General features: G+C 40.7%; 3 protein-coding genes across 11 annotated transcripts; 1 reads left to right on the top strand and 2 right to left on the bottom strand.

The window, feature by feature from the left end:
* Positions 1 to 39,904: 39,904 nt before the first annotated feature.
* On the bottom strand, positions 39,905 to 46,804 carry LOC109868520 (secreted frizzled-related protein 3). Of its 3 annotated transcripts, XM_020458141.2 has the most exons (6): positions 45,855 to 46,804; positions 45,620 to 45,658; positions 45,387 to 45,446; positions 45,032 to 45,097; positions 44,460 to 44,664; positions 39,905 to 42,747 (listed from the first exon to the last, which is right to left on the bottom strand). In XM_020458141.2, the coding sequence occupies exons 1-6, from the start codon at positions 46,312 to 46,314 to the stop codon at positions 42,609 to 42,611; spliced, it is 969 nt and encodes a 322-aa protein (XP_020313730.1). In that variant the 5' UTR covers positions 46,315 to 46,804; the 3' UTR covers positions 39,905 to 42,608. The 3 variants fall into 3 exon arrangements, with proteins under 3 accessions (XP_020313730.1, XP_020313739.1, XP_020313747.1); XM_020458150.2 differs by lacking the exon at positions 45,620 to 45,658 and having other exon boundaries at positions 45,855 to 46,802; XM_020458158.2 differs by lacking the exons at positions 45,387 to 45,446; positions 45,620 to 45,658 and having other exon boundaries at positions 45,855 to 46,803.
* Positions 46,805 to 53,557: 6,753 nt separating this feature from the next.
* On the bottom strand, positions 53,558 to 111,458 carry LOC109868426 (nck-associated protein 1). Of its 7 annotated transcripts, none has more exons than XM_020458006.2 (32): positions 111,159 to 111,456; positions 101,776 to 101,793; positions 100,500 to 100,610; positions 94,545 to 94,637; positions 93,077 to 93,133; positions 91,098 to 91,240; positions 90,714 to 90,804; positions 90,313 to 90,450; positions 90,067 to 90,115; positions 89,516 to 89,672; positions 89,295 to 89,351; positions 89,090 to 89,186; positions 85,947 to 86,053; positions 85,462 to 85,594; positions 81,164 to 81,245; positions 80,608 to 80,666; positions 76,330 to 76,475; positions 75,478 to 75,610; positions 72,588 to 72,707; positions 71,234 to 71,373; positions 70,425 to 70,556; positions 66,532 to 66,750; positions 65,989 to 66,119; positions 65,526 to 65,623; positions 61,402 to 61,495; positions 61,060 to 61,142; positions 60,797 to 60,877; positions 60,451 to 60,544; positions 57,502 to 57,618; positions 57,193 to 57,302; positions 55,708 to 55,797; positions 53,558 to 54,716 (listed from the first exon to the last, which is right to left on the bottom strand). In XM_020458006.2, exons 1-32 carry the CDS (start codon positions 111,276 to 111,278, stop codon positions 54,600 to 54,602), a joined length of 3,417 nt encoding a protein of 1,138 aa, XP_020313595.1. In that variant the 5' UTR covers positions 111,279 to 111,456; the 3' UTR covers positions 53,558 to 54,599. The 7 variants fall into 7 exon arrangements, with proteins under 7 accessions (XP_020313595.1, XP_020313578.1, XP_031653757.1 ...); XM_020457989.2 differs by having other exon boundaries at positions 80,608 to 80,676; positions 81,165 to 81,245; XM_031797897.1 differs by having other exon boundaries at positions 94,545 to 94,631.
* Positions 111,459 to 111,902: 444 nt separating this feature from the next.
* On the top strand, positions 111,903 to 116,378 carry LOC109868547 (dual specificity protein phosphatase 19-like). Its single transcript, XM_020458181.2, has 4 exons — positions 111,903 to 112,319; positions 112,649 to 112,695; positions 112,787 to 112,939; positions 114,261 to 116,378. Exons 1-4 carry the CDS (start codon positions 112,097 to 112,099, stop codon positions 114,477 to 114,479), a joined length of 642 nt encoding a protein of 213 aa, XP_020313770.1. The 5' UTR covers positions 111,903 to 112,096; the 3' UTR covers positions 114,480 to 116,378.
* The last annotated feature ends 2,584 nt before the right edge of the window (positions 116,379 to 118,962 follow it).

Here is a 118,962-nt window from a genome sequence, read left to right as displayed (position 1 = left end):
GTGTGTTATCATGTGTGTGTATGCATGTGTATGCATGGGGTGGCAGGGTAGCCTAGTGGTTAGAGAGTTGGACTAGTAACTGGAAGGTTGCAAGTTCAAGCCCCCGAGCTGACAAGATACAAATCTGTCGTTCTGCCCCTGAACAGGCAATGTCATTGAAAATAAGAATTTGTTCTTAACTGACTTGCCTAGTTAAATAAATAAAAATTGTGTTTGTGTTGCTTCACAGTCCCTGCTGTTCCATATGGTGTATTTTTATCTGTTTTTTAAATCAGATTCTACTGCTTGCGTCAGTTACCTGATCTGGAATAGAGTTCCATGTAATCATGGCTCTATGTAGTACTGTGTGCTTCCCATAGTCTGTTCTGGACTTGGGGACTGTGAAGAGACCTCTGGTGGCATGTCTTGAGGGATATGCATGTGTGTCTGAGCTGTGTGCTAGTTGTTTAAACAGACAGCTCGGTGCTTTCAACATGTCAATACCTCTCACAAATACAAGTAGTGGTGAAGTCAATCTCTCCTCCACTTTGAGCCAAGAGATTGACATGCATATGTTAGCTCTCTGTGTACATCCAAGGGCCAGCTGTGGGGCCCTGTTCTGAGCCAATTGCAATTTTCCTGAGTCCCTCTTTGTGGCACCTGACCACACGACTGAACAGTAGTCCCGGTGTGACAAAATGAGAGCCTGTAGGATCTGCCTTGTTTAATAGTTCTGTTAAGGCAGATCAGCACTTTATTATGGACCGACTTCTCCCCATCTTAGCTACTGTTTTGCTAGCACAGACTGGAATAGGGTTCTGGGATTCTTCCGATGGCATTGAGGAGTACACCACATCAGTCACTGGCCTTATCAATAAGTGCATCGAGGACGTCGTCCCCACAGTGACTGTACGTACATACCCCAACCAGAAGCCATGGATTACAGGCAACATTCGCACTGAGCTAAAGGGTAGAGCTGCCGCTTTCAAGGAGCGGGACTCTAACCCGGAAGCTTATAAAAAGTCCCGCTATGCTCTCCGACGAACCATCAAACAGGCAAAGCATCAATACAGGACTAAGATTGAATCGTACTACACCGGCTCCGACGCTCGTCGGATGTAGCAGGGCTTGCAAACTATTACAGACTACAAAGGGAAGCCAAGCCGAGAGCCGCCCAGTAACACGAGCCTACCAGACAAGCTAAATAAATCCTATGCTCTCTTCGAGGCTGAAACATGTATGAGAGCATCAGCTGTCCCGGACGACTGTGTGATCACGCTCTCTGTAGCCGATGTGAGTAAGACCTTCTTATGGTACAGGGGACGCTTGCCTCCCACTCTGCCAAAAGCCAGGGAAAATTATATAAAATCAAGCTTTCATTAAATCACACATGTAAGATACTAAATTAAAGCTACACTCGTTGTGAATCCAGCCAACATGTCAGATTTTAAAAAGGCTTTTCGGCGAAAGCATAAGAAGCTATTATCTGATGATAGCACAACAGTAAACAAAGAGGGTAGCATATTTCAACCCTTCAGGCGCTACACAAAACACAGAAAATAAAAATATGCCTTACCTTTGACGAGATTCTTTTGTTGGCACTCCAATATGTCCCACAAACATCACAATTTGTCCTTTTGTTCGATTAAAACCGTCCATATGTATCCAAAATGTCAATTTATTTGGTGCGTTTGATCCAGAAAAAAACAGCTTCCAAATTGCGCAACGTCACTACAAAATATTTCAAAAGTTGCCTGTAAACTTTGCCAAAACATTTCAAATGACTTTTGTAATACAACTTTAGGTATTTTTAAACGGTTTTGCCTGCTACATAAGTTCTGTTATACTCACAGACATGATTCAAACCGTTTTCTATCCAAATCTACTAATAATATGCATATCTTACATTCTTGGCATGAGTAGCAGGAAGTTGAAATTGGGCACGCTATTTATCCAAAAGTGAAAATGCTGCCCCTATACCTTAAGAAGTTAAACAGTTCAACATTCACAAGGCCGCAGGGCCAGACGGATTACCAGGACGTGTACTCCGAGCATGCGCTGACCAACTGGCAAGTGTCTTCACTGACATTTTTCATCTCTCCCTGTCTGAGTCTGTAATACCAACATGTTTCAAGCAGACCACCATAGTCCCTGTGCACAAGAACGTTAAGGTAACCTGCCTAAATGACTACCGACCCGTAGCACTCATGTCTGTAGTCATGGCTCACATAAACACCATTATCCCAGAAACCCTAGACCCACTCCAATTTGAATACCGCACCAACAGATCCACAGATGACTGTCACGCCCTGACCATAGTAAGCTGTTTATTCTCTGTGTTGGTTGGGGCGTGATAGTGACTTGGATGGGTCATCTAGGTGAAATGTATGTCTATGGTGGCCTGATATGGTTCCCAATCAGAGGCAGCTGTTTAACGTTGTCTCTGATTGGGGATCATATTTACGTAGCTATTTCCCCATTGTTATTCGTGGGATCTTGTCTACATTTAGTTGCCTGAGTGCACAACAGTAGCTTCAGGTTTCGTTTGATTGGTTGTTTGTTGTTTTCTTCAGTGAGTTTCGCTTTATTAATATTATGTGGAACTCTACGCATGCTGCGCCTTGGTCTACTCATTACGACGAACGTGACAATGATGCCATCTCTATTGCACTCCACACTGCCCTTTCCCACCTGGACAAAAGGAACACCTATGTGAGAATTCTATTCATTGACTACTGCTCAGCGTTCAACACCATAGTGCACTAAGCTAAGGACCCTAGGACAAAACACCTCCCTCTGCAACTAGATCCTGGACTTCCTTATCCTCAAAGTGGCAAGGGTAGTTAACAACACATCTGCCAGGCTGATCCTCAACACGGGGGCCCCTGAGGGGTGCGTGCTCAGTCCCCGCCTGTACTCCCTGTTCACTCATGACTGCATGGCCAGGCATGACTCCAACACCATCAGTAAGTTTGCTGATGACACAACTGTGGTAGGTCTCTGATCACCGACAACGATGAGACAGCCTATTGGGAGGAGGTCAGAGACCTGGCAGTGTGGTGCCAGAATAACAACCTATCCCTCAACATGAATAAGACAAAGGAGATGATTGTGGACTACAGGAAAAGGAGGACATAGCATGCCTCCATTCTCATCGACGGGCCTGTAGTGGAGCAAGTTGAGAGCGTCAAGTTCCTTGGCGTCCACATCACCAACAAACTAACATGGTCCAAGCACACCAAGACAGTCTTGAAGAGGGCACGACAAAACCTATTCCCCCTCAGGAGACTGAAAAGATTTGGCATGGGTCCTCAGATCCTTAAAAGGTTTTACAGCTGCACCATCAAGAGCATTTCTGACTGGTTGCATCACTGCCTGGTATGGCAACTGCTCGGCCTTCGACCACAAGGCACTACAGAGGGTAGTGCATGTGACCCAGTACATCACTGGGGCCAAGCTTCCTGCCATCCAGGACCTCTATACCAGGCGGTGTCAGAGGAAGGCCCTAAAAATTGTCAAAGACTCCAGCCACCCAGTCATACTGTTCTCTCTGCTACTGCACGGCAAGCATTACCGGAGTGCCAAGTCCAAGTCCAAGAGGCTTCTAAACAGCTTCTACCCCCAAGCCATAAGACTCCTGAACAGCTAATCAAATGGCAACTCTGACTATTTGCATTGCCCCCCACCCCACCCTCTTCTACGCTGCTGCAACTCTCTATTATTATCTATGCATAGTCACTTTAATCACTACCTACATGTACATATTACCTCAACTATCTCGACACAGGTGCCTCCGCATATTGACTCTGTACCGGTACCCCCTGTATATAGCCCCGCTATTGTTATTTACTGCTGCTCTTTAATTATTTGTTATTCTTGTCTCTTACTTTTTTTGGGGGGGGGGTATTTTCTTAAAACTGCATTGTTGGTTAAGGGCTTGTAAGTAAGCATTTGACTGTTGTATTTGGCGCATGTGACAAACAAAATTTGATTTGATTTGTTGTATCAATATGTTTTGACCATGACAGCTTTCTCAATTTCCACATGATTTATTACAAGATTTGTTGGGGTTTAGGGTTTAGTGAATGATTTGTCCCAAATACAATGCTTTTAGTTTTTGAAATATTTAGGACAAACTTATTCCTTGCCACCCATTCTGAAACTAACTTCAGCTCTTTGTTAAAACCTGTTAGGGCCATGTGAGACGTCTGCGTCTCACATAGCCTACAGGAAATGGAAATGCGCAACGCCAAATGCTAATAGTATTCGCTAAAACTCAAACTTTCATTAAAACACACATGCAGGGTACTCAATTAAAGCTACACTCGTTGTGAATCGAGCCAACATGTCAGATTTTTTTTTTAAAGCATGAGAAGCTATTATCTGATAGCAAGCACCCCCCGCAATACCGTAAAAAGACGTAAACAAAGGAATTAGCGTAGCCGGCGCTACACAAAACGCAGGAATAAAATATAAAACATTCATTACCTTTGACGAGATTCTTTGTTGGCACTCCTATATGTCCCATAAACATCACAATTGGGTCTTTTATGCCCAAAATTTCCATTTATGAAGCGAGTCAGATCCAGAAAAAAACAGCTTTACAAAACGCTACGTCATTTTTTTAAATTCAAAAAGTTGCCGATAAACTTCGACAAAACACTTCAAACTACTTTTATAAGCCTACTTTAGGTATTAGTACACGTTAGTAATCGATCAAATTGATCACGGGGCGATCTGTATTCAATAGCAGCAGTTCTTGAAATGAAGCTCCGTTTTCTCTCTCTCAAAAGATCAAGATGTGTACTTGATGACAGGCAGGGTCTATTTCTCATCTGACCAAGAATTAAAAGCAATGCAAATGACAGTACTGGCGACATCGTGTGGAAGCTGTAGGCATTGCAACCTCATCGCCATCTATTTTCCCTTCCCATTGACAATACAGGCAACTGGTGGAAGGATATCATTTTATTTTTGTGAACAGTTTTCCTTGGGCTTTCGCTTGCCCCTCACACTCTGTTATAGCCACAGACATGATTTAACTAGTTCTATAAACTTCAGAGTGTTTTCTATCCAACAATACTAATCATATGCATGTGCTATATTCCTGGCATGAGTAGCAGGACGTTGAATATTTGCGCGATTTTTAACAAAATGTTGAAAAAAAAGACCAGAGCTTAAGTAGCTGACATGTATAGCGTTGAGTCATCTGCATACATCGACACACTGACTTTACTCAAAGCCAGTGGCATGTCGTTATTAAATATTTAAAAAATTAAAGGGGCCTAGACAGCTGCCCTGGGGAATGCCAATAGCATTGTAAGTTTTTTCCAAAACTTTACTAAGGGTTGCTAACAGGATGATTGGTTGGCTATTTGAGCCACTAAAGGGGGCTTTACTATTCTTAGGGGATCATTGATAAGTCATTGTCTCAATGAAGCCTTATAATGCTGTGAAAGGATCCAGGAACCCAAATGATTTGGGTGGATCCCATCCTCCTTATAAATGTGTTTTGTTTCCAAAAGGTATCGAAATTGTCAACAAAAGTTACAGCCATTGAGCTGCAATAATCACATAGCCAGTTGTGAAGAGAAAGAATCCTGCTAAAGCGTTCAATAACACAATTCAGAGAGGGCACAGGGCCAGATATGATGTGCATTTTATTAGTGTCTAGCAGAGTCAATCAGCTCTTATAAAAATCCAGTTTCAACTGTTCAGAGCGATAGAATCGATAGAATCGATGTCAATGTCCTAGCGTAATACATTCAGGAGCAGCTTATTAATGTAATTTTCTTGTGCTCTGGGATAGGGCATTGTTTTTGCACCAGGAACAGTCACGTTTCTTACCATGGAGCTGCCCAAAATCCCGGCTGGTGAGAAGGACCAGGAAATCCGCTCACTCCCACGTGTCATAGGAATGATGCAGGTCTCCATCAGATGGAAGGTTGCCGATGTCGACTTCTAAATTGTAGTAGGAGTAGGCCCAGCGGCCGCAGACACAGGCACCCCCATCGACGAAGGTGCAGGAAGATCAGGCTCCAGTGTGGCGAAAATATATGTTGTTTGTATCCGCTCCGGGCCTCTTGTTGGGGGTGTAGACTGCTTTGCAGGAAGCTGCTGTCTTTGACTTCCACGGCTCGTGACATGCTACCATCGTTGATTGTCATGCTCCTCTTGCTGTTTTTCTTCGACTCTGCTATTAGATGGGGAGGAGAGGCAGGAGATGGCTCCCCTGGCGCATGAACTCCGGGCAACACTGGCCAGTCAGATAAAGACAAACAACAAGATGGACATGCATCCAACCCGTCTAGCCACCTCCGTAGAAAAGGTAAACATTCCACTCTGCAGTTTCTTATGTAGGCTGGTGACCTGCGTGATCAAGGAAGCCACTTCAAGCCTATAATCCTCTCAAGGAAACAATTGCTGCATTGGAACTCTGAGTGATCCAGTTTGTCCAGAAACAAAGCTTAGTAGATACAGCTCCTACAGTGCTGGAACCGTTCATTTACTTCTCCAGACAAAGAGGACTCCATTGGAAAACTCATCTGGGACTAACTTCGTTAGCTTCATGGCTAACGTAGACTGACTAACTGCTCCTCCCTATTTAGATCCCCCTCCCTCATATGCAGTACTGATGTTATCAAGGCAATCAATGTAAAAGCGATGACTATGTGTTGAGATTTACGCCTAGATTGAAACAGATCAAGTATTAACCGGCGATAGCAGACACCTGCATAGTGGATGTTTTGGCGGTGTCGGAGGTGAAACTGAGTTGGATCCTTCAAATCGGTGAGCAGCTGCTCTTGCGATCATTAGCACGAAGCCACACCCACCCCACTCGCATTAGAACACGTGTCAAACTCATTCCACGGAGGATCGAGTGTCTGCAGGTTTTCGCTCAATGGTCCAACGATGGTCCAGTGTTTTTCCAGCGCAAATGCTACAGTCAATATGCTGATAGAATTTAGGTGTCCTTTTACTCACATTGGTTTTGTTAAAATCCCCAGCTACAATAAATGCAGCGTCTGGATGTATGGTTTCCAGTTTGGAACTGGACATTAGCGAATAATATACTCTGAAGCGGTGGGTGGTGTGTGCGCCTCCTAAGTCTGACTAGAAGACCGCTCCGACTCTCTCTTCTCCGGCGGTGTTGTTTTGGGTCAGCCTCTGGAATCAGTTCAAATGCCCTGGGTGGTGCAGACAAAAGATCTGCTTCGGGAAAGTTGTATTCCTGGTCGTAGTGCTGGTAAGTTAACGCCACTCTGATATCCAATAGTTATTCCCGGCTGTATGTAAATACCAATAAGATTTTCTGGGCTAACAATGTGAGAAATAATACAATCAAAAAAACTAAATACTGCAAAGTTTCCTAAGGACTAGAAGCGAGGCAGCTCTCTCTGTTGGAGTCATTTTAGACATTGTTATACATGTTAGGGCTAGATTCTATCAGATCTCCGCTAGTGGACACCCACATAGCAGTTGTTTTGGCAGTATCCGAGGTGCAACTGCTGTCAAATCCACAAGCGTCTCCCGGTATTAGGCCTATAGCCTCCTTGAAGCAGAAATGGCCATAGGCTGCACGACGCTGCATTAAGAGAAATCCCATGCAGCCTTGTTTGCAAGTTGGAACAATGGAATGTGATTTATCTATAATCTAGACCTCGATAAGGCTGATACAAATCCTCATTATTTTCTTTAATGATTTTCAATTTGATATACTAGACAACAAACACATGGCCAGTGCTGGTGTCAGGAAGATAACCTCACACTCAACGTCAACAAAACTAAGGAGATGATTGTGGACTTCAGGAAACAGCAGAGGGAACACCCCCCTATCCACATCGATGGAACAGTAGTGGAGAGGGTAGCAAGTTTTAAGTTCCTCGGCATACACATCACAGACAAACTGAATTGGTCCACTCACACAGACAGCATCGTGAAGAAGAGGTAGCAGCGCCTCTTCAACCTCAGGAGGCTGAAGAAATTCGGCTTGTCACCAAAAGCACTCACAAACTTCTACAGATGCACAATCGAGAGCATCCTGGCGGGCTGTATCACCGCCTGGTACGGCAACTGCTCCGCCCTCAACCGTAAGGCTCTCCAGAGGGTAGTGAGGTCTGCACAACGCATCACCGGGGGCAGACTACCTGCCCTCCAGGACACCTACACCACCCGATGTTACCGGAAGGCCATAAAGATCATCAAGGACATCAACCACCCGAGCCACTGCCTGTTCACCCCGCTATCATCCAGAAGGCGAGGTCAGTACAGGTGCATCAAAGCTGGGACCGAGAGACTGAAAAACAGCTTCTATCTCAAGGCCATCAGACTGTTAAACAGCCACCACTAACATTGAGTGGCTGCTGCCAACACACTGACACTGACTCAACTCCAGCCACTTTAATAATGGGAATTGATGGGAAATGATGTAAATATATCACTAGCCACTTTAAACAATGCTACCTTAAATAATGTTACTTACCCTACATTATTCATCTCATATGCATACGTATATACTGTACTCTATATCATCGACTGTATCCTTATGTAATACATGTATCACTAGCCACTTTAACTATGCCACTTTGTTTACATACTCATCTCATATGTATATACTGTACTCGATACCATCTACTGTATCTTGCCTATGCTGCTCTGTACCATCACTCATTCATATATCCTTATGTACATATTCTTTATCCCCTTACACTGTGTATAAGAGAGTAGTTTTGGAATTGTTAGTTAGATTACTTGTTGGTTATTACTGCATTGTCGGAACTAGAAGCACAAGCGTTTCGCTACACTCGCATTAACATCTGCTAACCATGTGTATGTGACAAATACAATTTTATTTTATTTGATTTGATTTAATAAAAAGTGCAATCATTTATGTCTTTACCTAGCAATGCAGGGGGCGGCAGGTTAGCCTAGTGGTTAGAGCATTGGACTAGTAACCGAAAGATTGCAAGTTCAAATCCCTGAGCTGACAAGGTACAAAATCTGTCGTTCTGCCCCTGAACAGGCAGTTAACCCACTGTTCCTAGGCCGTCATTGAAAATAAGAATTTGTTCTTAACTGACTTGCCTAGTGTTAGAAATTGGATATGTAGACGGGCGAGTCAGTCAAGGATCGATTCAGACAAGGTGGTAAATTGTATGACAAGCTACAGTTTATTCAGAGTGAAGATATCTAGAACAGCGTAATTACGGCTCTCCCGCTGGTTCGTACGGAACTGCAGACGAAGAGGCCGATACAATCAGTACACCACTTATATATAGAACAGAAAGTAGGTTGATTCTGGAAGATCGGATCTTTGGATTGGTTCAGCTGGGGTGTAGTCTGTAGTCTTCCGCCATTGGCTCAGTTGTCTGTCCGTCATCGTAGAATCCTCTTCGGGCACACAATGTTCAGCTACAAAGGAGATTATGTGTGTGTGCGCTGGTTTTGGCCATTAGTGTAATGCGGGAGCTATCCTGTAGGGGACCCCACAGGCTCTACTTTGAGTTGTAGCCCCCCCTTAACAATAGTTTGGTCACCTGCATAAGAAATAGCATTTCTCTACACTAGTAAAATAAATAAAATGTGCGTGTGCCTGCAGTAGACTGGAGACTGCCAAGCAGCTCCCCATGACTGCTGCACAGAAATATCAGCCCACAGAGAGAAGCACAAGATTGCACTTCACTCAACTTTCTAGAGCAGTGGTCACCAATCGGTTGATTACGATTGACTGGTCGATATCCAAACATTTCTGTAAAAAAAACAACCATAAAGCCTTGTGCTCTTATTTTTTGTATCCTCTCGGGCTGTTGTCGGGGCCTACATAGCAAGCATTTTTGTTTGCCATTACCACCTGCAAAGTTCTCAAATTATCAACCAGCGTTTTGGTTAGTTTTGCTTTACATGGCAGTCTATATGAACATAACTAATGACCAGAGAACGCCTGAAATTCCAATGTTCCTGAAAATGACTGCAGAGCAGCCGCTCACGGATTTGACAGCTCAAACTGCCAAACACCAGCTACTGTATGGGTCTTTGCGTGTCAAAAAAGATACACGTCAAATAACAATATTTGAACGTTAAATAAACGTTTAATTTGAGACGTCAAATAACACAGTTATATTATAGAATGTTGTGTGTATGGAAGGCCAAAAGGTTCAAATCGTGTTACCCGGAACACGTCTTAACACTTGTAATTATAATTTTTCACTTGCTTTTTTCAAGTGTCAAATGTCATTTTTTGTACATTTACAGGTGATTAGAACGCTTGTTATGATCATTTTTACACGCGTTCATTACACCTGTGCAGTGTGTATAAAGCGTTCATTACAGCTGTTCATTGTGCATTACATGCGTTCATTAAACCTATTCAGTGTGCATTTACAGGTGATTATAACGCTTGTCTGTCTAGAGTCTCGCTCCAGAGATTGGGGGGTCTGACCCCCACCTGTAGCCACTTCATCCAGCCAGCTCCCTGTCCCAAGGAGAAGGGGGAGAGGGCCCAGTGAGGGCCACGAGGGGACACCACTACATTCAGCCAGCTCCCTGCACGGGCTGGGGCAACCCAGGGGGCGCTACTTCATCCAGCCAGCTTCCTGTTCCAGCTATAGAGAGAAATAGTATGGCGTATTTTTGTAGGTATTAACATGGTTCGTTCGACAGCCTATAGGGTAATATATAGTTTTTTTGTAGTTTTTCTGTATTATTGCCTAAAATGACTTATTTGGTAAATGCAGGCTTATTAAATGTTATATGTTTTGTTGTGTGAGATAATCTTTGTCCGCTAACGTCACATTTTGTGATTTTTTAAAAGCATTTATGCACATAAAGCACAAAGGCTTCATAATTGATAAAGGTCATGTTAAATGACTGATATTATCTCCTAGAAGAAAACTTATAAGCCCATCTTAACTTGACCTTTTTTTTGGCATTTTGTCATATTTCTACCATTATTACATTTACATTTGAGTAATTTAGCAGATGCTCTGGTAATAATTTACTAAATACATATACTGGGACAGCTTGTAGCATTTTCCTCACAGTAACACTTTCAGTCTTTATTAGTCCTATTACACCAAATATTTATATCGGTGGGTCCCCAGCGGGATGGTTGAGCTAATGTGGGCTAATGTGATTAGCATGAGGTTGTAAGTAACAAGAACATTTCCCAGGCCATACACATATCTGATATGGGCAGAAAGCTTAAATTCTTGTTAATCTCACGGTACTGTCCAATTTACAGTAGCTATTACAGTGGAAGAATACCATGATATTGTTTGAGGAGAGTGCATAGTTATGAACTTGAAAATGTATTAATAAACCAACTAGGCACACTTCACTAGTCTTGATACAACATTTTGAACAGAAATGCAATGGTTCATTGAATTTTTCAAAAACTTTGCTCATACACTGCTTTGCGCACCATCTAGTGGCCAAAATATATATTGCACTTAGACTCCTAAGTGACATAATGGCCTTTCTCTTGCATTTAAAAGATGGAACAAAAAAAATGCATGTTTTTTCTTTGCATTATCTTTTACCAGATCTAATGTGTTATATTCTCCTACATTAATTTCACATTTCCACAAACTTCAAAGTGTTTCCTTTCAAATGGTATCAAGAATATGCATATCCTTGCTTCAGGTCCTGGGCTACAGGCAGTTAGATTTGGGTATGTCATTTTAGGTTAACATTTTAAAAAGGGGTCCTTAAGAGGTTATTCATTTATGCCCTGAAAAATCTATGCAGTTCCTCCACATTTAAATAAATGGCTGTTGTGACTGATTTCACATTAAATCTATGATGACTCAATGAAACTTTTCCAATGGGGCTCCTTGTTCTGTGGGAAGTTTGGTGTAGTTATCATCTATGGTACAATGTGATAATAAAGCACATCCCAGAGCTGTCGAATCTGTCTCATCAATATACCCTAAAATGCATACAGTATGACCTTTGGCCCCCCGAAAGTGGACCCATGGAGATGTCATAAACATTCCAATTATTTTATACATTATTTCATACCTCAAGTTAATAACATATCAAGTGCCTTATTTTGCAAAGATTGTTCCCTGATAATACAAAATTACATTGCATATCCTCAACGCTGTTGGTCCAAATAACCAATGCCATTTAGCTACCTCCTATAAGTGGTTATCATACCAAAACGTAACCCACAGACATGGACCTTAATGAAAATTGTCATTAGACTTTGCCACAACAAAGTAGGAAAATGTGTGAAATTTGGCCCACATCTGGGTCATGTGGGCCATGGGATGCATACTGTGTCTTCAATCATTGTGTAATCCATATTGGTCTCTTATTGGGTTTTTTATGCAATTTTTATTATGTTAACTCAGGGTGTTTTTTTTTTAACTGTGAGCAATAAAACCAAATTCTGTTGTCATTGATATCAGAAAAGAAAAACTGACTGACTGACTGACTGCACTACACAGACTCCCTTTGATGACAAACAAATGCCATTCTAGAGCTCAATGCCACGAATACAGGTGATCTTTTTTAATTTTCATACATCAACAATTTTGCCTCTGAAGTAACAAGCTATGAGTCCATGTGAAAATAAATCCCTTCCATCATTTATTCATTATTTTATAAAACAATGTTTCTTTAGCTTTCATCTTGAATAGTGATTTCCAACTAATTCTAATGACCCTCTAAAACAAACAGAATCCACTAGATGGTGGTGTTTTGACTAAGTACCTACTTTCCAACACCCCATCTGATTGTTAGATCAATGTACTGTATTAATAGTCACTACCCTTTCCAAGACACAAAGCCTGGATGAAAATATTGTTTTTTTTTACAAAGGAATGAATAAACTGTTGAGGAAGCTGCAGTGGAAAAAGAACCTAGGTCATTCCAAAGCCCTTTTATTCTGGAACAGAGTAATAAATCAAATCAGACTTTATTTATATAGCACATTTGAGACATGAATGTAACACAATGCACTTCACAGGAAAAAACCAAAATAAAAACAGAAATATTTACTACATAAGAGGATAAAAAACAAACGAATAACAATTTAAAACTAAAGAATAAAAAACCACCCTAAGGTAAATGCACCCGTCCAGTGTGTATTTACAGCTGATTAGAATGCTTGTTATGGGCATTTTTACACACTTTCATTACACCTGTTCAGTGTTCATTTAAATGTGATTAGAACGTGTCTTATGGTCTTTTTAACACGCATTCATTACACCTGTTCAGCCTATTGGTTTGTTTGGAGTTGTGTTTGGATAATTGCCAAAAACAACTTATTTGGTAGCTAATGTCACATTGTAACGGTTTTCTTCCGTCGAAGGAGAGTCGGACCAAAATGCAGCGTGGTTCTTACGATACATCTTTAATGAAGACGAAACACGAACAATAAAAAAATAAAAGTAACGTGAAAACCGAAACAGCCTATCTGGTGAAAACTAACACAAAGACAGGAACAATCACCCACGAAACACTCAAAGAATATGGCTGCCTAAATATGGTTCCCAATCAGAGACAACGATAATCACCTGCCTCTGATTGAGAACCGCCTCAGGCAACCATAGACTATGCTAGAAAACCCCACTAAGCCACAATCCCAAAAACTACGAAAAACCCCCATACACAAACACACCACAAAATAAACCCATGTCACACCCTGGCCTGACCAAATAAAGAAAGAAAACACAAAATACTAAGACCAGGGCGTGACACACGTTTTGTGATTTGAAAAAAATATTTGCGTAATTGAAAAAAAGCAGATAAAGGCTTCATAATTTCTAAAGGTTATTTATTTATTTAATTAGCTATCTATAATTTTTCCTTGTCTGAAGTATCAAGCTCTAGATCCATGTGAAAAAAATGTATGACACTTTCCATCCACCAGATATTGTTTTGAGAAAAGTACCTTCTTTTCCAAAACCCCATTTGTTTGATAAATAAATTAAAGCAATAATAGTCACTATACTTTCCAAACCACAAAGGCTGAATTAAAATGTTTTCTAAAAAGGAATTTATAAACTGTTGAGGCAGCGGAGGAAGGACCAGGGTGTCACATTTGAGAGAAATAAGCTTTTTTTTGTGCCTATGGAAAATGTCTGACATCTTTTATTTCAGCTCATGAAACATGAGACCAACACTTTACATGCAAACTGAGACGTCACCGCTCAAATTGGTAATCCAATGCTTTGAGAATAGCTGGCTAGCCGTCTGTCCAGTACACAACATGCAAATATCTAATGTCATCTTAAGGCTACCTCTGCACTGTTTCTTTTGCCATTGATAGGCTGTACATTTACCTACTTATTACCTGACATTGTCCAAGTTCTGATTTCTCATAAATTCCCTCTTCCTCCAATGTATCCCATAGTGCCCACTTCCTCACTAGACAGTAGCAGCAAACTATTAAAAAACGGTGCTGATTTCATTCATCAACATTTTTAAAAAGGTAGTAGACATTTACAGTAGACATTTCCCCAATAATAGTCTAGCTCAAAACTAATGACTGTTTCAGTATGTAAAAAGTAACAGTACAAAACACACATTATTTTAGCAAACATAAAATAACAAGTGAGTTTTGACTGGATAGATATTAAATGTTTAATTTGACCTTTATTTAACGAGGCAAGTCAGTTAAGAACAAATTCTTATTTTCAATGACGGCCTAGGAACAGTGGGTTAACTGCCTGTTCAGGTTAGGGAGGGTTTGGCCGGTAGGGATATCCTTGTCTCATCGCGCACCAGCAACTCCTGTGGCGGGCCGGGCGCAGTGCAAGCTAACCAAGGTTGCCAGGTGCATGGTGTTTCCTCCGACATATTGGTGCGGCTGGCTTCTGGGTTGGATGCGCGCTGTGTTAAGAAGCAGTGCGGCTTGGTTGGGTTGTGTATCGGAGGACGCATGACTTTCAACCTTCGTCTCTCCCGAGCCCGTACAGGAGTTGTAGTTGTAACAATTGGAAGGCAATGAAATTGAGGAGAAAAAGGGGTAAAATACATTTGACAAATTAAAATAAATAAAAAATACTGTCTTTTTGATATCTGTTCAGACTGTCTAGAGTCACAGAAGAGGCAAAAATTAGCAGGAATGTTGGTAAGTCCTCATTGAACCTGTATGTTTACAGGTGAACATTGTTATTTTGACTTATGTCTCTTCTCTCGTGTCCTGATCAGGAGGGTTTAGTGAATGTGGGCTTGATGGACTGCTGAGCAGCCTGAGTTGAGTGACAGCTTTGAGGTGACCAACAGAACAGCCTTCTTCCCCCCCCAGCAGTTCATTGAAGAGCAAGGGCAGCATGCTGGTAAGAGAGGCCCATGCTTTTGTTTTTACTGTGCACAAACAAAACTAGGTACACTATGATATGTATTTGTAAATGAGCTGGAGAATCCTAGGATGGGTTTATGAAGAATCCTCACCATCGCTAAGAGAACATTTTCATAAATTATATGGAGATGCTATGATTGAATCGGAACTGTTGTGAAAGCACAGTTTTACAACAAACATTGCTTTCATCACAACACTTTCTGCAGAGTTTGGACACCAGAGAGATCTATGGAGAGTTGATGCAGCGTCTGCCTGACCTGGTGGCTCTTACTAAGGACACCTTTTAAGGTGCAGTAATAATACATCTAATGTACAGTAAAATTGTCATGGGGGGGGGGTGTTAGTTCTTAGTGCTGTGGCTGTGAAGTCCAATCTGTGAGAGGTAGACTCGGCCACAGTTGTCACATTTGTAGGCTGGCTTGGATGTTTGAGGGGTGCCCAGTTTTTTTTTTTATTCGTAAAAAAAAAAAAAACGACATACTAATTAGTTGCAGATATTTGATATGAAATAATCTATTCTCTGACATGATTTCAGTTGGGAACATGCCTGTAGTGGTGAAGCTGAAATATTTAGGAAGAATAGTTATTCTATTGTGTTCTATTCTACATGTGTCTCCAGAGTAAACTGGCCCATCGGTGGCTGGTCAGTTTTTCCTTTGGACAGAAGACCATGGCGTCTCATGAGTATAAGAAGCTCAAGGCTCTCCTGAAGGGGGCCCACATACATGTAAGGTGTAGCTTGGAATCTCCACTGAATATTGCTCTATCATTTCACTATTGATTCACGTCAATGTTTCAGTCTGGATACTTAATGTTTAAAACGGACGGTGCTTTTTCTCAGGTGGGAAAGGTGGACTGCGTTACTGAGTCAGAACTGTGTGGCTCCCTCTACATTCAAAAGCCCTGCATTGCGGTCTTTAAAGGCCTTGAGATTCATGATTTTGAGATACACCATGTTAAGTCCATGTTTTATTTATTATTTATTTATACCTTTTCACCTGTTGTACAGTATACACCTGTGCAATGATAGTTTGTTTTCATCATAGCAGCTTATTGTTTTCTTACATCTTCCTGTTCTTGCTAGACTGGAAATCAAGCTACAAGTTAAAGACATTTGATTACTATGTATCAGAAGTTCCAGTAGAAGGATATTCTTGTTTTATCTTGTATTTTGTTTGAGGACCACTTTCCTAAAGTTGTTTACCATTTTATATTTCTGGAGAGGCCCAGTCAGTCCCCCAGAGTAGAGGTCTTCATGGATCCAATCGGTACCCTAATTCCCGAGACCCAATCTGGGACCCGTGCAGGACCGGCTTAAGAATTCTATAAATAATGTCACGGTTCTGTGTTGGATCTGATATGATTGTCTCTGTATTTGTCATTATAACTGACTTGTGCGGATGGGCCTGTACATATCCGAACGAGACTGCAGAGACGAGACTGCAGTAGAGTGAAATTGTATAATTGATCATTTATACTGCTCTTGCTTGCACGAGAGTGGAGCGTGGCGCATGTAGCTGCTTGTTGGCCAATCATAAGTCATCAATACGGCAATAGGCTATAGTCACAGAGCCTCCATGTGTGGCAAAAGTTAGGAGATATCTAATCAATGGAAAATGGAATTAAAAGTTAAAGGAGAAGGATAAGTTACAACGACCAGAAGACCAGCGGAGATTGCTGGGGAGGACGACTCATAAAAATGGCTGGAATGGAGTCAATGGAGTGGTATCAACCACATGGAAACCACGTCTTTGATGTCTTTGTTTAATACCATTCCATTGACTCCATTCCAGCCATTATGAGTCGTCCTCCACCCCAGCAGCCTCCACTGCAAGAGACAACAGGTTGGCTGCAACTTAATATTCTGAATGGAGTTGTTATTTATAACTGTAGGATATTTTATTTCACCTTTATTTAACCAGGTAGGCTAGTTGAGAACAAGTTCTCATTTGCAACTGCGACCTGACCAAGATAAAGCATAGCAATTTGACACATACAACAACACAGTTGCACATGGAATAAACAAAACATAGTCAATAATACAGTAGAACAAAAGAAAACAAAAAGTTTATATACAGCGAGTGCAGATGAGATAAGGGAGTTAAAGCAATAAATAGGCCATGGTGGCAAAGGAAATGCAATATAGCAATTAAACACTGGAATGGTAGATGTGCAGAAGATGAATGTGCAAGTAGAGATACTGGGGTGCAAAGGAGCAAGATAAATAAATACAGTATGGGGATGAGGTAGGTAGATAGATGGGCTGTTTACAGATGGAGTATGTACAGGTGCAGTGATCTGTGAGCTGCTCTGACAGCTGGTGCTTGGAACTAGTGAGGGAGATATGAGCTTCAGAGATTTTTGCAGTTCGTTCCAGTCATTAGCAGCAGAGAACTGAAAGGAAAGACAACCAAAGGAGGAATTGTCTTTGGGGGTGACCAGTGAGATATACCTGCTGGAGCGCGTGCTACGAGTGGGTACTGCTATGGTGACCAGTGAGCTGAGATAAGGCAGTGTTTTACCTAGCAGAGACTTGTAGATGACCTGTAGCCAGGGGGTTTGGTGACGAGTATGAAGCGAGGGCTAGTTGTCCTCTGGTCTGTTCGGAACGGGTCTCAATTTAAAAAATATATAATTTATGCATATTGGGTCCAATTTATGCATATCGGAATGGGTCCAACTGTTTGGACCCGTGAAGACCTCTACCTCAGAGCACTGTACCCTAACTTTTCTGTCTCCATCCCTCCCTCATCCTTTCATCTATCCCTCTATCCACCCATCCCTCTATCATCCCTCCCTCCATTATCCAGCGTGACCAGGGAGGGGAGCACATCTACAGCCGGGATGCTACTAACATCGCCAACCTCCTCCGTCAGAGGCTCCAGCAGCTATCTCCATGGTTACATGGCAAGGCCGCCAACTTCAAGGTAAGCTTCTTACGCGGTTCAGTAACTCTGCGATCACCATGTTGCTTTTTAATCTTAGCAGCTACCTCTTGCCTTTTGCAGTCAAGCAGAGTGATGTTATTCTCTGGCATATACTTTTAAGTGATAGTTTGGCTTCTGGGCTCTGGACTTACTGGCTTAGCTAATTCAGCCAAGACAACTGCTAATAGTCTGATTGAAGTGACTGTGGATTGTGTTGGCTCGGTGTATCAAACTGCAATATGAGCATATTTTCTCAACATGACTTTGTCGCAGTATATTTGCGAAGGTTCACCACCGCAAATGGATCCATGTTGCAATATTTGAATAGCATGTTAACTATTAACTTTTCTTTCTTTCTGCAGGATGAATTGTGAGTTCAAGAGGGTCTATTCGAGAAATCCAAGATTCACTGAGATGCTTTTCCTTAAGGGAAATGTAAACAAAGAACAGTCAAACCCACACACACTTAACAAACATACTCTGAGAAGAGAGGTTTACTGTCGGTCTGTCAAAACAATATGTTTTTCATTTCTCTAAACTGATTCATTGATTAGTAAAGACTGACTCACTGTCTTGTCGGAAGTTTTAATAGTTATAGAGGTGGAATGTGTCCATACGGTAGGTGCTGAGCTGCCTGGTATCTGAATGTACTGTCTGATGTAGGTTCGGGACAATGTATTTTATTTGATGATACAAAATGGCAGTTTCAGTTTATAATGGGCTTGATTCAACTTGAACCGTTTGAGTGTAGAGAACAGTGTTTTATTCATTCTGTGAAGTGACCACACTGTAGTGAATGTGGTGTTGGTATGTTTGTCTGCTGAAAGTAACCTAATTGTTCAGTATGCAACCTCTGTAAACGGAGAAAAAGGAACCCTGTACACTTAAAAACAATTAACATGAAATATGTTGCCAATACCCTCCACATCATTCACTCCACATCATTAATTTATCTGTTACGGTTTGCCGTCCTTGAAGTGTGGATGGGAATCATTTGGTTAGTTGTGGGATGATGCAGTCTTGCAAAAGTTTATTTTCAACTAAAAAATAAAATACTATTCTTATGATGTTTGATAACTTATGTGAGAACTTGTGATCTTAAATGCTAATAGTGTCCCCTTTAAGACACTTCAAAGAGGTATCCTTCTCTTTTCCTTTCAAGTTGTTTTGCACTGACCCTTGAATGGAATAAATGTAATGTTTTTTAAACCTTACAATTGTTTGTTGTTAAATGGCATTTTGACCATCAGTTCCCAAAGTATCCACTAGATAGCAGCAGAACAGTGTTAGTCTTAAGCTTAGCTCAGGTTTCAAGTTTTACAGTGAAAGGCCTTTCTTGCTAGCTCTAACCCCAACAATTCAGTAATTAATAACAATGTAATACTAAAAATAAGAACTTTAAAGGTGAGCAAGCATACTAAAAACAGGGTCTTTTCCAGTACCATATTTACAATGTGCAGGGAGAGGTAGATATGAAATTGTGTTTGTCACATGTGCCGATTACAACCGTAGGCCTCACTGTGAAACGCTTACTTGCAAGCCCTTAACCAACAATGCAGTTAAGAAAATATTTACTAAATAAAAATTAACAATACTGAGGCTATAGACAGGGTACCGGTACCGAGTCAATGTGTGGGGGGTACAGGTTAGTCAAGGTAGTTTGTACATGTATGTAGGGGTAAAGTGACGACGCATAGATAAAAAGCGAGTAGCATCAGTGTAGAATCAAAGGGGGAGGGGTGTATGTAAATAGTCCGCCTGACCATTTGATTAATTGCTCAGCAGTCTTATGGCTTGGGGGGTAGAAGAGCGCAGAGAGAACAGTCTGACTTGGGTGACTGGAGTCTGACTATTTTTTTGAGCCTTCCTCTGACACCGCTTAGTATATAGGTCCTGGATGGCAGGAAGCTAGCTGTATGCATTATCCTCCGTGTGCCGAGCAGTTGCCATACCAGACGGCGATGTAACTGTCATTATGCTCTCGATAGTCCAGCTGAATAACTTTTTGAGGATCTGGGGACCCATGCCAAATCTTTTCAGTCCTGAGGGAGGGATAAGGTGTTGTCGTGCCCTCTTCACGACTGTCTTGGTGTGTTTGGACCGTGATAGTTTGTTGGTGATGTGGACGGAACTTGAAATTCTCGACCCGCTCCACTACAGCCCTGTCGATGTTCGGTCCTCCTTTTACTGTAGTCCACGATCCTCTCCTTTTGTCTTGCTGACATTGAGGGAGAGGTTGTTGTCCTCGCAGTGTCTGACCTCCTCTCTCTAGGCTGTCTCATTGTTGTCGGTGATCAGGACTACCACTGTTGTGTCGTCAGCAAATGTAATGATGGTGTTGGAGTCGTGCTTGGCCACGCAGTCGTCGGTGAACAGGGAGTACAGGAGGGGACTAATCACGCACTGCTGAGGGGCCCCGTGTTCAGGATCAGCGGGGCAATGTGTTGCTTACCCTTACCACCTGGGGGTGGCCCATCAGGAAGTCCACAATCCAGGTACAGAGGGAGGTGTTTAGTCCCAGGGTCCTTAGCTAAGTGATGAGCTTTGTGGGCACTATGGCGTTGAATGCTGAGCTGTAGTCAAAGAACAGCATTCTCATATTCAGTTGAAGTTGGAAGTTTACATACACTTAGGTTCATTAAAACTAGTTTTTCAACCACTCCACAAATTTCTTGTTAACAAACTATAGTTTTGACAAGTTGGTTAGGACATCTACGTTGTGCATGACAAGTCATTTTTCAAACAATTGTTTAGACATATTAATTCACTGTAATTCCAGTGGGTCAGAAGTTTACAGACACGAAGTTGACTGCCTTTTAAACAGCTTGGAAAATTCCATAAAAGGATGTCATGGCTTTAGAAGCTTCTGATTGGCTAATTGACATCATTTGAGTCAATTGGAGGTGTACCTGTGGATGTATTTCAAGGCATACTTTTAAACTCAGTGCCTCTTTGCTTGACATAATGGGAAAATCAAAATAATATACACAAATTGTAGTTTGGTTCATCCTTGGGAGCAATTTCCAAACCACAAACAGATGAAATGTACTTTGGTGCGAAAAAGTGCAAATCAATCCCAGAACAACAGCAAAGCATTTTTCTACGGCTGGCCATGCTTTCCACCTGGCTACCCCTACCCCGGTCAACAGCCCTGCGATCCCCACAGCAACTCGCCCAAACCTCCCCCACTTCTCCTTCTCCTTCACCCAAATCCAGATCGCTGATCTTCTGAAAGAGCTGCAAAATCTGGACCCCTACACTCAGCCTGGCTAGACAATCTGGACCCTTTCTTTCTAAAGTTATCTGGCGAAATTGTTGCAACCCCTATTACTGGCCTGTTCAACCTATCGTCTGAGATTCCCATAGATTGGAAAGCTGCCGCGGTCATCCCCCTCTTCAAAGGGGGAGACACTCTAGACCCAAACTACTACAGACCTATATCTATTCTACCCTGCCTTTCTAAGATCTTCGAAAGCCAAGTAAAAGAACAGATTACCGACCATTTCGAATCCCACCGTACCGTCTCAGCTCTAGTTTCAGAGCTGGTCATGGGTGCACCTCAGCCACGCTCAAGGTCCTAAACGATATCATAACCGCCATCGATAAGAGACATTACTGTGCAGCCGTATTTATCGACCTGCTAAGGCTTTCGACTCACAACATTCAATTCTCGGGCCGACTCTCTTCTCTGTATACATCAATGATGTCAATCTTGCTGCTGGTTATTCTTTGATCCACCTCTACGCAGACGACACCATTCTCTATACCTCTGGCCCTTCTTTGGGACACTGTTAACTAACCTCCAGATGAGCTTCCATGCCATACAACTCTCCTTCCGTGGCCTCCAACTGCTCTTAAATGCAAGTAAAACTAAATGCATGCTCTTCAACCATTCGCTACAAATACCTAGGTGTCTGGTTAGACTGTAAATTCTCCTTCCAGACTCACATTAAACATCTCCAATCCAAAATTAAGTCTAGAATCGGCTTCCTATTTCGCAACAAAGCATCCTTCACTCATGCTGGCAAACATACCCTCGCAAAACTGACCATCCTACCGATCCTCGACTTCGGCGATGTCATTTACAAAATAGCCTCCAACACTCTACTCAACAAATTGGATGCAGTCTATCACAGTGCCATCCGTTTTGTCACCACAGCCCCATATATTACCCACTACTGCGACCTGTAAGCTCTCGTTGGCTGGCCCTCGCTTCAAACTCTTCGCCAAACCCACTGGCTCCAAGTCATCTACAAATCTCTGCTAGGTAAAGCCCCGCCTTAGACCCGTAGCACGCGCTCCAGCAGGAAAATCTCACTGGTCACCCCCAAAGCCAATTCTTCCTTTGGCTGCCTCTCTTTCCAGTTCTCTTCTGCCAATGACAGGAACAAACTGCAAAAATCACTAAAGCTGCAGACTCTTATCTCCCTCACAGCACAGCCTACAGATCACTTAACCTGTACATAGCTCATCTGTAAATAGCCCATCCAACTACCCCATTCCCATATTATTACTTACCCCTTTGCTCTTTTGTACCCCAGTATCTCTACTTGCACATCATCTGCACATCTATCACTCCAGTATTAATGCTAAATTGTAATTATTTTCACCTCTAGGGCCTATTTATTGCCTACCTCCCTACTCTTCTACATTTGCACACACTGTACATAGATTTGTCTATTTTTCTTTTCTTTTGTGTTATTGACTGTACATGTGTTTATGTAACTGTGTTGTTTTTGTTGCACTGCTTTGCTTTACCTTGGGCAGGTCGCAGTTGTAAATGAGAACTTGTTCTCAACTGGCCTACCTGGTTAAATAAAGGTTAAATATATATTTTTTTAAATGTCTCCATTCACACTAGTGCTACCCAATACTTCCACTAATTGGCGCCCAGAAGATATTAACCTCTGTCCCTTTCTATCCTTCTATCTATGCTGTTCTGTCTATCTTATCTGTGCTCTCCTATCATTCTACTCTCTCTTTCCATAGTTTGGCTACTTCCATAAGATCTCCCTCTATGTCATCTGCTCCCAGATGACAAAATAAGGTGACCTGTCTGTCATCTGGGCAGTGTTATCTGCTGACAAAAGAACCCAGGCTCTGACTGGCTGCCAAAATCCTGCTCCTAGAACCCAGGCCCTGACTGTATGACTGTGTTCCAGCTACAGTCCTTTCTCTCTGTCAGTGGTGAGAAAGTGACAGAAATAATAACCTTGGTATTTCACACACTAAGGAACTGCTGACAAACTGTCCTATGTCTTCTTTCCTTTACTTCATTTCCTATGACACCGTATGGTGGCTTTCATGAATATCATGGGCCCTTATCAGAAACATGTCCAAAATCCTTTAACACTCAAATATGACATGATTCAAATGTTAGTTTTACTGTACGGTGAAGCACAATCAAAGGCTTATGTACTTGGTGTTAATGTTTGAGGTGTGCCTTTTGTTAGTACACAATACATTAAGCAAAAACAACCCCAACATAAAAAGATGTAGCCTGACCCTAAGCTCAATTGGACTGATTAGTGTTATTCACAGCGAAGGCATGTGCTGATGACTAGATCAGTCGGTCCATTGAACTAACCTTAAACAGAAAAGCCTCAGAGAAACTAAATGTTATACAGATGTTATTTGTACATTTTGGATGTCAATTGTGTCTGGATTTCTCTATTGAGGCTTATCAAATGTAAGTGATTTGCTTATTTTTAGCATTTTGTGAAAGTACAGACTTAAATGGTATGTCATGCACTATAGTTGGAGGAAACATGGGAAAGTTATGTTGCTTTAAAAGGAAAAACTTATCTCACTTAAGAGACAAGTTGGAGAAAATGGCCTTGCAAGACTTCAGAGATTTTCACACTTCCTAGAGAGCACTTCTTCTTTGTTTAAGCCCATTCAGCATAGTTCACATCCTCTTAAGCCTTAGCCCCACCCCACCCACACATGTGAGTCGGCATGGCATTGTCCTCCAGAAAGAAGTCTCTCTTAAACCCAGCTAAATTCAGGGCAACAATGTTTTTGAGAGCTGTAAACTTTTGCAAGACTTTTGCAGTTGCCCAAATCTATATCTTTCAAAAGAAATCTGCAGTAGTAAAGAAAAAATCTGTAGCAGTAAAAACATTTCTAAAGTGGCCTGAAAAAGTTGTCAGACCACTTTACTTTTTCCAAATTTGGTTACGTTAGTGTTATTCTAAAACGGATTAAATTGTTTTTCCCCCCTCATTAATCTACACACAATACCCCATGACAGAAAAAACATTTTTGCAAACTTATAAAAAATAAAAAATTGTGATATCACATTTACATAAGTATTCAGACCCTTTACTCAGTGCTTTGTTGAAGCACCTTTGGCAACGATTACTTCCTTGAGTCTTCTTGGGTATGACGCTACAAGTTTGGCGCACCTGTATTTGGGGAGTTTGTCCCATTTCTTCTCTGCAGATCCTCAAGCTCTGTCAGGTTGGATGGGGAGCATCGCTGCACAGCTATTTTCAGGTCTCTCCAGAGATGTTCCAAAGTATAGAGAGATCTTTGATGAAGTCAAAGTTCAGGCTCTGGCTAGGCTACTCAAGGACATTCAGAGACTTTTCCCGAAACCATTCCTACGTTGTCTTGACTGTGTGCTTAGGGTCGCTGTCCTATTGGAAGGTGAACTGCCCTAGTTTGATAACCTGCTCCAGAGCACTCATGACTTCATCAAAGATCTCTCTATACTTTGCTCTGTTAATCTTTTCCTCGATCCTGACTAGTCTCTCAGTCCCTGCCACTGAAAAACATCCCCACAGCCTGGTGCTGCCACCACCATGCTTCACTGTAGGGATGGTGCCGGGTTTCCTCCAGACATGATGCTGCCACCACCATGCTTCACTGTAGGGATGGTGCAGGGTTTCCTCCAGACGTGACGCTTGGCATTCAGGCCAAAGAATTCAACCTTGGTTTCATCAGACCAGAGAATCTTGTTTCTCATGGTCTGAGATTCCTTTAGGTGCCTTTTGGCAAAGTCCAAGCAGGCTGTCATGTGCCTTTTACTGAGGAGTGGCTTCCGTCTGGCCACTCTGCCATAAAGGCCTGATTGCTGGAGTGCTGCAGAGATGGTTATCCTCCTTGACCAAGGCCCTATTCCCCTAATTGCTCAGTTTTACTGAGCGGTCAGCTCTAGGAAGAGTCTTGGTGGTTCCAAACTTCTTCCATTGAAGAATGATGGAGGCCACTGTGGTCTGGGGGACCTTCAATGCTGCAGAAATGTTTTGGTACCCTTCTCCAGATATGTGCCTTGACACAATCATGTCTCAGTGCTCTACGGACAATTTCTTCGACCTCATAGTTTGGTTTTTGCTCTGACATGCACTGTCAAGTGTGGGACCTTATATACAGTACCAGTCAAAAGTTTGGACACGCCTACTAATTCAAGGGTTTTTCTTTATTTTTACTATTTTCTACATTATGGAATCATGTAGTAACCAAAAAAAGTGTTAAACAAATCCAAATGCATTTGAGATTATTCAAAGTGGCTACACTTTGCCTTTTTTTTCACCTTTATTTAACCAGGTAGGCTAGTTGAGAACAAGTTCTCATTTGCAACTGCGACCTGGCCAAGATAAAGCATAGCAGTGTGAACAGACAACACAGAGTTACACATGGAGTAAACATGACAGCTTTGCACACTTGGCATTCTCTCAACCTGCTTCATGAGGTAGTCACCTGGAATGCATTTTAATTAACAGGAATTTCTTTCCTTCTTAATGCGTTTGAGCCAATCAGTTGTGTTGTGACAAGGTAGGGGTGGTATACAGAAGTGGCCCTATTTGGTAAAAGACCAAGTCCATATTATGGCAAGAACAGCTCAAATAAGCAAATAGAAACGACAGTCCATTACTTTAAGACATGAAGGTCAGTCAATATGGAACATTTCAAGAACTTTGAAAGTTTCTTCATGTGCAGTCGCAAAAATCATCAAGCGCTATGATGAAACTGGCTCTTATGAAGGCCGCCACAGGAAGGGAAGACCCAGAGTTACCTCTGCTGCAGAGAATACATTCCTTTATTAAAAAAATATATACATTTTACCCACTTTTTCCATGGTTTACAATTGGTAGTCTGTCCTGTTCCATCGCTGCAACTCCCATACGGACTCAGGAGAGGCGAAGGTCGAGAGCCGTGCGTCCTCCGAAACGCAACCCAGCCAAGCCGCACTGCCTCTTGACACAACACTCACTTAACCCCAGGGGTAGCCAGGCGGAAAGCATGCATGGCCAGCCGTAGAAAAGATCTTATTGAAATTCTCGATTATCATGGATTTATCGGTGGTGACAGTGTTTCCTAGCCTCAGTGCAGTGGGCAGCTGGGAGGAGGTGCTCTTATTTTCCTGGAGTTTGTGCTACAGGATGCAAATTTCTGTTTGAAAAAGCTAGCCTTTTCTTTCTTAATAACTAACTGTGTATATTGGTTCCTAACTTCCCTGAAAAGTTGCATATCACGGGGGCTATTCAATGCTAATGCAGTATGCCACAGGATGTTTTTGTGCTGGTCAAGGTTAGTCAAGTCTGGGATGAACCAAGGGCTATATCTGTTCTTAGTTCTACATTGAATGGGGCATGCTTATTTAAGATGTTGAGGTAAGCACTATTGAAGAATAAACAGGCATCCTCTACTGACGGGATGAGATCAATATCATTCCAGGATACCCGGGCCAGGTCAATTAGAAAGGCCTGCTCCCTGAAGTGTTTTAGGGAGCGTTTGACAGTGATGAGGGGCGGTCCGCGGACCCATTACCCATTTGACCCTGGACCCATTACACACGCAGGCAATGAGGCAGTGATCGCTGAGATCCTGGTTGAAAACAGCAGAGGTGTATTTAGAGGGCAGGTTGGTCAGGATGATATCTATGAAGGTGCCCGTGTTTATGGATTTGGGGTTGTACCTTGTAGGTTCCTTGATAATTTGTGTGAGATTAAGGGAATCTAGTTTAGATTGTAGGACGTCCGGGGTGTTAAGCATATCCCAGTTTAGGTCACCTAACAGTACGAACTCTGAAGATAGATGAGGGGCAATCAATTCACATATGGAGTCCAGGGCACAACTATGGGCTGAGGGGGGTCTATAGCAAGTGACAACGGTGAGAGACTTATTTCTGGAAAGGTGGATTTTTAAAAGAAGCTCAAAGAAGCTGGGCACAGACCTGGATAGCATGACAGAACTCTGCAGAGTGTCTCTGCAGTAGATTCCGACCCTGCCCCCTTTGGCAGTTCTATCGTGGTGGAAAATGTTGTAGTTGGGGATGGAAATATCAGAATTTTTGGTGGCCTTCCTAAGCAAGGATTCAGACACAGCTAGGACATTAGGGTTGGCGGAGTGTGCTCAAGGAGTGAATAAAACAAACTTAGGGAGGAGGCTTCTGATGTTAACATGCATGGAACCAAGGCTTTTATGGTTACAGAAGTCAACAAATGATAGCGCCTGGGGAATAGGTGTGGTGAAGCATGGTGGAGGACGTGTGTGGGTGCTTTGCTGGTGACACTGTCTGTGATTTATTTAGAATTCAAGGCATACTTAACCAGCATGGCTACCACAGCATTCTGAGGCGATACACTATCCCATCTGCTTTGCGCTTAGTCCCACTATCATTTGCTTTTCAACAGGACAATGACCCAAAACACACCTCCAGGTTTTTTAAGGGCTATTTGACCAAGACGGAGAGTGCTGCATCAGATGACTTGGACTCCACAATCACCTGACCTCAACTCAATTGAGATGGTTTGGGATGAGTTGTCTGCTTTTCCTTCACTCTGCGGTCCAACAAGTGCTCAGCATATGTAGGAACTCCTTCAGGACTGTTGGAAAATAATTCCTTGTGAAGCTACATGATTCCATATGTCATAGTTTTGATGTTTTCACTATTATTCTACAATGTAGAAAATAGTATCAATAAAGAAAAACCCTTGAATGAGTAGGTGTGTCCAAACTTTTGACTAGTACTGTAGATTGGACATGATTTGGAAAGGCACACCTATCAATTGAATTTACCACAGGTGGACTCCTATCAAGTTGTTATGAAGTAATTTTAATGTTTGTGCTTTTCTTACAACTAATTTCTGTGTTCTATTCATGTGCTGTTCTAATAACCAATTTCTGTGTTCATGCAAGTGACTGATTTAACAAATCTTCACTTAACAGTGTCTGCAATTTGGCAGTATGCCCAGACCTTTGAGAATGAAAGATATCTCAGTTTCAAGGTCTCAGCTTAGAGAAGAAGCCTTTTGAGGTAATCGTCTATCACATGTGATGAAACAGTATTGGTTGGTCACGTGGATGAAACAAAACGGTAATGATTCATTAATTATGTAAAATCATGCAAATATAACTTGTCTGTGTATAGCTCTATATAAGACAACTGCTGAGTCTGCCCAGGCAGATCTCCTGATTGACATGTGTACTATGGTGCATTGCATTGATTGGAACCTCTCCAGCGCCCTGACAAATTAAAAGTGATTCATTTAAGATTGACTTCGAGTGTCCCTGTGTAAAAATGTCCACGACATTGTAGAAACACCTCAAGGATGCTCAATGGAAACAGGATGCACCTGAGCTCTATTTAATTCCGAGTCTCATAGCAAAGGGTCTGAATACTTATGTAAAATTTGTTTTATTTTTAATACATTTGCAAAAATTTCTAAAGAACTGTTTTTTTGTTGTCATTATGGGGTATTCAGTGTAGATTAATGAGGGGAAACATTTATTTAAACCATTTTAGAATACATTTTAGAATAAGGCTGTAAAGTAACAAAATGTGGAGAAAGGGAAGGGGTCTGAATACTTTCCGAATGCACTGTATATACTGACCAGGGAAGCCCCCATTCTGTTATAGACAGAAGCCTGTGACATGACAGACCAAACAGGCCTCATCTCTCGGCATGTCCAACCACCCTATTACCTCAGCCAATCATGACTAGCCAGAAAGTACCCTGTCTTTAAGACAGAAAGTACCCCTCATAACTTTATATTTTTATTCATATTTACAGATCTCATAAAAGTTTATAATTATGGCATTTGAAAGATCACATGTTCAAGGAGACATTTCTGCTATTTTTTTGTTTTGTTTTACCATCTCTCCCGTGAAGTAGGAACTGGCGTCGAAGGCCTTTCCCTGTAACTCAGTTATTTCCAATTTCATATGAACTTTTCTGAAGTTTTCTGTTTGTCCTTGATACATCGGTAATCTGTTTCTCAACTTGTCTTAACCAATGTATAGGTACGTATTCCAAGAAACTTTAAAGTTTGGAAGCAAAAGGCTGTTTAAAGTCGAAGTATAAACATCATTAATATTCCGCTCTATTATTTATACAATAAGGAAATGTCTGTGTAATAATCTACTTTTTAAAACTTCAGCTCAGTCCTCCACCCAGGTTTGCCACCTGGTTTACAGTAGTTTAATCTGGCTTTCAGTCCACTCACCGGCCTTGGTTAGGGATTCCAGCAGCAGAAAATTGTGCTAATTTCTCCTTCAATTTCATGCAAATGTTTTCTCAGGTGCTGACTGACATTTCACTCACTGACATGAGTGAAATGTTTTCAGTGCTTTAATAAGACTACTACCAGGTCCAGGCTCCCTCTCCTCCACTCTCTCTAGCATCGCTTGTTAGGGCCTTTTCCTCTCTGAGACTAATGTAATGCTAACGTCATGCTACACACACACACACACACACAGTCTTGTATAACTAACCTTGTGGGAACACACAATTAAGTCCCATTCAAAATCCTATTTTCCCTAATGTTAAACCCAAAACACAACCATAACGCTAACGCTAACCCTAGCTCCTAATCCTTAATCTAACCCTAACTCCTAACCTTAAGAGCCAGTTTCACAGATAAGGCAGGTTTAACTTCTGCTTAGTACTGTTTGTGAGGGAGAATTAACTATTTGGAATATCTAAATGAAGACCAACATGCACTACAGAGACCAGCCAGTTGAGTACTTGTGGATAGGAGTAAACCAATAAATTACTTTGAAATAGCTTTGAGACAGCTTTCGTATGTACAAAGAAAATGCATTGGAGATAATATGTTTGCTTGAGCCTAGACTTTCTTCTCTATCTTAAAGAGGAAGGCCTTTACCCAATTCTCTCCAAGTTCTGATCACTTTAAAAGGTTTTTGGCATCTGAAATCATTCATCATGTAACTGGTGATTTGTGTTGTGCCAGTGAAGCAACTGTGTGTAGAATAGTTCAAAGTCTGCAGGGCCATTTGTGAACTGAGGAGTCTTTACATCAAGTTTCCTGATGCTGCTGGCCAAGCCAACTATAAAGTGCAATTCTATGAATATAGGCATTTCCCAGGAGTGATTGGCTGTATAGATGGATGTCATGTTCCCATCAAGTGTCCATCAACTCCTGATGTTGAGGAGTACAGGAACCGTAAGAACTGGTTTTCCATCAATGTTCAGGGTGTATGCACTCCGAATTTAGAGTTTTCTAACATTGTTGCCCATTGGAAAGGTGCAACTCATGATTCAAGGATTTTTCTCAACTCTTCAGTGTGTGCTCAGTTTCAGAGAGAATGACACAGTGCACTACTACTTTGTGACAGTGGATATGGTCAGAGTAACTTTTTATTCACTTCATACATAAATCCCACAACAGCTGAGCAGCAAAGATATAATAGAGCTCATATCCGCGCATGAGAGGGATTATCGAGCGTATGTTTGGATTACGGAAAAATCTATTCCAGTGTTTATGCAATACACTTCATTTCAAGCCAAGAAGATGCTGCAAGGTGATCATTGCTACAGCTGTGCTGCACAACTACCTGTCCTCCAATGGAAGATCAGGATCAAGCAGATGTTCCCATGACTGAGGCAGACAATGACCAATGAGGACTTGCACACAGAGTTGCTTTCACATTGCAGCAATTCAACTAGATGATATACATTTAAATATGGAATATATTAATTATGGCCTATTTTTGCATTGATAATGTTTGTTCTGTACAAAATTAAAATAGTGTGCTTTTTATGGTTTTTACTTTCAATAACTGGATGGTTTGACAAAATTTGTTTTAGTAGCGTTTTTTCATGTTCACTAAAGTTTTATTTTTGCCTCTGACATTGTTTTGTCACAAGATTCAGATCAGTAATAGTGTTTTCTATTCCATTCCGGGTTTTTATGAGCACCATTAGACCAACAGCATGTGCTCATACTTAATCAGGCTTATCCCAGGTGTTTTCATTTAGGCTTACTTACCTTACTCCAGGACTCCATATTCTCTGACTAACTAAGCCATGTTCATGAAAGCTACTTAAACGTCCTAGTTTAACTAGTACACATTAAGGCCTACTCCTGGCTTAATCTAAGCTATGTCTGTGAAACCGGCCCTAAAACTAATTAGAACCTTAATCCCAAACCCTCTAGAAATAGCATTTGACCTTGTGGGGACTAACAAAATGTCTCCAGTTGGTCAAATTGTTGTGTCATGTTCAAGAGCTGAGGAAGTATGATTGATAGAAGACTTGGGAGATTTATGGGAGACTACAGGATCTTAAATTGAGCCAGTTTGGGCAGCTAAGGTAGTCTTCGTCCTATCATTGTAGCCTTTCCCCTATCGTTGTAGCCTTTCCCCTATCGTTGTAGCCTTTATCCTAATGTTGTAGCCTTTATCCTAATGTTGTAGCCTGTATCCTAATGTTGTAGCCTGTATCCTAATGTTGTAGCCTGTATCCTAATGATGTAGCCTGTATGTTAATGCTGTAGCCTGTATCCTAATCCTGTAGCCTGTATCCTAATGCTGTAGCCTGTATCCTAATGTTGTAGCCTGTATCCTAATGTTGTAGCCTGTATCCTAATGTTGTAGCCTGTATCCTAATGTTGTAGCCTTTAGCCTAATGTTGTAGCCTTTAGCCTAATGTAGCCTGTATCCTAATGTTGTAGCCTTTATCCTAATGTTGTAGCCTTTATCCTAATGTTGAATCCTATACTTGTAGACTGTATCCTAATGTTGTAGCCTGTATCCTAATGTTGTAACGTGTATATTCACAATACAAATCTCATCGTAACCTACCCCGCACATCTGAGGGATGGTCCAATGAGATGCTAAACTCTTGATGAGCTCCCAAACAGAGAACAGGGCCCATATCCGCAAAGCCCTTCAGTGTAGGAATGCTGATCTAATATGTCTCAGTATGTGTAGGTCATCTATCTGATGCTGTCTGGCCAAGAAGAGTATGACATTGTTGGCACCTGTAGCATTGAATGCAAGGGAATGCAGCAAGCATTTGGCCTCTCTTGATAAAAAAAATATATAGCCTTGAGCAAAACTGAGTGAGCTCAGCTGTGAATGATCCTGGTGCACCAAAAAAATAAAGTGTCAAAGGAAGCCAGTTTGGATTTGGCTTCAAACCAATCACATCACAAGCCAAATGTCATTGACAGAAAGAACTTGAATTGTTGCATCTCATTGTGTTGTTGTCCTGCGGTGGTTAGCTAGCTAAAATTGTCCTTTTCCTAAATTAGCCATGGATAGGGATTTGGACTTGCGGATTTAATTAATCCTCCATACTGGCCAATGATTATAAGGGTGGTTCTGATCCAACCATAACTTCATACATTGTGCCTCTGGCCTCAGAGGATGACAGTTCAACATGTAGCTTGATGTAGTAGACTAATGTTAACTAGCTGGCCTGGCGCATTGTTGCCCATGAAAGGAAATTAGGCTAGCGAGTAAGCATTTTAGCCAGGTAGCCTAGGACAACAAAAACTAAAAGCGTGTACTGAATGACAGAGTTATAGACCGTTTAAGCAACATGAAAGAGTAGGATGGCATTGTGTTTCTCTACAAGTAGGGTGAGTCAACATGTTTTTTTTCGTACTTGCACGCACACATGCAAACACACAGACATAAATCAGTACCATGGACAGCTACATCATATTTAGCTTATGTTTATTGGACTAAATCGTTTGTCACTGTATTAGACTAAGCATAGGTGATTAGATGATGTTGAGCTATTGCTTAGATCAGCACTCCTACTCCGAGGTGCTTTGTGTATTCGGGCCCAGATCCTCTGAGAAGAGATCCACAGCTCCTACATAATGCTTACTTAGGCACGGTGTGTGTATGTGTATATCCTGGGGGCTAGAGAAGAGGGTAACAAAGAATAATTTCTCTCAACAAGGTTTCCTCCATCACAGCTTCTAGGACCTCAGTATTTTTCAGATGTTTTCCTTTACCTTATTACGTTTCATCTGTATTTAATCTGTAGTCCCTGGGCAGGTAGATAAGATATTGATTTGAAGACGCTTTTCATTTGTAATCTCTATTCTCCCTCAATGTAATCCAGTATGAAGTTACAGTCTATGGGTAACTTTACAGGCACTCTAATTGGCAATGTAAGTCAGGCACCTGATGGAGAAAAGCCATTCACTTTAATAGAGGGCTCCTGGGTATGAATATCGGCTATGTAAAACACATAAACAGATAGGACACGGGACTCATGAACCCTTTCCTGTGTACGTTTCTTACCCCTGACACTCTTTCATCGTGTGAACCAACCTTTTCATTCTAGTCGGTGGCTGCTGCATAGGCCTACAGTTTGAGTAAACTGATCTAGGAAAGTAGGCACAAATAAAATCCCAAATCTCACAACTTTAAAATCATCCAATTATATTATCATATAACACAAAACAAAATTCCAATATTTTTTCTAATAGTTATCTCAAATGACGTACGCTTTTAAAGTTATTCGTGTTTTCCTTGAACTTCAATGTTCCCCTCATAAAAACCACACTGTGGTTATAAGGTGTTACCACACGGTGTACGTGCTGCCAGCTCCACACCGCTCCACAGCTCGCTGCACCAACTCTTTCCAGTGGCCCCGGGTTGGTCGGGCGGGTGGGGTTTTTCCACCTCAGAGGAGGAAAATAAACATGGAGCAATCATTCCATCACCCGAGGACAAGCGAACAGGCTAGGCGAAGCCACGTTGAAGCCAGCCATCAGCAGGGGAAGTACATGTAATCTCTCCAGGGAGAGTATTATACATGCTGGGCCTGAGCAACAAACAGAACAGCAGCAGCACAGAACCTGTCTCTACATCGTCCCAATTATCACGCTGGAGTTTCTGTTATGTGAATTTCGTTATCAATGTTCATAAACTTCAATTAATCTACTCAGTCTGCAACCCAGAGTTTGTAAGATTCTGGTTGAATGAAACAGACAAGAGTCCCAGTTTACAATAGTCAAAATGTTTATTCACGAGAGTACTCTAAAATAAAAAATGCAAACCCAGTCCTTATAACACACACAAACAAGTTCAAATCTTAAGCTACGTCTTGCTCAGACAGTCGGCATTTTTCCACTACACAGATACATTGTTTAATCTCCAACATGTTTCATAATTTTCTGCAAGCCAAACAGGTTCTCCCCTCCACGGGTGGAGACAGAATCTCCTGTAAGGAACACAGTATTCCACAGTAGTCTGTCGATAGCTCCTCTTATCATTTGTTTCACACTTGCACCCTGCTTACATACTAAAACGAAACAAATGGTCCTTGTTCTAATTCTGACTAAAACTACACACATCATCAGATTATAGTTTTATGATTCTAATAAATTTCATACAATTATATGGTTTCAGGGTAGAATATTTTTATAGTCATTATCTTAACATTACCATAAACCTATAAATAATTTTGTCATTATCTTACCATTACCTTAAACATATAAATCATATGAATTTCTATCATATCAGTTTCACAATTCTAATGGCTATGGTCTGGCCTGTTCACACTTCTACCGAAGATAATCAATTAGGGTCTGTTGCAGCCAGGTAGGTATTGTCTGACGCGAGTAAGGTTACATTGGACATGGGACAAAAGCAACCATGGATCCAGTTTGGACACAGGTTCAACACATAACTAATTATTGTCTCTTTTACCCCTAAAGCCAGAGGATGAGGACTGAAGATGGAAACAGATCAGCCATCTCCAACTGGTCCAGAGGGGTCGCTTGTGGTGATGAGAGATTATGATCCAGTGTGTTCTCTCTGTGACGGTGGTCGGGGTGTACCGTGACAAGGACAGAGAAGACAGAGGTTCCTGTGTGATCTCTTGTTCGGTGGAAGCAGCGTGTCGCTGGTGTCGTCACGGTGACCACGGGCGTGTCCAGTTCCGTGGCTCCAGGCAGGAGCCACGGAACTGAGTTTGATGTGTTGCCTTTGTGTTTCTATCCCTGAACCATTTCAACTCTCTCTCTCTCCCCAGCCCCAACATGTGAGCCGGGGATGGCTTTGAACCAGGGCCCTCCCCATCTCCTCTCCTTCTGCCTTCTCCTGAGTCCCAGCACAGGAAACAAGGTGACAGACAGCGACACATTCAATACTGCCTTGCACATTCTTGCCTGCATCTAGCTGATCTAGTTGCAAACAAGAGTTCCTATTGGAAAAAATCTGGTATCTTTATGCCCGTTTCGTTCCATTTTCTTCCATTTAAGAAATGTTTTTCAACAGAATCAGCGGAATGAATACACCCCTGATCACACGCTAACACAGAACTAGCAGTCACATATAAACCACATGATCACTTTGCTCATCGTATACATAATTCCTTCCCACATCTACGCTATCTCCTTTTCTCACCTTTTCCCTTTGCTTGTTGACTTCAGTGCACAATATAACAGCTGTCTGTGCCAGGTGAAAAAAACATCCCTCTCTGAACTGGGTGTTTGAGTGGGCTAAACTATCTAGCTGGATTCACTAGCTAAGTAAATTAAAATAAGTCGCAAGTTTACATACACTTAGGTTGGAATCATTAAAACTCGTTTTTCAACCACTTCACAAATTTCTTGTTAACAAACTATAGTTTTGGCAAGTCGGTTAAGACATCTACTTTGTACAGACAGATTATTTCACTTATAATTCAATGTATCACAATTCCAGTGGGTCAGAAGTTACCATACACTATGTTGACTGTGCCTTTAATCAGCTTGGAAAATTCCAGAAAATGTGGATGTACCTGTGGATGTATTTCAAGGCCTACCTTCAAACTCAGTGCCTCTTTGCTTGACATCAAAGGAAAATCAAAAAGAAATCAGCCAAGACCTCAGAAAAAAATTGTAGACCTCCACAAGTCTTGTTCATCCTTGGGAGCAATTTCCAAACGCCTGAAGGTACCAAGAACATCTGTACAAACAATAGTATAGTACCAAGTATAAACACCATGGGACCACGCAGCCGTCATACAGCTCAGGAAGGAGACACGTTCTGTCTCCTAGAGATCAACATACTTTGATGCGAAAAGTGCAAATCAATCCCAGAACAACAGCAAAGGACCTTGTGAAGATGCTGGAGGAAACAGGTACAAAAGTATCCATATCCACAGTAAAACAAGTCCTATATCAACATAACCTGAAAGGCCGCTCAGCAAGGAAGAAGCCACTGCTCCAAAACCGCCATAAAAAAAGCTAAACTACGGTTTGCACCTGCACATGGGGGCAAAAATTGTACTTTTTTGAGAAATGTCCTCTGGTCTGATGAAACACAAATAGAACTGTTTGGCCATAATGACCATCGTTATGTTTGAAGGAAAAAGGGGGAGGCTTGCAAACTGAATAACACCATCCCAACCGTGAAGCACGGGATGGCAGAATCATGTTGTGGGGGTGCTTTGCTGCAGGAGGGTCTGGTGCACTTCACAAAATAGATAGCATCATGAGGAAAGAAAATGCTGTGGATATATTGAAGCAACATCTCAAGACATCAGTCAGGAAGTTATTAAATCATTTTTTATTTTACCTTCATTTAACTAGGCAAGTCAGTTAATTAAGAACAAATTCTTATTTTCAATGATGGCCTAGGAACAGTGGGTTAACGGCCTGTTCAGGGGCAGAACGACAGATTTGTACCTTGTCAGCTCCGTTTTTTTCTCTCCGGTTACTAGTCCAATGCTCTAACCACTAGGCTACCCTGCCGCCCCAAAGCATAGCCAAATGGGTCTTCCTAATGGACAATGACCCGAAGCATACTTCCAAAGTTGTGGCAAAATGGCTTAAGGACAACAAAGTCAGGGTATTGGAGTGGCCATCACAAAGCCCTGACCTCAATCCTTTACAAAATTTGTGGGCAGAACTGAAAAAGTGTGTGCAAGCAAGGAGGCCTACAAACCTGACTCAGTTGCACCAGCTCTGTCAGGAGGAATGGGCCAAAATTCACCCAACTTATTGTGGGAAGCTTGTGGAAGGCTACCCGAAACGTTTGACCCAAGTTAAACAAAATGCAATGCTACCAAATACTAATTGAGTGTATGTAAACTTCTGACCCATACACTTCTGAGTGTATGTAAACTTCATTCTCCCTACTATTATTCTGACCTTTCACATTCTTAAAATAAAGTGGTGATCCTAACTGACCTAAAACAAGGAATTATTACTAGGATTAAATGTCAGAAATTGTGAAACTGAGTTTAAATGTATTTGGCTCAGGTGTATGTAAACTTCCAACTATATTTATCTCTCTCTCTTTCTTTTGATACTACTTCATTTTGTAAGAAATGAATATGTTCAAAACGGTTTAACTATTGTCTTTGTCTCTCTTTGAGTTAACTACCAACCACATGTTATGGACTGCCGAGCTAGCTAGCTGTATCTTATGCTTTCAGTACTATATGCATCTTCTGATCCTTTGATTGGGTGGACAACATGTCAGTTCATGCTGCAAGAGATATGTTAGTTGATTGTTGATCATTGCTAGACAGCCATTTTCAATTCTGGCCATAGAATTTCAAGACGATTTAAGTCCAAGCTGTTACTAGACCACTCAGAAACAGTCAGTGTAATTGTGTTTTATGTTATTGTCCTGCTGAAAGGTGAATTTGTCTCCCAGTGTCTGGTGGAAAGAAGACTGAACCAGGTTTTCCTCTAGGATTTGCCTGTGCTTAGCTGTATTCTGTTTCTTTATATCCCCCCAAAAATCTCCCTGGTCCTTGGCGATGACAAGCATTCCCATAACAAACATACCCATAACATGATGCAACCACAGTTTAGGAATATGAAGTGGTGTGATGTGTTGTGTTGGATTAGCCCCACACATAATGCTTTATTTTTCAGGACATAAAGTACATTTCTTTACCCTTTTTTACAGTTTTACTTTAGTGCCTTATTGCAAACAGGATGCATGTTTTGGAATATTTTTATTCTGAACAGGCTTCCTTTTTTTCACTCTGTCATTTAGGTTAGTATTGTGGAGTAACTACAATGTTGTTGTTGATCCATTCTCAGTTTTCTCCTATCACAGCCATTAAACTGCCTGTTGTAAAGTCACCATTGGCCTCTCCTCTCCAGCAACTGAGTTAGGAAGGACGCCTGAATCTTTGTAGTGACTGGGTGTATTGATACACCATCCAAAGTGTAATTAATAACTTCACCATGCTCAAAGGGATATTCAATGTCTGTTTATTCTTTGTATCTATACCCATTTAACAATAGGTGCCGCTCTTTGCGAGGCATTGTAAAACCTTTTTGGTCTTTGTGGTTGAATCTGTGTTTGAAATGTACTACTTGACTGAGGGACCTTACAGATCATTGTATGTGTGGGGTACAGAGATGAGGTAGTCCTTCAAGAAGCATTATAAAGCCTATTATTGCACAGTGTCCATGCAACTCATATGACTTGTTAAGCAAATTTGTACTCCTAAACGTATTTAGGCTTGCCATAAGGGGTTGAATACTTATTGACTCAAGACATTTCAACTTTAATTTTTAAAGAATTTGACATTATGGGGTATTGTGTGTAGGTCTGTGACTCAACATCTACAGTTGATCAATTTAAAATTCTGTCTGTAACTCAAAAGAATGTTGAAAAAGTCAAGGGGTGTGAATACTTTCTGATGGCATTGTATCATGGTCCAAACACAGCAACATAGTCGTGAAGAGGGCACGACAACGCCTCTTCCCCCTCAGGAGGCTGAAAATATTTGGCATGGGGCCTCAGACCCTCGTAAAGTTCTATAGCTGCACCATTGAGAGCATCTTGCTTGGCTACATCATCGCTTGGTATAGCATTCAGCCACAACGCACTAGGGTAGTGCAGCCGGCCCAATCCATCACTGGGGCCGAGCTCCCTGCCATCCAGGACCTATATACGAGGCGGTGTCAGAGGAAGGCCCTAAAAATTGTCAAAGACTCCAGCCACCCAAGTCATTGATTGTTCTGTCTGCTACCGCACGGCAAGCGGTACCAATGCACCAACTCTTGAACCAACAAGACCTGAAACGGCTTCTAACCCCAAGCCATAACTCAGCTGAATAATTAGTCCAGATAGCTGTTTGGTTAACTATTTAACTATCAGTCCAGATTCTGACCCCTTAGTTTCCTAAACATGGTAGCCACTTGACTCTTCATTCCGCTTTTTACTCCTGTCAATTTAGAGTCTAGACCCCTCACCCAGGTTCTCTCAATATGTGGAGGTGTGTAGGCTAGCCGAGTAAAGTCTACCCATCTTACAGTTTACTCCTTCCAATTTACAGTTTCAATTGTGGACAGGTTGAGTTCTTCAAGTAGGCTCGGCTTTACAGGGCAGGGTAATACTGTACACTAGGTGTTTGCTGAGGACAATAGTTTTTTTAATACAAATTATTTTCTGATTCTTTATGTGCAAGTGTAGCATGTAATGCTGATTTCATGATAAATGATCTCTTCTTGAACCCCAGACAGACATGGAGTATGTGTTGGTCATGACACCAGCCAGACAATGTTTAATAAAACACTGAAACCAGATTTACAATCACAATTGAAAGGTCGTTAGCATTTCATAGATTGATATATGTTTGTATGTTGTGTATGACGTCAAACCAGTGATGTATAGATCAACAGTTCAGTTTAGAAAAACCCAAAGCACCAAAAACGTCTGTAAGAAAGACGCTTTGTAAATCATGTTGCTACATATGAGCTACAAAGCATGTGAAACATAGGCAAGCAATTCAAACTTTTTGTGAGAGAGAGATTACATGTAAACCAATCATTATTTCAATATCTCAATGTTGTCATCAATTACATGATATACTCTGTCCTCTAGGATTATTCTGCCGTTTCTTTGCATACTCCAAAAATATACCCTCTCATCATTTTGTAGGTGAACATTCATTGCAGCTGTAGCCAGATTACAACTCGTTTGTGTTTCCTTTGAAAGAAATAAAGCTTAACAGAGCACCCCATCATATTAATGCAGTTTGGTATCTTAAAGACAGACATCCACTTAATACAATGTGCAGTCTAGCTGCTAGATAAATATAGATATTTTGACTTTAGAGTGCTTCTGATAATTGTGCTTCCCAAATTGCAACCCATTCACCGGGCTCTGGTCAAAAGTAGTGCACTATATACAATACCAGTCAAAGGTTTGGACACACCTACTCATTCCAGAGTTTTTCTTATTTGCTACATTGTAGAATAGCGATTACATCAAAACTACAAAATAACACATATGGAATCATGTAGTAAGCCAAAAAGTGTGAAATCAAAATACATTTTAGATTCTTCAAAGTAGCCACCCTTTGCCTTGATGATAGTTTTGCACACTCTTGGCATTCTCTCAACCAGCTTCATGAGGTAGTCACCTGGAATGCATTTAAATTAACAGGTGTGCCTTCTTAAAATGTAATTTATGTCCTTCTTAATGCATTTTAGACAATCAGTTGTGTTGTGACAAGATAGGGGTAGTATACAGAAGATAGCCCTATTTGGTAAAAGACCCAGTCCATATTGTGGCAAGAACAGCTCAAATAAGCAAAGAGAAACAACAGTCCATTGTTACTTTAAGACGTATTGAAGGTCAGTCAATACGGAAAATGTAAATAACCTTTAAAGTTTCTTCAACTGCAGTCTGAAAAACCATCAATCGCGATGAGGAAACTGGCTCTCATGAGGACCGCCAAAGGAAAGGAAGACCCAGAGTTACCTCTGCTGCAGAGGATAAGTTCATTAGAGTTACCAGTCTCAGAAATTGCAGCCCAAATAAATGCTTCACAGAGTTCAAGTAACTGCGTAAATCAGGCCTTCATGGTCGGATTGCTGCAAAGAAACCACTACTAAAGGACACCAATAATAAAGGGGAGACTTGCTTGGGCCAAGAAACACGAGCAATGGACATTAGTCCAGTGGAAATCTGTCCTTTGGTTTGATGAGTCCAAATTTGAGAGTTTTGGTTCCACCTGTCATGTCTTTGTGAGACGCAGAGTATCTCCGCATGTGTGGTTCCCACTGTGAAGCATGGAGGAGGTATGATGGTGCTTTGCTGGTGACACTGTCAATGATTTATTTAGAATTAAAGGCACACTTAACCAGCATGGCTACCAGGGCATTCTGCAGCGATACGCCATCCCATCTGGTTTGCAATTAGTGGGACTATCATTTGTTTTTCAACAGGACAATGACCCAAAATACACCTACAGCCTGTGTAAGGGCTATTTGACCAAAGAGAGTGATGGAGTGCTGCATCAGATGACCTGGCCTCCACAATCACCCGACCTCAACCCAATTGAGATGGTTTGGGAGGAGTTGGACCACAGAGTGAAGGAAAAACAGCCAACAAGTGGTCAGCATATGTAGGAATTCCTTCAAGACTGTTGGACAAGCATTCCAGGTGAAGCTGGTTGAGAGAATGCCAAGAGTGTGCAAAGCTGTCAAAGGCAAATGATGGCTACTTTGAAGAATCTCAAATATGATATATATTTATTTGTTTAACACTTTTTGGGTTACTACATGATTCCATTTGTGTTATTTCATAGTTTTGATGTCTTCAATATTATTCTACAATGTAGAAAATAGTAAAAATAAAGAAACCCTTGAATGATTAGGTGTGTCCCGACTTTTGACTGGTACTGTAGGTAGTACTAGGGTGCCATTTGGGATGCAGTCATTGTCACTCCTCCAGCAAAGTCCCATGCAAGGCTCCCAATCATTCTCCAACTGTATACCCACACATTTAGCACGGTTAAATGAAAATGTTGTTTGTGCAAAAAAAATATTATGAAAACAAAGAATTAAACAAAAATAATACAAAACAAAGCAACAACTAAAAAATGATCTACATTCAGCTATGACTTATCTAAATTGTGACAATGGTTAAAAAATAAACGTGCAATAGTGCAATTTCTCAGTTTTCTGTCTGCAAACACTTTTCTTTCTATCTTGTCTCCAAATGTTGTCCCATATGTCATCCCTTGGGGCTGCAAAATTTCTGTAACATTCCCCAAATTCCCAGGTTCTCCATAAATCCTGGTTTAAGGACTGCAGATTTCCTGCTTATTTCCTCATGATTCCCAAAATCTTCAAACCAAGATTTCTAGAAAACCTGGGAAGTTAGAGGAATTTTGCAACCCTGTCATCACTGCACAGGGACGCGCCTTGGTTGATCAGTGGCGGGTCCTCCGCATATTGCTTCTGCCAGAGTTCCCCCGGCTCTGGTCCCTCAGTACCTGGTCCCAACGCCTCACCTTCCTCCCCATACGGTCCTTCCACTTCTGTGCAATGGAGCCTTCGATGAGCAGAAGCCTACATGTATGACAGACAGGTACAGTGCCTTCAGAAAGTACACACACCCCTTGACTTGTTCCACATTTTGTTGTGTTACAGATGGAATTTAAAATGTATTAAATTGAGATTTTGTGACAATGATCAATACCCCATAATGTCAGTGGAATTTTGTTTTTAGAAATGTTTACAAATGAATTAGAAATGAAAATGCTGAAATGTCTTGATTCAATAGTGTTCAACCCTTTTGTTATGGCAAGCCTAAATACATTCAGAAGTAGAAATAAGCTTAACAAGTCACATAATAAGTTGCATGGACACTGTGTGCAATAATAATTTTTAACATGATTTTAAAATGACTACCCCATCTCTGTACCCGACACATACAGATAATTGTAAAGGTCCCGGAGTTGAGCAGTGAATTAAGCACAGATTCAACCACAAAGACCAGGGAGTATTTTCCCTTCATATTCTCCAGAAGGGTGGTGGCTGCATCATGTTATGGGTATGCTTGTCATTGGCGAGGACTAGGGAGTTTTTTATGTTGATAAAAATAAACAGAATGGAGCTTAACACAGGCAAAAGCCTTTAGGAAAACCTGGTTCAGTCTGCTTTCTAACAGACACAGGGAAACTAATTCAACTTTCAGCAGGACAATAACCTAAAAGAACAAGACCAAATATACACGGTGGGAACAAAACATTAGGAACACATTCCTAATACTGAGTTGCACCCCCTTTTGCCCTCAGAACAGCCTCAATTAATTGGGGCTGTGTTGTCGTAATGTGTCAAGAATTCCACAGGGATGCTGGCCCATGTTTACTCCAATGCTTCCCACAGTGGTGTCATTCCTTTTCCTCATTTAACTGTAAGATGTAAATATTGTGTTTTTTATTGTTCCTTGAGGCGGTTGCCATATACCTGTGATGTCCTTTGGGTGGTGGACCATTCTTGATACATATGGGACACTGTTGAGTGTGAACATTCCATCAGTGTTGCAGTTCTTGACACACTCAAATCAGCGTGCCTGGCAACTTCTACCTCCCTAAACCCTTCAATGGTTAATTCTGAAATCCATCTAGATAAACACAAGACACTGCAATAACCTTCACTCTCCACACTGCCACACCTCACATAGTCAATTCTCTAACAGATACAAAAGGTACCATACTCTGGAATTGTTATCTTCACATTGCCAAAACCTCAATAACTTCAAGTGAAGATTGGGGGTCAGCCTGATGAACCAAACTACTCAGTAATCTCCTCCATATAGCCCAACTCTTACATCCACACATGCACACACACATTTAAATAAAACATATACCGTTTATTTGGATTTTTTTGTGATTGTTGATCAGTTCATTTGTACATTTGTGATTAGCAGGTTTTGTTATTTGTTTTAACAAGCCTTTTTTTATTTGTGTACTTATGTATTGTATATATTTTTGGTGTTTTCATATAAAGCCCTTGTCCTTCCAACCATACCGGTTTGTTTTCATCTGTATTGTTGTTTATCACTTTTCTTTGGTGCAAATAAATTAAACCTAAATTAAATACATTTTAATCCCACTTTTTAACACAACAACATTTTTTAAAAGCCAAGGGGTGTAAATACTTTCTGAAGGCACTATAGGTGGCATGAGTTACAATGTGGTATGAACTACAATAGTCAACTATCCCATGAATGATTGTTGCTATTAGAGAGCCAGTAATATGACTGGCTCAAGACATACCTGGACCTCTCCTCATTCTCATAACCCATGATGATGTACTCGTCGTTGGCGGTGAGAGGAGGACAGGGACAGCCAGAGTTGTAGTGCAGTGTAACGGTATCACGAAGGATGTTAACAAAGGAAGACTTCAGGATGTCTTTGACCTCCACGATTGCACTCAAGTCATGATTCCTGTTTTTAATCTCCTTCACCCTTGCACGAATCACTGGGAAGAAAACATTAAACATGATTTTAGTTTGTTTGATTATTTTAAAGGATACTTTACATTTGAAGCCTACTTTTTTGACTGAACATATGGGGCCGGTTTCCTGGAAACTAACTAAGCCTAGTCCAAGACTACTTTTGGAGGAGATTCCATTGAGAATGCTTTTTAGCCCAGGACTAGAAATGTAATCTGTGTCTAGAAAATCATCCTTCAGAGTTTTAGGACAATGATAAAATCATGCATTGTTATAATCAGCTTCTAAGTAACTACATCACTCTCATTCTATAATATGTTCCCACTCTTATGAACGGCAAAAAGAATTGCCTATGAAAATCATTCAGAAAATTGTAAATATGTAATAGCTCACCATAGTTGTAATTATTCTTTAGGTAGGTCTTGAGACCCAGTTTAACTGACTTGCACTTGCAACGATCTGAAACAATAAATGAATAATGTGATACATTGTAGAACATCTGGGATTGCAATAGCCCTATAAATCTACACGTTTTTGAACAGCAAAATGACATTCTTGAAATTCATGTAATGAAAAACATGAGGTGAAAATCTATACCATATTCTAATATAATACTGTTCAGATTATTTTGCACTAAATTCAATAGCCAAACATAATTTTTAAGATACATTTGCAGTATGTACTAACAGCTCCATGTAAAAGTATCCAAATGTTTGATGAAGCAAAGAAAATGTGATTATTATTTTACCATTGTTGGCTCCTTTACAGTTGACATTGTGAGAATCACTTGGAAAGTCAGGAGTTGATTCTGAATAAAACCAACTATGATGAGAACATTTTCACTCAATAACAATATTAACTTCACAAGTAACCTCTAATGTCATAGGCCAGTGTAGTTCCATTTTTTGTCATTTTATAGTGGTAACATAATAAATGGTCATGTTTAATTCACAGAACATTCAAGGGCCACATGCATCTTACCAGGTGAGCATTTTGTGGGGTCCTGATAGTAAGGGTTGTCTAAGTAACAGACAGGAATAAAGTTTACTTATAAGCGGCTGCTGTAGAGAATTTTATAGACTACAGATATTCTCATCGTCATACTTTTTTCCTTTTATCTTTGTCTTTATTATGTGAGTTAGCCTGTATTTATTCCCAATACCTATTTCAGAACTACGCTATGGAATCTTCATCATCATAATCCCCCATATCCTACCTGGTCCTTCTGCTTTTACAATGGCCTCAGGTGAGATACAGACTCCCCGGTCGTAGACTGGCAGATCCTCGCAGGCCAAGCTCTCTGGCCAGGTGTGATTATACCGTTTCATCACAGGTTCACAGCCGCATTTCGCACGCTCACACACCGACTTGCAGGGCTTGATAGGGTCGTGTTGGAAGTCAATTGTGCATATTGGGGCGTACATGGCGCACAGAAAGAACAGTAAATCTGAACTACACTGGGTGCCAAGAAGCCCTTCAAACTGCTCAATGGCCAGGACTGCGTTGGCCTGGGTACTGTGGTGGAGGTGGTTGGGCATTTTCGTCATGTTCCAGGGCATGGACTTGCACAGAGGGATCCGAATGGGCTCACATGCCGCCGAAGACGCTCTGGGTATACTAAACAGACAGGTAACCGCGAGGAAGGAGACGAATAACTCGTGGGAAAACATGATCATCCTCAGTTATATGCTGACAGTTGGTTTAGGATAAACAATAAATCTAAATGCAATGTCTGGTTACGAAGTCGGAATGGATAAACTTAAACGCGTAATGAAATCCTAAAATATATAGCTAGCCTAAAGTTGTCTGTCTACCCGGACGTGTCTAAACTTTGCGTCACGTAAAAGGAAAGAGGTTCAAACGTCATCTTTTGTGCGTAAAACCAAAATAACCTATTTAATATCGAATTCCTCGTGGACGGTGAAGATTGATTTCGATTTCCAACTGTTTTGTTGCTTATTCCATTGGCGCGTGTGTGATCATATTGCGGGTGGGCTTGTGGCTCCACTCTCTCTATCTCCTCCTTCCCAGACTAGTTAGCACTGCAGTGATTGCTCGTTGGAATCGGACTGACCTCAGTCTGCGGGACCAGCTTTTTTACCCTTTACAAATTTCCTCTATCATCATCATGCCTGTCTGACCCTCCTCCTACTCCTGATTCAAGCCAACACCAAGCAGGACTGGAGAACTTGCCCCATAGCCTTCTTTGAAAAACATGTACATTAGACTTGTTCTGGGATGGGCAACTGGCGGATCAATTTCCATACACGCAAATATATATATATATATATATATATATATATATATATATATATATATATATATATATACAGTACCAGTCAAAAGTTTGGACACACCTACTCATTCAAGGGTTTTTCTTTATTTTTGGACACACCTACTCATTCAAGGGTTTTTCTTTATTTTTGGACACACCTACTCATTCAAGGGTTTTTCTTTATTTGTACTATTTTCTACATTGTAGAATAATAGTGAAGACAACTATGAAATTACACATGGAATCATGTAGCAACCAAAAAAGTGTTAAACAAATCAAAATATATTTTATATTTGAGATTCTTCAAATAGCCACCCTTTGCCTTGATAACAGCTGTGCACACTCTTAGCATTCTCTCAACCAGCTTCACCTGCAATGATTTTTTCCAACAGTTGAAGGAGTTCCCACATATGCTGAGCACTTGTTTGATGCTTTTCCTTCACTCTGCCGTCCGACTCATCCCAAACCATCTCAATTGGGTTGAGGTCGGATGATTGTGGAGGCCAGGTCATCTGATGCAGCACCATCACTCTCCTTCTTGGTCAAATAGGCCTTACACAGGCCGGATACTGTTGGAAATTCATTGCAGGTGAAGCTGGTTGAGAGAATGCCAAGAGTGTGTAAAGCTGTCTTCAACGCAAAGGGGGGCTACAGTGCCTTGCGAAAGTATTCGGCCCCCTTGAACTTTGTGACCTTTTGCCACATTTCAGGCTTCAAACATAAAGATATAAAACTGTATTTTATGTGAAGAATCAACAACAAGTGGGACACAATCATGAAGTGGAACGACATTTATCAAAAACTGAAAAATTGGGCGTGCAAAATTATTCAGCCCCTTTACTTTCAGTGCAGCAAACTCTCTCCAGAAGTTCAGTGAGGATCTATGAATGATCCAATGTTGACCTAAATGACTAATGATGATAAATACAATCCACCTGTGTGTAATCAAGTCTCCGTATAAATGCACCTGCACTGTGATAGTCTCAGAGGTCCGTTAAAAGCGCAGAGAGCATCATGAAGAACAAGGAACACACCAGGCAGGTCCGAGATACTGTTGTGAAGAAGGTTAAAGCCGGATTTGGATACAAAAAGATTTCCCAAGCTTTAAACATCCCAAGGAGCACTGTGCAAGCGATAATATTGAAATGGAAGGAGTATCAGACCACTGCAAATCTACCAAGACCTGGCCGTCCCTCTAAACTTTCAGCTCATACAAGGAGAATACTGATCAGAGATGCAGCCAAGAGGCCCATGATCACTCTGGATGAACTGCAGAGATCTACAGCTGAGGTGGGAGACTCTGTCCATAGGACAACAATCAGTCATATATATAGACACACCAAACATGTGGAAGAAGGTGCTCTGGTCAGATGAAACCAAAATTGAACTTTTTGGCAACAATGCAAAACGTTATGTTTGGCGTAAAAGCAACACAGCTCATCACCCTGAACACACCATCCCCACTTTCAAACATGGTGGTGGCAGCATCATGGTTTGGGCCTGCTTTTCTTCAGCAGGGACAGGGAAGATGGTTAAAATTGATGGGAAGATGGATGGAGCCAAATACAGGACCATTCTGGAAGAAAACCTGATGGAGTCTGCAAAAGACCTGAGACTGGGACGGAGATTTGTCTTCCAACAAGACAATGATCCAAAACATAAAGCAAAATCTACAATGGAATGGTTCAAAAATAAACATATCCAGGTGTTAGAATGGCCAAGTCAAAGTCCAGACCTGAATCCAATCGAGAATCTGTGGAAAGAACTGAAAACTGCTGTTCACAAATGCTCTCCATCCAACCTCACTGAGCTCGAGCTGTTTTGCAAGGAGGAATGGGAAAAAATTTCAGTCTCTCGATGTGCAAAACTGATAGAGACATACCCCAAGCTGTAATCGCAGCAAAAGGTGGCGCTACAAAGTATTAACTTAAGGGGGCTAATAATTTTGCACGCCCAATTTTTCAGTTTTTGATTTGTTAAAAAAGTTTGAAATATCCAATAAATGTCGTTCCACTTCATGATTGTGTCCCACTTGTTGTTGATTCTTAACAAAAAAATACAGTTTTATATCTTTATGTTTAAAGCCTGAAATGTGGCAAAAGGTCGCAAAGTTCAAGGGGGCCGAATACTTTTGCAAGGCACTGTATTTGAAGAATCTCCAATATAAAATATATTTTGATTTGTTTATCACTTCTTTGGTTACTACATGATTCCATATGTGCTATTTCATAGTTTTGATGTCTTCACTATTATTCTACAATGTAGAAAATAGTACAATAAAGAAAAACCCTTGAATGAGTAGGTGTTCCAAAAGTTTTGACCGGTAGTGTGTGTATTTTTACAGTGCATTCAGAAAGTATTCAGACCCCTTGACTTTTTCCACATGTTGTTACATTTTGTCCTTGTTCTACCATTTATTAAATACATGTTTCCCACGTCAATCTACACACAATACCCCATAATGACAAAGCATAAACAGGTTTAAAAACAAACAAAACAGAAATACCTTATTTACATAAATATTCAGACCCTGCTATGAGACTCGAAATTGAGCTCAGGTGCATCCTGTTTTCATTGATCATCCTTGAGATGTTTCTACAACTTGATTGGAGTCCACCTGTGGTAAATTCAATTGATGGACATGATTTGGAAAGGCTGTCTATATAACACCTGTCTATATAAGGTCCCACAGTTGGCAGTGTATGTCAGAGCAAAAACGAAGCCAAGAGGTCGAAGATATTTTCAGCAGAGCTCCGAGACAGGATTGTGTCAAGGCACAGATTTGAGGAATTTTACATTTTTTAAATGTTACCTTTATTTAACTAGGCAAGTCAGTTAAGAACACATTCTTATTTACAATGATGGCCTAGGAACAGTTGGTTAACTGCCTTGTTCAGGGGCAGAACAACAGATTTTTACCTTGTCAGCTCAGGGACTCGATCTAGCAACATTTCGTTTACTGGCCCAATCCTCTAATCACTAGGAAGGGTACCAAAACATTTCTGCAGCATTGAAGGTCCCCAAGAACACAGTGGCCTCCATCATTCTTAAATGGAAGAAGTTTGGAACCACCAAGACTCTTCCTAGAGCTGACCACCCTGCCAACCTGAGCAATCGGGGGGGGGGGGGGGGGGCCTTGGTCAGGGAGGTGACCAAGAACCCGATGGTTACTCTGACATGGCTCCAGAGTTCCTCTGTAGAGATGTGAAAATCTTGCAGAAAGACAACCATCTCTGCAGCACTCCACCAATCAGGCCTTTATGGTAGAGTGGCCAGACGAAAGCCACTCCTCAGTAAAAGGCACAACCGCCCACTTGGAGTTTGCCAAAAGGCACCTAAAGGACTCTCAGACCATGAGAAACAAGATTCTCTGGTCTGATGAAATCAAGATTGAACTCTTTGGCCTGAATGCCAAGCGTCACGTCTGGAGGAAACCTGGCACCATCCCTACGGTGAAGCATGGTGGTGGCAGCATTATGCTGTGGGGCTGTTTTTCAGCTGCAGGGACTGGGAGGCTAGTTTGGATATAGGGAAAGATGAATGAAGCAAAGTACAGAGAGATCCTTGATGAAAACCTGCTCCAGAGCGCTTAGGACCTCAGACTGGGGCGATGGTTCACCTTCCAACAGGACAACGACCCTAAGCATACAGCCAAGATAATGCAGGAGTGCCTTCGGGACAAGTCTCTGAATGTCCTTGAGTGACCCAGCCAGAGTGAACTTGAACCCGATCGAACATCTCTGGAGAGACCTGAAAATAGCTGTGCAGCGACGCTCCCCATCCAACCTGACAGAGCTTGAGAGGATCTGCAGAAAATAATTTGGAGAATCTAAGAAAATACAGGTGTACCAATCTTGTAGCGTCATACCCAGGAAGTATCGAGGCTGAAATCGCTGCCAAAGGTGCTTCAACAAAGTACAGAGTAAAGGGTCTAAATACTTACGTAAATGTGATATTTCATTTATTTATAAAAAAAATGTGTGTATATATATATATTTAACCTGTACTGAGTGCACAAAACATTGAGAACACCTTCCCAATGTTGAGTTGTTCCCCTCCCTTCTTTGCCCACACAACAGTTGGAAAGCGTTCCACAGGGATGCATGTTGATCCCAAAGTTTCCCACAGTTGTGTCAAGTTCCCTGGATGTCCTTTGGAGGGTGGACCAGTCTTGAATCACACGGGAAACTGTTGAGTATGAAAATCCCAGCAGCTTTGCAGTTCTTGACACAAACCGGTGCACCTGGCACCTACTACCATGCCACATTCAAAGGCACTTAAATATTTTGTCTTGCCCATTCACTCTCTGAATGGCACACATACACAATCCATGTCTCAATTGTTTCAAGGCTTAAAAATCATTATTTAACATGTCACCTCCCCTTCATCTACACTGATTGAAATGGAATTAACAAGTGACATCAATAAGGGATCATAGCTTTTACCTGGATTCACCTGGTCGGTCTATGTCATGGAAAGAGCAGGTGTCCTTAATGTTTTGTACACTCAGTGTACAAAGGTTCACTCAATTAGCACGTCAGATAATATTTGTTCAATTGATAAATTAGTCTATCCAGCTATCAATACTTGTAGTAATGATGGTCGAATTACTGACTGGGGCCCACTTTAATTTTGTTAGTCACTAACTCAGATATCATATAAAAAATGACAAATTGTGTTGAATTGCAGCAAACCTGGTTTAAAACGGCATCATGTTCTATATTCCTCATTACAAAATGGGTATAATTGCAGGAAATTAACTCAAAGTTATTTTTTCTTCTTTCCTCTCAATAAAGGGGGTTCTCTAAAGTGTTTTACTCACATGTTGGGGGGTATGGATGTGGGTATGCAGACCCGCGAGCCACTGTGGCCCCTCTTGATGAGTTCAGATTTGTTGTGGCCCCCACACTCATCAAAGTTGCCCATCCCTGGTCTAGATAACCTAACTTATTTGAGTAAAGCGGCCTATACATTTTTATTGGAAGTAAACAATCATTCTGGCTATTATGAAGACATGGGGTGTGTTCGTAAATTCACTCTGGATTGTCAGAGAGCGCTCTGGGAGTTCGTAAATTCAGAGCGTTGTCAGATTGTCCGTTAGTAAATTCAGAGCGTTTCGCTCACTGAGCATTCAGAGAGCACACTGGACTCTTTGACTGTGGAGTAAGGGAAAGGGTAAGGAAAAGTGGGATACCTAGTCAGTTGTACAACTGAATGCCTTCACCTGAAATACATCTTCCACATAGGGTTGATCAGTGCGTTCTGACCTCATAACGTCAGTCAAGCACCCAAGCTAACTGATTAAAATTGGCTTGAAAACCTTACTCTGACCATTTTCCTCACCCTGGCAGAGCTGACTAGGCTGTTTTCATGTGATCTAGAGCGTTGGTGACTGTAACCGAGCTGCTGGCAACAATTTAATACTTTTTTTTTGCTGACATTTACTGACACCGGTCATATTCAACGGGCGTTGCGTGTTTGTAAATTCATCAGTTATTCTGCCCTCTGAGTGAATTTACGAACGCACCCATACTATGATGACAGTGCTATGTACACAAGCAGCTTTAATCAAGCCTAATTATTAGTGTGAACTCAACACAATGAGTGTTAATAGGCTCATTGGGTATTGACCAGATTAATAACATGTTAAATATCATTATTTATTTAATTTTTATTTAACCTTTATTTAACTAGGCAAGTCAGTTAAGAACAAATTCTTATTTACAATGATGGCCTACTGGGAAACAGTGGGTTAACTGACTTGTTCAGATTTTTACCTTGTCAGCTCAGGGATTCGATATACTAAACAGTGTACAATGGTCAGCATGGAGGATTTTAAAGGGATTGTTTACATTACAAGTTGATCAAGAGGTCATATAGGGTCAGATTGTTAAATAAGATCCAGTATTCACCATTTCAGTGTTCTCTATTTCAGAATCAACTGGATCCATGCAACATTAGGCCAAGTAAAGTGGAGCAAATTAGTCTTATGAAAGCTTTTTAACATACCTTTTTGTTTAGTTTATCACACATACAGTAACAGTGGAATAGAGATCAGATTTAAGGTTTAGATTTGTAGAAGATCAAAGGGACTTCTGATTGACCTTGCCAGCCATTATTAGAATGTTCATGTTTGTTCCTCGTCAAACTGGATCATGGATTGTGTGTGTGCACGCGCTCGTTCCTGTGATCATGTGACTGAGGGGTGTTTAACAACATGACCAGGGAAACATCAATGTGAGGGCTGCCTGCCAGGACTCTGTGTTCTCAGGCCATGGGAACACTTCCCCACTAATATTTTGACAGCAAAAAAAAAAAAAAAAATACACAAAACAACCAAGACCAATGTTGGCCTACATACAAAAAAGGAAAATGTTAGGAAAGACCTTCAAGTTCTAAGCACTGAGAAGCAAACTCAATAACACATGACAATCAGGTCAGATGTGAGTCAATTTGCTGCCAATTGTGATAGCTAGAACTGTGGAAATTTCCCTAAACAAATGTCTCAAGTGGAAACACTCAAGTTAAAATTATTAGGCTAATCATAGCAAATCTGTGTGTGTGTGAGTATGTATGGTATTTTGTGTGCAGCTTATATCCTGAAGTTTATTCAAACATTTGAAACAAATGAGACTCTAGGCCAGTAAGTGGATATAGCCTAAGATTTATTTATCACGTTATGGAGGATACACGGTTCATTGAAACATTGAAAACATATAAAAGTGGTAAAAGGAAAACTATGTATAAACATTCAATAAATATGAAAGAATGTTTATTATATACCATACAGACAGGTACTATGGAGTAGTTATGCCAATGAGGCATTTAGTTAAAAAATTATTCTATGCTTTGTACAAATATCAACCATCAGTTTTCATAATATTTAAGTTTAATACCAACATTTCAGGTTAGCTCCAAATAATATAAGATGCTATGTTTTCTCAACAGTTTGGCAAATATCTCAAAGAAACACAAAAAATGTAAATAACACAAATTCAAAGATACACATATTGTAATAACCGACAGATAATGATGATGAATATAACTGTGCATCATCATTTTCCAAATATCTGCAATTAGTTTTGCACATTCCCCTTCACCGATAATACAATTTTTAGTGTTAAGTTTCTAAATATTGAATGGGTTAAAAATTAAGACAATATTCAAAAATTAAATTAAGTAGTAGTGTATTGTCACGGATCATTGTCAACAAAGCTTACATCAGATTAAGTAAACAAATGATTAATTCATAAAACTGTATGAAAAGAAAAACCCTGATCCCACAAAACCAATAATACTATTTTTTTGTTTTCTTTAAGACTGTAAGTTGAAACACAGCACACCCACAATGGTCATATCATCATATAAGACTCATGTTGTCCAAAGCCATATATTTATATTCTCAGTAAAGAGCTCTGGGGCTGCCTGCATATATCAAGCTTCTCAGAGTAGAAGTGCTGATCTAGGATCAGGTCTCCCCCTGTCAAGTTAATGTTATTCATTATGATCTAAAAAGGTAACACTGATCCCAAATCAGCACTCCTACTCTGAGATGCTTGATACATACGGCCCTTGTCTCCTCTTCACTATCTGCATGCTGAACTCCAGACAAGGTGAGGAGTCTCTCACTCGCTCTCTCCCTCCTCTAATCTCTCTCTCCTCTAACCCCTCTTTCCTCTCCTCCTCTCAGGCGGAGGAAGACACACTCTGCTTGTAGACAGCATGGTATGCATTACGGAGCAGCACATAGGGGAAGCAGGACTCCAGAAGGTCCATGGTCAAGAACGGGGACTCCTGCACAATCTGGTAGAGAGAACACATGGATGGATATGGATAGAACCTAAAATAACCACTGTGAGAATGTCTCAAATACCTTCCCATTCCCTATATATTGCAGTACTTTAGACCAGGGCCCACATACGTCTCTGGTCAAAAGAAGTGCGCTATATAGGGAACCATTTTGGATGCAGACTGAGTTTAATCATACTTTTGTGATTTTGCCTTGTTCTCTATTTTATCGAGGCAGAGTAGCCCCATGGATAAGGCATAAGGGTGTGTGTGTTCTATATTATGCCAGTTCCACTACAGGATAAAAACTGTGGGTGATTCTTCCTTCTTTCCACCCTGGTTGTCTTTCTATTCAAAAACCTCCCTCCATTACAATATTCTTCAAAGTCAAGTAATTACAAATCCTACAGACCAGTAAGCCCCTCTGATCAACAGACAATACATGTGTATGCATGACTGCATATGTAACTTTCAATACACAGTCAAATAAAATAGTGTGTTATGATAGCTAGGTGATAGTTAGATGATGGGACAGCGTGTTAGATGATAAGTTAGATGTGACACTGTGCTATGATAGCTAGGTGATAGTTAGATGATGGCACAACATGTTAAGATGGTAGCGAGATCATAGTCAGAGGATGTGACAACGTGTTAGATGATAGAGGATGTGACAACATTTAGATGATAGTTAGATGTGACACTGTGCTATGATAGCTAGGTGATAGTTAGATGATGTGACAACATGATAGCTAGAGTAGGCATAACTTTATAATTCTTTGTCATTTGGTTTGATATACTATCGTAAATTAATAGTATATGACTCTCTTAAATTACTTTCCCATGTCTCCCTTTGGGAAATAGTTATTCTGACCTTAACGGGACTTAAATAAAGGTTAAATAGAACATGACGTGTGTTGTAGTTTAGTCCGGATCCCAAATGGCACCCTATTCCTTATATATGGAATAGGGTACCATTTGGGACACACTCATACAGTATGTGACTCACCATGTCCAGGAGCAAGTAGACAGATTCTCTGTTCCTTGTTGTGGTTTTATCAGTCTCCTGGCCGATCTTCAACAAACTGGAGGAGGCAAGCTGCACAGGAGAGAAAGAACAAATGAAATCAGATTTTTTTGTTGTCCAGTACTAAGTTTTATCTGTGTCTGGGGAAACCGACCCTGAAAGTGTAGAAGCACTTGTGTCTCTTTCAATCAGTTTTACAATGTTACTGGACATTTAAAGTCTATAACACAGTCACTATGAATAACCCCAAACCACCAGTTTACCATTCTAAACTTGCCATGTGGGTTCAGCTTTGACACATGGATTTAAACACAGCATTTCAAAAAGGACCTGGCTTGGGCTGTGTCTCACATGGTTTCAGATGGGAAACAGCACTAAAGATTTCAACACTGTTATAGTAATACATTATTGGAACACAATTAAAAGGAACAGGACATTGAGGAATAATTCCAATGGAAATACATAGAGGGGAAAACAAGGTCAGTGGGTCGCTGTGCCCTCCCCCTCAGCAATGCAGAAACATCACTAGTCATGCAGAAAAATCACTAGTCATGCAGAAAAATCACTAGTCATGCAGAAAAATCACTAGTCATGCAGAAACATCACTAGTCATGCAGAAAAATCACTAGTCATGCAGAAAAATCACTAGTCATGCAGAAACATCACTAGTCATGCAGAAAAATCACTAGTCATGCAGAAACATCACTAGTCATGCAGAAAAATCACTAGTCATGCAGAAACATCACTAGTCATGCAGAAAAATCACTAGTCATGCAGAAAATTCACTAGTCATGCAGAAACATCACTAGTCATGCAGAAAAATCACTAGTCATGCAGAAAAATCACTAGTCATGCAGAAAAATCACTAGTCATGCAAAAACAACACTAGCCATGCAGAAACATCACTAGTCATGCAGAAACATCACTAGTCATGCAGAAACATCACTAGTCATGCAGAAACATCACTAGTCATGCAGAAACATCACTAGTCATGCAGAAACATCACTAGTCATGCAGAAACATCACTAGTCATGCAGAAACATCACTAGTCATGCAGAAACATCACTAGTCATGCAGAAACATCACTAGTCATGCAGAAACATCACTAGTCATGCAGAAACATCACTAGTCATGCAGAAACATCACTAGTCATGCAGAAACATCACTAGTCATGCAGAAACATTCATTTAAGATATCAAAATAAAAATTATTTAGAATCACAGAAGGTTTATGGAACATTAATGTTTTTAAATCCTGGTTATGAAAATAAAAAATTATATAAATATAAACATGGATGCGTCCCAAATAGAACCCTATTCCCTACATAGTGCACAACTTTTGATGCATGCCCAAATAGAGAATAAATATACAACAGATGAAGGAAGAGAGCTGCTTATAATAAATAATTAAAAAGGGTGAAGATAAATGTGTGGTATAAACCAAATGGACTATCACTATAAAACGTACTGCGAGGAACTCTTTGAGGCGGTCCTCGATGCTGCCCTTGTGGATGGTGAATAAAGCTGCAGCGATCTGGTTTATAGCTTTAGCCAGACAGTGGATGTTGTTGCAGTGACCTGTGAAAGGATGACAGACAAGAAGATATTAGTGTCTCGACTATGTCTTTAAACACTGTGGGTAAAACGGTCTACTGTATCTCACAGCTCTGTTAACAAGGACGATTATGAAGGAACCATATCAATAAGTATAACAACAAATGTCATAGAACATATAATATACATAGAACATATACTTCATGTATCTAAGAAAAGGTACCTTGGATAGCAGGGCTATACTGGGACATGACGTTGCTTGCCAAGGTGGGCATAGAGACCGCCACAAAGACCATCAGCAGGCACGCTATCTTGTACTCTTCCTCCGGACTGATGTTCTCTGTTACCAAAGAAAGGAAATGTCCGTTAACACCATCATGGGGATCTATTATGGATATTATCCAAAAATGAAGACCCTCTAGCCAAGACAAACTGCATTATGGCTCCCTAATTAACTATAATTTATATTTACAGGACTGGGAGGGGATTCAACTATGTGGACCCAATAAGGGGTAGGCGTGCCTCCCAAATGGCACACTATTCCCTATGGGCCCAGGTCAAAAGTAGTGCACTACATAGGGAATAGGGTGCCATTTGTGACACATACGAGGAGATGAGGTTGAGGGTTGATAACTATTTTGAAAGTAAACAGAGGTTTGTATAAAAACAGCCGCGGTGTATAACAGAAATGTCTTCACTGGCCAAAAGGCCCCCAGGGCTCTTAGTAGCTCTGAGTTAAAACAATGTTATTTAGTATTTTCCTTAGAGCAACAGAGAGGGGTTGGGAACTTGAAGAGAGCCATTGGCGTCGTCCTAAATGGCACCCTATTCCCTATATAGTGTAATACTTTTGACCAAACCCCTATATATGGGTTGGGTGCCATTTCGGATGCGCCCAGAGAGGAATCTCTAGTAATAGGGTGCCATTTGGGAAGTACACTAGGGCCCATTTGTGCACTATATAGGGAATTGTTGGGTGCAGATATTGGACTGGACTTTGTGGATATGGCTGCAGGCTACATGACTTGACAACTTAATACCAGTGTGCATAAGCATCAACATGTCCAAATGTTACCTAAACAAATGCCTGGCCTATCTGTTGCGATTATGAAATTGACAGGACATATTTATTTTTCATTTATGAAAACTTTGATTTTGACTACAGAGTGGAATGCAGTTCTAATGCTTGTCCAACTCTCCCGCTCTCTGACATGATCGACAGATTACTTTTCAAACTGTGAGATTTCAACAGTGAGTCAGTTATCCCTTTACACAGCATGTGGACATGGAACTCAGGCTATGAGGCATATGAGTAATAGTCATCATTTCAGCTAAACAACTTAACATACACTACATGACCACAAGTATGTGGACACCTGCTTGTCAAACATCTCATTCCAAAATCATGGGCGACATTATGGAGTTGGTCCCCTCTTTGCTGCTATAACAGCCTCCACTCTTCATGGAAAGCTTTCCACAGCAATGTTGGAACGGACTGGTTTCCATTCAGCCACAAGAGCATTAGTGAGGTCGGGCACTGATGTTGGGCGATTAGGTCTGGCTCTCAGCCGGTGTTCTATTTTATCCTAAAGGTGTTCGATGGGGTTGAGGTCAGGTTTCTTTGCAGGCCAGTCAAGTTCTTCCACACCGATCTCGGCAAACTATTTCTGTATGGACCTCGCTTTGTGCACGGGGGCATTGTCATGCTGAAACAGAAAAGGGCCTTCCTAAAACTGTTGCCACAAAGTTGGGAGCTCAGAATCGTCCACAATGTCATTGTATGCTGTAGTGTTAAGATTTCCCTTCACTAAAACTAAGGGGCTTAGCCCGAACCATGAAAAACAGCCCCAGATCATTATTCCTCTTTCACCAAATTGTTGGCACTATGTATTAGGGCAGGTAGCGTTTTCCTGGCATCAGCCAAACCCAGATATGTCCGTCGGACTGCCAGATGGTGAAGCATGGCGGCGAGCTTTACATCACTCCAGCCGCCGATTGGCATTGCGCATGGTGATCTTAGGCTTGTGTGTGGCTGCTCGGCCATGGAAACCCATTTCATGAAGCTTCCGGACAGTTCTTGTGCTGACGTTGGTTCCAGAGACAGTTTGGAACTCGGTAGTGAATGTTGCAACCGAGTACAGATGATTTTTTACACGCTACGCGTTTCAGCACTCGACAGTCCCGTTCTCTGAGCTTGTGAGGCCTACCACTTTGCGTCTGAGCCGTTGTTGCTCCTAGACATTTCCACTTCACAATAACAGCACTTACAGTTGACCAGGACAGCTCTATCAATGGGTGTGGCTGAAATTCACGAATCCACTCATTTGAAGGGGTGTCCACATACTTTTGTATATATAGTGTATGTGTTCAGATTTCTATATTGAGGCTTAAGTCAAATGTTATTTTTATATTTTATAAAAGTACAAAATGGTATAATACACTGTAGTTGGAGGAAACATGGGAGAAGTTATTTATTCGACATATGAGAAAATGCTCTTGAAAGATTTTGATGAGATTTTCACACTTCCTAGAGAGCGCTTCTTTGTTTATATCCATTCAGCACCGTTCACACCCTCTTAAGGCTTAGCCCCACCCACGTAAACACGTGTGAGTCAGCATGGCATTGCCCTCCAGAATGTAAGTCTCTCTACTTAAACCCAGCTAAATTTAGGGAGCTGTAGCAACACTTTTGCAGTTGTCCATAGCTATATCTTTCCAAAAAATCTGCGGTAGCAAAGATGATCTATATACTAACTAGGAAAGCTCCCATTCTGTAGACAGAAGCCTGTGATATGACAGACCAATCAGGACTCATATCTTGGGATGTCCAAACACTCCTTATCTCAGCCAATCATGACTGTTATGGGTATACTTGTCATCGGCAAGGACTAGGGAGTTTTTTAGGATAAAAAGAGAAAGAATACAGCTAAGCAAAGTAAAAATACTAGAGAAAAAAATGGTTCTGTTTGCTTTCCAACAGACACTGGGAGACAAATTCACCTTTCAGCAGGACAATAAGCCGGACTTAAAACACAAGGCCAAATATACACTGGAGTTGCTTACCAAGATGACATTAAATGTTCCTGAGTGGCCGTACTACAGTTTTAACTTAAATTGTCTTGAAAATCTATTAAGATTCTAAAATGGCTGTCTATGGTGCATCCTATCTCACCTGACTTCTGAGAGGAGAGGGCCACCACTAAGGCAGGATCTATCTCACATGGCAGACCTGCTGCAGATGACAGCTCATACACATTCATGGCCACCTGATGATCAACAGAGACATAAAGGACATCAGAGAATCAGACTGCTTCAAACACAATAGCCATTCATATATAATATTCATAATTATATAGCTATGCCACTTAGCAGATGCTTAAATCCAAAGAAATTTACAGTACAATGTATGTGTATGTGAACCTTGTGGGACTTAGTATTCTTATGTGATCCATGTCAGAACTAAACCCACAACCTTGACCACATTAAGCTTAATTTAAAGGTCCTACTGTGTCTCTCACCTTCATGTCGGTCTCTCTTGGAATGTGATCCTTGAAATCCTCCACTGAGCTCACCAGGAATGGGATGTGGCAGGACAACACCTGGTGACAAGAAGAGGATCATGCTTTATTTCAATACAATGACAGAAATATTAGAGTAAACTAACTTTGGCATAGGGTGTAATATGAGAAAACCAGCTTGAGACCGATCAAAATAATTGTGTATTGTATTGTGTCAATATATGATGCCATTCAAGTTGTGGAAAGTTAAAGGGCCGACATACATCTCGGAGTGCCTCCTGAGCAAGGGATCGGAATGAGAGGATGACTCCGATGATGGTCATCCGTTTCAGAACACTGTCGACTGCTGTAACACCAAGACAAAGAACATGCAAGTCTCACAGACAACTGACATGTCTCTAGTAATTTTACAGGTATGCAAATTAGACTAAGGTGTTTTGTTATGTCACCTTTTCCCTTCAGCAGCCATAACCAAACCCATGTAGGCAGAACAGTACTATGGGAGAAATGTATATGTTGCTTATTTGGACTTGGCAGCACTGAGCCTTGTGTCTGTCTGGCCTAGGAAAACTCTGACCAGGCCAATATAAATACAGAGTACCCACATGAGAGCTTCTTGAACAGAGAAGCCATGTGTTCAGGCTTGTCAAAGCTTGTCCTCATCTGGGTCAGAATCTCAACGTTGTCCACCACCAGTTTCTGACGAGAGGAGAAGAAGAATGAGTTGAGGGAGAGGAGTAGAAGTGGGAGAGTGAGAGAGCCTCCTAAGTGGTGAGGGGATTATTTGGGGGATCAACTAGGGATCCTAATTCCAAAGACTTTCCCCTTCTTTCGCACAACAGGAAAAGGCCCTTACCATCAACAGATGGTGCACTATGCGGGGGATCTTACAAATGTTTGTCCCAAATGCCACCCTATTCCCTATATAGTGCACTACTTTTGGCCAGAGCCTATATACTGCACTACCTTTGGCTCTGATCAAAAGTACTGCACTATGTAGGGAATAGGGTGCCATTTGGGATGCATACAAAATTAGAAGCCTGTACATTTTTTGCAATGGGTGTCTTGGCGCAATGTTCAGGCAGTCATGTGTGCGGCTCACAATGGGTTGCATGCTTTCTACTTGTTCAGTTTGCTTTGAGAGTGTTCGCCGATAACTTGTTTTGTGTTAAGTCATTTGATGAACATGGCTTGGTTTGTACAGAGACTGAATAAAACCAAAGCTTTATTCCTACATCTGATTGTGAAAAAGACACAAACAAATTTTATTTTCACAAATTGCTTTCAGAAGGGAAGGGAAAAGTTTGCATGTTAGAGAATAATAAATATGTGCCAGCGCTACGTTCCAACACTAATGTGTGCTCTAGAGTAAAATACCAATTATATTCTAATCTAAAGAACCGTTTGAAAAAAAGGTCATAATATCTTGTCAGCCTGCTGCAATAAAATTAAATGGTACCCACAAAACACCAGTCTCAAAGTCAACAGTGAAGAGGCGATTCCAGGATGCTGGCCTTCTAGGCAGAATTGCAAAGAAAAAGCCATATCTCAGACTGGCCAATAAAAAGAAAAGATTAAGATGGGCAAAAGAACACAGACACTGACAACGAACTCTGTCTAGAAGGCCAGCATCCGGAGTCGCCTCTTCACTGTTGAGATGGGTGTTTTGCGGGTACTATTTAATGAAGCTGCCAGTTGAGGACTTGTGAGGATTCCGTTTCTCAAACTTGACACTCTAATGTACTTGTCCTCTTGCTCAGTTGTGCACCGGGGCCTCCCACTCCTCTTTCTAGTCTAGTTAGAGCCAGTTTGCACTGTTCTGTGAAGGGAGTAGTACACAGCGTTGTACGAGATCTTCAGTTTCTTTGGAATTTCTCGCATGGAATAGCCTTCATTTCTCAGAACAAGAATAGACTGATGAGTGTCAGAAGAAAGTTATTTGTTTCTAGACATTTTGAGCCTGTAATTGAACCCACAAATGCTGATGCCCCAGATATTCAACTACTCTAAAGAAGGCCAGTTTTATTGCTTCTTTAATCAGCACAAAAGTTTTTAGCTGTGGTAAAATAATTGCAAAAGGGTTTTCTAATGATCAATTAGCCTTTTAAAATGCTAAATTTGGAGTAGCTAACATAATGTACCATTGGAACACAAGGAGTGATGGTTGCTGATAATGGGCCTCTGTACACCTATGTACAGTGGGGCAAAAAAGTATTTAGTCAGCCACCAATTGTGCATGTTCTCCCACTTAAAAATATGAGAGAGGCCTGTAATTTTCATCATAGGTACACTTCAACTATGACAGACAAAATGAGAGAAAATATCCAGAAAATCACATTGTAGGATTTTTTATGAATTTATTAGCAAATTATGGTGGAAAATAAGTATTTGGTCACCTACAAACAAGCAATATTTCTGGCTCTCACAGACCTGTAACTTCTTCTTTAAGAGGATCCTCTGTCCTCCACTCGTTACCTGTATTAATGGCACCTGTTTGAACTTGTTAAGACACCTGTCCACAACCTCAAACAGTCACACTCCAAACTCCACTATGGCCAAGACCAAAGAGCTGTCAAAGGACACCAGAAACAAAATTGTAGACCTGCACCAAGCTGGGAAGACTGAATCTGCAATAGGTAAGCAGCTTGGTTTGAAGAAATCAACCGTGGGAGCAATTATTAGGAAATGGATGACATACAAGACCAATGATAATCTCCCTCGATCTGGGGCTCCACGCAAGATCTCACCCCATGGGGTCAAAATGATCACAGGATGGTCAGCAAAAATCCCAGAACCACACGGGGGGACCTAGTGAATGACCTGTAGAGAGCTGGGACCAAAGTAACAAAGCCTACCATCAGTAACACACTACGCCGCCAGGAACTCAAATCCTGCAGTGCCAGACGTGTCCCCCTGCTTAAGCCAGTACATGCCCAGGCCAGTCTGAAGTTTGCTAGAGAGCATTTGGATGATCCAGAAGAAGATTGGGAGAATGTCATATGGTCAGATGAAACCAAAATATAACTTTTTGGTAAAAACTCAACTCATCGTGTTTGGAGGACAAAGAATGCTGAGTTGCATCCAAAGAACACCATACCTACTGTGAGGCATGGGGGTGGAAACATCATGCTTTGGGGCTGTTTTTCTGCAAAGGGACCAGTATGACTGATCCGTGTAAAGGAAAGAATGAATGGAGTCATGTATCGTGAGATTTTGAGTGAAAACCTCCTTCCATCAGCAACGGCATTGAAGATGAAACGTGGCTGGGTCTTTCAGCATGACAATGATCCCAAACACACCGCCCGGGCAACGAAGGAGTGGTTTCGTAAGAAGCAATTCAAGGTCCTGGAGTGGCCTAGCCAGTCTCCAGATCTCAACCCCATAGAAAATCTTTGGAGGGAGTTGAAAGTCCGTGTTGCCCAGCAACAGCCCCAAAACATCACTGCTCTAGAGGAGATCTGCATGGAGGAATGGGCCAAAATACCAGCAACAGTGTGTGAAAACCTTGTGAAGACTTACAGAAAACGTTTGACCTCTGTCATTGCCAACAAAGGGTATATAACAAAGTATTGAGATAAAATTTTGTTATTGACCAAATACTTATTTTCCACCATAATTTGCAAATAAATTCATTAAAAATCCTACAATGCGATTTTCTGGATTTTTTCCCTCATTTTGTCTGTCATAGTTGAAGTGTACCTATGATGAAAATTACAGGCCTCTCTCATCTCTTTAATTGGGGGAACTTGCACAATTGGTGGCTGACTAAATACTTTTTTGCCCCACTGTAGATATTCCATTAAAAATCAGCAATTTCCAGCTACAATTATCATTTACAACATTAACCATGTCTACATTGTATTTCTGATCAATTTGATGTTATTTTAAATGGACAAAAACATGGACATTTCTAAGTGACCCCAAACTTTTGAATGGTAGTGTAGATCTATTAGGACTGATTTTGGTGCAAATTTAGATGTATTAGTCTGGCTAGCTGCTTTCGCAACACTTATCACTAACACTAAATTAATTTAGTGTCAGTCAGTTAGTCAAGTGTCAGTCAGTTAGCAGTTAGAGGATACCAGTAACCCACACTGCCTCTGTTCTGCTGTGGGTCTGGTTCTGTTTCCAGGGGAAAACTCTGCTTCTGGAAAGACCCTCTAACCTCTAATTACTCATACTCATAGTTTCATCTGAAATAGCACCCTATTCCCTATATAGTTCACTACTTTTGACCAGATCGGAGAGGAGACCACCATAGGACCCAGGTCAAAAGATGTGCAATATATAGGGCTCTCAAACTCAACTCTGGACCCCAAAGTCAGTTCCACTGCATTTTTTTTATTGTTCCCCTCTAATCAGGGACTGATTTAGACCTGGGACACCAGGTGGGTGCAATTACTTATCAGGTAGAACATAAAACCAGCAGGCTCTGGACTTCGTAGGGTAAGAGTTGAATACCCCTGATATAGGGGATAGGGTCGCATTTCGGATGCACTCTAAGAATTATAGAAGAGAGAAACCATGGCTGTGTTCTTTAGGCACCAAAAGGAACAAACCTGTCCAAAACAGGGGACAGACTTTCTGGAAGTGTGCAATAAGAAATGCTACATGTATTTTATATTTTGCTACGAGGTGCCCTAATGAACATGACCCAGCCTGACCTGGGTTAACCCTGGATGACCTCTACCATTAACCCTTGATCTCTGTGACCCAAGTGACTCCTCACCTTGAGCTCGGCCACCTGGGAGGAGATGTGCCACATGAGGCTCTCACTGAGGAACTTCATCCCATAGGGCCCCAGCAGCTCCGACAGGGACCGCATCTCTGAAAAGAAGAGAAGAAGAAGAAAGTAGGAATAAGATGACTTTATTGCCCAATACGTACATGAATGACTGGTGGTCTACTTTAATCCAACCCATCCAACACAAGGTCATGGAAATGTTCTGTCATCTACTGTCTACTTTATTGTTGGCTACTTTATTGTCCAATGAATGTCCAACATACATGTGTTTTCCTGCTTTATCCCGACCCCTCGACATAAGATCATGGGAGAGTTCTGTTAGTGATTCTTAGCTCCATCCAACACTGCTATGGCTATAAACACAGTTTAAATAGTCTAAGTAGTAAATCATTACTCATACTCTCAGTACCATGAGTCTATTGGTGTCTAAAAGGACAGCATAATTTACCTGAGATATCAGAGTATTCCTCTGCATTGAAGGTGAGCTCGTTCTCCGTAGGTAGGTTGACAAAAGCCTTCATGGCTGGGAAGTAAGCTATGTGTCCGTTGCTAACTTGGCGCAGTAAAGTCTCCAGATACCTGTAGTACAGAGAGAATGTATGGCTTGTCATGTTGGTGGTTATCTGATGGAATGGAAGGCATGATCAAGGCTGGTATTCAGACCAACCCAGATGAACAACCTGCGCACTGCGATAGACTTTTAGAGGCAATTTCTCAGATGTTCACAGAGACCACGTTCATCGCAGATGTCGGCTCAAGCAGAAGTCACCATTCAAACTCAATCGCAGTGCACAGGACATTTACCTGCGTTGGTTTGAATCAAGGCTCAGAGCTGTTATTCTCAAACAGACAGAAAGTGGAAATTCATATTGTTTTGTGAATGTATTCCAGTTGGTGAAGAGGCAAGTGATTGGTTGGTTGGTTGGGGTTAGGAGGTTAAGGTTAGGTGGTTAGGAGGTTAGGGTTAAGAAGTTAAGGGGTTAGGACTCACCAGTTGGTGTAGAGGCTAGTGATGGTTGGTTCTCCGTGACTGTCCAGATGTTGTGTCTGCTGCAGCAGCACGTTGTTGAACACCCTGGTGATATCTATCTGAACATAGTTCTCTATGCTCTGGAGCACAGTCATGTAAGCCCTGACACTGGTCAGTAGCTCAGACGGTTTGGCTATCTCCTGGGTCGCTTGGTTATACATGGTCATCCCCACGATAGACCTAGAGATGGAACGAAACAGGATCAATCTGTCAATCAATCTAGAGCAGTGGTCACCAACGGTTTTTGAGGCAAGATCCCTTTCTGAGTCAAAATGCAAGCCAGGATCTACCGTAATTATTTTTTTTATACATGACTTAAAACCGTAAGCCTATGCAGCAACATTACCCTATTAAAAACGGGGTTGATGAGGTTTGTGCAGTAGGTTATAGGCCCAAAACCGTATCACCCCATATTGGCTTTGCTTGAATTGCTCTGCCAATGCATTGTTGTTCTTCTCAGACAAAAAAAAGAAATCTACATTTGAGGTAGGTTGGTAATAGATCAGTTGTTGTATTACTTGTGAGGCACAGCTGAGTGAGCATACATTTAAATCATTAGCTTTTTTATTTTACTTGGCTGATGGTGACTGCATCTGCTGGTCAGTCTTAGCGGAGGGAGAGAGCAGCAGGCTGAGGGTCCGCCTCTCAACGTCCTTCTGCTGTCCCTTTCCTCCACTGACACTAACCAAAAAGGGACGCCGTCTTTCATGGTGAAACTCAAGTCACAACGCATTATTTCTGCCTCATGCACAAATGAATGTTGTTACTCCTATGACCAGAGAAATTGAAATATTCCTTGATATAAAAATTTGCCTAAGCTGCTAATAATAATAACAACGCAAGCCTATAGATACCCTTTCCTACTCATTCATTGCAGCTGCAGTGCTGGTTGTAACGTGAGAGGAAGTAGGGAGAACGTGCATTTGATGTTTTAGGTTTATAAAAGAGTTAAATAGAAAGTGTTGATAGTGCTGACTAAGAACTTAAACATGAACTCACTCATAAAACAGCATCTCTTTGCTGTATTAGTTGACAGTCTCTCTCTGGTCATGGTTTTAAACATTTTGAAATCTCATTGTATTAACTTTGCTGTAGCTTTCTTTTTTGCCTGCAACATTACTGCAGACACGGTAATCTGAGCCATCTGAATGGCCAGTGGCAGGCCTATAGTGCACTTGATTTGCTCCCCCCAGGTCCGCCGGGAAGGCAGTTTGAACCATTTTCATATGTCTCAAGGTACAAAATGGGAACACGTTGCCTACCCAGTGCGCAGGGCAGCTGAATCAGGTGCACCTACCTCCAACAGTGCAATTCGCTTATCGTTGTGTTTTTTACAGAGGTGTTTGGCGATCGACTAGGATCTGTCCCAGTTTCAAATCTCTGGAAGACTGAAACAGATTTCCCTCAAGAATTTCCCTGTATTTAGCGCCGCCCAGTCACTGCCATTGAAAAACATGCCCACAGCATGATGCGGCCAACACCATGCTTCACTGTGGTGTTCTCGGGGTGATGAGAGGTTTTGGGTTTGTGCCAGATATAGCGTTTTCCTTAAGTTTGGGGAGTCTTCCACATGCCTTTTGGCGAAGACCAAACGTGTTTGCTGATCTAGAGCATGATGACCAATTCTTTGCAATTCACTGACAGAGGCTGAGAGGGCGTTCATATTGTCCTGGAAGTAGATATTTAACCGGCAGATCCAAAGGTTAAGGTTAGGCATATAGGGATCAATCAGTCAATATAATGTATTTATAAAGTACTTTTTACATCAGCAAATGGTGCCTGTTAGTTACATGGACTCCAGGGAGTTTGGGCGAGTCTTCAACAATGTTCAACAATGGCTGTATTGTTTTCCCTAATCCCTAACTTTTCCATATTTCTACGTAGATAACTTGGTTGCGCAGCTGAAGGTGTGGAGCAGGCAGATCGGATCAAACATGGTAGGGTTTAAAAACTATGGCGCCTGATCGATCATTAGGAACATTAAGTAATTAGCATTTTTTCTCATCTGTCTGAAGTGTGCTGGGAACTGGGAACATAAGGGCAGTAAAACTTTTATCCTGCGCTGACCTTAAGGAGCGGAGCAGGGCGTAGTGGTAAGTGGCGGTAATAGGGTGTGTGTTTATGTGCATGGTAATAGGCCCAGTGAATGCCTTTGTATGTGTGAGCGTGCTGTTGTGTGTTAATGGTAATAGGCTCTCATATCTGGGAAGCACGGGAGAAGTTCACGGCCTGGGGGAGAGGGGTTAGCCAACGTCACACACACACACACACACACACACACACACACACACACACACACACACACACACACACACACACACACACACACACACACAGAGGAGCCAGCCAAAGCACATACGTCACAACCCTAACTCCCACAGAGGAAAATACCTGTTCCTCTCCAGCACAATGTTTATTTCATTGGACCGGTCAGGCCCAATTCTGGACGCGCGTCAAAAATCACTCTGATCCCAGAAAACATGTCTGCTGGACCAATAAATCACACAGATAAAATCATAAACCCCTGAGAGGTTTTTTGTTCAACTCTGCCTGGGGATTGTAATTATACTGAACAAAAATATAAATGCAACTTGCAGCAATTTCAAAGATTTTACTGAGTTACAGTTCAAATCAGTCAATTGAAATAAATAAATTAGGCCTAATCTATGGATTTCACATGACTGGGAATACAGATATGCATCTGTCTGTTGGTCACAGATACCTTAAAAAAGGTATTGGCATAGATTAGAAAACTAGTCCGTATCTGGTGTGACCACCATTTGCCTCATGCAGCGCGACATCTCCTTTGCATAGAGTTGATCAGGCTGTTGATTGTGGACAGTGGAATGTTGTCCCACTCATCTTCAATAGCTGTGCAAAGTTGCTTGATATTGGCGGGAACTGGAACATGCTGTCATACATGTCAATCCAGAGCATCCCAAACATGCTCAATGGATGACATATCTGGTGAGTATGCAGGCCATGGAAGAACTGGAACATTTTCTGCTTCCAGGAATTGTGTACAGATCCTTGCGACACGGGGCTGTGCATTATCATGCTGAAACATGAGATGATGGTGGCTGAATGACACGACAATGGGCCTCAGGATCTCGTCACGGTATCTCTGTGTATTCAAATTACAATTGATAAAATGCTATTGTGTTCATTGTCCGTAGCTTATGCCTGCCCATACCATAACCCCACCGCCACCACTCTGGTGGACATTCCTTAAGTCAGCATGCCAATTGCACGCTCCTTCAGACATCTGTGGCATTGTGTTGTGTGACAAAACTGCACATTTTAGAGTGACCTTTTATTGTCCTTTTATCTTTGTAATGATCATGTTGTTGAATCAGCTAATTGATATGCCACACCTGTCAGGTGGATGGATTATCTTGGCAAAGGAGAAATGCTCACTAACAGGGATGTAAACAAATTTGTGCACAAAATGTAAGAGAAATGAGCTTTTTGTGCATATGGAAAATTTTTGGGACTTTTTATTTCACCTCATGAAACATGGGACCAACACTTTACATGTTGAGTTTATATTTTTGTTTAGTGTAATATCTACAAATGGATCACAATGTTCCTTGATTTATAACAATAAACTAAGTCTCAATGCTTTTCTGTGTGAGATAATCAATGGATTGGTGTTTGGGGGAGGAGAAGCAAGTTTCATAACTGACCAGCTAACGTTACAACACAGTGGAAACAGAGAGAGAGCAGTCAGACTATCTACAGGAATTCACCCATAGCCTCCTGTGAAGACTGGTATTGTAATAAAAGAGTGGACACCCTGAGTGTGTTTGTGTCCATGTGTGTATGTGTGTCTGCAAGCACATATGTGTACTCACTTGGTGAAGCGTATCTCCAGGTGTGAGGTGAGGTACTCCCTAGGAGTGAAAGTGTGTTCCCATATCACCATGTTGGGTACGTAGTTGATGGAGAAACACAGCTCGGACAACGCCGTGTGAAGCTTATCCAGGCTAAGAACACACACACACACATAAGTTAGGCATTAAAACCTCATTTCGTTCAGATTAAAGGGGAAATCTATGACAGAGCAGATGGATTAAATTCCTCCAGCACCACAGCTACTGTTGTTTTTACACCCCCCTTTTTTGGCTCAGACCTGAATCTATATTATTATACTAGCCCTGCTGGTGGTCTGTTTCTATGTATCTTACTGGAAGCTGAGAATTAGGAGTAGAGTCGAGAATTAGGAGTAGCGTAGTATAATAAGCAGGAGGGCAAGTGGTGGACATATATTTTAGCATGGTATTATTCAAACACAGTGGGAAATAAAGTTTGACCAGGGCCCATACTAGTGCACAATGTAGGGAATAGGATGCCATTTTGGACGCATGTAGACCATGACTTGCAAAACTATCGATTAGTGTACTGTTGAAAACATCTGAAAGTGGAGAGGAGGTCATGGAGTGCAGAAGTGGGGGTGGAAGTGGCCATGTCTCTGTGTTTCAGGCCTCTTTCCAAATTTGTCTTTCCTTTATTCCTCGGAATTGGAGGAGAATATCCAAGGTTCCATCCCCGTGGACGTTCTCCAATTTGTTTTGAGAAAGAGGAGAGGACGAATCGAGTAAAGACACATTGGGAAAGAGTCCCTAACCTGACTGAGGGACCCTACAGAGTATACACTACTTACTTGGTGACCAGCAGCCTGTTTTTCCTCATGCTCTCTACTCCAGGCTTCTCTCTCTCAGGCTCGCCTTTCTTCCCCATCTGCTTCTTTGACTTCTTGTTCACCGCCTGACTGATGGTTTTGGCACAATGTTTTGGCAGCAGCTACAACAGGAGCAACAGGAAAACCCCTTTAACACCCACAGACCAATAAGGAATGAAGTGACAAATTATATTTTGAAAGCACTTAGTTGGAACGTGCACAACTTAGGCTATATTGTGTTGTATTTACTGTATATGACCGAAATAGAATTACGAAAAGTATCTGACTTAAGACCTACAGTTGAAAAACTTAAATGGCTAGTGGATAGGTTCAGTTCCAACATACGAATCAACAAGTTATGCACTCACTGTAAGCCTAAATCACTAGGCCTAAACTGTGTTTGGGAAACGGCCCTTCCTCAGAAATTATAATAAATTAGATGGTTATGGAATGACACAAGCGGTTATGAGAGCAGACCTAGACCCCTCGCTCCAAACCCCTGATTAATTCATCACCATGACAACATGCACTCACCTGGTTGCTTAGCATTAGTGCTGAGTGATTAACCGAAAGGTATTTAAAACAACTAACTGAACAACATTGGTTAAATGATTTGAATATTTGAAAATTTGATAATTAGCTTGACCATAATCAATTGCGCGCCTACTTGTCCGGTCTGTGTTTCTTTTACACCCGCTACGTAAGAGGGGCATTTTTACCTGAAAATACATGATACTTCGAGAGCCATTTTTACCTGAAAATACATGATACTTCGAGAGGCATGTTTACCTGAAAATACATAGTACTTCGAGAGGCATTTTTACCTGAAAATACATGATACTTCGAGAGGTATTTTTACCTGAAAATACATGATACTTCGAGAGGTATTTTTACCTGAAAATACATGATCTAAGAAGTGATTGATTCAGCAGTCATAAAAGTATGCCTTATTTTACATTGAAGAACTACTAAAATGTTGATTTTATCACAGCATAGGCAGCAGCTTTATAGAGATGAGATAAAATAAATGTAATATACACAAAAACTTTAATATTTTATTAAAGTAAAGTAATGTGAATAAATGATGGTTAATAAGCAGTAATGGGCAGTCACTACCATCATGGGACTTTTATTAATTGTTGTATTCTGTGTTATTACAGCATTCAACCCACATAATACATACTGTAGTGCATAAAAGGTTTACATAAAATGTTTAATGAAATCAAAAATCTTGATTATTTTTTAAATAATCTAACCAAAACCGAACCGACTTCAAAAAGCATTTATCACTACTTAGCATGGACTGTGATTAATCACCATGACAACAAGACCTCACCTGGTCGCTGAGCGTGCATTGCTCGGTGCAGATGTCTGTGATGAGGTTGCGGGCCTGTTTAGCCATTTCATCCAGAAACATGTTGCACAGGGACAGGCTTCGGTCGCCTATGTGGTGCCTCTGTAGGAAGGGAAGAAAATGTTGTTATCTTGGGGAAAGCTACACTATATATACAAAAGTATGTGGACACCCCTTCAAATTGGTAGATTTGGCTATTTCAGCCACACCCGTTGCTGACAGGTGTATAAAATCAAGTACACAACCATGCAATCTCCAAAGACAAAGATTGGCATGATAATGGCCTTACTGAAGAGCTCAGTGACTTTCAATGTGGCACCGTCATAGGATGCCACCTTTCCAACAAGTCAGTCTGTCTGATTTCTGCCCTGCTAGAGCTGCCCTGGTCGACACTCACTACAGTTCCAAACTGCCTCTGGAAGTAACGTCAGCACAAGAACTGCTCGTTGGGAGCTTCATGAAATGGGTTTACATGGCCAAGCAGCCACACACAAGCCTAAGATCATTATGTGCAATGCCAAGCGTTAGCTGGAGTGGTATAAAGCTCACCACCATTGGACTCTGGAGCAGTGGAAACGTGTTCTCTGCTGTGAGGAATCCCGCTTCACCATCTGGCAGTCCAACGGACAAATCTGGATTTGGTGGATGCCAGGAGAACACTACCTGCCTGAATGCACAGTGCAAACCTTAATGTTTGGTGGAGGAGGAATAATGGTCTGGGGATGTTTTTGATGGTTCGGGCTAGGCCCCTTAGTTCCAGTGAATGGAAATCTAAACCAACAGTATACCATGATATTCTAATGCTCTTGTGGCTGAATGGAAGGAAGTCCCCACAATAATGTTCCAAGAAGAGAGGAGGCTGTTATAACAGGAAAGGTGGGACCAACTACATATTAATGCCCATGATTTTGGAATGAGATGTTCGACAAGCAGGTGTCCACATACTTTTGGTCATGTAGTGTATATAGGAGATTGGCTGGTGGTTGCGCAGTAGATGGTTTGGTGAATGGCTGTTTGTTAGCCTGGTCCCAGATCTAATTCCTTCAGTAGATGTCAGTAGATGTCATTGCCAAACAGATCCAGCTGTTTGTAGGAAGAGATGGTCTGAGTGAACCTGTCATTCATAGGTAGCCAACCCTTAACATTCCCCACTGACCAAACAGTATACACTGACACACTAAAACTGGTCACACACAGTCCCCACACACAACTCTGGTCAAACAGTGCACACACCCTCTAAGCTGCGAGAAAAGTCTATCTGATGCTAAGACTGACCTTTAACTGAAGTTCCGTGATCTTAGTTTTGTTCCAAATGGCACCCTATTCCCTGTATAGTGAACTACGTTTGACCAGGGCCCATAGGGATCTCGTGAAATGTAATGCACTATATAGGGAATATGGTGCCATTTGAGATGCAGGCCTTTTACTGTTACTATAAACTGCTGTAAAAAGTTTTCTGTGCAAGATGGAAATATTCTTGGAAACATTTAGAGCTTTTCCAACATAAATAACTTTTGCAGCTGTCCAAAGCTGTGCGGAATGGACATAGGAAGAGGAACATTTTGAAGACATGCTGAGAGAGGGAGTTTTGTGTTAGAAGGCTTGGATTTCACTTATTCAATGTCTCAATAAATCTCTTTTATTTCTCTAAGTGCACTCAGACAGCTCTTAAGCAAAAGGCTCTCCCTTGACCACTTTGCTCGGCCACATGAGAACGCCTATTGTGCCACTTATTGTGCCGCCTATTTCAGTACCGTTTTTCAACCAATTAGGAGTGAAAATATGTCTTATTTACCAAACTAAATGGATATTAGAAGGCTACATGTTTGTTAGGAACAAACACTTCATGATATGTGCCTGGTGTATTTCAAAAGAGAGGGAAACAGAAATCTGTTGTGGAGCTTGTGTGTGCTGAGGGCTTTCACATTCCCCCTGAGAGTAGCTAGTAGATGCACCAGTGTATGGTTCAATTACAGATTTAATAAATCATGCTTTTCAGCCCTCTGCTTCTCGGTACACATCTGGGTACATTGACCACAGCTCTGGACGCTTCGTTCTGCGACATTCCACAACCCACAAAAATTTGCTGTGACTTTCCTGATTCTCTGTTGACTCCATCCTGCTGCTTTGGTCACATGCCCGAACAGCATGGAAGGAAACACAGGTTATGTCACAAATGGCACCCTATTCCCCATGTAGTGCAATACTTTTGACCAGAACCCATGTGTTCAAAGGTAGTGCACTGTTTTGGGAACAGTGTTCCATTTGGGATGCACCATGGGCCCTAGCAGCACTGAGACGGAGCTGATGGAGACCTACACACATGCAGCCTCCCTCCTCCCTCCCTCCAATCCCCAGGTGCAACACTGACATTATTCAGTGTGTGAGACATCCTGTGAAATGGCCTGCTTCTCTGAGACTAGCAGTCCCCATAAGTGCTAGAAAACTACTGCATGAGATGAAACTCCAAATTGAATAGGTTGCTACTGCACCAGGAGCTTAACCTAAGATTCCAGCTCTTGGAAAGAGATCAAGTCAAACTTATTAGTATACATACACAACATTTTAAATCTTTACATTGCAAGTATAATACACAAACATGTCTGGGTTCATTTAATAAACATGTATTTTATGTATTAATTTACCCATTATTTAAGTAGGAAAAACCCTTGAGTACCTTTTGACATTCAACTAGGAAATAATTTTGAAAACGTATTTTGCAAGGCCGAACTGATCAATTAAATATATTAGTTATTTAGGTTGAAAATAAGATTGTTTCCTAAATGACTAGATCCCAGAGTGACGAGCCAGACCTTAGTGATGCTTTGTGATACGGTCGTTACATCATATCTCAATGCGACACTTCACTCACCTCCTCAGGACAGAGCTCATGAGTGCAGCTCATGAAGTGGGTACAGAGCAGAGGGAAGGAGATGGAGTGACGAGACTGGGAGGGCAGCTCCAAACACTGCTGGAACATCTTCTCAAACGCACGACTGTAAAAGCTATCAGAGGCGAGAGAGAGAGAGAGAGAACAAAGGAGAGAGAGAGAAAGGAAAGATATTAGAAGAGAGAGAGTAAATAGGGACGAAAGGAAGGGAGAGAGGAAAGAGCATGAGCTGCCAACTTCTTCATATATCTCTGGTCCAATAATACCTCATCTGTCCAACCATCTCATCTCCTGTCCTGACCTGTCTACACCAAACATAACAAAGAAAAATAACATAACAAAACCCCTAACAGACAGTTAGTTACCATGGGGTTTTATAGGATGAGTGATGGCTCTATAGCCTATTACCTTTTACTATGTTTTCCTTGAAAACAATTTTTAACTGGATCCAATCTATTTGTATTGATGTTATGCATTTTCCTGTGTTGCAGTTTTTACTTTTGTATGTATATTTGAATCGTTTTTCTTAGTATTTTACTGCTTCAATTAAACTACCCAGCAATAATTCTTCATGTTTTTCTGAATTGGAGACCCAAATGTAGAGTCCCTGCCAGAAGATGGAGAGACTATATGACCTATTAGTTTTTACTATGTTTTAAATGTCTGTGTAACTGAACTGAACATGGAGGTAAATGTAAATGTAGACCCTAAAAGAATAAGCCCTGTGGAAAATGTATTGTCCAGGGAGTGTACTTGTACATCAAGCTGCCTCAAGCTATGGAAACATGAGATATATGCTCCTGCCCTCTGGGCTGTTCTGGTTCGTTTATTTACCAGAATATGGAGAGGTCAGATGTCTCCACCAGCATCTCCACCAGGGAATCCACCATCTTGGTGTGGAATATAATGGTATTCATCATCTTGCCCAACTCACGGTGGTCTGCGATGCCCAGAGAAGCCTTGGACACACTGGTATAGGCCTAACCAAGGGGGAAACAAGGCATTATTGGTATAGGCCTTACCAGGAGAACACTTTCTTTGGAGACACTATTAAGGTCAGCCCAGGGGAAAACAAAACGTATTAACCCTTAACAGTTCATAATTCTTTACTAATGTATGCCATGTTGTTTCCAGCAGAAGCGGCTTTATATCTACAGGACCAGTACAAAGTTTGGACATACCTACTCATTGAATGTTGTTTCTTTATTTTTACTATTTTCTACATTGTAGAATAATAGTGAAGACATCAAAACTATGAAATAACACATATGGAATCATGTAGTAACCAAAAAAGGGTTAAACAAATAAAATATATATTTTATATTTGAGATTCTTCAAAATAGTCACCCTTTGCCTTGATGACAGCTTTGCACACTCCTGGTATTCTCTCAACCAGCTTCATGAGGTAGTCATTGTTTGTAATCATGTAGTTTTAAGTCTTCGGACAAATCATATTCCTATTAGTAGCATTCCTTTCTCTCTTTCCCCAAAATTCCCCCTTTCCTAAGAATCAAATAAAAACCTGATCCGATTTAAATTTGGAAGTCAGTGGGAGTCTGGAAGGAAAAGTGTGGTTGGATGAGTTACCATGTCATTAACATCTAAGGAAAGATTTCTGGGAAGATGTCTGTGTTAACTTGATACTTGATACTACTGACAATGGCCAAACAATACAATTTCCTCCCAAAGCAAGACAGTACGCAAAACAGATACTCTGCAGAGTTCAAGACATTGCTTTCTTTGATCGTGGAGATCGTTAAAAGGAAAATGGCCACAGTTCTGAAGCCCTGAAGCAGCGATGCCATCAGTTATTTTTTTGGAGACCAAAACTACATCCCAAATGGCACCCTATTCATAGTGCACTACTTTTGACCAGAGCCCTATGTAGGGAATAGGGTGCCATTTGGGGTGCCATTTGGGACACACACCAAGGGCAGTGAAACAGCTGTGTTACCAGGGCACAACGAGTCCTTAAAGAATCCAAGTCCAAAAATAAAGCGTGAAATCCATCAAATAAAAACACACACTTTTTGGAAAGAAGTGATTTCGAGCTACACAAGTGTGAGAAAATGCAGCGAGAGCGTTGACTCGAACATGTTCCGCTGGTTCTCAACATCTCTAAAATGCCTGCCAACTAAAAGAACGTTTGATGCCAACCTGGTACCACAACCACATAAAGACATTTAGCAGGTGCTAAACTCACACAACCACCTGTGGTTCAAATGTCTGAGAAAGGACAATAAATAGAAAAAGTAGGCAAGAGGAAAACTTAAGAGTAAGAGTATTGATATTCAAGGCCTATTTTGAAACTTTAAAGTGCTGTTGCATGGTTGTCACAATGCCACAATCAGAACAGATATAGAAAACAGCACTGTGGAGAAAGGAGACATGAAGAAAGACAGACGAGAGAGAAAAATAAGTGTTAGGGTTTATCTTCTCTTCCCTCCATCCAGTCCAACTGTGTCTCAACCAATGTATGCTAGTTGGAGTCACTGTGGTAATGGCAGTTTGTATTACTCATCCAACACGTTCACTTAATGGATCACACAAACAGCAAGAGTTTCCAAAGTAAAACTATGAAATATTTTTTTCTTCTTGAAAATAATAAAAAGTACTTAACAGAAAGGACATTGATATGGCTTATGACAAAGTCTGTCTGCCAGAGTGCTGAAACGGCTCACATGGCATGTGGGGGTTATGGAAGGAGAAGAGAGTACCTTTAGAAGAAGCGTGTTCTTGTGGAACACAGACTTAGGTTCTGATCCAAACATTAATCTTTCAGGACTAAGAACTCCATCTTGATAAATTAGGATTATTCAGTGTCATATTCTTTCTTACAACCAGCTATTTTTAGGGATGACAGCAGCACCTGAATATGTAGGCCTATATTGTATATATAGCTAGCTGTTCATACATTTGTCAGCTGTTCTTGTACAAGATGTTTAAATACTTCCTGAATTGTCTTTGTCCCTGGCAAACACTGAACCAAAGATGCATAGTGAATAAACCAACGTCCTGCTTCTTGGTATCTGAGCAGTTCTGTTTTTTCTATCCTAGTGTACAGTACGAGAGGCTGTCTGTGAAGGGTGTAGAGCAGCCAGTAGAAAAACTGAGACTTGAAAAAAGAGACTTGAGAAAATAGTTGTTCAGCTGTGTTGGGAAAACAGTTCCCATTCCACGCATATGGAAGCTTTTCTCTTTTCCCCCTGCCTTCCCTGGCCTAATTTACCGACTAAACTGAGAAACTTTTCCAAGTTGAAGCATTTCGTGCCGAGGCCCTGAGCTGAGATCAGACAACATCTCAGAGGGAACTGATTGGGACGGCCATGGCATAGCCTCTGTTCCAAATGGCACCCTACTCCCGATGAAGTGCACTACTTTTGACCAGGGCCCATAGACCTAGCCCATAGGGCCCTGGTCAAACGTGTTGAACTCTACAGGGAATAGGGTGCCATTTGGGACGCATCATGAAAATCCATCTGAGTGGAGGGCTGGGCCAATCGGACAACGGTGGAACAAAGAGTCGACCAACGTATCAGGGAGAGTGATGTGGGTCCCTGGCAGCAGGGGTGGTTGTGATGATCTCAGCAAAGTACTGAGGAGCCAAGCATGGTTGAGAGAGCAAGAGAGAAAGAGAGTGAGCGAGACAGGGATAGATGGGTTAAGGGATGGGTTAATAGGTGAGCAACGATTCTTAAACAAACACAGCTTCAAAGAATAATATTTATTGTCATTCATTCCATTTAATGGGGCCCAGAATCTATCCTTCTATATCCATAATACAGTTTCTCTGAAATGCATCAAATTGTATTTTTCATCACTTCAAATAACATGCACATGAATGAAAAAATAAACAATATTTCTTTATGATGGTTAGACATTTGTGTACTCCTCCTCCTTTCAGTATTTCAGGCCATATCTTCTCCATTACTAGTCTGTTAAATTCATTCATGTGTGGGTTATGTGGTTGACATAGAGCTGGTGGAAGAGAGCACAAGTGTGCTCTTGTGGAACAGACAGGTTTAGGTTCTGATCCTCACATGAAGAACTCCACCTCGATAAATATGGACTACTCAGTGACATTCATACAACCATACTACTTGTAGGGATGACAGCAGCATCTGAATATGTAGGCCTATACTGTATATATAGCTAGCTGTTCATACATTTGTCAGTGGTTCTTGTACAGGCTGTTTAAATACCTGGATTTGCTTTGTCCCTGGAAAACACCGAACGCAAAGATGCATAGTGAATAAACCAACGCCCTGCTTCTTGTTATCTGAGCAGTTCTGTATTTGCTATCCTAGTGTACAGAACGAGAGGCTGTCTGTGAAAGGTGTAGAGCAGCAGCCAGAGGGCCTGTATCACAAAGCATCAGAGTAAGAGTGCTGATCCAGGATCAGATCCCCCTCTTATTCATTACGATCTAAAATACAAAACTGATCCTATATCAGCACTCCTACTCTGAATACAAGATCTGAGCCTGTATTCACAAAGCAGCTCAGAGTAGGAGTGCTGATATAGGATCATTTTTGCCTTTTAGATCATAATAAATAAGATCATATGAACAGATCATATGGGGGGAACCTGGGGAACCTGGTCTACTGTATCTACCGGAGGTTCCGTTCCCCTTCCCCAACACACACAATGGGCTATAGGACATGACACGACACGACACAGCACAGCACAGCGGCCTATAGATAGGAAACAGGAGTAGGCTGACAGGAGTATGGTAGCTTGCTAAACACTGCCCCCTCATTACTGGCCCAGAGTGCTAATTAAGGCTCATTATGACACACACAGTGCTAATTACAACACACACACCTAGCAGTGGCCTCAAAGCCCAGACATGGGTTCAAATAATATTTGAAATCCTTCCAAATACTTTAAGCCTTTGCTCTAGCCTGCCAGGATTGCCAGATGGGTTGGATTTGACACTTTTTCAGACTATTCTTTTGGTTCCATTGAGCTTGCCTGGTGCAATTGAACCAATAGAATAGTCTCAAAAGTGTCAAACCCAGTCCAGCATTGTGAAAGGATTCTGAATACTCTTTGAACCCAGGTCTGCCTCACAGCCACAAAGCTTGTCTCATTTTCCTGATGGCGTCTTACCTGCAATCTGAACCAGTCCAGCCTCATGCCCCTGAAATCAAACACGTCCCCGTCTTCCACTGTAACACCGACAGAGACAATTCACTCAGATATGGGATCACCATGACACAGGAGAACACAGGAGGGAGGGGAGCGGGAGGAGAGGTGGAGAGCGGCTCAGGCTCCTACTCAGCCCACCATCTGCCCTCCCTCCTTTCATCTGTCCATCACTCAGCCATTACCAAAACAACACCTGTCTACACAGACAAAGCCTTTCAGTGCTTAAGGCTAATATAGATAGATAAAAACAACCAAGCATGATTAATTAGACATTTTCTAAACTGGAATATTTACTGTACCGCAACAGAATACATTTAATTGTGTTATAGGTCAGGTCAATATAAAAACAACTACGGTAAGCATTGGCCAATACAAGTAGAGGTTTTCTAAACTGGAACATATACAGATGGAATGAACTCTCTTTTAGGTTGGATCAACAACATGAGTCTAAATGAGAAACTGTATATATTTATGTTATTTCTGTAATATGAGTGGCAGGCCGTGTTAGGTTGAATACCTTGTTTGACGCTGAGGGACGTCATGGTATTGACGAAGGAGGACATGATGATGGACTCATCCTCAGGACAGACGGACAGATTCTAGAGGAGAGCAGAGGAAAGCCTCAGACACTGTTTACAGTAGAATGCTGTGAGGGGATCAACTGAGCAAATACAAGAGAGTTTTACATTGCATATCAGAGAGCGAGATGTGGCCAAGCAAAGAATAACATCAACAAAATACTTGGTCTCCATCTAGTGTTCAGCTCTGCTTTTTTCCCTTCAAAATATCAACCTGCATATGGGTCTTTCCATAAATAAATGGGCCAATGTGTGACATCAGGGTCAACATCTCTAAATGCTTTGATATACAGTGGGGAGAACAAGTATTTGATACACTGATACACAATGTGATTTTCTGGATTTTTGTTTTAGATTCCGTCTCTCACAGTTGAAGTGTACCTATGATAACAATTACAGACCTCTACATGCTTTGTAAGTAGGAAAACCTGCAAAATTGTCAGTGTATCAAATACTTGTTCTCCCCACTGTACATTTAAATATGATTAGGTGGATTCATATGTGTAGTTTGAGGGATAAAAGTCTAGGTAGGCACAATGAGACTATACAGTAACTCTACCTAGCAACAACAAACCATCTACTGTACATGTCGTTCAAGATGTTCCAAGAAACATGGACAGCACATGTTTCTTTGTCATGCCTAGTCGCCAGGCATTTTTTGTGCTCAAGTCAATTTCGCAATCATTTATAGCCATGCTAAACATTCCTGGAGAACGAAAAAAATAAACAGCATTTCTATATGTTTTAATAGGTGATATAATAATTTAATATAATAGTATAAGACAATGGGTTTTGTCAACAAAATCAATAATAATAACCAATAATGAAATCAGTAAACTCTTCAAGCCTTGTGTGTGTGTGTGTGTGTGTGTGTGTGTGTGTGTGTGTGTGTGTGTGTGTGTGTGAGTCTGTGTCTGAAAACTAGCCGTCAAATTCTTGCTTCCTCTGTCCTTATTTCCTCCCATCCTTGCCTCTCCTTGAAAGTGCATTGTAGCCTGAGGCGAGGAACCTTCACTCCTCTCCTCCAATGTGCTTTAAGAGGGAGGTGAGGAATGGGGGAAACATTTCCATTTGCATTTCCTTGATCCCTGGCTGAGGAGTAGGGTTGTTCTGAGTGTTCTGATCTAACAACATCAGTCAAGCACCAATGCTAACTGGCTAACATTGGCTAGCTTGCTAGCTACTTCCAGGCACAAATGAGAGAACAGCTCACTCTGACCATTTTACACACCATAGCAGAGCTGGTTAGGCTTATTTTATGTTTTCCAGAGCGTTGGTGACTGCAACTGTGCAGCTGGCAAAACATTTATTATACTTTTTTCCTAACGTTTACTGACACCGGCCACATTCAACGGGTGTTGAGCGCTCATAAATTCATCAGTTATTCTGCGCTCTGGCAAACTCAGACGAGAGTGCTCTAAAATCTACCTGCTACATCTATCGAGAGGTGTCGCAGTGACATCATAAACATTATATTTAAATAGTAACTTGCATGTAGTCTTTTGTTTAGGCATGTAGCTAGCAAGTTAAACAATGAGCCATAATACCAACTCATATTATGAGTGAATCTGGAGGTAGCTAACCAACCAGGTTCAATGTTAGCTAGCTAATATTAGACTATAACTAGCAATGCAAATGGCTCTGAGATACAAATATTACTACACGTAAAGTTACAGTTCAAATTAAAATTACTTTGACAAAGTTAGAAACATGTAATGTCTGAAAATGTAGCTAGCTAGACTCTCTTACATGGATGACCATCACTCACACAGAGAGGCTGCTGCAGACTACACAGACTTGAGATCATTGGCCACTTTAATAACCCGGACGACGCTAGGCCAATTGTGCGTCACTCCACGGACCTCCCGGTCGCGGCCGGTTACGACAGAGCCTGGGCGCGAACCCAGAGTCTCTGATGGCACACTGCGCCACCCGGGAGGCACAATAATGTCTATTCTACTGTATCTTAGTCTATGCCACTCTGACATTGCTCTTCCATATATTGATATATTTCTAACTCCATTCCTTACTTAGATTTCTGTGTATTGGGTATATGTTGTGAAATTGTTAGATATTACTTGTTAGATATTGCTGCACTCTCGGAACTAGAAGCACAAGCATTTCGCTACACCCGCAATAACATCTGCTAAACGCGTGTATGTGACCAATACAATTTGGATGCTTCTCCCTCTCTGTAACAGATGCCATGCTAGCCCTAAGATTGAAGATGTAATGTTTTATACAACAGCCTTCTGTGTATTCTCTTTTCGACTCCGTCTGCATATTTGCAATCAAACGCCAGAATTTCCTCCATCTCCTTAGCTATCATACTCTAATTCCACTGATTTCAAAACTAGGTCCTCCAGAAAGTGGAGAGTTAGAAAGGATTACCTACACATACTGACCAGCTCATACTATAGACAGAAGCACAATACATGGCAGACCAATCTGAACTCATCTCTCGGCATTATCTCAGCCAATCATGGCTAGTGTGAAGGTTGCTCACTTTTTCGTGGCTAAACCAACTAGGCTGGTAATTTAAACATTGTATTTGTATTTACAGATGGCATACAAGTTTGTTATTAAGGCACATGAAAGTTCACGTTCCAGAAGGCATTCCTGCCAAAAAAACGCATTTAGATAAAAAAAAAGGTTTATGTTCAAATGGCTCCTGTGAAGTAGCGACACACGACATATACCTAGTTTCCTGAAACTAGTCACATTTGTGGAGATCTGAGAGGGATTGTTTGATGGGTGGTGACATGGTGAGAGCTCCACCGTACCCTCTGAAAGGCTTGGTGAAATTTTGGCAATATTGCTTACACCTGTTCAAATCCTCTCAGATCTCAACAAGTGTCTAGGGGTAGGAGCTAGGGGTTGCTTCTGGACAGGACCCCACAATCCTTGAGGTGTTCCAGCTAGTTAGATGTGCAACCACTGACTAACTATAGCTAGGGGAATATCTCTAGTCTATCAATATATACTGTTGTTTTGGCTGTATGGCATCATTTAATAAGATAACCAATGGTTAATTAGGTAGCTAGGATATATCAGTCTGCTAACCATTTACAGTAACAGCAGTTCATTAATAAGTCAATACACATTAAATCTTATGCAGAAATTGAGAAATCTTACTTAATCTTGGCACTGTGGCATGGTATGTACAGCTATTAACCGATGAATTAATAAATAATTATTTCATAGAATGGAGTTAGAAGGGTGAACTCCTACTTTGAAAGGACAGGAAATGTTGGCTTTGCACTTAACCAATGACAGGCATTCAACATTTAACCCCACCCACATGTGAAAATCAAAATATGAAGTTGTTTGTTTGGTTTTAAATGCAAAAACAAAAAACACATTTAGTTTTTTCTATTTCTATAAAAAAAAGAATAAATACGCTGTTTTCACCCTCCTGATTGCTCCATTTGAACTCGGAAATCAAACGAAAAAAACGTACACGGACAGTAATCTTACCTCAGGAATTGAACTACAACCACAACATTTCGCTACACCCCGCGATAACATCTGTCACATATGTATATGTGACCAATACAATTTGATTTGATCTTGCCAATATTGTCCACGGCTAACTATTTTGACCGCCGTAACAACAGACACCAAAATGTTCTGTCAATTCTCCAGATGAACATTAATTCCCGCACTTTGGCTGTTGTTCAATCGTCTGCAGTATCACACACGATCTTTATCACTTGACTATCATTCAGAAAACCTTTTCCTGAATCAGCTGATGTTGTATGATAAATTCCCCACGTAACTAAACAGCTACACATAAAAAATGCACATCAAACAAATATTTTGCAGAATTATTGAAGAACCCTGTTAATGCCTGGATATAGCCCTTAGCCGTGGTATATTGGCCACATATCACAAACCCCCGAGGTTACCGTATTGCTATTATAAACTGTTTACCTACGTAATTAGAGCAGTAAAAATAACTGTTTTGTCATACCCGTGGTATACGGTCTGATATACCATGGCTGTCAGCCAATCAGCATTCAGGGCTCGAACCACCCAGTTTATAATATATAATATATACTAGGATATTATGAAACAAAGGGATAACATTGACTATTAGTACATCCGAAATTGCACCCTATTCCCTACATAGGTAAACTATTTTTGACCGGAGCTCTAGGAACCATTGTCAAAAGTATTGAAATATAGGGTGCCATTTGGGAGGCAGACCAATGTTCGCTCCAGAGAGCAGTCTCACCTGTACTAGCTCGTTGAGCACCACGGCGTCAAAGCCAGACAGGTACTGGACGTAGTATCTCTGCATGACAGGACCATACTTCCTCACGTGGGCCCTCAGTTCCTCCATGTAAAAGATCAGCTCTGCAATGTGCCTGAGGACATAGAATAGCAAGAGTTATCTAAAAGAATAGAATAGACCTACACTTCATTAGTATGTTCAATACTCCTTCACACCATGGCATTCCTTAAAGGGTCATTTTACTCAAAAATGTTCTTTACTTTCTCTGCTTTTGATATTGTCCCACAAAATGGTGCATGTCAACATTCAAGTTAAGACACATCACTTTCAGTCTCCTAATGGCCAAAATCAAGCAAGAACAAAAGTGCCATGAAGAAACATTTTGACACAGACTTTTCAAGGAGGTAAACACAGTGCCACAACATTTCATGAGGGGTAAAGGGAAATCCCATAGTTACAAGTTGAATCAGTAGGATGTGTCTTACTTGTCAATAAAGTCATCTGTGCTCTTCTTCTGGATGTTGTCTGCATGTCGTAGCAGCCAAATGATCTCATCCCGAGCGAATGACAGAGCCATGAACACAAACAGGGCCTACAAAGAGGACAGGAGTCAAGTTATATAGTTACTTTCATCCATCAATTAGTCACGTCTTTCAGGATTTGAATCCTAATCCTCTGATCACTTTACAGTTAGTCCAACTAGCATAATCATGTTAACAAAACTAGAGTGCAGATAGTGCTAGTCCAACTCAACAAAAAAAAGACTAGAAAATAAATAAATATTTTATATTGTCACATACACAGGATAGGTGCAGTGAAATGTGTTGTTTTACAGGGTCAGCCATAGTAGTACCATGGCCCTCGAGCAAATTAGGATTAAGGGCACATTGACCGATTTTTTTACCTTGTTGGCTCAGGTATTCAAACCAACAACCTTTCGGTTACTGGCCCAACGCGCTAACCACTAGGCTACATGCTGCCCACTAGTGTTATTATGATGTAACATTATCGTGTTAAGATAAGTAGACAACTGTGGTGTATGTCATGAGCTACAATTTTTCTTCTAGCTTTCAAATAGGCACATTCTTCTCTTCTCCTCTTCCCTGCAACTCTTACTGGGTCCTTACTGTACTAGAGAAAGTAGTGTACTACGTTTTCTGTCAATATACTTTGTAAAATATTGGTTAATAAACAACTCTAAGTGGGGGCCTATAAAATCTGTTTAAAAAAAATCTTAAAATTCAGTTATATATTTTCCCAAATTATGTTTCCTCAGTTGTATTTTTTCCGGTTTCTATATATATATATATTTTTTTTTCCACTCTCAAAATTACAATTGTTCATAGAGAACAACAAAATTGGATGTTCTGAGTCCATGTCAATGCTCAACTCATATCTGAATAAAACATTTTTGTGCATCTGGCCATTTAATTGTGAATCTATCGAGTGAGGAGTGCAGTCTAGCGATGGTTCTGCAAAGTTAGAAAATAACAAATAATAGACACAAATTATATACTTATTCATGATATACCTCGGCCGGTTACGACAGAGCCTGGGCGCGAACCCAGAGTCTCTGGTGGCACAGCTGGCGCTGCAGTACAGCGCCCTTAACCACTACGTCACCCGGGAGGCCGGGATAATGTTAATGTTGCATTGATTAGATAGTACCTGGGAGATGTGATGTCTGATACTTGTGAGATGTGTTTATGACAGTTTGCGGTGGAACATGTGAAAATTGTATCTATTTTCAGAGTCGTTTGGCGTGCTACTCAATAGGTGTACCTGTTGGAGACCCCTGGTCTAATGTAACATTATCATAACTAGAGAGCAGTAGTGTGGTATCTTAGGGCCCAGTAATCTAGATTGTGTTAGTCCAACTCCCATTACCATATTACCACAACTAGAGCAGTATTTCAGTGTTGTTTGTGTAACACACGGGATATAAACTCAGGTCTCCCACTGGAGCAACCAACGTCTTAGACCAAGAGGAAATTCCTTCTTACTCCGAGGGCAGACACTTGATTTGAAGCTCGCAGGCGGGGCTATGAGCAACCCCCTCTCTATGGGGGTGCCACAGGGTTCAATTCTCGGGCTGACTCTTTTCTCTGTATATATCAATGATGTTGCTCTTGCTGCGGGCATTCCCTGATCCACCTCTACGCAGACGACACCATTCTGTATACTTCCGGCCCGTCCTTGGACACTGTGCTATCTAACCTCCAAACGAGCTTCAATGCCATACAACACTCCTTCCGTGGCCTCCAACTGCTCTTAAACGCTAGTAAAACCAAATGCATGCTTTTCAACCGTTCGCTGCCTGCACCCGCATGCCCGACTAGCATCACCACCCTGGATGGTTCCGACCTAGAATATGTGGACATCTATAAGTACCTAGGTGTCTGGCTAGAATGTAAACTCTCCTTCCAGACTCATATCAAACATCTCCAATCTAGAATTCTATTCCGCCATAAAGCCTCCTTCACTCACGCCGCCAAACTTACCCTAGTAAAACTGACTATCTTACCGATCCTCAACTTCGGCGATGTCATCTACAAAATAGCTTCCAACACTCTACTCAGCAAACTGGATGCAGTTTATAACAGTGTCATCCATTTTGTTACTAAAGCACCGTATACCACCCACCACTGCGACCTGCATGCTCTAGTCGGCTGGCCCTCGCTACATATTCGTCGCCAGACCCACTGGCTCCAGGTCATCTACAAGTCCATGCTAAGTAAAGCTCCGCCTTATCTCAGTTCACTGGTCACGATGGCAACACCCACCGGTAGCACGTGCTCCAGCAGGTGTATCTCACTGATCATCCCTAAAGCCAACACCTCATTTGGCCGCCTTTCGTTCCAGTTCTCTGCTGCCTGTGACTGGAACGAATTGCAAAAATCGCTGAAGTTGGAGACTTTTATCTCCCTCACCAATTTCAAACATCTGCTATCTGAGCAGCTAACCGATCGCTGCAGCTGTACATAGTCTATCGGTAAATAGCCCACCCAATTTTACCTACCTCATCCCCATACTGTTTTTATTTATTTACTTTTCTGCTCTTTTGCACACCAATATCTCTACCTGTACATGACCATCTGATCATTTATCACTCCAGTGTTAATCTGCAAAATTGTAATTATTCGCCTACCTCCTCATGCCTTTTGCACACAATGTATATAGACTCTCTTTTTTTCTCTACTGTGTTATTGACTTGTTAATTGTTTACTCCATGTGTTGTCTGTTCACACTGCTATGCTTTATCTTGGCCAGGTCGCAGTTGCAAATGAGAACTTAACTCTCAACTAGCCTACCTGGTTAAATAAAGGTGAAATAAAATAAATAAAATAAAACCCTGCCCGACTCGTGTCTGCTACATTAGTCTTATGTAACATTATCATGTTAACACAACTAGAGAGCAGTCGCGCAGCAGGGTAGGTGAAGAGCCGTCATTAAGTGGCAACACTCCTAGCAGGAGTCACACATACAAATCTTCCCACTTAAGACTGGGGTTCAATCCCTGTGTCCACCCTTCCCATTGTTTCTCCCACCTGCCGTACCTCCATCTGATTTCCATACTGTCTAAATAAAAAAAGTGTCAAAATACCAAAATATAGCACTAGTGCAGTACCTTAGGCCCCAGTAACCCTGGCTGGTCAGATAGGACTGTGGCCAGCTCCTTCAAGGCAGATCTCAGGAACTTGCGTCTTTCTCTGTGCATCAAACCTCTGTAACAAAAGAAAAACAAATCGGCAACAATTTCATAATGAGAGGATACTGTGACAAATACTATTAAAACCTCTTGGTGCAATAAGATGCATTTATGAGGCACTTACGCATGTGACAGAGCTTGTTCTTTGCACTCTTTGATGTCATTCACACGCTTGTTGTAGCTATGAAATGAAAAGGGAGAATAGTCAATATACTTACTCACACACGCACACTTAACAGCTGTCTGGGAATATGCTCAAACTATACCCATTGAGCATGCTTTTCAGTCCAGGATTAGGCTTAATCTGGCTTCAGGAAACTAGCTCAGAAAGTTAGTGTCCCTCACCCGCGGATGTTGATGAACAGGTCCTCAGCAGCCTTATGGATGTGAAACACCTCGTCTCTGAAGAGACAGAGGCAGGTGCTGCTCTGAAGAGCCAGCTTCCACAGGCTCAGAGCTGCCTGATCACTGTTCAGGACCCCGTGACATAAAATGAAGCCAACTGACAATCAAAAGTTAGAGTCAGATAGAAAGTTACAGAAATATGATTTTGAACAGTATTTGTGCAGAATGAGAATATTTCAACTGATTTATATTTTTTTAAGTGTTGTATGACTTCACAAGCCTGTACCTGAACAATGAATTACAATTAAAAATGATCACGCTCCCCCTTCCCTCCAATGGTATAAACCTATTAAATCAATTAGATCAGACTCCACTCTATGCACACATCCAGGCTACATCACATCCGGCCGTGATTGGGAGTCCCATAGGGCGGCGCACAATTGGCCCAGCGTCGTCCGGGTTTGGCCGGGGTAGGCCGTCAGTGTAAATAAGAATTTGTTCTTAACTGACCTGCCTACTTAAATAAAGGTTAAATAAAAACAAACACTTACAAACTATCCACTTCTCCATGGCGTCCAGGGACAAGTATTCACAGGGCATCTAGAACAAATCAGAATCATAGGTAAATGCACATGCCTGTGAGCAGAAAATGGTGTGATTTGAGAGATGTGGCACTAGCAACACCATAGTAATGGGTTAAACTCCTGCGGGGATCACATTACTGTACACACCCACTGTACCGTACACATCCCTTTGGATCAAAACTAAGTGGAATATGCTATATATTGGGTTCTCACTGTGTCTGACTGGGCTGGGTTGAGCATGGTGCTGGGTGCACTGATGAGACTGAGTAGCTGTGCGTTCCTCCACTGGTCAGCAGACAGGTTTCTCCTGGGGTACACCATCTGGAGGGAGAGCAGGGCGTCTGACAACGACTACAGGGGAGGGAGGAGAGAGAGATATATTGGTTTATGACAGTTAACAATAACTTTCATGAACAAGCATTAATCAACTATTTATACATTTATAAAACTGTATAAGCAATATATGCATACATAATCATTGCTTAAGCATCAATGTTATTGTAAAGTGTAACCGAAAGTTATATTATAAATTGTAACCAAAATATGTATTTTCATTGTCAGTGCTCAGGAAAAGAACATAAAATGTTGAGAAACAGGTGACACTTTATATTCACCTTCCCATGGGGAACAAACTCCTCCATCATCTTTTTCAGCGGGTTCTCGTAGTCAACAATCATCTGTCCCAGCCTCGGGTACTCTCGATCACTAAATAAAAAATAAATACAAATAAACATGTTGTTGACATTGGTAGTTCTCAGGTGTATCTAAACTAGGTCTAAACTAGGTCTGTAACTACCATACAATGTTTTAGGAATGCATTTTTATATTACTGCGTGATTTTAATATACGGCCACTGTCAATTGGTATAACAGTACGTTAACATTGTGTTAAAGTATGATCTTAATATTATTTTACAGGGATGGTGCAAATGCAGATTGAAAATTTCAGAGATGAGCCAGAGAAAGGACATAGACAGGAAGAGACACCACCCCACATACCTTGATCCATGTGTCATTTCATGGGCATAGTTGTAGAGGCCAATGATAGCTTTCCTCTCTTCAATCCGAGACAATAGCATCATTAGGTTAGTGTAGGTCACTACTAAGTCAAGGTAGTTCTTGGTCAGGTCAAAGTTTACAGTCTGTAAAAAAGAGATATGGGAACAAAAATAGAATCTACATCCAAACTATTAAATCTGAACCTAAAAACATTTCAATCTACAATGCCTTCAGAAAGTATTCACACACCTTAACTTTTTCCACATTTTGTTGTGTTACACCTGAATTAAAAATGGATTAACTGTAGATATTTTTGTCACTGGCCTACACACAATAGCCCATAATGTCAAAGGGGAATTATGTTTTTAGAAATGTTTGAGTCAATAAGTATTCAACCTCTTTGTTATGGCAAGTCTAAAGTTCAGGAGTAAAAATGTGCTTAAAAAAAGTTGCATAATAAGTTGCATGGACTCTGTGTGCAATTATAGTGTTTAACATGACTACCTCATCTCTGTGCCTTACACATTCAATTATCTGTAAAGTCCCTCCGTCGAGCAGTGAATTTCAAACACAGATTCAACCAGAAAGACCAGGTAGGTTATCCAATGCCTCGCAAAGAAGGGCACCTATTGGTTGATGGGTAAAAATAAAAAAAGCAGACATTGAATATCCCTTAGAGCATGGTGAAGCTATTAATTACACTTTGTATGGTGTATTAATACACCCAGTCGCTATAATGATACAGGCATCCTTCCTAACTCAGTTGCCAGAGAGGAAGGAAACCGCTCAGGGATTTCACCACGAGGCCAATGGTGGCTTTAAAACAGTTACAGAGTTTAATGGCTATGATAGGAAAAAAAACTGAGAATGGATCAACAACATTATAGTTACTCCACAATACTAAGCTAATTGACAGAGTGAAAAGAAAGATTCCTCTAAAGAATACAAATATTCCAAAACATGCATCCTGTTTGCAACAAGGCACTAAAGTATTACTGACAGAATTTGGCAAAGCAATGCACTTTTTGTCCAGAACACAAACTGTAATGTTTGGGGCAAATCCAAAATAACACATTACTGAGTTCCACTCTACATATTTTCAAGCATTGTGGTGGCTGCATGATGTTATGGGTATGCTAGTAATCGTTAAGAACTGGGGAGTTTTTCAGGATAAAAAATAAACGGAATGGAGCTAAGCAGGCAAAATCCCAGAGAAAAACCTGGTTCAGTCTGCTTTCCATCAGACACTGGGAGATTAATTCACCTTTTAGCAGGACAATAACCTAAAACACAAGGTCAAATCTACACTGAGTTGCTTACCAAGAAAACAGTGAATGTTCCTGAGTGGATGAGTTACAGTTTTGACTTAAATTTACTTGAAAATCTATATCAAGACCTGAAAATAGTTGTCAATGATCAGCACTCAATTTGACAGAGCTTGAAGAATTTTGAAAAGAACAATGGACAAATGTTGCACAATCCAGGTGTGGAAAGCTCTCAAGAGACTTACACAGAAAGACAAAGATGTAATCACGGCCAAAGATGCTTCTACAAAGTATTGACTTAGGGGTGTGAATACTTAAATTAGATATTTTTGTATTTCATTTTCAATACATTTGCAAAAATGTCAAAAAACATGTTTTCCCTTTGTCATTATGGGGTATTGTGTGTAGATTGGTGAGAATTATACTCAATTTTGAATCCAGGCTGTAACACAATAAAATGTGGAATAGGTCAAGGGGTATGAATACTTTCTGAAGGTAAGAGTTCAGGTGGGCCTCCGCTTAAGCAAACAAAGGAAAGGAGGGGTGCTAAACAACAAAGACAAAAATCATGAAAATGGCTTACCAAGAAAAACTTCCAAAAGGACTCATTCTACTTTCTGAAGGCAGTGTATGAAATATAATCTTTGACAAAACATTTGAGAAAGCATCCTGTAATTACATGCTATGTACAGGTCAATGTGCCTTATAACTTACAATATCAAAGAAGACTTGGCAAGCATCGATAGTGTTCAGTAGCTCACAGACATGGTCCTGGAAGGAGAGAAAGATATTAGACGGATGTACATTTCACAGTATAGTAACTTGATGATAAGTAACTATTATTTGTGATGGATTATCATTATACATGTACAGTCAGGGTTGAGGAGTAACGTAACTGTAATCTGTAACGTTACCAGCTAAAATATTGTAATCAGATTACAGATACTTTTGAAAAACTAGATGATTACTTCCGAGGATTACTTTTAAATTCAGAAAGAATGTTTGCTCAATGACATTCAAATCAGCATTGAAAAAAGGCAAGTTTGTTCCACCTGAGTGAGTCTGACCATAAATCAGAGACCACTATGATGACACACTAAATGTGTAGTTGGATCGCGGGAAAAGAGCAGGAATGGGCTTTTGTAGGCTACAGTCCAACACATCTTCCAATGGTGCGACTGCTGTCGGCATCCAAAGATGATCCAACTTGAATAAACACTTGGAGGTAAGGATGACAGCAGTGGTATAGTCTATGGTGATACGGATATCACTTATTTTTTATATCTACATATCGCATTGATGTGAATCACACTGCTGCTCTCTCATTTAGCTATTTGCGCCTTACGAATTGTGGTTGTTGTGGATGGCTGTTCACATACCTAATTTTAATAATAATGGTTGAATTCAACAAGTTCAAGCTGCCTATAAATCATTGTTTTTGAAACCAGTGGCTTTTATTGCTCAATCTAATTCATGCTGCTAACAAACAAACAAAATCCATAGGTCTAATGGACACATGCTAAAACTCACACACTTTTGATAGACTTAAAGGGGCAATCTCTAGTTGCTACATCCATTTTTGGACGTATAAATATATATCTATATATCCATTGATTCTTGAAGAATATAACTTATAAATGCCTCATGAGCTTAGTTCAACTGTCACACTACATGATAACCCAAAATGTAAACAAACACTGTACAGTCTCATAACATGGTTAAAACTATTTTGATATCATGGATGGTCAGTCCTTGCATCCATAGCTATGTCTATTCATCTGAGAGTGGTTTATTTCTCCAGGCCCATCCCTCAGCTTTTCACCAAAACAGAAACAGGGAGACCGTTTTGCTATAGTTTCCTCTGTGGATTTGCCCTTTAAACATTCCATGAGCGTAGCATTTATTTTTCAACTCGAATCAATGAGCCCAATCAGTCCTCCATGACAACAAAAATCATAGACAACAGTGTAGGGCTGGCCAATAAGTCCTTAGTTGTGGGGTTATGCTCAGGTAAAACAATTTGGCTAATCTATACTTCCATATTTCCAGGTCCTATTCTTGGAGATCAAGCGATATAACATTTATTGGAATGACTGGAATTCTGATAGACTTTGGTTTTTAATGTTAAGATATAAGATATTCTCTTTTTTCACTACATTGAATGATGCTTTGTTGCACATACCTTAAATTCCATCACATCTACGAATGTGAAGTAATACAACGCTAAATTCTTAAGGATTTCAGACTTCTCTTTTTGTAGTTGTGCAAGCTGTTGCTGTAGAAGTAAAGAAAAACATGGTTGTAAACTGAAACATTTAGTTTTTATATTCAAGTTCAACTTTGCAGGACACACAAAGCTTCATGGTATGGATAATGAATGATGAGCACAGTAAAATAGGCTGATGGAATCTGGTAGTATGGTGGAACATCTTATACTTCATCATGAATTTGTTCCCATTGCTATCTGTGCTTGGTAGTGCATGTTTTCTCTGGATAGTGTAAGTGGTCTCAATCTGTTAACATCCCTTGATATCCTGAGAAATACTACCAAGGATATCACACAACGGGTCAGGGTGACATTTTGACAACTCAAAAACGTAGAGCTCTAAGCAAAAAACGTTATTATTCCAAAATACTCATGTTGCGCTTGATAACTTCTCTGCATTTTAGCACTGTCACAATGGGGCCTTTATTTAGCAAATGATAGCCTCTCACAAACCAAATGTGAAGTCATGTTGGTAGGATTGTTATCTTTGGTGTGCATCCCAATTGGCACCCTATTCCTATTCCCTATCCCTTATGTAGAGCGCTTCTTTTGACCATGGCCAATAGGGCTCTGGTTAAAAGTACTGCACTATATTGAGAATAGGGTGCCATTTGTTAGACAGCCCTGGTCTCTTTCCCTACAACATAAATGTTACTTATTCTATTTTTCAAACAAAAACCAAACAAAATTTTACCTAACAGTTAACTGTTACCTAGCAGTATAGAAACACTTGAATGATCTTGAGGTGTGAAAGATGATAAAAACATGAATCATTAGCAATATTACTTAAACAAGAATCTACTACATAGAAAATAAGAGAACATGCAAAACATAGAAAAAAGTCATAGGCTGCGGATCTGACTTTAATGGACCCTTCTTCCCGACAGCTAAAAGTCCTAAGCTTCTGCGCATGTGTGGGATTCTGTACTTCACACTCAGTCTCTGCTCTACTCGTAGACAACCTCCTTTCACATGTCTACTGTCAATTATGAATGATAATTCATTCAAGTTTTACCGGTGAAACATCCACGCAGCATCTGAATACCAATGCAAGTTATGCACTTAGATCTTCTTGAGGTATAGCGTTGTTTAGAAGCAGAACAGTGTTGTGTTGTTTTGAATTACAGTGCATTCGGAAAGTATTCCTACACCTTGACATTTTTTCACAATTTGTTAAGTTACAGCTTCATTCGAAAATGGATTAAATTACTTTTCTCCCTCATCAACCTACACACAATACCCCATAATGACAAAGCGAAAACAGGTTAAGAAATGTTTGCAAATTTATTACAAAAAACAGAAATACCTTATAAGAAATACCTTATTTAAATACCTTATTTACATAAGTTTTCATACCCTTTGCTATGCGACTCGAAATAGAGCTCAGGTGTATCCTGTTTCCATCCTTGAAATGCTTTTACAACTTGATTGGAGTCCCCCTGTGGTAAATTCAATTGATTGGACATTATTTGGAAAGGCACACACCTGACTATATACAGACCTGGCCAAAAGTTTTGAGAATGACACACATATTAATTTTCACAAAGTCTGCTGCCTCAGTTTGTATGATGGCAATTTGCATATACTCCAGAACGTTATGAAGAGTGATCAGATGAATTGCAATTAATTGCAAAGTCCCTTTTTGCCATGCAAATGAACTGAATCCCCAAAAAACATTTCCACTGCATTTCAGCCCTGCCACAAAAGGACATCATGTCAGTGAATCTCTCGTTAACACAGGTTTGAGTGTTGACGAGGACAAGGCTGGACATCACTCTGTCATGCTGATTGAGTTCGAATAACAGACTGGAAGCTTCAAAAGGAGGGTGGCACTTGGAATCATTGTTCTTCCTCTGTCAACCACGGTTACCTGCAAGGAAACATGTGCCATCATCATTGCTTTGCACAAAAAGGGCTTCACAGGCAAGGATATTGCTGCCAGTAAGATTGCACCTAAATCAACCATTTATCGGATCATCAAGAACTTCAAGGAGAGCGGTTCGATTGTTGTGAAGAAGACTTCAGGGCACCCAAGAAAGTCCAGCAAGCGCCAGGACCGTCTCCTAAAGTTGATTCAGCTGCGGGATCGGGGCACCACCCGTACAGAGCTTGCTCAGGAATGGCAGCAGGCAGTTGTGAGTGCATCTACACACACAGTGAGGTGAAGACTTTTGGAGGATGGCCGGGTGTCAAGAAGGGCAGCAAAGATGCCACTTCTCTCCAGGAAAAACATCAGGGACAGACTGATATTCTGCAAAAGGTACAGGGATTAGACTGCTGAGGACTGGGGTAAAGTCATTTTCTCTGATGAATCCCCTTTCCGATTGTTTGGGGCATCCAGAAAAAAGCTTGTCCGGAGAAGACAATGTGAGCACTACCATCAGTCCTGTGTCATGCAATTTGCAAACATTTCTTAACCTGTTTTCGCTTTGTCATTATGGGGTATTGTGTGTAGGTTGATGAGGGAGAAAAGTAATTTAATCCATTTTCGAATTAAGCTGTAACTTAACAAAAGCATCCTGAGACCATTCATGTGTGGGGTTGCTTCTCAGCCAAGGGAGTGGGCTCACTCACAATTTTGCCGAAGAACACAGCCATGAATAAAGAATGGTACCAACACATCCTCCGAGAGCAACTTCTCCCAACCATCAAGGAACAGTTTGGTGACGAACAATGCCTTTTCCAGCATGATGGAGCACCTTGCCAGAAGGCAAAAGTGATAACTAATTGGCTCGCGGAACAAAACATCGATATTTTGGGTCCATGGCCAGGAAACTCCCCAGACCTTAATCTAATTGAGAACTTGTGGTCAATCCTCAAGAGGCGGATGGACAAACAAAAACCCACAAATTCTGACAAACTCCAAGCATTGATTGTGCAAGAATGGGCTGCTATCAATCAGGATGTGGCCCAGAAGATAATTGACCACATGCCAGGGCGGTTTGCAGAGGTTTTGAAAAAGAAGGGTCAACACTGAAAATATTGACTCTTTGCATCAACTATAATTGTCAATAAAAGCGTTTGACACTTATGAAATTCTTGTAATTATACTTCAGTATTCCATAGTAACATCTGACAAAAAATATCTAAAGACACTGAAGCAGCAAACTTTGTGGAAATTAATATTTGTCTCATTCTCAAAACTTTTGGCCACGACTGTAAGGTCCCACAGTTGACAGAGCATGTCAGTGCAAAAACCAAGCCATAAGGTCGAAGGAATTGTCCCTAGAGCACCGAGACAAGATTGTGTCAAGGCACAGATCTGGGGAAGGTTACCAAAACATTTCCACACAGTGGCCTCCATCATTCTTAAATGGAAGAAGTTTGGAACCACCAAGACTCCTAGAGCTGGCCGCCCGTCCAAACTGAGCAATCGGGGGAGAAGGGCATCGGTCAGCGAGGTGACCAAGAATCCGATGGTCACTCTGACAGAGCTCTAGAGATCTTCTGTGGAAGGACAACCATCTCTGCAGACGGAAGCCACTCCTCAGTAAAAGGCACATGACAGCCCAATTTGGCAGCATTTCAAACTCATAAAAAGACACACCCTCGTCCACTTAGCCTCGCCTTATGCCCTTGGGGGACTCCCTGTCACCATCTTGGACGTCGGTCCAAATGATTAGCCAAACAAGGGGAGTTTGCAACGTAAGCCCCTCAGCCCTCGTTTTTGATCTAGTTTGCGAATGTACAATTATGTTCACTTCAGGGCCTGAAACGCCCCATAATTCAATTTGCGATGATTGTACATTCGCTAAGAAAAGTCAGCCGAAATGTTTAAACTTCAACGTCACTATGGATAAGTCAACATACAAGTGTAAGTAAAAAATGAATGTAAAAAGGTTCGAAATTGTGCTACTAATGCACATGACGGCACAAACACGTCTCGTAAACGTAATGATGTTTTATTTGGTTATCTTCTGGAAATTGTAGAAATAAAACCATTTTCTTTTTCAGATGTTTCAGCTAGACAGGCTAACGTTAGTTAGCTAATTAATTTGCTATCTATCATACAGTAGGCATATATTATTAATTATATAGTTAATATAAGTAGACATGCAATCATAATTGACTGTAGCGCATATAAAGCACCCACAAGCTAAGCGTCTGAAAACACAATCATCGCGGGATGAACGAGCGACGAATTTCCAGGCAAGGGCAGTCCATTTAAAAATAATTCCTTCCTCCATCGCCCTGCAAGTGTATACTCGTCAGACGTCATGATATGTCATCAGAAGTGTCCACTTAATTTGAGGACTGAGGGGATTGGGTGTGTCTTTTATGTGTTTGGAATGTAGCCTTGGAGTTTGCCAAAAGGCACCTAAAGGACTCTCAGACCATGAGAAACAAGATTCTATGGTCTGATGAAACCAAGATTGATTTTTTTGGCCTGAATGTCAAATGTCAAGTCTGGAGGAAACCAGACCAGCATGGTGGTGGCAGCATCATGCCGTGGGGATGTTTTTCAGCGGCAGGGACTGGGAGACTAGTCAGGATTGAGGGAAAGATAAACGGAGCAAAGACCAGAGAGATCCTTGATGAAAACCTGCACCAAAGCGCTCAGGACCTCAGGACCTCAGGACCTGGGGTGGATGTTCACCTTCCAACAAGACAATGACCCTAAGCACAGCCAAGACAATGCAGGAGTGACTTTGGGACAAGTCTCTGAATGTCCTTGAGTGGCCCAGCCAGAGCCCAGACTTGAACTTGATTGAACATCTCTGGAAAGACCTGAAAATATCTGTGCAGCAACACTCCCCATCATCCATGTGTAGATTGAGGAGGGAAAAAACGAATTAATCAATTTTAGAATAAGGCTGTAACTTAACAAAATGTGGAAAAAGTTAAAGGGTCTGAATACTTTCCGAATGCAGTGAGCAAATTTTATAGCAGATGGTGTTAACACACTGTAGCATGGCCTACCTGTGTTTAGTTTCAATCAAAACACATATTTTGCTTAGTGGCGCGCAGTGTTGAGTTTTGGTCACATGAGAGAAAAATGCAACCATTTGCTCAATCATCCTAAAATCTCATAAGAAATTACCTTGTTGTTTTTGTCTTACAGTAATGTTTTACTATTATAGTCAGTTTTGTTATGTAGAATGCTATCATCGTGTTTTTGCAGACATTGATTAAACTTTGATCGAACTTTATTAAAAGAGCACCATTTCGCAAGACTAGCCTGTTCTCTAGGAGTAGAGCAGAGAAGGATAGGATCCTGCACATGCTCAGAAGCGTCGGGACAATTAGCTGTTGAGAAATAAAGTCCAGAAAAGTCTAATCTGCGGCCACTCAGTAGAAAAAAAAGGAACTATGAGGAGCTTCAACTTACCAAAAGAATATTCCAGAAAAAAAGCCAAGAAGTTTAGCATGCAAAAGAAAAACACAGACAGTAAAACATAAACCACTGCAGCAAAAAGTACAACAACATAGCAAAACACATCACAGTTACACCAAAGAAGCAATTTAACATTTCTAACAAAATATAAAGCCAGCCAACGGTGATAGCTGAGCATTGGGGAGAAAAATTACTTGAAAAGACAAACATGGTGAGAATATATTAGTTGTACTGAAAATGTTTAGCTATAAAGATAGAATTAGCATACATAACATAACATTTATGGAAATGTACATGTGGGTGGTACACCAATAATGAAAAGATAGGATGATGAATCTCAGATAAAATGTCATTTACAATTCCTCTTTGATCCCCAATTTTTTTATTTATTAAAAGTATGACAAAACACAACATTTATTGTACAGACCTAGTAGTTCAATAGAGAAAGGACTGCATATAGTATAGATACAAAGGCTTAAAATTAGCTTAAATAGAATGTAATATATATGTAATATACATGCAAAAGACAGACTTACATTGTTGTTGCGTGTTTCAACTGCTGGGAATTTTCTGACAATGAACTTGACAGCGGACTCCAGGTTCTTGTCTATTAGATAGGATGGTTTTGCTTTGGGGTCACCACAAGCCTATAACGAAGAGGGCCAAAAACACAGACAAATGCTAAAGATGCATCAACAATAATACTAACAACATATCAACAACAAAACATTGGCAGATGAGAAGTGATAGGATGATAAGTCAAATTAAGAAAGTGGTATTTCGGTCACGACTTGAAAATACATTGAGAGAGACTGTGTGAGAGAGAGCAAGCGAGAGAGCGAGCGAGATAGAGACACAGATATAGAGACATTGAGAGAGAGAGAGAGAGAGAGAGAGAGAATACATTTCTACTGACAGAGTGGTATATGGGAGGTTGGAGAGCAGTTAGTGAGAAAGCAGTGCATAGGCATACTTCTACTGGGAGAGAAGATAGTTGAACTGTGTGTTACATTTTAGATGTTAGAAGCAACAAATAGTTTGCAGATGTATGTTTGAGGTAGGGCAGTGTATGGTATATGACACTGGGCATGCACTTCAGCCTGACAAAACAGGAATAGCAATGTTTTAGTATTCAGTCTATAACACGTAAGAGTTGAGGTTCGCAATACACTCAAATGAACACAGTACATCCGACAGACATGTAAAGAAATAATATGAGCTTGATAGAAGTATGAGAACAGTTATAAATGTTCAAATCCCAATATGATCAAGACTGGATTTAAGATTAGTGATATGATGCCATGGATCCATGCAGGGAATACTTTCATTTTGCAGAGGAGAGCAGAGCTGTGTTGAATTGCAAAATGAAGTGTCTGAATTCAACTAGGCCCTATGCCTTCCCATTGCCTGATCTTCAATCCCTAAAGATACATTATTTTTATTTTGTGGTGCAAATGTCCTGGAACTGTGAAACTGTTCAATTTGATGCTCACAAACCAAAATAATGTATTCTGATCTAATTGTTAGGCTATAGCTGCTCACCGCTTTTCATAACAAGCTAAATAGTCTGCTACTGTTAGATATCATGTAAGAAATCAACTGGAAAAAAATTCACACTAGCAAATATGATATCTATTTTGACCTAGTGAAATAATCAGAGAGATTCAATTGAAATTTGGGATGGGCCTGTTTGTTGAATTGTGAACGTTGTTAGTACTGAAAAGCATACAAGTAATTCTGGGACATGATACTGGTAGGAAAGCAAGGAAGGGTAGAGGGAGAGGGAGAGATTTAGGGAAGAGCTGAGCAAACCTTCCAAACTTGTCCTTGCTGAGGGAAGCATTGTGATAGAAAGAGAGAAAACCACACAGGTAAACACGGGTAAAGTCAGGTAAACACAGGTAAAGTCAGGTAAACACAGGTAAAGTCAGGTAAACACAGGTAGAGTCATGTTTAAAACATAGAACCATGCATCTACATGAAAAAGGCTTTAGGTTTTACTTCCAGGATAGTTTGTTGAGGAATCGTTTGGCTGTGTACACTGTGCACAATAATTAATGTGCTGCTTGTAAAAGCATTGTTCAACAACTAGCTCAGCCTATGGTGGAGACACTCCTCCTAGAGTAGTAACACTGTAGACTGTAGAGTATCAAGGCTTTAAGTTTAAGAAAGGATATACAGAGCTCCAAAAATATTGTGACAGTGACAATTTCATTTTGATTTGGCTCCGAGGTTAAATTGCAAACAGTCTGCTTTAATTTGAGGGTATTTATACTGAACAAAAATACAAACGCAACATGTAAAGTGTTGGTCCCATGTTTCATGAGCTGGAATAAAAATCCCAGAAAATCCCAGAAATGTTCCATATGCACAGAAAGCTTATTTCTCTCAAATGTTGTGCACAAATTTGTTAACGTCCCTGATAGTGAGCATTTTTCCTTTGACAATATAATCCATCCACCTGAGGTGTGTCATATCAGGTGTGTGGCATATCAAGAAGCTGATTAAACAGCATGATCATTACACAGGTACACCTTGTACTGGGGACAATAAAAGGCCACTGATGTCTCAAATTTTGAGGGAGCGTGCAATTGGCATGCTGACTGCAGGAATGTCCACCAGAGCTGTTGCCAGATAATATAATGTTAATCTCACTACCATAAACTGCATCCAACGTCGTTTTAGAGAATTTGGCAGTGAGTCCAACCGGCCTCATAAGCGTAGACCACGTGTAATCACACCAGCCCAGAACCTCAAAATCTAGCTTCTTCACCTGCGGGATTGTCCAGCCACCCAGACAGCTGATGAAACTGAGGAGCATTTCTGTTTGTAATAAAGCCCTATTGTGGGGAAAAACTCATTCTAATTGGCTGGGCCTGGCTCCACAGTGGGTGGGCCTGGCTCCCAAGTGGGTGTGCTTATGCCCTCCCTGGCCCACCCATGGCTGCACTCCTGCCCAGTCATGTAAAATCTGTAAATTAGGGCCTAATTTATTTATTTAAATTGACTGATTTCGTTATATGAACTACAACTCAGTCAAATTGCTGAAAATGTTGCATGTTGCGTTTATATTTTTGTTCAGTATAAATCCATTTCAGGTGAAGCGCTTAGAAATTACAGCACTTTTTCTACATAGACCCCTCATTTTAGGGGACCAAAAGTATTGGGACAAATTCACTTATACAGTGGATTCAGAAAGTATTCAGACCCTTAGACTTTTTCCACATTTTATTATGTTACAGCCTTATTCTAATAAGGTATTTCTGTTTGTTATTTTTTAGAAATGTGTTAACATTTCTAAAAACCTGTTTTCACTTTGTCATTATGGAGTATTGTGTGTAGATCGATGAGATATATTTAATTTTATTAATTTCAGAATAAGACTGTAATGTAAAAAAAAAAGGGAAAAAGGGAAGGGGTCTGAATCCTTTCCGAATGCACTGTATGTGTATTAAAGTAGTCAAAAGTTTAGTATTTAGTCCCATAATCCTAGCACGCAATGATTACATCAAGCTTATGACGCTACAACTTGTTGGATGTATTTGCTGTTTGTTTTGGTTGTGTTTCAGATTATTTTATGCCCAATAGAAATTAATGGTAAATAATGTATTGTGTCATTTAGGAGTCACTTTTATTGTAAATAAGAACAGAATGTTTTTAAACACTTCTACATTAATGTGGATGCTACCATGATTACGGATAGTCCTGAATGAATCGTGAATAATGATTAGTGAGAAATTTACAGACACAGAAAAACAACAAAAAATTTGTCATTGTCGCAATACTATTGGAGCTCACTGTAAGGTAGTCTTTGATTAGTACAAGTAGGAACAGACACATGTATGTAAACCCAAGGAACCTACAATCCAATGAACCATCTACCAATGTACTTAAAAAGAATATGGGCTAATACATTTTATGCACACAACCCGTAAAGTATAAGGCAACAAATTTGACTCACTGTACTGTTAATTTCCCACATACATTGCAATATACATTGCAATATAAAAAATGTCTAACAGTAAAATGACAAAATTCACTTTGTTGTAAATACTGTATTTTTCTTTAAAATTTGCAAAATCAAAAGGAGTAAATAGAAAATATATTTCTCTACTTCATCCAACACAACCATGGTCTGAGACCCTAGTTAAGGTAAGTTGGTCTAATTTAATTTAATGACCAGCACTTAGGATCCCCATTAGCCGCTGCAAAAGGAGCATTTACTCTTCCTGGGGTCCACATAAAACATGATATAATACATAATACAGAACACTGTTAGTCAAGGACGTAAATACATCAATTTACAACATCACACATAGCCTACATATCAGTACATGCACACAATATCTAGGTCTAATACATAATACAGTGCACATTACAATATATATATAAAATGGCTGTGTGTCTTCACAGTCCCCTTTGTGCAGTAAGGGGTTCTTTTATGTGTATTTTAAATCTGGTTTTATTGCTAGCTTGAGTTACCTGGGTTGGCAGAGTTCCATGTAGTCATGGAGATATTTAATACTACAATCCAATGATTGTTATTTTTTCACTCATTATGTGATGCACAATGCAGAGAATACCGGAAGAAGAATTATAATATAATTACCATAGTGAATTATTGTAATGTTTTTTTTATGTGTCAATGAATCCCACAAGGGATGGGTTGCCAATTGGCGATTTGACACGGAAATATGTGCTTCCCAGCCTTTGTTCTGGACCTGGGGACCTTGACTGTGAAGAGACCTCGGGTTGCATGTATTTTGTTGTACTGATAGTGTCCAAACTGTGTGCCAACTGCTTGAACAGACAATTTGGTACATTCAACATATCAACACCTTGCACAAAGACCAAAAGTGATGCAGTCAATCTCTCCTCAACTTTGAGCCAGTAGAGACTGACATGCATGTTACTGACACTTGTCCTCCATGTACATGTAAGTGTGATACGTCCTGCTTTGTTCTGGACCAACTACAATTGACCTATGTCTATCTTTGCCACACATAACCACACAGCTGGGCAGTAGTCCAGGTGTGACAAAAGTAAGGCTGTAGGACCGGTCTGGTCAACTCAGATGTCAAGAAGGCATGGCTGTCCACAAGAATCCAAATAGGTCAGGTCAAGTTTGCAATGAATAACTTCAATCAGACCCCTCTCCATCTCTCCTTTAATAAGCATCCATGTTGTTGTCATTCTGTTAGGGACCTGTTTTCAGCGTATTAAGTCTCCAGTCATATGATACTGAGTTATGATTAATAAGTTGACTGTTTATAGACATAATTGGTAAAGACCTTTTAGCGTTTAAATTGGGAAATGGTAACTGTTTAAAGAACTTCTCTCGTGGTGGCCCAGATCCTAATGAGTTAATTGTTACATGATTAATTGAAAATCGGGTAACAATTAAGATAAATAACAGTCTTCAGATGAATGTTAAAGTCAAGTCACGACAATCGACAGACCTCTTCCCATTTTAGCAACCATTGAGTCTATATGTTGACCATGATAGCTTGCTATCTAGGGTTACACCCAGCAGTTTAGTCTCAACTTGCTTAAATCACCACATTATTTAATAATAGATTTTTTTTTTTATTCAATAATATTTTTAAGATACTTAGCACCAGCCTATTGCTAGTTACCCACTCTAAAACTGACTGGAGATCTACGCTAAGGGTGTCAATTATTTATTTTACTGCTGCTGCTGCAGTTTACTGTTGAGATGTCAGCATATGTAGACACACAGGCGTTATTCAAGGTCAGTGGAAGGTCAGGTAGCCTAGTGGTTAGAGCATTGGACAAGTAACCGTAAGGTTGCAAGATCGAATCCCTGAGCTGACAAGGTGAAAATCTGTCGTTCTGCCCCTGAACAAGGCAGTTAACCCACTGTTCCTAGGCCGTCATTGAAAATAAGAATTTGTTCTTAACTGACTTGCCTAGTTAAGAATAAAGGTACAAAAAAAATGTAAAAGGTAAAAACAGAAATCAGATATGGCCCTACCCGGCTGCCCAGCGGTACACCACACTCAACTGAATGTACATGAGAACATTCCATTAACGAAAACCCTCTGTGTTCTATTAGGTAGGTAACTCTCAATCCAAAATAAGGCAGAGGATGCAAATCTACATTTTTTCAGCAATAGGTTATGATCAATGACATCTAAAGCTGCACTGAAGTCTAACAGAACAGCTCCCACAATCTTCTTACTACCAATTTCTTTCAGCCAAGCATCAGTCATTTGTGTCAATGCCGAGCATGTTGAGTGCCCTTCCCTATAAGCATGCTGAAAGTCTGTTGTTAATTTTCTGTCAAATAATGTTGCATTTGATCAAACACATTTTTTTCAAAAAAGCACTTGAAACAGGCTGATTGGTTGTCTGTTTGAACCACTAAAGGGTGCTATGCTATTCTTGGGTAGCGGAGTTACCTTTACCTCCCTGACACACCGTCGTTTATGCTTAAATTGAACATGTGGCAAACAGGAGTCACAATGTATTCCGCTACCAACTTCAGCGATTTATCATCCAGGTTGTCGGTACCAGGTGATTTTTCCAGGACTGACAGTGTACTGACGTCCCCAGGGCGAACATTTCTTTCCCAGTTCTAATACAGTGCTAACTGTGCTTCTCCAGTTGTAACAGTGCTTCACGAGTGCTTTCCCAATGCTAACAAGGTCATTAGAGAGTGAGTAACAGACTGAGGTCAAGGCTGTTTCCTCATAGGAGACCCTCCCTCTGACCGCATAGTAGAGACCTTCCCTCCCTGCACTCTCAGTCAGTCTCTTGTCTATAACAGGACTCTTGTCTATGACAGGACTTTTGTCTATCTGGACTCAGACTGAAACACACAATACAAAGGAGCTAACTGAATTCCTTTATCACCCACTACATCAGTGTACTAATGAACTGTTGAACTGATTATTGACATATGGATGGATGATTTATGTTTTTTCTGCTGTACTGCTATCTGTTTTTACTACATTGATTGCTGTTTTTGTGATTGTGTCTCTGTAAGTACAGTATTTCCCATTGGGATTAAACTGTGTATTTCTATTCTGTTCTAATAATGTACCTACCATACAGTGGGGTCCATACTGCCAGTTAAACTTCCACTATATTGGTGTTGGGTGCATAGTTTAATGTTATTATTCTCAGGCTGAGTTGCTAGATACAGTAGGCCTTCAGTACAGTACCATCTTCCCTGATATATATCTCCTCTCTACTGACAAGTCCTGCATAAGAACATCCTACATAAGAGTGGGCTTCCTGTTGTCTCTGTAAACACTAGGAGGGTTCTGAGGAGGGGCTCTGGGCTGCTTCCGGTTTAGATTTCCCTTTCAATTATATGACGTCATAAGAAGCTCTCCTCTCCACAAACAAGGTTATTTTTGATCATTCTGGAAACCAACAAATTATTTTTTTAAACGCTACATTGCATTATAAGGGGGTCATACATGCTTATGACAAGTCTTACAATGTACTATAACTACACCGTAAAGTATTATACCGGTTACTCACTCTTAAAACAAATATTGCACTCGGGGACACTGATACACTACATAAACATTATCATGACAGAAATATTATCAGAAATATTATCATCAGAATCAGGCGGTTGTGTAAGTTACATCAATATAAAAAGCAATACTGCTGGCCCAGACAGTAGTGTCCAACTTGCAGGCAGCTGTCATAGCAGGGGTCTCATTGTTTTGCTGTCAACAATGTTAATGCTTAACTATAGGCTCTTCTTGGTACACAATCCCATATTGTTGGCCACTGAATCTTCAGATTCACGTTACTTGCCGAGTGGATATGAACAAAATACAATAGATCTCTATTTTGGACCAATTGTCTGTTTAATTCTGTTTGATAAAGCAGCTTGTCTAAGCAGGTTGATTTTCTGAGGTAGGCCTAGTAGACTTGTGCAGTAGACTACAGTAAAGGGATACACCTGTGGTAGTAGTATTACATCAAATTAAATTGTATTTGCCACATGCTTCGTAAACAGGTGTGGACTCACAGTGTAATGCTTAGAAGGCTTGTGCAGTAGTAATGGGCAGTAAACGTGTGCCGTAGGCCTACTGCAGATTTACCGCAGTAAATTTTAGATTTAGTTGTTTGATTTACTGAGGTAGGCCTTTGCACCAGCCTACAATCACAGTAGCCTACAATCACAGATGAAACAGAAAAAGACATCTGAGAATCTTCCTAAATTCTTCTGTCAGCTAGTATCAATGCCTACCAGTTGCTAAGCAACATATCTGTTAGTTCAATGCACAAGCATCAACCGGCCGCCACAATTTCAATAAGTACAATATGTTTTTTGATAAAACAAGAAATGTACCATGGGTATAAAACCTTTGGCATGTAGCCTATTGTGGCATGCTGAACATAAAAACTGAGGTATATGAATGGAAATATATGAGTAATAGGCTGAATATTACACACAAATTGACTGCAACCGAGTGTGACAAATTGTCACAACTAAAGCTCTCGCGTGTTGTGACAATCCTGTATCTTGCGGCCATCATGATAGTCATCTTGTGTCCTGGGGTAAGTTTTTTTCGTCTGAATTCTGTATCTGCATAATGTTTCTATCACATCTAACTTGAATTGAGAGTTGAGGGAGTGAGACACAGAAGATGATTGTGAGGTGCCTATAAAGGGATAGGCCTACTAGGCCAGGTAGACCCTCAGCACAAGGGTTGGTTGGCTGGAGGGTACTAGCAGACAGACAGTCAAGGCAGAGAGGCATGATTCTCCACTAGCCTCCATTCAGCTACACACTGGACAGCCTCCAGCTATCTTCTATCTGCTGCCAAGTCAGCAAAGAATCTCTAATACCCAGTTATTGTCCCAAATGGCACCCTATATAGTACACTACCCTGATCAAAAGCAGTGTACTAGGTAAGGAATAGGGTGCCATTTGGGACACAAACACAGTGCTCTCTCTCATCATTAAAGGACTGACTGTCACTGTATCAAAGTCATTAAAATGGACAGCTACACTCTAAGAATGCTCGTCTCTGTTACACTGAGTGAAACGTCTAGTAGGGTTGGTTGGTACCCAGATTTTCATACTGTCATACCGTCTCTGTACCATACTGAGGTATAAGGTATTACTGAATGTGCACACAAGGGACACACAAAACCATTTTAGCAGGGATCTTGATCCAGGATGGGATTGAATGTTTCTGCTGTAACCAAGAAGCTTGATCATTACATCTAGCCACTTAGCTAGCAAGTTAGCAAACCAAAAACATAGCCGGATCCCTGAGCTGGATATAGATTTCATATAGTTATACTTATATTTATAAGCAGTGGCATAGCACGCACCCCCGGAGTTGCTACAGTTTTAATGGTATTGAAAATCATACCTTTGGTATTTCGAAATACCTCGGTATACATTATAAATGGTATGTCGCCCAAACCTAACGTCTAGTATGGAATCTGCCATTCATGACACACCTCGCCAGTCCCCACTATGAATAAGTAATATATCAGTCACCCAAGCCACGGACTGTTTACCTGGCTACCGTCTAGCAGATGGAATCAGTACAGGTGCATCAGAGCCAAGACCGAGAGACTAAGAAACAGCTTCTATTACCAGGATATCAGACTGTTGAACAGACATCACTAGCCGTCTATCAGGTCACACACACACACACGAAACGCTGCTGTCCCATGTCAGAGACATTGAACCACTGGACACTTCCTGTTTCACACTGAGTATTTAAATACTGTATTCCCGACATAATGCATTCTAATATTCATACAACTGTACTTTGTATTTAGTTACACTGTTTATACACACTGCATATTTATTTATATACTGGATTCTTGACATTGCTCACTAATATATCTACTGATGTACTTATCATTGATATCTACTGATGTACATATCATTATCCCAGTGTACATACATATAGATTGCATTTTTATTACTGTTACAGTGCTATTTGAGTTGTTAATTGGATTCATCCTGACGTTCTTGATTGCTTATTGTAACTTGTTTACTCTTTAATTATTTGTGTACTTGTTTGACATTATACTGCATCATTTGGAGCTAGTAATACAAGCATTTTGCTGCACCCACTATAACATCTGCTAAACTGTGTATGCAACCAATAAACGTTGATGACTTTTTTTAAATTATAAATTAATAGCGAATACTAATACACTAGTAATAATGCTACTAAGAGTGGTTTTCTCTGTAGGGTTTTACAATGAGCAAATTAAACACCATGGGCCAATTTCCCAGACACAGATTAAGAGTCTTGGACTAAAAAGCACAAGTCTTAATTTGTGTCCAGGAATGTGGCTCTAGTGTGGAATTGGTATATCACAACATCCCCACTATCACTATGAGTAAGTGTAACAAACAAATCACAAGTATCTCTAAAACTGTGGCTTCTTTAAAATACTTCTCCCTTCTATCTCAGGAAAATGTGTTTACTGAATGTTTTTCAAACCAGGACCAGGATACAGTATGTGCTCCGGTGCATCAGGCATTTATAACAACTACATAACAACCATATAACATACATGTATACCAACTGTAGATACTGCCGTGCCATTGGTTAGTAAGTAGTATGCTTCAGTCATGATGTGCCAATATGTGTCTGTCAGATGGTAACTGCTAATCTGACTGATTCTAAATGTGTTCCCATTATATTGATCTCTGACTTCAATCTTAGCATTGGCTAAAGAACCTAGAAAAGCATTCCTTTGTCAATTTATTTAACTAATATTGTGGTGCTTTATGCAAGTATGCGGGAGAAACTATGTAGCTAGCTAGCCATCAAGCACAACAATTACTGCAAAGCTAGGCATGTAGTTACATTATAGGCTATTTCAGTGAGATACTATTTTATTTCAAGCCAGTGAACCATAGCTTTCAGTAAGTAGCCTATGAGTTATTATTATTTTTACACGAAGATTGAAATAGACCAATCTCAGAAAACAGTGATTTATTTGTCCTATTGATGAGTGGGCTTGGCTAGCCAAATTACGTTAGCTTATCTGCAACACATTTTCAAGAGGGCCTTGACTGGCATTCTGCGGCCGTAGCTGTCATGAATTGGGTTTCAAAATAAAGGTTTCTGCCATACACCACATATGAGTTTGGGGGGGTTTGATCTTTCAATCTCTTGAATGCAGTAAAATGTATTATGAACCGAAGAATTACACTGGTACCTTACCTTCTTGATATTATAGATGCGAGTGAGCATTCCGATGCCCCTGTCGTTCAAAATGGTAAATTTCTCGGCCAGTTTTTGCTGGCCAGGTTGGAGCGAGCCGCGCGACAGTGTTGCCGACATAGCTACTGATTCTTGTAAAATATTTGTTTTAGAATTGCTGCTGCGTTTTGTTTGTTGTGAAAATAGTGACACTCCAGTGCTACAATGTTACAATTCGCCCATTATGTGGGTGGAGCGGTTTCGCCAATCCCCACTCCTCTCTCCCGTCGCGGTTTTTACTAGGTGTTGTCCTATTTTACGAAAACGAGGCTGACAGGCTGTTTCCTGCAATCCAAATGCACGTCACGTGACCCGCATTTTATTATAGGGAAGGAATATGGGCCTATATGTAGGCGGCTACACCCACGACAAAATAGTTCTCAAGTGTTTGATCCTACATTGAAGGCTACATTACAAAGGCAACAATAAAGTGTTGCTGGATGTCTCAATGTGAATATTTTATATTATTGTCCTAAATCCTCAGTTATGTTTGAACATTATGATGACAGCATGTAAAATAGACTTTGAAATACTATACCACTGCACCAAACTGAATAGCCTATGGGACGCACACACACACACACACACACACACACACACACACACACACACACACACACACATACACACGCTTCATGATGCCATCATGTGATAGTGACATCTGTGACGCCTAGAAAAATACTCTGGTCCCCCATAAAGGCTGAGTGACTAATCTGAGTTCTCAATTTTCAAGTTGGAGTTGAAAACCTGCCCATCAACATGCAGGAGTCCATTTGAAGCAGGACCTTGGCACTGTGAACATTACATCTTATGGAGTAGCCTAGACTGGTAGAGCGGCAAACCAATCTAACACTGGATTCTTTTTTTCTCCTTTGCTTTGTTTTGAGAAGACAAAGGAGATGCAGTCTCTTGCCCAGGAAATCAAGACATTTTCCAAGACCAATTTGAGAAAGCAATGCACCCGCGTGACGACGTTGAGCGGCAGGAGGATTATTGAGACATGGAAAGGGTCGACTATACATGTTGTAGAGGATAAAAGTCAGCCTGAGACAGCATGCGGCTATGTACAGGACAACAGCTGGGATGTACAAGTTGGAGTTATTAAACCTTATTTACTATTAGGTGAGTGGATGTCGATGAGATATGTGTTATTGACAGGGGATAATTAACAGGTGCCTACACAGACACACATACTGTAGCTGTCAGTATGATATGAGGCCTTACGTTTTCAGTTTGTTGTCTCTGAGACGGAGTCTACTGGATTATTGCATGTAAACACATTTCATTTTTCCCCTATAGACAGTTTAAACTCATGTTTTTGAAAAAACAACAACATCTTTATCATTACTGAAGTAAATATCCTAAAAATATCTATGCTCAGTTAATAATATTTCAATTTAAAACAATTTCTTACAGGCTTACAATTTGATGGTTGTTTTTTCTTGTTGTAGGCTCACAAGATGCTGCACATGACTTTGGCACTTTGAGAAAATATAAGGTATTGTTTTATTTAATAGAGATAAGCTTTATATTTAACACAATTTTCTGTCTTGTTTTGGTGTTTCATAGATGTTCTTCTTCCATTTCAGGTGTCACACATTTTGAATGTAGCCTACGGTGTTGAAAACGCATTTCCAGACCTGTTCATTTATAAAACACTGAGCATTCTGGATGTTCCTGATACTGACATAACATCCTATTTCCAAGAGTGCTCAAAATTCATAGACCAAGCAAATGCAGAGGTAAGTTGTATGTGTTTTCACAACATTGTAGGCTAATGTAGTCTAATTGGGGGCTGCAATATCCAGTTTCCTTTTCGCTGTTTTCTTTTTCAATTCATGCTTTAATACCGTATCTTTCACTGCATTCATCTTACCTGACAGTTTCAACATTCCTACTCATCATGAAAGATGACACATCATGAAAGATGTTTTATATCAAGGAGAAACTATGCAGTCACTTTACCCCTACCTATATGTACAAATGACCTTGCCTAACCTGTACCCCCGCACATTGATTTGGTGCCGGCACCCCTGTATATAGCCTCATTATTGTTATTTTTCACTTTCGTTTATTTAGTAAATATTTTCTTAACTCCATTTATTGAACTGCATTGTTGGTTAAGGGCTTGTAAGTAAGCATTTCACGGTAAGGTCTACCTGTTGTATTCGGCGCATGTGACAAATACAATTTGATTTGATAATCACTTTGCTCTATACAGTACATACTGTAGGTACAATTACTTTACTTTAATAGTAATTTCTTTGAGTGTTCAAGTTGATGACCTGGCATATATCTGATACTGGACAGCAGTGAGCCAATGCAAGGCCTCCCTCCCTACCAGTAGGTATCTAGGCATCCTCCCTACCTCTGTATCCACACTGTAGTAAATAATACAGGGCTGAGTTTTCACCATACATAATTTAGCATGTTGTAGAAAGATCTTATCACTAGTGGCCCTTTGTTTGCTATACAACCTTTTACCAAATCGCTGTGCCTATCACACAACAACCTGACACTGTCACATGTTGCAAATTCACCAAAGGTTTATGATTACAATGACTGGTCCTATTGGAAATAAGTTTCCATTCTCTGTTGAATGGAGGTCAGTGGCTCTTTTTACATCCCTATGTAATCTGGGATACCATGCAGGGGTAACTCCAACTGCCTAATCAAAGCATCCATGTTGCCTTTAGCTAAGTGGGAGAATAACTCTATCACCTTATAGCTTGTAATTTTCCCATTATGTGTGAATAGCATAAAAGTATTTTATTAGATTGACCTGTGTGAATTGAAGACATTGGATTCAAATTTAAAGCAGCCGAGCACATCAGGTCTCATGCCTTTGGACTGGATAGCACTAAACTGACATAAGGCATCATATTCCCCCAAAACATTCCTTACCCCAGGACACTTCAACAGGTTTCCTGGGGTAAGGAACAATTTTTTAAAAATGAAGTCCCTCAGTTGACCACCTGATTACTTTTTTGTTCAAGCTGGGTTGAAGTGTGTTTGTGCACATTCTAATAACATAAGGCTTGTTTCTCTCGTCTTCCCCCTCAGAAAGGAGTTGTGTTGGTTCACTGCAATTCTGGAGTCTCGAGGTCAGCCTCGGTCGTCATTGGGTACCTGATGTCCACAGAAGGAAAGCCTTTCAATGATGCGTTTACCTTGGTGAAATCGGCTCGGCCAGCCACGTGCCCAAACCCAGGGTTTCTTGAACAGTTGAAAGGTTTCAAACCGAAAGGGGCCATAGAAGCCAATGGTGTGGGCTATGCATGAGCTACAACAGCAACACCTCCAGGGCCAGAGTAATGCATTTCATCATCAGCCACTGTTTCTCACAAGGAGGCCATTCTGATGTGTCCAAAATTGTGCCCTATTTTCCTATACAGTATAATGCGCTGGGGCCCTGGTCAAAAGTAGTGCAACATATAGGGAATAAGATGTCATTTTGGATCTTACTATGTCCCCTAATACCCAAGGTACCCCAACATCATATTGAGGTGTTCATTTGACGCCATTTTTTCAAAAGCCCTATAATGCCCTGTCAATATACACTGTGGGTCCAGTGTTATTCAATAGTTAAACATCTCTGTTATCAATTTATATATACCACTGAGGATGGTAATGAGGCCACAATGGAATTTAAGAAAGGTATAAATATACAATTCTCAACTTGATGAACCATGTCTGTACAACACTTCTTAAGTTCATTTTATGTCTTTCCTTTTTTGTACCAACATGTGTGAGGTGAAAGTTAGAGAAAACTGAATAAACTGTATTATTTAATATAGTTTTAATTTTGTTAACTTATATCTTGGTTTAAGAAATATTATGGACATCCTTACCTTGTCTTAACATATTATTTATTGCATGTTGGGATGTTATCTATGGCAAGGGATTTCAGAAACTTTCCTTGCCCAGGGTCCCCCACCCATGCAAACCGACAACCCCGGGACCCCCATCATTTGTTAGCAAAAAGTAAAATAATGTCTTGTCTTATCATTAGGTGAATGATAATTGCAAGTATAAGTAATCAATTTTAAATTAATAGATTTGGTTTGGACTGTTTAATTATTTTAACCTAGCCGCAGTTCATTGCAAGTGTAAACTCGACTCAACTTGCTGTTGTGAAGCAAATTTTCTGCAACTCTACATATTTTTCCATTGAATTGAGAGAACATTTAGCAGATTTGAAGCTAATTTCCAGCAATTCTATACATTTTGCCGTGGCTACCGCTGTGTGCTTCTGCTCAAATATTATTAAATCAATGTGCATGTGCCCTGGAATTTTCGATTCTCCCTGACTGTCTAGCTTTTTTTTGATTGTTAGTTCTCAAAGATGCTATTACTTAAAACTATACATAGTTCAATATCTTTTCTGCATGATTTCTATCTGGTTTACGGCGGCCTAAGAATTTTATATACAGAAAAAAAACCTTGTATTTAGCATCATATTAAAGGGATAATTCGAGATTATGGCTATGAAGCCATTTATCTACTTCCCCAGAGTCAGATGGTAGCATACTAGCTAGCATGCTAACGGTTCCTTTAGACTTCCAGTTATTGTGCTAACGGTAGTTAGCATTGGCTCGTGAAATGACCTCTAACGTCCTCCATACTGGACGCAGAGACTTAACAATAGTATCCACGATGGTATTCTGTTGTAGCAGCGATATTCATAAAAAAATCATAAAAATCCCCCAAAATATTTCCCCCAAATTTGAAAACCCCTGATCTATGCGACGTTGAATAAACTAAGATAATAATATAGTGGAGGCTAGATTTTTTTGTTGTTGTTGTAACAGACATGAATTATTTTTTGATGTTATTAGTTTTAAATGTTGTTGTTTTTTATTGCAAAAAAAATACTATGACTGTGGGTGTTTGAAATATTATGTTTATTAATGTTAAATTCTTTTATATGAACATGTTTGATAAAACGTTATGAACTCTTGTTCTAGAATGTAAACATATAATTATTCGAGTTACTTATTCTTCAATACTCAATGTAGGCTAGGCTACTGCTAACATTTACAACATAATATATGTTTCGGGAACTAGTGTGAATTGCGTTGTCAAGAACCTGTTGATTAATGCAGAAATGCACCCTTTGGATCAATGCGTGTGTGTAAATTCAGAATATGTTTGAATAAAATATTGCTACTGATGAGAAAATCTCCATTCAATTGAGTTTATAACGTTATTCTATCCTTGTTGGCTGATTATCGTGACATTAATTACATCTGCTTACAATGGCAGTATTATGTCCTCATGCATAATAACCACTTATAAACATGTTATAATCATGTAATATAACATTTAGTAGGCTATAAGCTACTTAGACAGGACTAAACTCTCTGGACAGATGCACTCGATTAATGGGTTTAATATCACACATCGTCAAAGCAGTGTAATTTGATGATTAGAACATTATTATTAGCCTACACATTAAGTATGTTAACATGCACACTAATAATTCGATATTAACCTGATATTGCAGTAAGCAGAGTATGTAAATAGTCACGTAAACACCTTACTCTGCTTATCAAATCGGCATAAGGCCTAAATCTAGGTAAACATACGCCGATTAAAACACCTGGTTTTCTGAACAATCTTTCGAATTGTTATGACATAGTAATCCGAGTACAAGCGGTGTATTTGATCTGCGCATGTGCCAGCACCAGCAGCGCAAACCTCCCTCTTATGCGCGAGTGAAGTGAGTTCACAAAAAATAAAAGTATGCATTTTAGAAATAGTTTTCATGTCCAGACTTTATATGTCCGAATTCAGAATCAAATATGCTTCGCAAAAATAACATGGTCACTGTGTTAGAACGTTTATTTTGATTGGCGATTTTCTGCATTTATCAAAAATACCATCAGGTACTGATGTCAGATGTGTCCATGTAAACAGGATCATTAGGGAGTCGTTCTTCTCGCAAAGCATGTAAACGTTTTCAACGAACTATTATATTAATCTGACTATCCACTCACATGTTTGAATAGGGCACAATAATGGCAAATGCCGTTTGCATTTATGCTTGTCAAGTTCAATCCCAACAGAGCGGTTCTAATATTGCAGCCTAATAAGAGCGGTTCTAATATTGCAGCCTATTCGAGAGGATGCTGTGGTAGAAAAGACAACTGTGTTTAGACTACTGAACATCAATAGCTGGGAAGTGACACCACGAAACTACTAATAGGCTACAACTAGGCTGTATGGCATGCTCCATATTTTGTGAGAAAAAAATCCACAGGCGAATATTGCATCCAACAGGTGTGGCCATGGGCTTTCTATCGCTGTGAGGTTTCGCTCGCGGGAAGGCTGTACACGTTGACACGTTTCGGCGGGGAATTCCGTATTCTACATGGGCACTCTCTCTTCGACCCTCACGCGACGGAAAACGGCAGTTGTCTCCGTCATAGTCACGGAGCGAGAAGAACCGGTTTGGACAGCAGAGAACGAGGACCACCTGACCGAAGCTGGACCGAGCGCCGTCATTAAAAATGCGGTTCAAAAGGTCGCTCGAGAGATGCAGAAGGTGTCTGTCATCAGCGAAGAAGGCAAGTGCTGAAACTTTCGTTGCCCTTATCAACGCATCATTAACTGTACCCTGTAGTCAGAGTGAATGTTAGTGCGCTGAATAGAGAATTTAAAAAATAGCCAAGTTTCTATATATTGTAGGCTAAACACTACATATATTGTGCACTTCAATAAAGGGCTTACGATTGAAAATATTTATGCAGGTATTTATGTCATTCAGTTCATTCAATGTTTCAACTTAACCTACACTAAGTGTACAAAACATTAAGAAAACTTTCCTAATATGGAGTCGGAAAGCGTTCCACAGGGATGCTGGCCCATGTTGACTCCAATGGCTGGATGTCCTTTGGGTGGTGGACCATTCTTGATACACAGGGGAAACTGTTAAGTGTGAAAAACCCATCAGCGTTGCAGTTCTTGACACAAACTTGTGTGCCTGGCACCTACTACCATACCCTGTTCAAAGGCACTTAAATATATTGTCTTGCCCATTCACCCTCTGAATGGCACACATGCACAATCCAAGTATTAATTGTCTCAAGGCTTAAAACTACTTATTTGACCTGCCTCCTCCCCTTCATCTATATTAATTAAAGTGGATTTAACAAGTGATCAATAAGGGATATCAATATCCGATCATAGCTTTCACCTGGATTCACCTGGTCAGTCTATGTCATGGAAAGAGCAGGTGTTCATAATGTTTTGTACACTCACATTGTCTCTGACAGACTACAACTTTTAATTGTTTTTTATAAACTGTTGAAAGTAATTAGTTCTGCTAACATTTTTTGGGGGGGAAACCCGTTGCCTAGAACAATTGTAGTAACCCAACTCTAACGCTCGTCGTCGGTGGAAGGAAGAGTCGACCAAAGCGCAGCGTTGAAAGTTTTCATGATATTTATTTTCAAGAAACACTCAAACAAAGATAACAAATTCAAAAACGAAAGCAAACAGTTCAGTCAGGCACAGACACTAAACAGAAATTAACACCCCACAAAACCCAAACGGAAAATCACAACCTATATCTGATCCCCAATCAGAGACAACGATATACAGCTGCCTCTGATTGGGAACCACACTCGGCAAAACAACAAAGAAATAGAAAACATAGATTTTCTCACCCAAGTCACACCCTAACATAGAAAATAAATAAGGGTCTCTAAGGTCAGGGCGTGACAAACTCAAAGTATTCCAGTGTTCAATAGTTAAAGTACAC

The sequence above is a fragment of the Oncorhynchus kisutch genome, linkage group LG2 (assembly GCF_002021735.2).
Source record: "Oncorhynchus kisutch isolate 150728-3 linkage group LG2, Okis_V2, whole genome shotgun sequence".
In the NCBI taxonomy this organism is placed as follows: domain Eukaryota; kingdom Metazoa; phylum Chordata; class Actinopteri; order Salmoniformes; family Salmonidae; genus Oncorhynchus; species Oncorhynchus kisutch.
Note: the sequence above shows the minus strand (reverse complement) of the source record. Positions and strands in the feature narration are given on the sequence as shown.

What these genes read in the sequence shown, in the direction of transcription:
- LOC109868547 (XM_020458181.2), top strand. Translation starts at nt 112,097, where the DNA reads ATGCAGTCTCTTGCCCAGGAAATCAAGACATTTTCCAAGACCAATTTG. An exon ending in TAAACCTTATTTACTATTAG is followed by an intron (nt 112,320 to 112,648) that starts GTGAGTGGATGT and finishes TTCTTGTTGTAG; the next exon opens with GCTCACAAGATGCTGCACAT. An exon ending in GCACTTTGAGAAAATATAAG is followed by an intron (nt 112,696 to 112,786) that starts GTATTGTTTTAT and finishes CTTCCATTTCAG; the next exon opens with GTGTCACACATTTTGAATGT.
- LOC109868520 (XM_020458141.2), bottom strand. Translation starts at nt 46,314, where the DNA reads ATGATCATGTTTTCCCACGAGTTATTCGTCTCCTTCCTCGCGGTTACC. An exon ending in TGTAAAAGCAGAAGGACCAG is followed by an intron (nt 45,659 to 45,854) that starts GTAGGATATGGG and finishes TCTGTTACTTAG; the next exon opens with ACAACCCTTACTATCAGGAC. An exon ending in CTGTAAAGGAGCCAACAATG is followed by an intron (nt 45,098 to 45,386) that starts GTAAAATAATAA and finishes TTATTGTTTCAG; the next exon opens with ATCGTTGCAAGTGCAAGTCA.
- LOC109868426 (XM_020457989.2), bottom strand. Translation starts at nt 111,278, where the DNA reads ATGTCGGCAACACTGTCGCGCGGCTCGCTCCAACCTGGCCAGCAAAAA. An exon ending in CTGGAGATACGCTTCACCAA is followed by an intron (nt 66,751 to 70,424) that starts GTGAGTACACAT and finishes TTCCATCTCTAG; the next exon opens with GTCTATCGTGGGGATGACCA. An exon ending in ACTAGCCTCTACACCAACTG is followed by an intron (nt 66,120 to 66,531) that starts GTGAGTCCTAAC and finishes TCTGTACTACAG; the next exon opens with GTATCTGGAGACTTTACTGC.